At 41.1% G+C, this 144,179-nt stretch overlaps 6 protein-coding genes, 1 long non-coding RNA gene and 1 pseudogene across 9 annotated transcripts; 7 read left to right on the top strand and 1 right to left on the bottom strand.

The window, feature by feature from the left end:
* Window positions 1–12,480: 12,480 nt before the first annotated feature.
* Window positions 12,481–23,573, top strand: LOC142398500 (uncharacterized). Of its 2 annotated transcripts, XR_012772806.1 has the most exons (4): window positions 12,481–12,739; window positions 16,647–16,946; window positions 20,870–22,970; window positions 23,418–23,573. XR_012772806.1 is itself a non-coding variant. In XM_075482535.1 (3 exons), exons 1-3 carry the CDS (start codon window positions 12,568–12,570, stop codon window positions 22,297–22,299), a joined length of 1,902 nt encoding a protein of 633 aa, XP_075338650.1. In that variant the 5' UTR covers window positions 12,481–12,567; the 3' UTR covers window positions 22,300–23,573. The 2 variants fall into 2 exon arrangements, 1 of the variants encoding a protein (XP_075338650.1); XM_075482535.1 differs by having other exon boundaries at window positions 20,870–23,573.
* A 6,846-nt stretch (window positions 23,574–30,419) lies between these two features.
* LOC142398523 (uncharacterized) lies at window positions 30,420–35,662 on the top strand. Its single transcript, XM_075482561.1, has 3 exons — window positions 30,420–30,605; window positions 32,878–33,204; window positions 34,312–35,662. The coding sequence occupies exons 1-3, from the start codon at window positions 30,434–30,436 to the stop codon at window positions 35,196–35,198; spliced, it is 1,386 nt and encodes a 461-aa protein (XP_075338676.1). The 5' UTR covers window positions 30,420–30,433; the 3' UTR covers window positions 35,199–35,662.
* Window positions 35,663–48,118: 12,456 nt separating this feature from the next.
* On the top strand, window positions 48,119–52,227 carry LOC142398676 (uncharacterized; annotated as a pseudogene).
* A 9,152-nt stretch (window positions 52,228–61,379) lies between these two features.
* LOC142398504 (uncharacterized) lies at window positions 61,380–93,462 on the top strand. 2 transcript variants are annotated; one of them, XM_075482541.1, is made up of 4 exons: window positions 61,397–61,690; window positions 67,224–67,769; window positions 91,006–91,269; window positions 92,005–93,462. In XM_075482541.1, the coding sequence occupies exons 1-4, from the start codon at window positions 61,675–61,677 to the stop codon at window positions 93,012–93,014; spliced, it is 1,836 nt and encodes a 611-aa protein (XP_075338656.1). In that variant the 5' UTR covers window positions 61,397–61,674; the 3' UTR covers window positions 93,015–93,462. The 2 variants fall into 2 exon arrangements, with proteins under 2 accessions (XP_075338657.1, XP_075338656.1); XM_075482542.1 differs by lacking the exons at window positions 91,006–91,269; window positions 92,005–93,462 and adding an exon at window positions 74,435–78,043 and having other exon boundaries at window positions 61,380–61,690.
* Window positions 93,463–100,189: 6,727 nt separating this feature from the next.
* LOC142398578 (uncharacterized) lies at window positions 100,190–100,859 on the bottom strand. The gene is made up of 3 exons (XR_012772810.1): window positions 100,784–100,859; window positions 100,565–100,676; window positions 100,190–100,463 (listed from the first exon to the last, which is right to left on the bottom strand). It is a non-coding gene; the product is annotated as an uncharacterized LOC142398578 (long non-coding RNA).
* Window positions 100,860–102,278: 1,419 nt separating this feature from the next.
* LOC142398544 (uncharacterized) lies at window positions 102,279–112,442 on the top strand. The gene is made up of 3 exons (XM_075482585.1): window positions 102,279–102,537; window positions 107,073–107,336; window positions 111,124–112,442. The coding sequence occupies exons 1-3, from the start codon at window positions 102,366–102,368 to the stop codon at window positions 111,783–111,785; spliced, it is 1,098 nt and encodes a 365-aa protein (XP_075338700.1). The 5' UTR covers window positions 102,279–102,365; the 3' UTR covers window positions 111,786–112,442.
* Window positions 112,443–118,838: 6,396 nt separating this feature from the next.
* Window positions 118,839–122,460, top strand: LOC142398533 (uncharacterized). The gene is made up of 2 exons (XM_075482573.1): window positions 118,839–119,085; window positions 120,260–122,460. Exons 1-2 carry the CDS (start codon window positions 118,914–118,916, stop codon window positions 121,327–121,329), a joined length of 1,242 nt encoding a protein of 413 aa, XP_075338688.1. The 5' UTR covers window positions 118,839–118,913; the 3' UTR covers window positions 121,330–122,460.
* Window positions 122,461–130,958: 8,498 nt separating this feature from the next.
* Window positions 130,959–142,903, top strand: LOC142398503 (uncharacterized). Its single transcript, XM_075482540.1, has 3 exons — window positions 130,959–131,240; window positions 140,048–140,374; window positions 141,070–142,903. Exons 1-3 carry the CDS (start codon window positions 131,069–131,071, stop codon window positions 142,419–142,421), a joined length of 1,851 nt encoding a protein of 616 aa, XP_075338655.1. The 5' UTR covers window positions 130,959–131,068; the 3' UTR covers window positions 142,422–142,903.
* The last annotated feature ends 1,276 nt before the right edge of the window (window positions 142,904–144,179 follow it).

The raw sequence follows: 144,179 nt of genomic DNA, 5'->3' as shown, positions 1-144,179 counted from the left end.
ATATATTCAAGTGTTTGAAGAGGAAACATGTTGAGCTTTGTATCTTACCAATGAAAAGAGGAGCAAGAATAATCCACAGCCAATGTCCCATCTGTACAACAAGGTTTAAATCAACAGGAGAAACTGGCTGATGTTCAACATTCAGTCTGTCAATTGTTCTCTTCACAGCAGCAGTTCTTATTGACAGAATGCTTGAACACAGAGCAGAAGTAGAGCACCGCCTACTTGATAACGTCACCCTCTGGTGGAGGTAAAAATTTTAGTTTAAAGGTGCAAAAACAGGTTTCCAGCAGCTTTTCAGTGAGGTTGTTGGAAGACCTGAGAGTCAGTTGGACATAAAACATTCTGGTCATTGTTATTATGAGTCTGGCTGAATTGTTTTTTTATCCTCATTTAATGAGACCTTAAAGGCAAATGAAAGAATAGAAAATCATCTCATCCTTTCTCTAAGTCTGACTAAATTAAAAAAATTTTGCTCTGTCTCTATAACTTTAATCATCAAACATTGACTCTTTATAACTTCTAATTTCACCATCACTGATCCAGGTTACAGGGCTTCTGTATCTGTTACTAGAAATGTACAAATAAAGAGCTCCAATTTACGGCACAGAGGTGTTTGTACAAATAAAATCCAACTGACAAGAATTTTATTGTCTGTCACCATTTATTTATCAGATTATAAGTCTCTATGATTTCTCTTTATTCAACACCTGAAAATGTAAAGGTTCAACATATAACAGAAGAATTATTTTCTCCTCAAACCTTCAATTTAAAATAAATTGCTGTATTTGTACCTTTCCTAAATAAATCAGGTGAACCAGCATTCTTGTAAAATATGCGGGAAAAGTTTTGCTCAAAGTGATTGTTGTTGGGACCACACAGAAATTCATAAAGGTGAGAAATTCAGTTGAATTGAACGGGTGAAAATTATTACAAAAAAAAAAGAAAAAGAAAAAAATATGGACACATTTAAGACTTAATTGAAACTTAAATAACTGCTGGAAACTGGTTCAACAATTGTGTGAGTTTATTGAATGTTGTGCAATTTGATTGTTGTGTGATCTGAAAGATGGGCTTTTTTGTGATTTACCAAATATTTAAGGTTTAGTTGATTTTGTGGTTGGAACAGTTTATAATGAGGTGTTCATCATGTTAAATGGTCTGTAATTAGCACTAGAGTGACGGTATAGATAGTAAGTTATTACGATCTACATTGATTGTTTCCATATTATACAAAACACACATCTCGTTCCTTTTTTTTCTGATACTAGATTTTTTTCTTAGTTGATTAAGAAATTATAATATCTCCATTTATTGTAGTTTATTCATAATCTAGACTTCATCATAACAAGGATTTGTCATGTAGCAAACATATTGATTTAGCTTTATTCTGTAACAAACAAGAGGAACAGTGTGTGAGTCCCTCTAGTGGATGTTGTGGAGTATTGTGTTGTCTTTGCTCCAAAGGTTTTTGTACAGAGTTTTGGTGTTTCCTGTCACTGTGGGCCTCACAGCACAGTAGTACACAGCAGAGTCTGTCACTGCAGCAGAGGAGATCACCATATCAAACTCCTTTTTCTCTTTCTTATGTTTTAAAGAAAACTTTTCTTCTTTTTCATCTGATAATCCTCCGATGACAAGCCGTGGAGCTGAACCAGAATTCTGTCGGTACCAGAAGAGATATTGTACAGAGCCTGAATAGTTGCAGGAGAGAGTTACATCGTCTCCTTCCAAACCCATCAGTACATCTTTAAATGGTGTCAGTAAATCCTCAGAGGATCCTGAAAACAAAAAAGATAGATTTCAGCATGATCTTTTTAATTATTGAATTAATTTTCTTTAATCTCAGTTTAGTTTTATAAAAAGTGAATCCAAACATCAACTACATTTTTTTCATGTTTATTGTCCATTTTACAATCTGGTTCCATCTTCGGTTGACTTACCCGTCTGAAAGGAGACGATCATCACCCAAATGAAAAGCAGAAACATTATTTTCACTTGTACTGAGTGAACAGCAGAGAGAACACAGCAGCTCCTCAGTTACAACATGAAGCCTTTCATATTCAGCTGTGTAGCTCCTCCTCCTGCTGTGTTCTGTTTCCATTCAGGCTGATGGAAGCTTTAGAAATGACAGTGATGCTGCAATCATCATCATCATCATCATCATCATCTATGTCAGATTGAAGACAAATCAATAAAATCAGATGATCATAGATAACACACAGAGATTCAAATTGAGGAGACTCAGTGTTCCAACTTCCCACTTCTGATGGACAGTGAATGCAGCATGAGTCCCATCAGAACTTGTTTTTGTGAGTTCTTCAGATCAACTTTGTTAACACGGTTTTCTGCAGGTACCCAGCATGAACTTAATGTACAAACACAACATGTATTTGGGCTGAAAGTAACAACTGTGGAGGTTAATCTGAACCCTTTGTCTAATTAAACTACCAATGCTGTTCTTCACTATACAGTAATACATGAACTGACATGTCTGAATATTTAGACAGAATAAAACTTTTCATTAGATTTTAATTTGGGTGGAAGATGAATGGACTTTGCTTTAAAGGTAAATTTGGAACATCTCCTACACAGTATGAAGTGGACAGCAGTGATGATGGAGTTTCTGTGAAACCTGATGATGAACTCTGATACTGCTGGATTTAGCTGGAAGTTTTCTTTCAGAAAAACTAAAATTATTCACAAACACAGAGTTTATTTCATGGAGACTTGCAAGTTATTAACATATAATTGTGTTTGTTTCCATGTTGTATTGTGTTTGCAGCATCATGTAGTTGTTTTCTTGTTGATGTGGATCTGCTGCTCATGTGAATCCTCCCACAGTGTTTCATTAGCAGCTGGAACCACAGTGACTCTGATAAAACAGGAATTAGCAGAATCCATCTGATATGAAGCTCTGGTTTGAACACCACTTCCCTCCTCTTTGAAGAGTAGTCAGATATCTGAGTTCAGGTTTTTGTACAGCCTCTTCTACACTTTGTATCACTGTGTTTCTACAGCACAGTAGTAGAGAGCTGTGTCTGCCAGGGTTAGCTTTGTGATGGTCAGTTCAGTGGATGTAGCTGATGTTTGGGAGCCATTTCGATTATCTGGAATATATTCATCTGTAGAGTCTTTTGCTCCTTTCAGGAGTATAAACTGAGGAGCCTGAAGGTCAGAATGATGTTTGTACCAGTAAAGCCAAACATTTATGTCATCTGTCTGATATGTACATGTGAGAGTGACAGATTGTCCTTCTCTTCCACTGACTTCATCTTGCTGAGGAGAGATTGTGTCTCCAGCTATTAGTCCTGGAAAAAGTAGAGAAAATCAAGCCATTAGACTAACATTGCCCATGAGGCTGAGAGGAGAAGACAGTGGGAAATGTCACCTGTACAGTGTTACTCTGTGGACATTCACAACTAAATCAACTGTAGAACTCTGTCAGTTCAATTTACAAGATGATCCAAACATGATTTTCGTTGTATCAGAGCAAAGGAAGAAGAAAAGTAGTGAAATGCAGTCTGTATATCTGGGTAATGCAGCAGCTTCAACAAAACTTTAATCCCTGTTCTTAAACTCACCTTTAATGTGAGATAGAAGCAAAAAGAGGTAAAGCAACATGTCTTTGGAGTTCTTAAAGCCAGACAGACAGCAGATGAACAATGTTCTTTCACTGCAGTAGAATGAGGAAGAAATAATGTCATTGGATGAGCTGAAGTTCAGTGGGCGGGGCCCATTACCTGTTGACTTGATTGTTTGACTTCAGCTCAAGCAATCAAATTATTTTCTGCTTCCACAGCAGCTCTGTCTCTGTCTCTGATCTTTACTGCTTAATTTCTCTGTTGTCTTTGTCATCAGTCCAATGACTCAACAATCAGTGCTTTAACAGTGTGTGAGTCCCTCTAGTGGATGTTGTGGAGTATTGTGTTGTCTTTGCTCCAAAGGTTTTTGTACAGAGTTTTGGTGTTTCCTGTCACTGTGGGCCTCACAGCACAGTAGTATACAGCAGAGTCTGTCATTGCAGCAGAGGAGATCACCAGATTCATCAGAGTTTCTTTTTTTGTCACTCTAACAGAATGTCCAGAAGCTGAATCCTTTAATATGTCTCCAGACTCCACATGAGAGATCAGGAACTCTGGTGGTTTTCCTGGATATTTTTTATACCAGAAGAAATAATCAGCACCTTTTGTATATTTGCATGACAGAGTAACAGTGCTGCCTTCTAAGCTGGACTCTTCATCCGTGACTGCAGTGAGTTCTTCACAGCTGACACCTAAAGGAAGAGAGAAGTCAAATAACTGAACAACAAACATAAAATGCTGAAATTAATCTTTGAAAGAATCAAACGAACCTGTTACAAAGAGTAGAAACAGCAGAGTGAATACAAATGTCTGCAAAGACAGCATGTTGAATAAAGGTAATGTTTGCGGTTTGTGTGTTGAACTGTGTTGAATGTGGAAGTTTGTGTCTCTTCTATAGTTCAGTAGCAGCTCAGCTCCTCCCTGAATCTCTCAGTCTCCTCTTTGATCTGTAGTTTCTCTCCTCTCAGTTCCTCTTACTTCTGCTGCATCATTGTGAGGAAACCATGCAGCCTAGAGCCCAACTAGTTTATGGAAATAATTTCAATCCAAGAGAAAATTTCAAGTGAAACATTATATTTCAACTTAGATAGCTTTCACAAGTCAGAATATCACTTTCAGACTGGAACAGGGAATCAGTCTTTAAAATATGACAAGTCTTTGAAAATTTCAGAATGTTCTTTCAGATCTGAACTCATTTAAAAAAAAACATGCAATCAGTTCTTGCAAAACATTTGGCAAAAGTGTCACTAAAAAAGTTCTCATTTGGTCATTTTGCAAAATATGTGGGAAAAGATTTTATTAAGATGAAAGAAATTCAGCAACACATTTAACATTTATTTGTGGAACATTTTATTGTTTTGTCAACTTATTTAGGCTTTTGGCTTTCATCAGGGTCATTATAAAACTTACATCCAGTACACAACAACAAACAGCATTCATATATGGCATCCTGCGATGGATTGGAAAGCTCTTCATGTTGTACGTCTGGAGCTCCTCTATTCAGTTATTTGTTTTTTAAGAGAATGAGATGTTTCACTTATATTTCTATTTAGCCATGTGTACACTGTATCAAGTATGTTGATAATGCTTCAACTGTTTTGTTGGTTAGAATTTTTGGTATTGATTTTGATCAAGTTAATTATGAGTTTACTGTCAGATGGTTTAGGACACAGATAAGCGCCAACAACCCTAACCCACCACGTTTCTGCCTTTTTAACCACAAAATGACTAGCAGTTACATTTTTTCAGGGTGTATGGCGTGAAATCTTCCAGCATGCAGCATTGTATTCCAGTTTGTAGGATATGTGTTGACTGAAGAGGACAGAAAGTTATTGTCTATTATTATCAACATGTCAGGAATTTTTTGATTAAGAGTTTATCTTAATGCTTTAATTTTCCATTTAAAACTCATGGAACTCTGACAGTGTAGGGATTTGTTATTTTTAGAATAAAATCACATCATTCAGATAAAACTAAGAAAAAAGTGAAAAAAAGGGATATTTTTGTGGTTTATACAGTGTTTGTTCCTCCAGGTGACCAACAAACATATAAAATAAGTGTTTTTTAAAAACAAAGGAGGCCAGATTCATTAAGATAGCATTAGATGGTGTTTTGACTCCCTGATGTAAAGAAAATACTCCGTATCAAATACACCTGACAAACTGATTTATATTTCACCTGGATGAGCTGTCAAATGTTTGGCTTTTACATTTATCTATTAAAGCAAAGATTCTTGATAATAAATATCTCACAACACCACATTGATGAGTTATAATACAGAACACACACTATCTTGTTCATTTGTTTGTCATACTTTATATTTCTATTATTTTATTAAGAATCAAAATGTAAACATCACAAAAATTTCAATGAAGCAGCAAAAACACTGAGGTATGTTTTATTCTCATCTGTACAAAGAATGTTGACAGATAACAAACCAGAGAAGTGGAACAATGTATGAGTCCCTCTAGTGGATGTTGTGGAGTATTGTGTTGTCTTTGCTCCAAAGGTTTTTGTACAGAGTTTTGGTGTTTCCTGTCACTGTGGGCCGCAGAGCACAGTAGTACACAGCAGAGTCAGACAGATGAAGCTTCTGGATCTTCAGATTAACTGATTTGTCTTTGAGCTCAGCATGAAATCTGTCTTTGTTGAACTCTGGAGCATTATCCTCTGTTGTTCCTGTGGTTGAGTATCGTTTCAGCATGTACTTTGGGTAACTATTTACTTCTTGTTTGTACCAAAACAAATTAGGAAATTGATCACTGGTTTTATAAGTACAGTTGAGTGTAACTGAGCCTCCTTCTGCAGCAGTGACATCTTCTCTCGGCTGGGTCACTGTGTCTCCTTTACACTCTGGAAAAGAACAGAACATGCAGAGGAAGAGATTAATCAATAAAGATGATTGATTAAAGGAGAACAATCAGCAGCTTGAAAGAATTCTATTTCATGTAGAATAGATGCCATTTTCACTGATCATTGTCACTTTTAACCACAGAAGGTGTTTTTACAAGGTAACAAATGGCAGCAGAAATGATCTGCTCTGATTTTCTGTAGAATGAACATTAAAAGCTCTTCATGTGCAGCTCAGTAATGTGTTCAACTGTTTGAAGAGGAAACATGTTGAGCTTTCTATCTTACCAATGAAAAGAGGAGCAAGAATAATCCACAGCCAATGTCCCATCTGTACAACAAGGTTTAAATCAACAGGAGAAACTAGCTGATGTTCAACATTCAGTCTGACAATTGTTCTCTTCACAGCAGCAGTTCTTATTGACAGAATGCTTGAACACAGAGCAGAAGTAGAGCACCGCCTACTTGATAACGTCACCCTCTGGTGGAGGTAAAAATTTGAGTTTAAAGGTGGAAAAACAGGTTTCCAGCAGCTTGTCAGTGAGGTTGTTGGAAGACCTAAGAGTCAGCTGGAGAAAAAAACTTTTTGGTCATTGGTATTGTGAGTCTTGCTGAATTGTTTTTTTTCTCCTCGTTTTATGAACCCTTACAGGCAAATGAAAGAATAGAAAATCATCTCATCCTTTCTCTAAGTCTGACCAAATTAACAGTTTTTTTTCTCCTGACTTTAATCATCAAACATTGACTCTTTCTAACTTCTAATTTCACCAACACTGATCCAGGTTACAGGGCTTCTGTATCTGTTACTGGAAATCAACAAATATAGACCTCCATTTTACTGCACAGAGGTGTTTGTACAAATAAAATCCAACTGAAAAGAATTTTATTGTACGTCACCATTTATGCATCAGATTATAAGTCTCTATGATTTCTGTCTTTATTTAAAGCGGTCCTATGCAACTTTTTCATGGTCATAAAATTGCTTGGCAATCATCAGATTGCTTGGCTGACCCGTTCTGATGAAAACGGTGACATTTCCATCTCCATCTGGTGGCCCTAGACCGAAACAGCGCTTGCAACTTTGCCTGTGGCGCCGCGTGCTTTGTTTACCTCTGGAAGTCTCGCGACACACGAGAGCCGAGAACTACTGCTTCACGGCAGGTCATAAAGGGCTCTGAGCCGAGCCAGGTAGCCTGATAGACACCCCTCCTCTCCATTAGCTGTCGACGGCTAAATTGAATGCGGTTAGCTTCTAGAGTTTGTAATAGATATCGTGATGGCAGAACCATCGCTACTTGCCCGTCTGACCGCTGAGTCACCCAGAGCCAGCGATTCAGCGGTCAGACGGGCAAGTAGCGAATCCATGGAGCCAACTTGGAGCTTTTTAAGTTTCGATTCTGTCTCGTGACTTGATGAGCGAGCGCCCAGTCGGCAGCTACAGGCTCGGTTAGCGTGGCTTCATGCATCTTGTACAGTCGTTGAAAAATAATCATTTAGTGATATAGGGAGGGCAAGATCATTCCATGTTGTTTACTTGTAGGTCTAAACTCAGCATTGTCTCACCTAATGCTACCACATTTGTCGCTGTGTAAATGCACACACTAGCTGTTGTGTCTAGCTTTCAGATAAAATGGCATTGAATTATTACTTGACAAAAATAAATTAATGAACTTGTAGCCGTAGGCTGCTCTTTGATTTATCAAAATGAATTCATAAATAGGACAAAAAAAAAGGCGAGGCGCATAGCCACTAAACGGCAGAAAGGTTTTATTTTTTTTTTTTAATAAGTGATTCAAGTGGTCCGTATAACTCGAATCCCCTCCTCGAAATGATCCAATCAGCCCGGATTGACCAAAAGATTCGAGTTAAGCATCTGTACTTCTCCAACTCTCTGCCAGTGTCTTGAAAAATAAACCGTAAATTGCCTCTGGTGGGTTTACGACAGTCTGGCTAGACTGTCGCCTATTTTCTACGGAGCTCCCCCTACAGCTTTAGGGTGTTTATTGCATGGTAAACAAACCCCATATTACTAAGTCCCGCTTTAAAGTTCAGCATGTAACAGAACAATTATTTTGTCCTCAAACTTAAACTAAACTAAAATAAACTGCTGTATTTGCACCTTTCCTAAATAAAACAGGTGAAACAGCATTTTTGTAAAATATGCGGGAAAAGTGTCACTCAAAGTGATTGTTGTTGGGACCACACAGAAATTCATAAAGGTGAGAATATTCCATTTTTAAGTGTACTGAAGTGAAGTGCTGTGTAAGAGTATACACAGGGGAAAATCATAAAAAAAAAAAATTATGAAAACATCTAATATTTAATGAAAACTTAAAGGAGACATATTTTACTTCTTTAAACAAGTTAGAATTGGTCTATGGGCTATACAAAACATGTTCATGAAGTTCTTTGCACAAAATCACTCTCACACAAAGAGATTTCACCAGCTCTATTCTTGCCAGTTTCAGTCTCTCCCAAATTGAGCCGTTTAAAGGGCTCTGTCACTTTTATGCAAATAAGCTGTTGCTGGCCACGCCCCGCCCCGACCCGCTCATGAGAAGCCTCCGGCTGCGTGTACTGTTTACCCTTTTGTTTTGAGGGTCCAAAAGGTACATATATGTACTCAAGTGGTAAAAGGTACATATATGTACCTTTTTTTCTACATGCTGGGGTACAATAGACAGTCTGTGTTAGGCTACTTCAGTATAAGGGTACAAAACTATACCTTCAGAGGGTACTGCCCCAGTGACAAGACATCGTACCCCTAACGGTACAATTCTGTACTTTATTTTCTGAGAGTGTATTTTTAAAGATGAGTTTGTTTTTAAAGTGTTTATAATTGTATAAACATTTTTATTGCTTTATTATGTCTTGCTACTGGACAGCAGCGCGAGGTCCCGCTGAGCTGAAAGCGAGCCTCGGTCCCCCGGCAGGCTTCCACATGTTCACTGCGTGGATGGGTTCACCACTTCGCTCATGGACAGAAAAGAAGTGTTTTCTCAACAGTGGGACCTCGCGCTGCTGTCGCCGCGGTCACCTGTCTGCTGGTGGCCAGGATGCTCGTGCTCACTGGCGGACACCAGAAGGAGCTGCCGGCTGCAGGGAACGCGGATGTTTTCTCAACTTATTTCAGGCAGCTGGCCCGGGAGAGGAGAGCGTGAGCGGCCCGGCGCAGAGGAGCACTCCCCCTCGGCCGGTGGAGCAGCTCACACAGGCTGACCTGTTCGTGGCTGTGAAAACCACCAGGAGGTATCACCGGCAGAGACTGGAGCTACTGCTGGACACCTGGGTCTCCAGAAACGCACCACAGGTGCAGCCAACAACACAACACTTCATGTGCGCTCGTATGCTCGATGCTCGATACAAGATTTTAAACTAATGTAGAGGGTGGGGAGTGGGTGGGAACTCGACAGGTATATGCAAATTCCCCTATTGTGACGTCACAATAGGGGAGCCATCCAAATGGCTCACAGCAGCATTTTTTTCTTGACACCAAAGTCTTTCTATTGACCTACAGAAAATGGATGGATGGGTTTTTTTCGCGCTTGGAGTGTTTAAAGGAACAGTAGAGACCCAAATATGAACACAAAGACCTGCAAAAAGTGAGTTTTGCATAATATGTCCCCTTTAAATAACTGCTGGAAACTGGTTCAACAACTGTGTGAGTTTATTGTCTGTTGTGCAATTTGATTGTTGTGTGATCTGAAAGGTGGAATTTTATGCTTGACTAAATATTTAAAGTTCAGTTTATTTTCTGATTAGAACAGTTTATAATGAGAAGCTTCAATATGTTAAATGTTCTGTAATTTATGCCAGTGACAGTATAGATAGTAAATTATTACAATCTGTATTCAATTCAATTCAACTCAATAATACTTTATTATTGGTTGTTTCCATAGGATACAAAATACACATCTCATTCTTTTCTTGTAATTTGATTTTTTTCTCACTTCATTAAGAATTTATATAGACTTCATCATCACAAAGGGTTTAGTGCTGTAGAAAACATATTGATTATGGTTTATTCTCACTTTTACAAAGAATTTCAACTGTTTTGTAACAAACAAGAGGTACAGTGTGTGAGTCCCTCTAGTGGATGTTGTGGAGTATTGTGTTGTCTTTGCTTCAAAGGTTTTTGTACAGAGTTTTGGTGTTTCCTGTCACTGTGGGCTGCAGAGCACAGTAGTACACAGCAGAGTCTGTCACTGCGGCAGAGGAGATCACCAAATCTACACGTCTCTGTGTTTTCTTGATGTGAGCTGAGAAATCAGACCGAGTTGGATGAATTAGTCCTCCCTCTGTGATGTAGAGCAGGAACTCTGGTCTGGATCTCTGCTGTTGTCGGTACCACTGGATGTTGTTGATTGAACCCTCGTATTCACAGCTCACATTGATGCTTCTTCCCTCTGCAACAACGTCTTCACTACGTTCCTGTTTGATGCTGTTCATGGAGCCCATGGCTGCAAAATTACTCATTCATGTCAGTTATTCTGCAGGAGATTCAAACATCAACAGACTCAACAGAGGTTCTTCATTTTGTGTTTCTCGTGTGATCACAATGAGATTGTTTTACAAAGTCATCTCACAGTAAGATTTTTCTGTGTTCTAACACTCACCTATGTAGTGATAAAACAGTAGAAACAGGTAAAGTAACATGTTTTATGTTGTTGAAGTCAAACAGAAAATGAACAAAGTTCTTCCAGCCGAATGAAAACCAAACAGCCTCTCTGCTTTACAGCCTTCTCCTCAACATCAAGCTGCTCTGAGTTTTGCAGACACAAACCATCTCATTGGCTGAGTGAAAAAGTGGTGGGTGGAGCCAGAAAAAACACATTTCAGTGTTTTCTTTCCTCTCAAATCTGAATTCAGTCAGTGAGATTATTTCTACCTCAGAGAAACCAGCTGATGTTGAAACCTGGTCAGGAGAAGGCTCTCAGCAAGGACATAAAATATATGCATAAATTATTATATGGCACTTATATTTTATTTTTATAAGTATAAGTAAGCATTCTAAAAGAATAAGATTATTATTATTATTATTATTATTATTATTATGTTCAGAAAACTAAGGTTTTGAATAAAAGTTAATTTACATAAAGGTTAATGTTATTTGTGTCTGAGAATCCAGGTGTGTGTTCGAGGACAGGGTTAGAGAAGAGAGGCAAGCTAGTTTTTGTACTGTGGGATGGTGCAAATCCACAGATGAGTCCAGTGAGAGTTCTTTCTGAGAGTTATTCAGACTTTATTTGGCGAGGGTGATGTTGGGTTTTGAGATTATTTGGATAACGTTTTTACTGTTGGTAATAAAAGGAAAACTGAGTCTCAGATATTCATCCCAGATTATATGAACAGTGATCTAAACATGAACAGACATTTTAACTTAATCTGATTTCACCTGGTTTACAGCAAAATTATGCAAAAAATGTTCTTCATTCATTCATTCTTCATTCAGATCCTGGTTTCCATTCTGCTGTTAATAAATGGTGTGGACTCTTCATTAATCAATCATTTTCATATAAAACAGTGTTTTCACCATAACTATTTGGACATGGCAAAGAAAGTAACAGTAAGGACTAAGCCCAATTTCACATGATCAGATTAAAAATAAGAGATGACAAACCCTCAGATTTTTTTTATTTTTAACATCCACAAGAACACTTGTAAGGAAGCAGGAAGGGATGGCCGATGGCCTGAATAGGTACAGTTATGTAATCTGACCCATAGTTTTCATAATAACTTAACATTTTTACCACAAAATACATTTACGTTCAGCTGGATTGCTTTGTTCAGTTATTTAAGTTTATCAATTTATTACATCACATAGTTTGTGTTTAATTAATCATCTATTGCCACTGTAGCATTGTATTTATCTATTTAGCAATATAGATATAACATTCCTGCTGCTAATTATGTTTTTTAAAGTTCTTAAAAACGTTTTACATAAAGAAAAGTGAAAACATGTCCAAGGCGGAACTAAGTTATCTGTGGTCTTTTCCTACCGGAGCTTCACAGTGTGAAGTCCAGCGGAAGTAAAAAACCAAACGGCCCTTGCAGCGTTTGGTTTCTTTGTGTCGGGCTCGGCAGGAGGACGGTCGGGTTGTCTGAGCTGAATATCTGAGTGTGAGCAGAAACAATGTCTTCAGTTCAGCATCTGAGAGAGTTTATCAGCCAGCGACTAACTGCTGCCGCTGAAGAAATATTCTCAGAGTTTGAGAAAACCATCGTCCAGTACGAGGAGGAGATCGACCGTCAGCGCGGACTGCTGGATATCACCTGGAAACCCCAAATAAAGCTCCACACGGCAGGTGAGGAACACTGTGATGGGCTGAGTGAGTTCAAACCTGAACACTGGATTAAACTGTGCGTTTCTCAGATATATATGGAACTCCAAAGGTAGACTGTTAAATTAATTAACCATAAACATTTTATAATCATTGTATGTTTGTTCAGCTCCTTATTTATCCAGGGGGCATGTCCACTACATTAAAGGGATAGTTCGCCTCTTGACACGAAGCTGTATGACATCCCATATCAGCAACATCATTTATGAACATCTTCTTACCCCCTGCTGCGTCCTGTGAGCAGAGTTCCAGCCTCGTTTTGGCGTTGGTGAAGGTAGTCCGGCTAGTTGGCTGGGGTTTAAAAAATAAAGCGTCTTGCTTCTCAAAACAATATGCGTTCAAAATCAAATCAAATCAAATTTATTTATATAGCACATTTCATGTACAAACAATTCAAAGTGCTTTACATAAAACATAAAACATTTGTCTTCATTTAATTGTAGAAAATTCTCTGTCATCCAGGTGTTTATTTCCTTCAGACACTGACACAGTACGTCTGCTGGGCTGCAGTCGTCCGGTGACAGAGACACATAAAGTTGTGTATCGTCTGCAAAACTGTGATAATTGATGTTAAAATTCTGCAATATCTGACCCAAAGGGAGCATATACAAGTTAAACAGAAGAGGTCCAAGAATTGACCCCTGGGGGACTCCACAAGTCATGGCCACTCACTCAGATTCATAGCTGCCAATTGTAACAAAATAACTCCGGCCTTCTAAGTAGGACCTGAACCAGTTAAGGACCGCTCCAGAAAGTCCAACCCAGTTTTCCAGCCTGTGCAACAGGATTCTGTGATCTACAGTATCAAATGCAGAGCTGAGGTCCAACAGGACCAGGACTGAAACATTACCAGAATCGGTATTCAACCTAATGTCGTTTAAGATTAGATTAAGATTTTAAGATCAGATTTATTGTCATGTATACACACGAAATTTGTCCTCCGCTTTTAACCCATCCAGGTTGGCACCTGTTGACATGCACATGCACAGGGTCACACACTCAGAGACAGATACCAACCTGGAGCGGTGGGCAGCCATGAAGCGCCGGGGAGTAGTGATGTGGCGGCTGAAGCGAGGCCTCGGAGCATGTGTCGAGCAAAAAGGGGCGAGCCAGATAAAGCGTTGGTTCGAGGCTTGTATCGTTTCCATAAAAATCACGTGACTGATGACAAACGAGGCCTCGGATTCAGTGTACACGTCACTGATTCATTTTGAGCGTCACTATCGCATAAAAAGGGTTTGAACCTTGCGGCACTTCGAGGGTTTTGAGTTGGCGTTTGGTATTGGTGAGAGGTAGGCTAGAGTGTGCGTTGGTTGTATCAGAGTTAGTGGTTAAGTTCAGTTATTATATCAGTCATATCATCTATTATTATTATTATTATACTGCTGAATATATCGTAATTAGGTTAGAATAGTGTTAGAATAGTTATATAGGATATGAACCCTCGTTTTTCGCGGGGGTTACATTCCAAAAAGAACCCGTGATAGGCGAAATCCGTGAAGTAGTAACCTTTATTTTTTTATTTTTTACAAATAACTACTGCACTGTAAAATAATAATTTGAATCATCAATACGAACTGAATGCTTCAAATTGCGGAGATCAGCACCGCCCCACCGCGACCCGAGTCATTGGATTAGAACGGGAGAAAAGGAAAAATGATTATGAAAAAAAAATACAAAGTAGGCTACAGTAGGACAAATAGTGACTCACGTGTATTTCACTGCTCTTCTGACTGAGCCGCTGCATCCTGACTCAGCGTTTTTTTTCTTCTAAAGCCCGCGGTGCAGGTGTGTTTTTTCGAGAGAAGAACATAGTTAGCCTATCGGTAGTTGTTGTCGCTCTTTTTTCTTCTGGGCATATTAAACCGCAACGTTATTGACACACAGTTTTTAAAATAAAAACCAATAACTTATATTTGTCTTGTTGCCCATACTGCTCTGTTACAGTTTATTCCTGACTCCCGGTCCCATAAGCACTTTCATACTCCCTGTTCCATAAGCACTGTAGTCAGTGTACATCATTGATATATTTCATTTGAGTGATCAACACCATAGCACTCAATAATACTTCCATATATGCAGTTTTCACACATTTATTTTCATTGAGACACAGTGACAACAATTGTTTATTTTATATTGCAGGATGCTCCAACGCAGGGTTAATTTAGTCTCTCATATATTCCTTTTGCACAGCAGGTGTCACTAGAGAGACCGTTTCAATGAGGCTTCGGGTAATGAACCTTTTGGCGAACCTTTGGGCTGGAAAGCCTCATTGGTTCACAAAGCCTCATTTTGCCATCACTACCGGGGAGCATGGGGGTACGGTGCCTTGCTCAAGGGCACCTCGGCCGTGACAAGGAGGTGGACTGACACCCCTCCAGCTGTCAGTTCCACCAATCTTTTTTGAGTGTCGAGAGTGGGAATCGAACCGCCAACCTTCCGGTTATTGGACGACCGACTCTAACTAATGAGCCATGGCCGGTGGCTCAGTGGTTAGACCATGGCTGTTTCAGTGCTGTGATGATGTCTGAAGCCTGATTGAAAGTTATCAAGAGTTATCAAGACATGATTTTGTGATGCAAATGTATTACTCTTTTGAGTAATACTCAACAGAGTAATACATTTGCATCACAAAATCATTCTCCAGGAAAAAGTCAGACCTCACAATCTCTTGGCCCTATTTTCTCTCCCTTCGTATCACTGCCTGCTGTGCAGACCGAGCAGTTCCCTGCTTCCCAGCAGCAAACACCGTAACAGGCGCGGCTGTCGCTAGGTGGCTGAACGCATTGAAATGAAGGGAGAGAAAATAGGGCCAAGCGATTGTGAGGTCTGACTTTTTCTGGATGAACGACTTTGTGATGCAAATGTATTACTCTGTTGAACGCATATTGTTTTGAGAAGCAAAACGCTTTATTTTTTAAACCCCAGCCAACTAAGAAAATGTTCATAAATGATGTTGCTGATATGGGATGTCATACAGCTTCATGTCAAAAGAGGCGAACTATCCCTTTAATAAAAACTGCTTTAAAGGATAAGACCGGTTTTTTGACATTGGGCCCTTGATTTCACATTATAACATGATGTTCTAATCACCCCTGCTTGTTGTTGGTCATTTGGAGCTGTTCCGAAGATATTCGAGAGGCGTCTGGCTGCTCTCTTGAGATATTCGGCCATGAAACGGTTTCCTATGGGCAACGTTATACAGGCACAAACTATGCTGTTTATAATTTATTAATTACTCTACACTAGCACTGATAACGTGGAGGTGCGTCGCTTACTTAAAAAAATCCGGGTTACTAATTTTGAATTTTAGCCGAATGAATAAAGAGGCAGCAGGTCTGTGGGCTGTCTGTGGTAGTAGCACGACGAGGAGTCAGTAACACCCACTTTACGACAAAAATTCAAAATTACAGTAACCCGGATTTTTTTAAGTAAGCGACGCACCTCCACGTTATCAGTGCTAGTGTAGAGTAATTAATAAATTATAAACAGCATAGTTTGTGCCTGTATAAACTTGCCCATAGGAAACCGTTTCATGGCCGAATATCTCAAGAGAGCAGCCAGACGCCTCGCGAATATCTTCGGAACAGCTCCAAATGACCAACAACAAGCAGGGGTGAGTAGAACATCATGTTATAATGTGAAATCAAGGGCCCAATGTCAAAAAAACAGTCTTATCCTTTAATACTTGATGTCTGGATGAGTGAAGGACCCAGAGAGAAATTACTGGCCCCGGGTCATTGGACCATTGGTTATGTTGAACCCTGTTTGTATTTGAGTGGCATATCAGCACTGTAGAGCCCTGCTAATGTTTTATACTCAAATCTTATCGGTAACTTACTTACGTACTTGTGTCCCTTTGTTCCTCCAGAACCTTCACAACAACATGTTTATATGGACCAGAAGGTCCTCAGTGATCAGCTGCTCTGGAACCAGGAGAAGAACTCCAGTGTGGACCAACAGCAACCAGAACCTCTTCAGATTAAAGAGGAAGAAATGGATGTCTGCACCAGTCAGGATGAGGAACAGCTTGTCCTGAAGGAGGAGGCTGATACCTGTATGATGCCTCAGAACAAACCTAAATCTGAACAAACAGTCGTTACGAGAAATGTTCAGTCCGAGGAAGAGCTGGATGTCACCAGGGAACCCATACTAATGCTACACATAATAGGTACGTAACACTAAGGTGGTCTGAATGGCAGAACAAATGGATCACTGCAAAAATATCATTAGTATTCATTAATCCCTCCCTTTTATAAATGATTAAATCTATTATTGAATTTGGAGTGTGTACAAAATAAAAGGAAAGGTGACCAAACTCTTTGACGTTATATTAATTATTTTAGAATTATATCTAATCTGGATCCATGTTTGGCACCTTTTATAGTCTGAAAGATGTGTTTATAAAAAGTTACTGAAAATCTTTGTTTTGCTTGCTTTGGCCATGTCTAAGCAGATGTGAAAATAGGATCATGTTTATCGTGGCTGAAGTGTTGTTTGAGTATCTGTGTCACAGAAATGCAGCCAAACTTCAAAAGGTTGTGCTGTGGGAGTGGAGGTCCAGAGCATACAGGTAGTTTAAAATCACCGATGCTGTCTGAAGCCTGAATCCGTCGCCAGGTACACCAGCCTTTCAAAGCTGGCTGGTGTTCCTGATCTCCTTAGCATCAGGAATCCTAGTTGCCTATCTGTGGGGGAGCAGAGCAGATTGTGATCTGATAAACAACTAAAACAGAATCCGACACCTCCAACACTTTCTTTGGGAGACTGTCTCCAGCTTTACTCCTCCAAAAAGCAAAGAGATGGATTTATAACTATAATGACAAGAATATGGAGTGTACGTGCAGTTGGTTCCAGTGAGGACAAGTAGCAGCAAGCCTTAACCCTGTCATTTGAATGAAAGGGTCAAAATTAAGGAACTGCATGACTTCTACATGATGAGATTCAATTATATTAAAAGATACCTTATCTCAAAAGAAAAGTATATAATGATGATCTATGATGCTAAGTAAAAGTAAAGTAGCATGCAAATATATTAACCCCACTATGTACTTTTTTAAAACTAGGAAAAAAACTATTTTAAGAAAATAAAGTGGTGCATGCTTTTCTTGTTCACCCCCTTTTGCTTTGAAGCCCCTGGATAGGATCTGGTTAAACCTTCAGAAGTCACACAATTGGTCCACCTCACAATTATAAATCTGCTAAAAATTCATAGGTATACCTGACATGCCTTTGAAGTTGCTCAGGATATAACTATATCTTCTTTCTTTAGTGACTGAGGACCTGTGAATCTGCTAATCTGACCCCATCCGCATCCCCACCTGCCAGCAATTGATACCAGCCATCCAGGGCCGTATTAAGTCAATGTGGTGCCCCTGGGCACTAAACCTCAAGTGCCCCTAGGCTACATTTTCAAACGTATTCATTCAAAATCAGTAACAATTAAAGCAGCATCCATCTATATACAGTATGTAGGATTATTCAAATATCTCCATTTAAAACCAATCAATTAAATTCACTATCAATCCAAACAGCATCCATATATTGAAATGTACAGATTCAAAATGTGTATCAATTCGAAGAGCATTTGTCTATACTGAAATATATTATCAATTCAAAGAGCATCCACCTATGCAGCACTAACAACACTCCTATTATCCAGGGGGACGTCATTGCCACAGCCGTCCCAGAGCACCATAAGTTGTCTCCCCGGAATGCCAAACCACGCACACTTAAAAACTTAATCAGGGTGCTTGCTCTTTTTCCAAAACAAAATTCCAGACTTTTTTTCCCCAAAACCTTAACTTAATGTACTTGTAACTTGTGTGCCTACTTCATTGGTTGAGATTGTACCAACTGTGTTTATTAGAAATGTTAATTTTTATAGGCTAGTATTCAATGAACAAATGTATTATTTACAGTAAATTATGCTTTTACTGATGAAAACGTTTCAAAACATGAAAATCACAAGTACATGAATTTCACATCAAACAAGTGTCACAAAAACTATCTATAAAAAAATGAATGGATGGATGAATGTATGTAGAATTCAGTCTCTTCACTCACATCTCATCCCATTAGGCTAATACAGTACGTGAACAGTTAGTAAAATTATAGTTTTATAGCCTACCTTCCTATTTCTCATTTCACAATGCCTTTGAGCATACTGTAACATTGTACCATACATTTATTTTCCATACTTTATTAAGACTTTCACACAAAATTCAAGACTTTTCAAGGTCTGGAAAACAGTGCTTCAAAATTCCATACTTATTAAGACTTTCAAGACTTGCGCAAGCACCCTGTTAATCACGGCCACAATGCGTCGCAACACCTCTCTCCAATACTACATCCTCTTTTTGTTGTCTGAGAACAACATCAACCGTACCCGCATTCCGTGACCTCCTGAGAAGTGCGAGCAGAGCAGACACTCGCGGTGGCTTGCGCTCTTCTCATGGGCTGTGACTCTGTCCGGGTGTTTCCAGTCACTGTAAAATGCTGCCCGGCCAGACATTTACACTCAAAAAAAAATACACCATGCCGGTTGAAGGGGAATAGATTAGCCAATCTCAAGACACTGACTGTTTGTTCGGCAGCTGGCATTGGAAGAGATCATTTGTAAGAAACCTGGTTTTCTTACCGTCGTGCCGTGCTGATGCTGCATATTTAACCGCCCGGTTGTGGTAGATGGTGGGACCGTTAGCAATAGCCAGCTGGTTGTGACAGCAGTTGTCGATGTTTTTATAAAGAAACGATCTAACACTGGAACATTTTTAATTGCCGCTAAACGCCTGGAGTCTTTCTCTTTTTTTATTTGTCTCTTGCACAACCACTTAATTGATGTCTATCCATTTATTTTTTATTTTTACCGCGTTTTTTTAAAAAAACATGATGCATTTCACCATAGGTGGACTGGCTCAACTGACAGGTTGAGGGAGGGGGGTTAATGTTCACATTAGGCCACTATTGCTCAGAATTATGATATATCGTTGCTGTTCTTATCACATTAGTTTTAATAATGAATTTTATATGAATATTTATGTCAAGTGTCAAGTGTAACCATTTTAAGTACAAACATTCATGAAAAAACTATTTTTAAAGTTTGTCGTGTGGTGCCCCCCCACTGGCTGTGAATGGTTGGTGCCCCTGGGCACTGTGCCGCAGGCCGATATAGTTAATCCGGCCTTGCAGCCATCCCTGTCCATGCTAAGCAATATTAGCAACAAGTGCTAATATTAGTGTAATTTGACCATGCATTCAGTCCCTGTATAACCAAAGTAAGAGCTGTGTCCTCATTCTTGGTCCAAAGTCCAACTCGATGATGGTGCATGTTGGACTCCACCAGGGCTGTCCCTCACCGATCCTGTTTGTGGTTTTCATGGACAGGATCCGGAGGTGTAGTTGGGGAGAGGAGGGCGTCTGGTTTGGGAACCTCAGGGTTACATCTCTGCTTTTTGCAGATGATGTGGTTCTGTTGACCTTCACCTGCACTGGAGCAGTTCACAGCTGAGTGTGAAGCAGTCGGGATGAAAGCCAGCTCTTCCAAATCGGAGGCAATGGTTGTGAACCGGAAAAAGGTGGAGTGCTCACTCCAGGTCGGTGATGAGTCTGCCTCAGGTGGAGGAGTTTAAGTATCTCTGGATCTTGTTCTCAGTGATGGTGAGTTGGTCAGAGATGGACAGACGGATTGGGGCTTTGTGAGCAGCAATGAGGGCGCTGCTCTGGTCCGTTGTGATGAAGAGGGAGCTGAGCCGGGAGGAGAAGCTTTCAGGTTACTGTTCCATCTTTGTTCCAACCCTCATCTATGGTCACAGATCTTGGTAGTGACCTAAACAATGAGGTCATGGATTGAAGCGGCTGAACTTTGAGTTTCCTTTTGTTTTGTACACTGAGCTTTGCTAATAACAGTGTTGGAATGCAAGAGTCACTCATACTGGTGCACCTGAATAATGTAAATGTTAAAATTTGATTTTAATATGTAAGACAAAAGTTAACATTATAGACCCGGGCTGATGGTTAAAACTAGAACATATTTGCTCAATAGGGTTATATCCTTTGATCGTATTAGTAACCATTTTCTTATGTTCTTCCAAGAATTACCTCTGCATTGCTGCAAGGAGGAGGAGGAGGATCCCACTAATCAGAAGCTCTGTGAGCAACAGAGAAACTCCAGTCCACAACAGGAGGAACCAGAACCTCTACAGTTTAAAGAAGAACTAAATGACCTCCCCACCAATCAGAAGACAGAGGAGCTTGTCCTGAAGCAGGAGGCAGATGCATTTATTGTGACTCCTGCTGATGAGGAAAGCAACCACAGCGACCCAGAACCAATTATGGACCAACTCCTCTCTCACAGCTCTTCTGTTGTTGAGTGCCAAGAACAGGAAGGAAATAAGCATGACAAAAACAAAATTAACTGTGAAGATTTAGAAGACTGTTCCCTGTCAAAGAGTTTTTGTGAGAACTCTTACATTTGTGAGACCTGTGGGAAAATATGTTCCAACTTGTCAGCATTTAAATTGCATTTGACTGCCCACACAGGTAGGAGGAAATCCTACCTTTGCAACACTTGTGGGAAAACATTTAATTACTTATCATCACTAAAATATCACACCACGACTCACACAGGTAAGAAGCCATATTCTTGCAAAATATGTGGTAAATGTTTAAGTAAAAAGAGTAGCTTGTTGGGCCACATGAGAACTCACACGGGTGAGAAGCCATTTTCATGCAAAATATGTGGTAAAGGTTATTGTGGAAGCAGTAGCTTGTTGTACCACATGACAACTCATACAGATGCAAAGCCATATTCTTGCAAAATATGTGGAAAAGATTTCAGTCAGAGTTACATCTTAAACCACCACATGAGAACTCACACGGGTGAGAAGCTGTATTCTTGCAAAACATGTGGAAAAGGTTTCAGCAAAAGTGGTAACTTGTTGAGCCACATGAGAACTCACACAGGTGAGAAGCCATATTCTTGCCAAACATGTGGAAAAGGTTTCAGCAAAAGTAGTAGCTTGTTAAGCCACATGAGAACTCACACAGGAGAGAAGCCGTATTCATGTGAAATATGTGGAAAAGGTTTTAGGCAAAGTGGTACCTTGTTGTACCACATGAGAACTCATACAGGTGAGAAGCCATATTCTTGCAAAATATGTGGAAAAGGTTTCAGTCAAAGTAGTAGCTTAATGCACCACATGAAAACTCACACAGGAGAGAAGCCGTATTCATGTGAAATATGTGGAAAAGGTTTTAGGCAAAGTGGTACCTTGTTGTACCACATGAGAACTCATACGGGTGAGAAGCCATATTCTTGCAAAATATGCGGAAAATGTTTCAGTCAAAGCAGTAGTTTAAATCACCACATGAAAACTCACACAGGAGAAAAGCCGTATACATGTGAAATATGTGGGGAAATTTTCTGTCAAAGCGGTATCCTGTTACAACACATGAAGACTCACACAAGTGAGGAGTCAAAGTCTCTCCTGGAGTCGGACAAACACAGATATGACACAAAATAAATGTATGCAATAGCTGAACATTTGACTTTAGAAAAGATGAAAACACGTATGTCAATTGCATTTCTAAAACACTTTAGTGCCCCCGTCTATGTTATACCTGTCAGAAAATGGTATGTTTCTACAGTCCAGTGATAGGCCTGTGTCTGACCAAAAGTAGTAGAATTAAACATCCAATAATCGAATCACCTATTCTATTAGATGATCATTTCAGATCGGACATCCTGCACTGCTTTTCAAATGGAAACAATTATTAAAATCTAAGAGCTTGATCTCCTTTTTCCAGTCTTCTTTATAAAAAAATATTGCATTCGTGTGCTGATTAAAATACAATCAATCTTTCATTTTTAATGTGTTGATCAGATCACATGAATATTAATTATCAGTTTATTTATAGGTAACCAGACTTAACCAATTGGATCACACCTACAGGTATGCCTTGTAATTAGTTATATTCATGATAACTGCTGCTGTGATTATACACTTTCTTGTTGACCAGTTATAACATTTGAGTTATTTTATGTTAACTACTCTGTATGACAGAACAGAATGTAGTTGTTGCTGTTTGGTTACTTATTGTTTACAGTCCTGTGTTTTATAACAGAAACCACTAAGTTAGACTGCTGTAACTAGGCGGAGGAAGGGTTCTCTCCACGAAAGAAGTGGTGGTCCTGGTCGATATAACCTGGTTCTCACGCAGATGGATGTTTCTCATCCATCTGGAATTTTGTCAGTTGCCTAGCTGTTCTCTGCTGTGAGTAGGCGGGGGTTGTATTCAAAAACCTCTCGAACCTGATTGGAGAATTCAATGTGTGTGTCACGTACTACTTCGACCAATCATATCGAAAGCGGACATGACGCGTTGGAGCGCGACCAGTCTCTCGGTCTGTGGTGGAAAATAAACAAAACACAACAGCAGCGAGCAAAGCAGGAGCTAGCAGCAGCTAATCTGTTAACACCCCGCCCCACGATTGTGATTGGATCTAGGCATAGAGGCGGGCCCGGTTGTGGGGTAACCGAAGACTTCGGGCTCAACAAGGCGCGCCCAGACCCTCGTGCGAGCTCACGAAGTGTAACGAAGATGCACGAAGCACGAAGGGTCTGCGTGAGAGCCAGGCTAGGTCGATATACAATGAAATGTATTAATGATTATATGTCTGTAAATGTGTGCAGGAGTCTGTGAAATTATGGATGATACTTGCTCTTGTCTTTGTCAGACCTTACAGGCTGCCATCGTGTTACATGATCCTCTCACTAAAGTCTGTTATTAAACCTTGAGTTGTCACATTGGTGGTCAGTGGTGTCTTTATATCAGTTTTCCCTCTCACAGTTCTACCTAAAAGTTTATTCACGTATATTGTAGAGCTGTAGCCTTCTGCCATTTTATTAACAGGTATACTTTATTTATTCAATCTGTTAACTAACTAATCATATAAGAAACGTTTGCTCCTTTTTAGAAGAACAAAAACAACTCTTAGATATTATTGTTTAAGTAATACGTGTGTGTTTTGATAATTTCAAATGTAAAATGTTAGTTCACAAACAGCAGCTGCTCTGCACAACAGAACAAATTGATGTAGGAAAAGTGAGTGTTGCTCACAGAGCAGTTGAGGGAACACTCTTCATCAACATTTTGTCACAGTTTACTCATAATATCATTCCATTAGAATTGTCTCCAGATTAAACCACTGAGTCATATGAGGGGTATTCCACGAAGCTGGATTAGCAGAAAGCCAGGCGTTTCTCGATATTTCTGGCTAATCTAAGAGAGAGTTCCGTTCCACTAACGTGGCTTATTTGAATGCCCACTGAGTAACCATGGTAACTTATGCCGCTGAACTAGCCTGCTCCTGGGTAGGCTAACGTTCAAGCTTAGCTTAGCTGTGTCTCAAAAAAATGTCCGACCGGCTGTAACAGACTCCTGAAACAAATTTCCACCTGGTAGAATTCTGTGCTCCTGCAACTCATGTCTTGTAAAAAAAAAATAAAAATTGTGGTTATCATATCACCACTTTCACTGTCTCGGAAAATCAATATCAATCAGTCATTGCAACTAAAGAAACGCAACTATACAAGTAGTTAACATGAAATCAAATGAAAAAGAACATGGAATTCATTAAAACTTCATTAAAAAGTTTCACAAACACCCGACCTACACCCACCCAGGACCAAACTCAGAAAAATGGGAGACAGGCCCTTTCAGGCTGCTGCTCCACATTTACAGCAGCCGATAATGTAAAACAACCTACTGACTGAAGTATTTGGATTAAGTTCATCATCTCTCTCAGGCTTCCCCAATGTTATCAGTGCACTAGACTGTACCCATGTACGCATCCAGGCTCCTGCTGGACCTGTGGAGGCCAACGAGTAAACCGAAAATTTTAAATGTCTAAGGCCCAATCCCAATTCACCCCTTGGCCCTACCCGTTACCCCTTCCCCTCTGTTTTGCGCGTTCACGTGAAGGGGTAGTGTTGTCCCAATACTCTTCCAAAGCCGTTCCCCTTAGCCCTACCCCTCCGTTGTAGCCCTTGAAACGGAGGGCTTCGGCCAGGCAGACTCCGTTTGAAGGGGTATGATATATTTCCCAGAATACAACGCGACTACCGGGAGATCGCGAGTCTTTTAAAAATGGAAGAAACAAGAGCACCACACAAATGTAAGCTCCTCTATTTTTTTGCCATAATTTAACTGTTTTAACCGTTTTAGATTGTGATAACTTGTGTGTTGTGTGAGTTTAACATGGTGGTAATGTGTAGTTATTTTCTGTTATAAACGCACATGGGAAAAGTCGATATTACTATGGAGTAATCGGTCAATGCATGTGCTGCGACAGTCGCAAAAAAGTTGTCGTTTTTGAAATTGTAACTCGAGTACAAACAATGTAGTTGGTTAACCATAGAGAAGTTAATTTTGAGCGTCATTTTGCTACCTATTATCACAAGTATTCAACGTGACTGTGATTCACAGGGACTCAAGCTGAAACAAAGGTCCTTATTGAGTTTCGCGCCGAAAATGAAAGCTGCTTTCTGAGGTCGAAAGCGTCGGCCAAACAACAGTGGGAGTGAGTAATTTATTTTAAGTAATAGGTCGCTCACAATGGTTTGTTTTAGTGCATTTAAGGCGTTAACTGACGTTCTCCCTCGTATTTACAACACAGGAAGCTGATAAAGGAGCTGGGGTTGCAGGGTAAGGTCTCCTCCCAACAGGTCTCCAAAAAATGGGAGAATCTGAAAAAAAAATACAAGGTAAACAGGAAGTAATGTCCTTTAAGTAGATGAATACTGTGTGCTCTTGAAATATCGTCAGTGAGCAATGAAATGCATTTATAATTGCCATTGAGTTTTAATTGTTTTGCTTCCTGCAGCAGCTGAGAACTCCCTCCACTGGGGGTGGAACTGAGGATGGCCAGGAGACCGCCACGACGTGGCAGTATTATGAGGCTATGCACGCAGTGCTGGGAGCAAGAGCAGCGATGGACCCTCCGCTCTTGGTGGAAGCCTGTGCAGAGGAGGATGTATGTTTGTATGCTTTGGTAAACATACAACCATGTATTATTTATGTATCTATTGGTCTTTAAAAATGAATGTGCATGGTATGTTTTTTTAAAAATACATACATGTATTGTACACACAGCCACCATTACCTAATTCTATAACACCTTTTTTGTCAATGGATGAAAGTGCATGCTATAATGTCATGTTGTGTCTTGTTCCCCCAGAGCGATGCTAAGCCCAGCACCTCCGCCATGCCTGCTGCGGTCACCTCACCGTCGTGTTGTCGTTCTCCACCATCCCCATCACCATCACCATCCCCAAAAAGGAGCAGGAAGTCCAATCCTGTACTGGACTTCCTGCTTCAGGAGAGCGTTAATGAGCAGCAGCGCCACGACCAAACGGAGCAGAAGACCGAGCGCTTCTTAGCTCTGTTTGAGCGCATGGTTGAGAAACTTTAAGGTGAGTTGATGCCCCCTGCACCTATTGTATACACAGCCACCACTACCGCATTCTGAAACACCTTTTTTTATTTTTTTACAATGGATGAAAGTGCATGCTATAATGTCATGTTGTGTCTTGTCCCCCCAGAACATCACTGAGCCCAGCACCGTCGATGTGCCATGCACCTTCTCCGTTCCTGCTTCGGTCACCCCACCATCATCTCGTTCTCCCCACCATCTTCCGTGTTTGCACTGTTGCCCGTTTATATTTTTATTTTATTCTTGTTTTCATTCCATATTTGCACAACCAGACACTTTAAGCTTTTATTTGCACTATACCTAATAAAATAATTTAAAGACAAAAGGTTTGTGAGCATGATTATCACATCAACATCATATGAACGACTGGAACGGATATTGGTATGAAGAGATTTATTACAAAAGGGATAAAAAAAAATTGGGGTACATTCTCAAACAAAAAATTAACATCTTGACAGTTCAGCATTTAAGTCACAAAAAAATTATACATCGCACAGCTCTACAGTGAGACCTGGGCTGCTAATCTGTCCCGTGTTCCAGGCCCAGCATAAAAAATATATATATAAAAAAAAAAAGGCAGTAATAAAAAAGCCACCAAAACTGAAATGCATTGCAGATCAATACTGTGACACCAGGGCTGCCAATCTGTCCCGCATTGCATTTCCACTCGCCTCATTAACTGCTAGGGCCTCTCGGGGAGGTTGGGGATCCATGTTGTCCTCATCTGGCTCAAGCAGGTCCTCATTGTCCAGACACACATTGTGGAGAAATGCACAGGATGCAATAACCTGAGGTGCAAATACTGGCCTCACTTCCAGTGCCTTGAAAAGGGTACACCGCCACCTGGTCTTCATTACCCCAAAGGCTCGCTCAATTATACTACGACCCTTGGCATGGTAGTAGTTGTAACGCCCCTGTATTGGTCCACTGACTGGTTCCTTGTACGGAGGCATGAGGCTGATGGGTGTGTCTAAACATGGGTAGCCACCATCCCCAAGGAGAACGTAGCCTGGTGGAGCGTACCGCCTCGCCTTGTAGCAGGTGCTGTTTTTCATGACCCTCATGTCATGAATGGAACCCTGGTAACCAACAAAGATGTCCAGGAATCTTCCAGTGGAATCACAAATTGCCTGCATGTTGATCGAATAAAAGCCTTTGTAGTTAAGGTAGTCAATTCGGTGCCGTGTTGGTGGCTTGATTCTAATGTGGCTACCGTCTATTGCACCCACAACATTTCTGAATGCAGGGCTCCCAGATAGCTGAACAAATCCTTGGCCAACTGCATCCAGCTCTCCAGCCTGTGGGAATACAATGGCACGCCGTAGATTTTGGCATATGTAATTCGCCACTTTGTGTACGACGCGGTGCACCGTGGATTTGGGAACGTTAAACACACGAGCCACCACGATGTAAGAGAGTCCATGTGCCAACCAGTATATATAGATCAGGACCTCCAGTTGCCCGCCCCAACCATGGTCCTGCTCTCTCTGTAGTAGCCTTTGGACAGCTTGTACGGCTCTTCTGCTGAGGCGAAAGTCCTGCTTTAAGTCCGCTTCAACATTGAACCACAACCTTAGAACAGGCATGTTTTGGTCCAATCTGCAATAATTTGAAGGATGACCCATCTGCTGGAAAGAAAAACATGGAAAGATCAGGCTTTCATCCTCCCAAACCAACACATTGACAGCACACACAATGCAGTGCATTTATTTATGTCATCAAATCTGAACCTGGTACAAAGAAAGCCGCTTCAAAAACGCATTGTTTATCCCAAACGGAACGAGGCGAGTAACAAAAGGCTAAACGTTAGCTTATGCTTTCAGCTAGGTTAGCCAGGTTAGAATACTACTCCAATCAGCAAATCAGCAAATCCAACGAGACAAGCAAATTGTTTCTATATTACACGATATCACAAATGTACAGTTAGAAGCACTTTCATATACACACACATTATCATATTCACACGCCGGCTCTGGAAGCTACCAGCTGCTCACTCACACGCGTTATTTGCATTAATTTATCATTCTACACACCGTAACAAGATCCAGCAATGCTCCCACATGTCGAAGACGCCTTCGCCTGATGGCACTCCGTCGATTCGACGCAGATATCCGAATAGCCCAGGAGAGCGCGAACACCACTACAGCAGGCATGTTTGTTTTCGTCTGGCTAGAGCTGTCGCTTTTGGTTACGTAACAACTGACGGCGCGGACTTATGACGTACGTGAGTGTGAAGGGGTGTCCCAATACGTAGGGGTATGTTTTAAAGCCCTTCGCCTACGCCTTCGTTCGAAGGGGCGAGGGGTAGGGGTGAGGGGTAGGCGAAGGGGTAGGGAAATAGAATTGGGATTGGGCCTAAATGTACAGATACACTTGGGGATAATTGTCCATAGACTCTGAACTGGATTTCTCACTTCGAAAAACAAAACATCAACCCCTTTGAGTAATGCTGAGCAATGTTACATTTATGCCCTGTGAAACAAAATACAGGGCACGAGGACAGTGAAATAAACGTGTAACAATTGGTATGAAACTTTCATAACTTCAGCATTTAGTCTGTCGGCAGCTGTTTGCCATGCCGTTTCTTCGCTTTATTGATCACAGCTGTATTACCATTTCTGGTGATGACACTTTTAAAATCCTCATACAGCTCCATCAGCATTCTTTGTTCAGCTGCCGAAAAAATAACATCTCTCGTGTCTTGCTCTGCTTTTCTGCCATCTCCGTTTTTCCACCATCCACTCGTCGTGGCTTCCTACGTTCCTCATGCACTCGCACATAGCAAGGCTATGGAAGCCTCGCACATAGCCAGGCTATGGAAGCCTCGCACATAGCCAGGTTGTGTAAGCCTCGCACATAGCCAGGCTGTGGAAGCCTCGCACATAGCCAGATTGTGTAAGCCTCGCACATAGCCAGGCTATGGAAGCCTCGCATATAGCCAGGCTATGGAAGCCTCGCACATAGCCAGGTTGTGTAAGCCTCGCACATAGCCAGGCTGTGGAAGCCTCGCACATAGCCAGGTTGTGTAAGCCTCGCACATCGCCAGGCTGTGGAAGCCTCGCACATAGCCAGGCTGTGGAAGCCTCGCACATAGCCAGGCTATGGAAGCCTCGCACATAGCCAGGTTATGGAAGCCTCGCACATAGCCAGGCTATGGAAGCCTCGCTTGGATTAGCCTCGCTGAGATGATGCTAAAACGTCTTCGTGGAACGACTTGAGGCTTAATTGGGAGATGGTGTTAGTTTAAGTAAGGCTTTCCTGATACAGCCTGGCTTTCTTTAGCTACTTTCATGGAACACCCCTCTGGGGTCCGTTTCACATAGCAGGTTCAACAAACTGTGAGTCTATTCCTGGATGTAGAAGTTGATCTACTCTGAGATAGAAAACTCAGAACTGAGATAGAGTTTTCGGTTCCAGAAACGTTGATTTGAGTGAGTTTTGTCAACTCTGAGTAGTTTCACCTTGAGTTTAGCGCGTGCGCCGCAACTTTAACCTTTAACCTTTAATAAAGAAAGATGCAGTTAGAGTTTATTGAGTCATCTTCTTGAAGTATTACTGTAGCTTTGCTGTTGCCTAGAAAAATCTTTATTTTAGTTTTTTTCCCCTCTTAAAGACATGGTTGGTAATCCTGTTCAGAAACACATTTTGTAATACTGGGTGAAATGGTCCGTCTATCCTGAGAGAAATCTATACAAGATGTATTTAGAAAAAGGGACGAAAATAATCAGACCTCTGTGGCAGCTGCAGGACTGAGAAAAAGCTGACAAAAAACCAATCAGATGCCTCTGCTTTCTGCCTACGCCCCCCTCTGCCGGCTCCCTGCTCCATGTGCGCACGCGGTTCTACCGGCTTTGGATGAAGCACTGACGGAATGGGGAGGGGGGGGTGGAGCTTAGAGGAGGGGACACTTTCGAATCTTGCTAGCTCTCTTGCTAGCTCTCTAGGATTACCTACCATAGCTTTAATTAAAAAATGTCAAATTTAATTTCCTGTAATAAATTCTGTGCACAAGGCGGAACTAATATGTGCCTGAACATAACAGCGAGACTTCCGCCGGAAGTAAACAAGGAAACGGCGCCAGCAGCGTTTTCTGTCTTCGTGTCGGACTCAGCAGGAGGACGGTCGGGTTGTCTGAGCTGAATTTCTGAGTGTGAGCAGCAACAATGTCTTCAGTTCAGCATCTGAGAGAGTTTATCAGCCAGCGACTAACTGCTGCTGCTGAAGAAATATTCTCAGAGTTTGAGAAAACCATCGTCCAGTACGAGGAGGAGATCGACCGTCAGCGCGGACTGCTGGATATCAGCTGGAAACCCCAAATAAAGCTCCACACAGCAGGTAAGGAACACTGTGATGGGCTGAGTGAACTCACACAGGAATATGACTCATGGAGGATCCTAATCAGAGCTCTACGTTACATTTATTTCAGGCTCACAGAGGAAAGTTACGGTGCAGCAGACACGTGACTAAAACAGTCTTTAAAGATGTCTTGCATCGACCAAAATGAAACATTAAAGTTAGACCTGTCGTTATTACAGCTCAGCTTTCTACCATCTGCTTTTGAGGACTGTCTTTGTCAGGTTGTTAATAATTAAGAATAAATCATAGATGAATTAATAGAACACATTTTAATTTTATATGGAAAAATAAACATCACTACATCAGAAATGGAGACTTGAGGACTACGAGGATGGTGGAATAAAAGCAATTGACTTTGAAGTTATTAACAGAACGTTAAAGATCAAATGGCTCCGATGCATCTTAAAGAATGAGATATGGTTCTCGTTGCCTTCTTTTGTTTTCAACAAAGTCGGTGGTATTGAGTTTCTATAAGTATGTTACTTTGAAATGTCCAGACTGACCATAAAACTTTCTAAATTTCACCATTAGGTTCTGTTAAGTTTGAGAATGATGTTCAAGCATAATTTTATCCCCCATAATGTGCCATTGTGGAAAAATAGGGTGATACTGAGTCAGAAGAGGCCTATGTTTATGGAAAATGGTAACTATGGAATACTTGAACTAAATGATTTTAATGCTAAATATAGCATTGATTGCTCCAGTGAGATCTATAGGAAAGTCACACAGAATATCTCAAGAGACTTTATCCAATATATAAAGAATAATATCTTGAACATACCAACTCCAAATTTACGCAAAGTTAAGGTAGATGATCTGGAGCTTGTAAACGAAAAATGTAACAATAAGTTTTTAAGACATTACTTAGTAAAAACTTTATATCCAGGTATAACAAGAAGTTCACTCACTTATGATTATGACAATTCTGATATATCAACTATTCCAACAAGATACTTAAAATTCCCAATTCTCCCAAAGTGTAAAGAAGTTCCTTTTAAAACTATAAACAACAATTATCCCTCAAATGAATTTATAAAAAACAAAACATCACATCCCGAATGCAACAGTCACGGATGGATCCTCTCCAGTTTGCATACTGCACGAGCAGAGGTGTCGACGGTAGAGATGGGACCAAGTCACACATGTGCAAGTCTCAAGTCTTAGCTTTCAAGTCTCAAGTAAGTCCCAAGTAATTTTTTCTTGGGCAAGTCAAGTCCTGTAACAGGTCAAGTCACCTTATTATTGCAATTTTACCTGCAGAATATGATCTTAATAAAGTGAAAAGACAAGATATAAGTAACTGTCAGTAAACATCATTGGCCAATGTGTCCAACCTGTCCACCCCGTATCATATCAAGCTAACGTTAGCTAACTACCGACTAGGCTGACAGGATAATATTAGCTAATTTGACGAGCACTTACTGGTCAGAATGGATCTTCAAATGACGAACAAAGTTGGAAGTTGTCGTCTGGCTGTCTGAGATGTTGATGTTGATGCCACATGTCTTGCACTGTGCTGTTCGTCACTGCACTGTGCCAAAATATTCATTCCAGACACCCTCCACGAACACTGCCTAACACCTCAGCCAGACTCCTGTTTGCTGACTTCTCCTCAGCGTTCAATACCCTCCAGCCTCACATCCTGGCCAACAAACTCTCCTCTTCCACCTTGACGACCTGCTCATCCTGTGGCTCCTGGATTTCCTTACCCACAAGTCACAGAGAGTGTATGTCAACAACGTCTTCTCTGACATACAATTCACCACAGGGCTGAGTGCTGCCCCCCCTGCTATTCATCCTTTACAGCAGGCTGCATTGTTCAAGACCCCTCACATGCTCTGTTCCCAAAGGTTGAGTTGCTCCCATCAGGCCGCCGGCAATCTATATTGTCTGCACCAACTACACCAAGTCAAATTCTTTGTAAGTGCAAACCTGCTTGGCAATAAACTTGATTCTGATTCTGAAGGCGGTCCACCTGGTGCAGCCTGTCCCCTCTCACTGAGAACAGATAAATGCTGCAGTTAATAGTTTGGTCAATCCAAGAGAATTCTGAGGCTGACCACAGAACCTGAGCGGAACCGCCAACAGACTTTCATTTCATTTCCAAGCACTAAGACAAACAGGACCCTCCAAAGGTTCCTGTTCCCACTGAAGATATCTTTCACTTGGAACGCAGTTTTGATGTGGGCAGATGTGCATTTCTCTATTATCACTTCGCTAATGATGTTTGGTTTTCATTTCATCCCTCCAGAACTCTCGCAACAAGATGTTTGTAAGGAGGAGAACGTTCTAGCAGAGCGGCAGCTCTGTGACCAGGAGAGCAACTCCAGTGTGGATCAGGAGGAACCAGAACCTCCACAGATTAAAGAGGAACAGGATGAACTCTGCCCCAGTCAAGGAGAGCAGCTTGTACTGAGTCAAGAGACTGATACCTTTATGCCACTTCAATCCAAACCCGAAGGTGAGGAAAAGTTACAAGAGACTGGAAATGATGTTGACCAGTACGAGGAAGAGATCGATCGTCAGCGCAGACTGCTGGATATCACCTGGAAACCCCGAATAAAGCTCCACACAGCAGGTATGGAACACTGTAATGGGCTGAATGAACTCACACATTAATGTGACTCATGGAGGATCCTAATCAGAGCTCTACGTTACATTTATTTCAGGCTCACAGAGGAAAGTTACGGTGCAGCTGCAGTTATTTTTCAGACAGAAATAACATGAATGCATCTGTGTTTAAAAGCAGAAACTTTTAGAGTTAAACTCACAGTATGTAGAAGACGCAGGAGAACCTGACTGAGCTAAAACATGGTTGTTAAACTGAAATATAAGAGCTGACTTCTTTGTTTCCTGTTAAAATATATTGAGATTTTTCAGGTTTAATTTAATGCTGTTTCGTTTGTTTGTTGTCTCTGAAAGCTGACTTTAAACGGGATGAAGCAATACTATGTAACATTTCTACCTTAAAATAATAGCTTGAAAAAAATTGTGCGGCTAGAATTAGTTTTAATATTACGATTGGCCTGTCTCCTATGCCCTTCGGGGGTCTGAGTTGGAAAAACTGCGCTATGTAACTTTGCTGGACCGGCCCGGGAGCTGAGCGGAAGTATTTCAACTTGCTTTCTGGCACACATACCGCAAAAACAAATAGACCCCTCTCCCGCTCCCAGGTATAAGGCTAAGCTAGCGCAACATTGTCAGTACGATCATCATGGCAGAGGCACCCAAGAAACAGAAGAAGACGTTGACTGATGAAGCAAGGAAGAGAAAGAGAGAGGCCGACAAAGCAAAAGACCGTAACCGTACATTACCTCCAAGCCTGTAGGGGGAGCTCCATAGTGGGCTTTTTGAGAAGTTACATTGTATTGCTTTAATCAGGCAGAACCTTTGGTGGAACCTCAGGAAGAATAAGTTAGAAATAATTTGAGCAGCTGGTAATTATTATTATTTCAACCTATTGCTACTAAAGGTGGTTCTACAAGCTGTTGAATCATGGGGTTCACTTAGTTTTTCACACACTACTTCTGCATTTTCATCTAATTTTTCAGACCTGATAAGGACCAGATGACATGTATCCTGACATGTAAATCCTCAGAATTGACGGATGATGTTTTTTGTTTGTCACATGACTGTATTTCCTCTCTGCAGTAATATTTTATCTTGTGTCCCTTTGTGTCTTCAGACTTCCCAGAGCAACATGTCATTGCAGAGGAGAACATTCTTTCTGACCAGCAGCTCTGTAACCAGGAGGGGAACTCTAATCTGAACCAGAAGGAACCAAGACAGAAGACGGATTTTCTTATGGTGAATCCTGCTTATGAGGAAAGCGACCACAAGAATTCAGAACCAAACAGTAATCAGCTCCACTCTCACAACTCTGCTTTGTCAGTGTTACAAGGGCAAATAACTCTATACACAGATGAGATAAAACCTTACACTTGCAATGCTCTTGGGAAAAGAGTCTCTCACTCATCATTGATGAAATATCACAAAACCCACACAGGTGAAAAGTTATATTCTTGCAAAATATGTGGGAAAAGATTTGGATTAAATAACCAGTTGTTGTCGCACCTGAAAACTCACCCAGGTGATAAGCCATATTCATGCAACACCTGTCAGAAAAGATTCACCCAAAAAAATCATTTGCTGTCCCACATGAGGACTCACACAGGTGAAAAGCCATATTCTTGCAACATCTGTCAGAAAAGATTCACCCAAAAAAATCATTTGCTGTCCCACATGAGGACTCACACAGGTGAGAAGCCGTATTCATGCAAAATATGTGAGAAAAGTTTCAGCCAACATGGTAGTATGATGCTTCACATGAGGACTCACACAGGTGAGAAGCCATATTCATGCAACACATGTCAGAAAAGATTCACCCAAAAAATTCATATGTTGTCCCACATGAGGACTCACACAGGTGAGAAGCCATTTTCATGCAAAATATGTGAGAAAAGTTTCAGCCAACATGGCAGTATAGCGCTTCACATGAGAACTCACACAGGTGAGAAGCTAAATTCTTCAAATTATCTCAGAAAAATTAAATTTAGTGGTTTTGGCTTATAATATGAGAACACACAAAGAGAAGCTTTGTTCTTGCAGAACATTATGGGAAAAGATTTGGGAAATGTGCTGGTTAAATGTTTCAGATTTACGGAGCTGTTAAGACTGTATTTCAATAATGATTAAGTTTGTGTCACATTGAATGAATCTGGTCCAATGAAACCTGAGAATTCTCAGACAATATACTGAAGTATTCTAGCTCCACCTTTAGTATATTGTGCATCATATCTGTGATTATGAAGTAGTTTTCTCATAATTATGGCATGTGGATCCCAATAATACTTTGAAATTTATGTCATGTTTTTAGCTGATACTGAAATGTATTTTCTCAAAGTAAACTTTGTTTCAAACATCCAGTGAATAATTTGCTCTTATGTTTCACATGTGACTTTATTAAATTCACAGATTTATCCAGTCACTCGACGTTTATCTTCTTTTATTACACTCAACTTTCAATAAATCACATACTGTGCACAGGATTATGGTATTGTGATCTTATGCACTGAGTTTTTGTTCTTTGTCATAAAAGTTTCTGTTTTCAGAGACATTTGATAAGATTTTTTTTTTTTCAGTGATGGATTCAATGATTTTTCTAACTATGATCATCATCAGGCTAAGTGGTAGCACTGCATACAGTGATCAGTACCTGCTGTTTTCCTGATCTCATGTATTGATTCCAACAATAAATCTTAGTAAAGTGATAATGTCAGAATACCAGATTCACACTGAAGTCTGTAATCATGAACTGTGGTTCTACTGGATGGAGATCAGTTGTCTGAAAACATGAATTCTGATCAAATCTGGAGTGTTTGCAGCATCATGTAGTTGTTTTCTTGTTGATGTGGATCTGCTGCTCATGTGAATCCTCCCACAGTGTTTCATTAGCAGCTGGAACCACAGTGACTCTGATAAAACAGGAATTAGCAGAATCCATCTGATATGAAGCTGTGGTTTGAACACCACTTCCCTCCTCTTTGAAGAGTAGTCAGATATCTGAGTTCAGGTTTTTGTACAGCCTCTTCTACACTTTGTATCACTGTGTTTCTACAGCACAGTAGTAGAGAGCTGTGTCTGCCAGGGTTAGCTTTGTGATGGTCAGTTCAGTGGATGTAGCTGATGTTTGGGAGCCATATCGATTATCTGGAATATATTCATGAACACTCTGATCATTTGCTCCTTTCCAGAGTATAAACTGAGGAGCCTGAAGGTCAGAATGATGTTTGTACCAGTAAAGGTAAATATAGTTTTCATCTGTCTGATATGTACATGTGAGAGTGACAGATTGTCCTTCTCTTCCACTGACTTCATCTTGCTGAGGAGAGATTGTGTCTCCAGCTATTAGTCCTGGAAAAAGTAGAGAAAATCAAGCCATTAGACTAACATTGTCCATGAGGCTGAGAGGAGAAGACAGTGGGAAATGTCACCTGTACAGTGTTACTCTGTGGACATTCACAACTAAATCAACTGTAGAACTCTGTCAGTTCAATTTACAAGATGATCCAAACATGATTTTCATTGTATGAGAGCAAAGAAAGAAGAAAAGTAGTGAAATGCAGTCTGTATATCTGGTTAATGCAGCAGCTTCAACAAAACTTTAATCCCTGTTCTTAAACTCACCTTTAAAGGAGAACTGCGGTAATCCATATCAAATTTCTGGTAATCCATATCAAATTTCGTTGCGAAAAGTTGCTTCTGTCGTGTTTTATTTGACATTTTGTACTGGATGTTCGTTGATATTACTCCGCCACCGCTAAGAAAATTGTTCGCGCATGAACGAGCTGCCAAATAAAACACGACAGAAGCAACTTTTCGCAACGAAATTTGATATGGATTACCAGTGCACACCAGTAACCACTCCGGTGAGTTGCTGATTTTGAAAACGGACGTTTATGGTGCTTTTACGGACCTTTTTGGACATGCACATGACTTTCCATTCTGAAGCAGGTTGAGATGAATCAAAATTAGGCAAATACCGGAGACAGCAGTAAACATAAAAAAAGCGGTGGGGGGGGGGTTCTAAAACATTGCAGACGACTCAGAAAAGAGGCTTAATGTTGAAAATACCGCAGCTCTCCTTTAATGTGAGATAGAAGCAAAAAGAGGTAAAGCAACATGTCTTTGGAGTTCTTAAAGCCAGACAGACAGCAGATGAACAATGTTCTTCCACTGCAGTAGAATGAGGAAGAAATAATGTCATTGGATGAGCTGAAGTTCAGTGGGCGGGGCCCATTACCTGTTGATGTGATTGTTTGACTTCAGCTCAACCAATCAAATTCTTTTCTGCTTCCACAGCAGCTCTGTCTCTGTCTCTGATCTTTACTGCTTCATTTCTCTGTTGTCTTTGTCATCAGTCCAATGACTCAACAATCAGTGCTTTAACAGTGTGTGAGTCCCTCTAGTGGATGTTGTGGAGTATTGTGTTGTCTTTGTTCCAAAGGTTTTTGTACAGAGTTTTGGAATTTCCTGTCACTGTGGGCCTCACAGCACAGTAGTACACAGCAGAGTCTGTCACTGCAGCAGAGGAGATCTGAACATCCACACGTTGTTTTCCTGCCAGTTTGATGGAGAACTTTGAGGCTGATTTCAGAGACTCTGCTGCTCTTGAACTGTTGAGCCCTGAGATGTACAGAAGGAACTCTGGTGGTTTTCCTGTATATTGTCGATACCAGAAGAAATCATCACTAGCAGCTATAGTTGTGGAGTAACTGTAGGAGAGAGTAACGGTGCTGCCTTCTAAACTGGACTCTTCATTCTTGACTGCAGTGAGTTGTTCACAGCTGACACCTAAAGGAAAAAAGAACTGTTGTTAAAAAACCAAATTAAACTCTGTGCTTCTGTTCCAGTTGTTTCCAACCAACAGATCCTTTGTTCTTTGTGCTTTAATCCACCTTTTCGTGTGATCACAAACAGAGGAAACATGACACAGTAATGCAGTGACAGCATCTTCCACACACCATCTGTTCTATCGTTTTTACAAACTGAATGAATCTGTCGGCTCAGGTCCTTTTCTGTTCCTTGACAGTTGCTCCTCCCTCAGCCTTTTCCTCCTGTCATATCTCTAGATGGTCTGAACAGCAAAACCCACACCTGAATATGTTACAGTTTTAAGCTCAAACAGTGTGATTCTTTTGGCTTTCTGTTGTATTTTATTCACATCCATGTTGTTCTTTTCCTCTGTGCTTAAAAATCCAGTGTAACATTTAGGACGGTCATTTGGTTGCCAATAATAATCATAACCATGTCATTCATGTGGAATAATATGAAATTAAGAATACTTTTCATTACATTTGAACGACCATTTCAAATCTAAAGACACTAATTTTACCTTCCTCTTTCCTCTTCTGTGGTAAGTCGCCCAGAAAGGTGAACCCAAGCTCCAATTGAAGAGAATCTGCTTATTTTGTGCCGATATATACATGGACCCATCTACAAGATCAACAAGGTTGTGGAATGCAACACAGGTCAGAAAATAAAGTGTGATTGTAGAATTATCTAGCTTTCTTCACATTTTTCATGGCTATAGTGTATAAATGGGAATATTTCTCGTATATCCGTGTGCACATGGGAGGTGTATGTCAGAAAGAATGAGTGTGAACACTTCAATATTTGTAGGTCAGGACAAAAGGACACGTGCAGGGAAGAGTTCTTCATAACAGAAATATCTGAACACCGAGTCAATTTGGAATGTTAGCAAGATGTTTAATTCAAAGACTCTTTTCCTGAGAAACTGATGAAGTTTTCTGAAGGGCTGATAGCTTCACACAGGCAGACAGAAGCTGACAGGGGACAGAAGAACTATTAGGATTAGCAAGACGAAAAAACTAGGGCAAGTGAAGATGTAAAAATCAAGACTGAAAATTTGTCTGAACTAAAAACTTTTAAGGGTTGACTAAATATTCCCCAAAAATATAACTGACCACCATGAGGAAACGTTTGAGTCAAAAACAATTCACAATTAGTCTGCCTTACAAAGACAAGGCGACAAACACTAAACCAAAAAAGGTCAGCAGGAACCGTGCAAGTGACTCAGCAATTGTAAAATAAAAAACAAAACCAACAACTGGTCATTCCCAGCATTGAGACAATTTTAATAATCACAATTTAAAAACAACCTAAATAGCAGCCTTCATATTCATCACCTGCTACGTTGACATTCCCCAAGCACAGAAGCTATATTCCACATCACAGCACCCCTTTTACAACCTTGTGTGGCCACACTGATATGTCAAGAGAGATGGAACATTAAAAGGACCTGAACCAATCTGATTAAAACAAATAACTTCATAAGGTTGAAACCGGTCGCTTATCACGCTCACTCAAACTGAACAAGTTATCACAAGTCTCAGAGAAACCACCTGGCATCACCCCCAACTTCAGTCTTTATCCACTCCTCTCCCACCAGCCAACAACAACCACTTTACACTCGTTACATGTTGATCACTAAAGCAAACAACAAACTGACAGCAAGTAGAGGAAGCCCAGGGAAGATGCACCGTCCGGCCTGATGAGGACATGTGCTGCAGGTGTGAAACTCTTCAGAAGATATTAATGAAGTGACTGAATGTTAGTTTTATATTGACACAGATAAAAAGCTGTAAAATGTTACAGTCCTTGAATATCCAATTAGAATGAGTCCTAAATGAACAAAAATTAGGAGTCCACGTAACCAAGAAGGCAAACTCTTATAAAACATGTGGTAAAAGTTTCATTTCATTCCTTTTGTCATATTAGATATTTAACATAAATGTTTTCATATGTCTGTTAAAGCAATCCCAGTCAATCATTCAACACAGGTCATTTGGATCAAAGCAGATATATCAAAATATCAAAATATCCCCTTTCAAGGTAGTGAACCTTATTGAGCTGCCTGTGTTACTGTGAGGGTTTAACTGAGCAGGGTAGTTGTTGTCGAGGAATTTTCAATGCACGGTGGAAGAATTTAACAAAGTCGTTGCAGTCTTCATAGATTTATTAAACATACAAAAACATGCTCATTTCTGAGCATGGAGAGATCTCTAACTGAGTGGCTTACTGTCAGTCTTATATAGGCTGACAGTAACTGATAACAGGGCTCATTCCACATCAGCCAATCAGCACAGTTGCTCTTTGGAACGCACTTCTATGTTGAAGAATTGTTGAACGGACACATTAAGCAAACTGAGACTGTATGACTTCACTTGTGTGTGCTTGAGTGTGTTTTTAGTCCAAAGAACCAGGACTAAATTGACTCACTGTTCATCACTCAGGTTGACACAGGATGTGTGTGCATGTGATAACAGATAAGAGTAATGATGCATTTAAAAGACTACACAATGCTTAGTCACATGTTACATATACACGTTAGATTGACAATGCAGTAAACAGAAAAATAAAATTCCTTTACATTGTTACTAACTGAAGAGAGACATGTTTACTTCTTCTCAGGACACCTCAACACAGTTTCACAGAAGATAAGTTGCACCACATATTTCATCACTTCTGATTTTATTAAACAGCTGAAACACAAGTTTGAATTTCACGTCTCTGCCGAGCTGTCACAGGATTGGCCGTTGCACTTGTTTATGTAAACAGAACCTGATGGATACCCCCCAGTACCTGTTTTTTTAAATGTATGATACAACAGATACTCTACCTCGTGTAATCTTTGTAATCATAAAAACCATAGTGATTCAGCAAATGCACTGATCCATGGTTTATTCTCACCTGTATAGTGAATCTCGGGGAACAGTGTGTGAGTCCCTCTAGTGGATGTTGTGGAGTATTGTGTTGTCTTTGCTCCAAAGGTTTTTTGTACAGAGTTTTGGTGTTTCCTGTCACTGTGGGCTGCAGAGCACAGTAGTACACAGCAGAGTCAGACGGATGAACCTTCTGGATCTTCAGAGGAACTGATCTGAAGGTGGAATTCAGAGTGGATGAAAATCTTTCTTCTTCCATGGTTTTCCCCTCTCCAATTTTAAAGCGACTCAGAATGAATTTAGGGCTGTTGTTTCCATCCTGTTTGTACCAGAAAAGATAATCATTTGTTGAACTGCTGTTATACAGACAGCCAAGAGTTACTGTCTGTCCTTCAGCAGCAGTCACATCTCTTTGTGGTTGCAGCACGTTGTCTTTCTGTGCTCTGCATTCTGTAAAACACGACAAACAGTATCAGTGTGCTGTTAAAGAATCATGTCAGTGTTGGATTGATATCAAAGAAACAGAGCTCATACCAAGACACATAGCAGCAAGCAGCACTGAGATGAACAGAGGCTTCATATCTGCAGTGCTGAGTAACTGTGAGCTTCAGCAAGTATGAAGAAGGCTGTGATCTCTGTTCAGACAGAGACCAACACTGAGTTGGTGGATTAGAAGGAGGAGCCTGATCACAGTGACAGAACTCATTCACAGCTTTGTGAATCAGCTCCTCCTACTGACAACTTTACACTCAACACTTCTTTGTGCTGCTCTGCTTTCATGGTACAACTTGTCTTGTATATTGCCCCCATTTGAAATGTCAAGTTTCTGTTTTAAAACTACTGCAGATTCAAATTCCCTTCATATTTTTTTCCATTTGATTGTATGGAAGATTGAATTAAGACTAAATTAAATAACAGTAGCCTTATTCTAAACAGTTTACTCTCACCAAGCCTTTTTTTTTTTACCAAATTAAAACCTGATTTTGAAGAATTTCTTATAATTTATTATTCTTTAAAAATATTTTTTTCTATTTATCAAAACATGTAGACGTTAATTTGAGCATCTTTTTAGAAAGTGCTGAAATATAACAGTTTTTTGTTGGGACAAAATAATGTGGGCTGTTCTGTGGTGTGTAGTGGTGAGCTATAGCCATCAGTCAGAAATGTTTGTGCTCATGTTTTCTGTCACTGGGGACATACTAAACATTCATCAATAAGCTTTTAAAACTGCTGCGCTGTGTAAAGAATCGGATCTATCGTTTGTTTTGTGTTTATGTTCTGTTGTTCCTCATACTTTGTTACTATCGCATTGATGAACTGTTGACTGTTCAGTATCTTATTTTGTCCCGAAAATTAATTCTACAATGAGAAATTACATAAGAGGTACGAAAAGGTTTCAAAGACGTTGAAAGACCAACTAGGCGGAACAAAATGTCTTCTTCCACCGGAACTTCACAGTGTGACACCCGCCGGAAGTAAAAATAAATATTCTCAGAGTTTGAGAAAACCATCGTCCAGTACGAGGAGGAGATCGACCGTCAGCGCGGACTGCTGGATATCAGCTGGAAACCCCAAATAAAGCTCCACACAGCAGGTGAGGAACACTGTGATGGGCTGAGTGAACTCACACAGGAATATGAGCACCTGGTGATCTGAGGTTTCATCTGCTGCTGTAGAATTAAAGGACCGTTTCAGCGTGGAAATGGCCCGGCAGCTAACACCAGAACCACGCTTTTAAAAAACCTGAAAAACTATTTCCTGTGTCCAGCAAACCCAAAACTGTTCTTTATAGTTGTTGTGTTGAAGCAGGTCTGATCAGGAAGGTTCCTGCTGAGTGAAATGAGCTGAAGGTAAGAAAACTGGAGCATCTTTTTATCCTTTAGTAAAAGAAAGCCAAACCTGATTGCTTCCATATCTTCTTCTCTTAAAGGGATAGTTCGCCTCTTTTGACATGAAGCTGTATGACATCCCATATCAGCAACATCATTTCTGAACATCTTCTTACCCCCTGCTGCGTCCTGTGAGCAGAGTTCCAGCCTCGTTTTGGTGTTGATGAAGGTAGTCCGGCTAGTTGGCTGGGGTTTAAAAAATAAAGCGTTTTGCTTCTCAGAACAATATGCGTTCAACAGAGTAATACATTTGCATCACAAAATGGTTCTCCAGGAAAAAGTCAGACCTCACAATCGCTTGGCCCTATTTTCTCTCCCTTCGTATCACTGCCTGCTGTGCAGACCGAAGTGCAGACCGAGCAGTCCCGTGCTTCCCAGCAGCAAACACCGTAACAGGCGCGGCTGTCGGCAGGCGGCAGCAGGCAGTGATACAAAGGGAGAGAAAATAGGGCCAAGAGATTGTAAGGTCTGACTTTTTCCTGGAGAACCATTTTGTGATGCAAATGTATTACTCTGTTGAACGCATATTGTTCTGAGAAGCAAAACGCTTTATTTTTTAAACCCCAGCCAACTAGCCGGACTACCTTCATCAACACCAAAACGAGGCTGGAACTCTGCTCACAGGACGTAGCAGGGGGTAAGAAGATGTTCAGAAATGATGTTGCTGATATGGGATGTTACACAGCTTCATGTCAGATGAAGCGAATTATCCCTTTAACTGGATGAGCTAAAAACTGTCTCATCATGCTGACATTGTGTGTAAGATGCAACCTTCTGTGAACAGCTGTGCTTTTTCCACAGCTTACGTTAGGGTGGTCTTGTTAGCTCGATTCTTTCATTGGAAGCCCAAGAACAAGCAGGAGAAATCTCAAGGTAAACAAAGTATTGTTGGTGGTCACGTGTGAAGTATCGCAGCGCTGGACTCGGAGGGACAGAGCTCTCGCAGGACATCCGTTAGACCGAGCCCCGATTTCCGGAAACATTTCATTTTTATATGGACCTTTATCTCACAGAGGTTGGACTTACACTGGACAGAGTATAATTGGACATGATTAGGTTAAACACCGTCTTCGTCATGTTCTCTGGATAAGCCAAACAACGTGTGTGTGTGTGAATCTTGTTTTAAGCGTGCATCTGCTTTCCCAGACCAATTGTTTAGTCTCGCAATGCTATCTTAGAGTCTCGGACCATTTAAGGTCCGATATTGTGTGACGGTATGAGCAGAGTGGAAAAATACAAAAATAGGAACATGGACTATTTGATATGCATTCATAATGTCTAAGAACAAAGCCAATTTTAACAGTCTGATTCTCGTTTGGCTTTTTTAGGTTAATTCTCTGATCTTTCTTAACTTCACTTGTTGTAGTGAAGACTGTGGAGTTTTATTGTTCAGAAGTCCAACTTTGGTTGATATTAACTGAGGAGTGATATCTTCTGATATGTTTTGTATCAGGATGCAGATAGGCCGTAAGGTGAACCCCGTTTTCGTTTAGGCTCGCTCCGTGCTCTCTGAACTACATGCCCGTTAGCTGATAAAAATGACCAACTTATTTTGCACATATAAAAAAAGTTTCGCGTCACAGAATCCTGTACTTTTTTTAAACCGAGACGTTTTCTGAAGATATTTTCCGCAGGGCTGAATGACGATTTTGACGTCACAAGACACCACGTGACCGCGCTGGACCAATCACGTTGCCGATTTACGACAACAAACTGGAAAAATGACAACCTGTCTGATGCTGTCAAATCTAACCTACAGAAAGGAATCTCGCAAAATATCATTTTAAAGTGAACATAAAATAATAATTATCAACGATAATGCTCATTCATGTATTTCTGAATTGAGCCAATTTAGCCATTTACCATTCAGGTATTCATTTACTGATTTATTCACTAATAACTATACAACACATAACAAAATCAAAACAAGTAGGGCATACACATCAACCGGCATAAACTTATATACATAACCATAATAAAAGGAATGATACAAATGGAATAGAATAAAGCTAAAAAAAACAAAAAAAAAAAACGCGCGCACACACATACACTATTCCTCACTGTCAGTGTCAGGGCAGCTGTCATCTTCTTTATCCTTGGTTTCCTTTGTGGTGTTTGAACAGCTGGAACACCTGCACAAGTCTACTTTATTAATACTTTATTAATCCCAATTAGGGAAATTGTTTTGTTGCAGCAGCATACAGTATATGAAAACAATTAAAGTAGTAAAAAACAAGCAAATAGAAGAGAATAAAATAAATATGAAATAATATAAAATAAATAAAAATAGTGAATAAACATTTGCTATGTACAAATCTACAGTATTTTTTGTTTTTTGTTATTGTTTTTTAGGAGAGACTTGAAGCCTATTGAGGTTGAAGTTCTCTTCCAGCCAGAGGGGAGGTGTTGTATATGGTGATGGCTGCTGGTAGGAAGGATTTCCTGAAACGGTCCTTGTGACAGTGGAGCTGGATGAGCCTGTTGGAAAAGGAGCTCCGCTGTCCAAACAGCAGCTGGTGGAGAGGATGGGTGGGGTTATCCATGATGGATAACAGTTTGTTCAGTGTCCTCCTCTCCACCACAGATTCAAATGAGTCCAATCTTTTGCTTTACACATGACCTTCTTATTTTAGCCTGATAATTTGCCCTTTTGCAGTGCTGGTGGAGGGCATCACTTGTTGGGGGGATAGATAATTCTGGCAAGGCTGATGATGCCATACAGAAAGCTTTGTACCTAGCCTCATTGATGTTTTCTGCGGTTGGCTGATCGTACAAATGGCATACATATTTGCAAAGTAATGCAAATGTAGAGTGGTCCAAGTTAAATTCAGTCCCCAGATTTCTGAAAGCCTTCAGGTAGACATCTTTCTCGCATGCCACAGCAAATGTCTTCTTTTTGCCTTGTGGTGTCACACCCAGTGAATGTATGGATCCCAATCAAGGCTGAACACACACTGGCTCCGAGAGCTGATGACACCTTGGTAATGTCCATTATGCGTGTTCTGTTGCCCTTCCCTGTGAAAAAGTACAAGCTGCATGGCAAATCTTTCTGCAGACTCACAGCAATGACTGCTACATCAGTGTCAGGGCTCTTAATAATGACAGTCTTATGTTCCTGTGCAGCATGTTGTGCATGCAAAAACACCCTTGTGTCACATTCTTCGTGGTCACACTGCAGGTCTTCCACAGCATGAACAGACTGCACACCTTCCAGTACAGTCACACAGTGACATTGGTGATGTGCTATGTACAAGCTGAGGTTTCTTCCCACTGCTGTAAGAGCAGCATGTGGCCACGCATCGTATAAGAACTCAGCAAGTGCTTCTTTATTTGTTCCTTCTGATTCCTTCCATTCCACCTTGTGCAGGTGAAATTCTGTGTTTCCTCATGCTTAACAGAAGATATGTGCATGTAACAAATCTTTCAGTCGAAATTTCGTCTTCTTCGGTACTGCTGGATGATCGCGCTGCTGCTGCGGTGCTGTTTCTGTTTACCAGCTCAGCTGACATACCAGCTATCCGATTCGTCCATTCTGATGACGTCTCAACCGTGGCACCTCTCGCGAGCCAAATTGTTATTACGCCTGCCGAATATGTACATACTCCTTGCCAGGCACTAGTTATTCCTTTAAACGTTGCGAACTAAAAAAGTACTGTGTTCTGAGCGGCGAAAGTTTTTTTTAAACCTCAACATAACTCAAATCTTTTTATGAGCTGAAGCGTGTTTGGTTCGGAGAGCGCGGAACAAGCCTGGTGTTCTGAAGGAGTTTTCGAGGTTCACCTTACGGCCTAAGAATCAAGTTTTATTGAGACACAAATCAGCTCATTAAGTCGGGCGAGTGACCACTCTGTGCTGTTCCTTCACTTTTTCTATTTCAGTTTTCCAGACTAAAGTTTCCAGATTTACTGGTTGATTGTCCGCTTATTGTAAGTACAAGCATGGGGCTGTAAAATTTAACCTGGCAAAAATAAATAAATACACAAAAGAATGTCTAATATGATCCTTAATCCATTGATCTTTAAATGCAGTGTCATTATATTGATGGAAAGTTTCATGAGATCAATGGTTGGCAGAATTTGTAAAAACGTAGAATCTGACTCCAGCTGAAACGGCAACTTTTCCAACTGTAAGTTAAATATTACCCTGTGCTTTGTACCGTGTTGTTTCACATGTAGACCATCTGAATGTAGACAACTCAGAATGTTAGTATGAACTATAAAAAAGGAGAGAAGAAGCATCAGACGTCAAATATATTCCTGTCACTCACACTCACTCCCCCGTCCTCATGCTATTTTACAGCCGTCTGACTTTATGAGAAAAGGCTAACGACAGGATCAGCTTGAGGTTGGGTGTTTGGCTCACTCTTTGACATGTTTGGTTGAGTTGGAATGAACAGCAAACCTCGCACTTAGTGGGCAAACTGGTCGACCACCTGAGCTAAAAATCTGTGTTCTCAAAAATGGCAAAAGTCTGAGGCTTCAAAATGAGAGACAAACCTAGACGCAAGATCACTATGGTCTGCTTTCACTTCCTGTTTATATTCTGTTAAAAACACTCAACACTCAAGTTTAATGGCAATAATCTGTAAAAAAAAAAAAAAAAAACTCCAAACCTGGAATTATGGAAATAAATCTTCCATCCGTTTCCATACTTTCCAAAACTGATTTAGTGACAAGATCTTGTAAAAACTGATGAATTGTTATTATCAGAAAGTGAAGGCTGTATGACAGCACGGGTAGACGCCAAACCTACACTCCATTCTTCTTCTACATCTCTCAGGGTTCGTAATATTATCTATTAAAAATGAGTGTTTCTTGTCCAAAGAAAAAGCTACTTGTATAATACTTATTCAATGAACCAACAGCAGAGTATAACACTGCTGCTGTGTCTTTGACTGTAGTTGAATACGGCTCAATACTGCTTCCTACTTGTGGCGGTAAACATCTAATGATGTTAAGTAAATGTAACACTATTAAGAATAATACTAGTTAAGTTAGCTAGATGGTTTCAAGGTGGAGACGGGGTAGAGATGCAAGATTTTGCTGATAGTATGAGGATCCAGTGAAGTACTAAGAAGTTTTTTTGAATAATGAAAAAAAATTAAAAGATTTTGGAGATACAAGGTTTCCACCCAACAGCAATAAGTTGCATCATCGTGGTGCAGACATTTGAAGGACATAAGCTGGTGATCAGTGCTGTATTTCCAGTTCAGTCAGTTGTTTAACCGCCAGGTATCTCTAGTCCTCCACCTCTACTCTCAGGATGGAGACCGTGTTTGCCTTATTGCTGGTCCTCCTAAAATCCACAATCATCTCTCTTGTTTTGTTTATGATTAAGACGAGATGATTGTTGCCACACCATGTCACAAAGTAATCTCGTCCAGTTCCCCAAACTCAGCCTCTTGTCCATCACTGATACACCCAACAACTGCAGACTGATCAGAGTGATTCTGGAGATGTCAGACGAACAGAGTGGAGAGAACAGTGGAAGTAGTTCCCTGTGGTGCTCCTGTGCTGCTGACCACCTTCTCAGACACACAACACTTTGGTCTCTCAAACTGTGGCCTGTTTGTCACGTAGTCGATAATCCAGGTGGCTGTGGAGGCATCCAGCTGTATTTTCTGCAGCTTGGTGCGTAACAGTACAGGCTGAATTATTTTAAAAGCACTGCAGAAATCGAAGAACATGATCCTCACGGTGCTGCCTACTTTCGGAAGGTGATAGTGGATTCTCTGAAGCAGGTAGATGATGGCATCTTCAACACCAACCCCAGAGCGATAAGCAAACTGTAGTTTGGGTGAGTAAATAGCCATCTCAATATTATATAATTAATTTTATAAATCATAACAAACCATTTTGGGTTGTTGTTTTTTTTGGTCAAGTGCATGCAACTTCTGATCCAGATGTGCTGGTAGACTCTTTAATTTAGGTTTCAAACATCACTCTATATGTCAAATAGCTATTGTTAGCTTTGGTTAGTCTACCAGCTGTTTGTCAACTGCCCCAGTCTACGGTGCAGTGACCACCTTCCTACTCTTCCAGAAGATGTGAGACAGGCCTCAACTCTGACAATGTTTAAATCCAGGCTGGAAACGGTTCTATTCAGTTGTGCATATGACAACTGAAAGTATTTTATCTGCACTCTTCACTTTCAATTTAATTAACCCATGATTCATTTTATGTTTTATTGATTTTATTTGCCATCTTGTGAATTTATGTAGCTGTGAAGCACTTTGAAGCCTTGCGTACTAATTGTGCTCTACAAATAAACTTGCCTTGCTGTTCACCAGGTAATGTTGTCAACCTTCTCTACACCTCCGGAAACCAAGCTTGGACACTCCTCGTCACTCCACAGCTTAGTGTTTGTTTGTTTTTTCCCCATGTTTCTCAAAGATTACATTCTGCGTTGTGTCTCAAATGTTCTTAAATTATGTTGCTGCAAACCTAATTTTGTGCAAAAGTGTTTCATTTAATCTTTTTAAGTGCTTAGTTTTGCCTCTTTCCAACACAATAAAATGCATTTATTCTCTGATTAAATCAGGACGCACTGGAACAAGTCTTATTTCAATGGAAGGTAAAACGGGTTCAGACAAACAGACATTCTCAGCATTTAGTGTTTCATAGAAGAAGTCATAACTTCATCATAACGATCATCCTGTTTGCCCTTTTTTTTATCTTATTAAACATGGTTGATATTTATTGTAAAGTCAAAATGAGAAGCAAATAATCCTCAGACCTCTTTGACTTAGTTTTATGACCACTTTAATCCAAAAGATGAAGATGAGGGGAGCGTAAAATATTCAGATATTTGTCTGCGACTATCTTAAGTGATTGTTTGGTGTAAAGATGGGCATCATATGGGTAAACTGGCCCAGCTTGTCTCTATCTGCAACTACATCATCTTTTAAGCATTTTTATTCTGATTCTTGCTTTTTTTGCTGTGCACAGGTAGACTACATGTCACTCAAGCAGCTCTTTATAGGGAAACACTAACATGGAAAACAAGCCAGATTGCTCATATTTTGTGCATTCCCATCAATTTACCTGATGGAGCCACCAGGATAGATAAACTGCTGCTCTTTAACATTAACACTTCACTACAAAAAATACAATCTGCTGGGATTTCAGCTCCTCTCTCTTAGCAAATGGACTGAGGTTGACAAGACAAAACATGAAATGTCTTCTATTCATAGTGTTAGCAATTTAATTACAGTAAAATTAATCGTACAAATTTAATTTTGTTTAGTTTTTGTTTGCCGTGTGGGTTGCAACCCTCACAGCAGAGGGTTACTGGTTGGAATGTCAGCTGTTTTTTTTTTATGTGTGGAGTGTGCATATTCTCCCTGAATATGCATGGGTTCACTCTGGGTACTCCGGCTTCCTCCTACCACCTAAAAACGTGTGTTAGGTTAATTGGCTAAATTGACCCGAGGAGTGAGCGTGAGCGTGGGTAGTTATTTGTCTCTGTGTGGTCCTGCGATGGACTGGTGACCTCGCCCAGTGGCAGCTGGGATAGGCTGGATGTTTGGTTTGATATTGACATGAAAGCTTTAGTTTGGGATGGTTCTGACAACTTTGTACTCATTGTCATTGTACCTCAATGTGCAGTCTAAGAAACATTCATGTCTTTTCTTTAAAAGAGTATATTTCACTTGATGTTTAAATTTTATTCAAAGTCTTAAAAAATCTGTAAACACCAATGAAATATTGAGCAACCTGATATATCATTGTCATTAATGACAGTGAAAGTAGGGTTTATTTAGATTGTTGAATCCTTAGTAGTTTAGTTTGAATGTGCTTTCAAAGTGGCAGGGGCACACGAGTTTGATAATTCTTTAATAATTTGATCCCTGACCATCCCAATCCGCAAATCACAGTGTCCTCTCTGTGTGCCACTGCTGTTGGTCTGACCATCTTGCTAATGTTTCTTTTGGGGTTTTTTTTACAGCAAGAATTTTGGATCTTAACTCACATTGTTGCTTGTTTTTCTACCGTATATTTTTTTATACACTTGCACATTTGATCTTTGCAAAGGGTTAAAACTAATACTTTTGTTTCTCCCCTTTGTCCCTCCAGAGATCCTACGGCACAATACCTGTCAAGAGGAGGAGGCTACTGCCACTGACCGGCAGATTTGTAACCCTGCAAGGAACTCCAGTCTATATCAGGAGGACCTAGAACCAGCACAAATTAAAGAGGAACAGGAAGAACTCTCCATCAGTCAAGAGGAAGCGCAGTTTGTACTGAAGCAGGAAATTGATGCCTCTATGGTGACTCAAGCTTATGAGCAAACCAACCACAATAAACTAGAACCAAAAAGTGACGAGCTTCTCTCTCACAACCCCCCTGTAGCTCAGAGCCAAGATCAGGAAGGAAATGAGAATGAAGAATTATCTACAAATGCAGAGTTGACAAAAGGTCACATCATAGAAGAAGAAGCTGCTGCGACAGTGCAGAGAGCTCTTCCATGTCAGAGAGTCATTGTAATGCGGATCCAGGTACAAAGTCTGCAAATGACCATGTGTGGGGAAAAGCCCTTACGCATGAGCCACAAATTAAAAATCAGCATACTGTCCATACACCAGAGAAACCATCTTTGTGTAAAACTATTTATTGACCCATCAGTACTTACAAGGCATATGGCAACCCACTCAAGCTTAAGTCGAGGTAGTGATTTATTGTGCCATATGAGAACTCAAAAGCGATGTTCTTGTAAAATATGTGGGAAAAGTATAAGCAATATCTATCACTTAAAAGTTCACATGAGAATCCACACAGGGGAAAAGCCATACCTTTGTATCACATGTGGGAAAAGATTTTCTGACTCATCAGCATTTAAAAAGCATATTGCAATCCATACTGGCGAGAAGCCATATTCGTGTGAAATATGTGGGAGAAGTTTCATTCATGGTATTAACCTAAAGGGCCACATGAGAGTCCACACAGGTGAAAGGCCTTACCCTTGTAAGATATGTGAGAAAAGATATACTAACCTACCAGCTTTAAGAAACCATACGCTTACCCAAATACTGGAGACACCTTCTGGCAAAATATGTGGCAAAGGTTTCAGTAACATCTATCACTAAAATGGCCACATGAGAACCCACACCAGGGAGAAACCTTATCTATGTAACACTTGTGGGAAAAGGTTCTCAGACTCATCTGCATTTAAAAAGCATAAAACTATTCACACAGGCAAAAAGCCATATTCTTGTGAAACGTGGGAAAAGTTTCAGACTAAGTTCAAATTTGACAGTCCATAAAAGAACACACACTGGTGAAACACCTTACCCATGCAACTCTTGTGAAAAACAATTTAAAACTCCTTCAGGACTTAAAAAACACACAAAAATTCATGAAAAACTTGGAAAAACCCACATAGAGAGAATAATGGAATAAAACAATAAATTCAGATATCTGATCCAGTTTTTTTTTAAAGTATTGGACAGGTATTTCACATTCTTGGAATCCTTGGGAATATTGGAGAGAATTTGAACTCATTATGGACTCAGACATAAGCCTGAAAAATTAAGATCCAGGCAAGTTCCTTAACATTTCTCCTGCCGAATCAGTATTGTTGAACCTGCATCAATATTCACAATTATTCATTTTTTTACTTAATTTTTACAAGTTAATGTTTACAACCTCTGTGACTGACGTTTGCTGTGTTAAAATAAACATTCTTTTAAGAAGTAAAGTTTGTAATTTATTAATATTTGTTATTAGAAATAGAAAAAAAGATTTGCTAATGTCTTCCCAATTTTTAGAAACCAGGCAACAATGTTTTATGGATGTGCATGTCTAGAAACAATGCATACATCTTTTCCCACACATAATCTGGTTTTATACAGAAAGAATGTGTGCTATCAGTGTGTACTTAACACATACACTATATTGCCAGATGTATTCGCTAGTCTGCCTTTACACACATATGAATTTAGGTGAAATCCCATTGTTAATCCGTAGGGTTTAATATTACATCGGCCCACCCTTTGTAGTTATAACAGCTTCAACTCTTTTGGGCGAGCTTTCGACAAGCTTTAGGAGTGTTTATGGGAATTTTTGACCATCCTTCCAGAAGCGCATTTGTGAGCTCAGACACTGATGTTGGACGAGAAGGTCTGGCTCACAGTCAGACCTTCTCGCTCTAATTCACCCCAAAGGTGTTCTATCGGGTTGAGGTCAGGACTCTGTGCAGGCCACATTGCCAGATGGATAAGCGTGATTGGTCACTCCAGAGAACGCGTCTCCATTGCTCTAGAGTCCAGTGGCGGCGTGCTTTACTTCGCTGCATCCGACGCTTTGCATTGCTCTTGGTGATGTATGGCTTGGATGCAGTTGCCATGGAAACCCATTCCATGAAGCTCTCTATGCACTGTTTTTGAGCTAATCTGAAGGCCACATGAAGATTGGAGGTCTGTAGCGACTGAATCTGCAGAAAGTTGGCGACCTCTGAGCACTATGAGCCTCAGCATCTGCTGACCCCGCTCTGTCATTTTACGTGGCCAACCATTTCGTGGCTGAGCTGCTGTCGTTCCTAATCGCTTCCACTGTGTTATAACACCACTGACAGCTGACTGTGGGATATTGAGCAGCGAGGAAATTTCAAGAATGGACTTGTTGCACAGGTGGCATCCTATCACGGTACCATGCTGGAACTCACTGGGCTCCTGAGAGCGACCCATTCTTTCACAGATGTTTGTTGAAGCTGCATGCCGAGGTGCTTAGATTTATATACCTGTGGCCACGGAAGTGACTGGAACACCTGAATTTGATTATTTGGATGGCTGAGGGAATACTCTTGGCAATATAGTTTATCTGTCAGGACTGGTTATTAGAATCGATGGATTCAATGACTTTTCTAACTATGATCATCAACAGGCTAAGTTGTAGTACTGCATACAGTGATCAGTACCTGCTGTTTTCCTGATCTCATGTATTGATTCCAACAATAAATCTTAGTAAAGTGATAATGTCAGAATACCAGATTCACACTGAAGTCTGTAGTCATGAACTGTGGTTCTACTGGATGGAGATCAGTTGTCTGAAAACATGAATTCTGATCAAATCCGGAGTGTTTGCAGCATCATGTAGTTGTTTTCTTGTTGATGTGGATCTGCTGCTCATGCGAATCCTTCCACAGTGTTTCATTAGCAGCTGGAACCACAGTGACTCTGATAAAACAGGAATTAGCAGAATCCATCTGATATGAAGCAGTGGTTTGAATACCACTTCCCTCCTCTTTGAAGAGTAGTCAGATATCTGAGTTCAGGTTTTTGTACAGCCTCTTCTACACTTTGTATCACTGTGTTTCTACAGCACAGTAGTAGAGAGTTGTGTCTGCCAGGGTTAGCTGGAGCCTTTTGCTCCTTTCAGGAGTATAAACTGAGGAGCCTGAAGGCAGTAGCGGCTCGTGGTCTGGAAAATAGGCGGGGCAGATGATCTGCGTTATCAAAATGCAAGAATGCAATAGGCCAATAGTCTATGCAACCATACGCAGGGGGGGATTGCAGGGGATTTGTGACGAAAGAATAGCCTATCAGCCAAATTGCCAAATGAAAGCATGTAAGCATCATCAGAGTGAGGGAAACGGTGTGCAGCAGAAGAAGACAATTAAAAGTGATTGAACTGATTTCTAACAAACTATGGAACTGAACGGTAGAATATGAAACTATTTACAAAAACAAATCGGGCCCACTTCACTGCTTACTGTTTTAGTCACATCTGATTGGCTTATTACATTTCACTTGTATAAAAACTTGGCACGCCTTTCTTTTAGAGTGGCAAATTTTTCTATAACGACTTTGTTAAAATTTGGAATGTCATTGTCAATTTTTTTTCTACCGATAGCATGGCCAGTGCGTTCAATCTCTCTTGTGACATCGTGTTTCTCAGAAAGGTTTTGATCCGTTTAAGGGTTGAGAAACACCTCTCGGACTCGGCTGTTGTCATTGGCGTGGTAATAAGAATGCGCAACAGCTTCACGGACTCGGCAAACACACACTGCAGGTTGTTCCTGATCATGAACTCGAACAATGTCCCAGCACCACTACATGACCTGAAATCTGGGTTCTCGTAGATCAGAGACAACTCAGTGCGTAGACGTTTCTCGTCAAACACAGGATAGGCATCGGCTGTTTTCCGAATAAGCTCGTTGGGGAAATTGTTTGAGAATGTGGCGAAATTGGAGCTGTCAAACAGGATGGCAGCAGACAGATGTGCAGTGAACTGGAACCGGTCTTTTGCAGTCACAATTATGGTGTCACACACCTCATGCGCCATTTGTGATGAATTTGGAGTGCCCCTACGTGTTGGCGGATCATTAGGCGTATGCCTCGCACAAACACTTGGAATGTCATCGCAGATTTTTTTTAATGCGCTCCACAAAGTTGTTTACAGCCTTGTGTGCCTCAACTGCATCGATCCCCCTCTTTTGCAATTGTGCATAAAGCACATCTACCCGTGGCATAATTTGGTAAAAGAGGTCCAGTAGGAAAAGAAATTCGGGGTCAGACAGCATTCGGGAAAATCCCTTGGCCTCCCTAACAGTGTTTGAGTCAAAATCTTGAGATGCCTGGATCCTTTCTAAACACTCTAAGAGACGGTCTCTGTTTTCGAACACAGTGCAAACAGCGCGACTACCGAAATTCCATCGAGTTTGGGACGAACGCGGCAACCTGGTATCCACTACCTCATCTAACAGTGCTGTTCTTTTCGGGGATCTGGAAAAAAAAAACAGAGAATCCACCAAGGTCAGAAAAGAAACAACGCACCGGAGTCACTGCTGACACAGCCTTTTCCATTACCAAGTTCAATTGGTGAGCATAGCAATGTATAAAATGAGCATTGGGGTACACGTCCTGCAATTTCCTACGGACACCACCAGATGCCCCCCGCATCACGCTAGCCCCATCGTATGTCTGTGCAATCAGTCTAGCCTTGTCTGATGCCACTTCTGGTGAGCAGACAAGGCGAAGTTGGTCGAGAAGCACTGCAGAGATCCCATCTGCATTGGACTGACCATCAATTGATTTAAAAGAGAAAAATCTCTCCTGCACCGTGTTTGCCGTGTCAATGTAACGAAACACTACAACAAGCTGACATTGGCTGGAAACGTCAGTGGTCTCGTCTGCCTGGATAGAGATAAACTCTGCATTTTTCAATTCCTGAATAATATGTCCCTGCATGACCTCAAACATGCAATCCAACAATTCATTTTGAATGGTTTTGGAGGTACCCCTGAACACAGTTGCATTCTGCAGATGATCGTGCATTACACTGTCTAAAGATGCTACCAAATCCACAAGCCCAGGATTGCTGGACGATTTGGTCTCATCGTGTCCCCTTAGTGCAAGTTCAAATGCCCCACAGAACCGAATGCAATCAACCAATTTGGAAAGGATATGCCTATTTTTATCAACCTCTTTGTTGTGATTTCTAACGCTCACACTGTAGCCCTCATGGAGTTGGGCAGCTATGTTAGCATTACCTAGCATGGCTAATTTCATGGCACAATTCAGATGCGCCTTGCTGGACTCGTGTTTTTTTGCCTTTTCCGAAAAATGCTTCATGTCACACACACACTGACAGTGCTCCACATATCCTCTTGTCCCCCCCGTGCCAGGCGATTGGAAGAGCAAGCATGGGAAACAGAACATTTTATTCCTATTGGAACAACCAGAGAGCCAGGGCTTTTTGTCATACCACGCACGGGAAAACGTCCGATTGAAAGACCTACCCTTATCCACTGTTTGCTGAACTATATTAATATCAGGTTTATGGGGGCCAAGGTTTTTAATAGCCAATTTTGTTCCCAAATCTAGTTTTTCAAATGAGTTCTCCAAGAGAAACTCAACGCTATTGAGTACAGGTTCGATGCTAGCAGCCATGGTTAAAACTTCACCAGCGGATTACTGCTTTCACTCACTGTAGCCTACTATCAGAGTCAGACTGACTCGCTCCTGAGGTTGTGCAGAGTAATATAGCAGTGGGCGGGACAGTGTGTAGCAAAGATTCTCGGAGGAGATCCTTACAACGTTTTTAGCTAGTCTTGGGGAAACCTAAGCTGGCAGACAAGTAACCTACTGTACATGTACGAAGCTGTCAACACATTGTTTACTGTCTCAACATTGCTTTGCTCATCAAGCTAAAATATTTCATTAAATCACTCCCAGTTTCCCATTTTGCAAAGACTTCGTTCACAATCACTAAAACTTTGTAAGATAGCAACTATAAAGTAAAATCTTTACCTACCACAAACGTGAATCCGGATTAAACAGCCAATATCCTTCATCAAATCCGACATAGTTATCCGTTTTATCCAACAAGTTTGTAGGGGAATTTGGCGGCACTGAAGTTCCCACTGGCTAGATGGGCGGAGTAATATATTTCTTAAACCATTTGAGTCCTTTCCATGTCCAGGGCAGATCATACACCTGCCCCAATAGCATCTATACAGGCGCGCTAAATGTTACATGATATTTTGCTACGTAGGGGCCTACAGTGATTCTGATTGGTAGAATGTGCTCGAGAGTTCTAAGAAGGGGCGGCGGGGCCGGGCTTAGCTGAGAGCAGCGAGGCATCTGCCCTGGCCAGTGGCCATAGATCTAACGTTAAGCAGCCACACTGGAGGTAGGCTATATTTCAGCGAAAATAAAAACAGATTCCACTCGCAAAGTCCGTCACAAGCCACAATATGGTGTAATACGATTCCCACTGTGATTGAAGTTGAAATAAATATTTTATCTATAATTTATAATTATCTATATTTTATCTATAAAAGAAAGGTTGGGGGTTTGGGAGGCGGGGCTCTGCCCATCCTGCCCAAATACAGCGGCCGCGGCTGCCTGAAGGTCAGAATGATGTTTGTACCAGTAAAGCCAAACATTTCTGTCATCTGTCTGATATGTACATGTGAGGGTGACAGATTGTCCTTCTCTTCCACTGACTTCATCTTGCTGAGGAGAGATTGTGTCTCCAGCTATTAGTCCTGGAAAAAGTAGAGAAAATGAAGCCATTAGACTAACATTGTCCATGAGGCTGAGAGGAGAAGACAATGGGAAATGTCACCTGTACAGTGTTACTCTGTGGACATTCACAACTAAATCAACTGTAGATCTCTGTCTGTTCAATTTACAAGAAGATCCAAACATGATTTTCATTGTATCAGAGCAAAGGAAGAAGAAAAGTAGTGAAATGCAGTCTGTATATCTGGTTAATGCAGCAGCTTCAACAAAACTTTAATCCCTGTTCTTAAACTCACCTTTAATGTGAGATAGAAGCAAAAAGAGGTAAAGCAACATGTCTTTGGAGTTCTTAAAGCCAGACAGACAGCAGATGAACAATGTTCTTCCACTGCAGTAGAATGAGGAAGAAATAATGTCATTGGATGAGCTGAAGTTCAGTGGGCGGGGCCCATTACCTGTTGATGTGATTGTTTCACTTCAACTCAACCAATCAAATTCTTTTCTGCTTCCACAGCAGCTCTGTCTCTGTCTCTGATCTTTACTGCTTCATTTCTCTGTTGTCTTTGTCATCAGTCCAATGACTCAACAATCAGTGCTTTAACAGTGTGTGAGTCCCTCTAGTGGATGTTGTGGAGTATTGTGTTGTCTTTGCTCCAAAGGTTTTTGTACAGAGTTTTGGTGTTTCCTGTCACTGTGGGCTGCACAGCACAGTAGTACACAGCAGAGTCTGTCACTGCAGCAGAGGAGATCACCAGATCCATTCGTTTTTTATCATCACTCACTTTATAAGACAGTCCAGGTACTGGAGCTGATATTTCTTTTCCTGTTCCAAAATGAGAGATCAGGAACTCTGGTGGTTTTCCTGGATATTGTCGATACCAGAAGAAATAATCACCTCCAGTTGCTGTTTGATAGTAAGTGTAGGCCAGAGTAACAGTGCTGCCTTCTAAGCTGGACTCTTCATCCTTGACTGCAGTGAGTTGTTCACAGCTGACACCTAAAGGAAGAGAGAAGTCAAATAACTGAACAACAAACATAAAATGCTGAAATGAATCTTTGAAAGAATCAAACTAACCTGTTGCAATGAGTAGAAACAGCAGAGTGAACACAAATGTCCGCAAAGACAGCATGTTGAATAAAGGTAATGTTTGCGGTTTGTGTGTTGAACTGTGTTGAATGTGGAAGTTTGTGTCTCTTCTATAGTTCAGTAACACCTCGGCTCCTCCCTGAATCTCTCCGTCTCCTCTTTGATCTGTAGTTTCTCTTCTCTCAGTTCCTCTTACTCCTGGTTAACAGTCTGACAGCTTCATCTTCAATCATTGTGAGGTGAGGAGGTTATATTTGACATTGTTTTATGACAGGAGTTAAATGGATGGATCACTTTTTCACCGTTGGGAACTTGAGGACTCGAGGAGACTTTTTCTCCATTTTAATATCTAAACCAGCTGAAAATCAGCTGTACTGAGGAGCATGCATCTTCCATCCAGCAGCAGCCTCAGGGGATATCAGAGCCCAGTGGATAAACTCTATCTGAGGCTAATGTTCCAGCAGAGTTAGCTAAAGACTGTGTATGTGCAGCAACCACTTTTCATCCCACTGTTTTAACAACTTGGTGCAGTTCAACGCTGGAATGAAGAAACTGACTGTATACACAGATGAGATTTAACCTCAGAAGGAATCCTGCACCAGTGCAGAAGTGGGAAACACTTGCAACATTCATACAGTTAAGAAGTTACATTCTCTGGTGCAACCCATCATACCTTGCACAATGGAAAGACATTGAAGACAGGCTGCTTCCCATCCCTATACAAGCAGTTATAGCAGATTCCAAATTAAAACACTACATACACAAAACAGATAACCCATGGGTAAAATTTACTTTGAAAGTGTGGAAAAATATGCTGAAAATGTATAAATTAGAGGGAGACTTGCTCCCTCTGAAATGGTGCTCATATGATTCTGATTTTACACCAAATACAATGGATAATAGATTCCAAATATGGACAGCAAAAGGAATAACAGCTTTATGTACCATTATGAAAGATAACTCAATGTTCAGTTTTGAGATGTTACAGGACAAGCACCTATTAGATAAGCAAGACTTTTTCAGATACCTACAGCTGCGACATTATGTTAACACAAAGGTTAAAAATATAACAGAGATAAATCACAACTTTATTGAACTGTTCAGAAGAGCATACAATTCAAACCTAAGTAAAGGTATTATATCAGCCACGTATAATTGCCTATCACAGTTCAACACTCACTCCACAACATATATTAAAGCAAAATGGGAAAGGGAAACAGGAAATGAAATATCAGATGAAGAATGGAAAAGAATATGGCAATATCAATGGAAATGCTCCAGTTCAATGACCTGGCGGGAATTTAACTGGAAGAACTTCATCAGATACTTTATTACTCCATCCCAGAAATCTAAATTCAATGACACCACCCCTCTCTGCTGGAGACAATGTGGTCAACAAGTTGCAAACCACCACCATGTTTTTTGGGAATGCCCAAAAATTCAAGGTTTTTGGTCAGAAATACATAATTCATTACAAGATATCTTTAGAGAAGATTTGCCACTGGACTTTAAGACGTTGTATCTAGGATGTGTTCCTCAAGACTGGCTGAAAGTGGACAAATACTTAATGAACATTCTGCTGGTGGCCAGCAAAAAAGCCATTACGAGGAAATGGCTACAACCAGAAAGCCCAACACTTGATATGTGGAGAGACATTGTGGTGGAAATACACAAGATGGAACAAATAACAGCCTATGTTAACCAAAAAATGGAACGCTTTTTAGAGCGATGGCTGAAATGGTATTTCTTTGTCCCAGCCAAGTGGTCAAACAGCTCGACCTTATTAATATGATTATATAATACAAATGTACCCTTTTGTATGTATATGTATGTGACAAACTCCCTGTATGTACATAGTTCTGTTCTTAATGTGTGTTGCTCCCCACTTCCCCTTCCCCTGGAAAAACAATAAAATATAAATATAAAAAAAAAGAAGTTACATTCTTGCAAAACATGTGGGAAACGATTCAGTGAAAATAGTAAATTGTCTTGTCACATTAGAACGCACACAGGTGAGAAGCCATATTCTTGCAAAATATTTGGAAGATGTTGAAGTTCACGTAATAGCTTGTTGATCCACATGAGAACTCACACAGGTCATAAGCCATATTCATGCAAAATATGTGGGAAAAGTTTAAGTCAGAGTAGTGACTGGCCGGTAATATGAGAATACACAAATGTGATGTTTTTGGTATTTTGGCAAAGTTTTTGTCACGTTGAGCAAAATGGGTCCAGTGAAATGTAATATTTCTATTGCACATAATCTATTTGAATATGAAAAAGGTATCTCATTATTATCATAATTATGGCATGTGGATCCCAATGATACCTGTCCTTTTAAATATGTGTCTAAATGTTCGCATCACAGAGTCAGTGAGGGTGGAGTTCAGGGTAAACCAAAGAGGAAAACTCCAATCCAAACCACCTGCCTGGAAAGAGTTCAGTTTAAGTGGACAAAAACAACAAGAACTACATTTTTGTGAATTCATTCTTTACTTTTAAGTTTCTAACGCACGTCGCTCCTTTTGTCCCCAGTGAGCTTCCGTAGCTGCAGATTCCCCCCCACACACAGTGCATTGTTGGCTGTGTGTGGAAACGCTGTCGGTGCGCATTCAGCTCCTTCTCGGTGAATCAGTGTTGAAGTCTCCATCTTTGCTGCGTGTTGTTGCTCGTTCATTGGAGCTAGTTGCTGTTTCTCTCAGGTTCTGACCGTCAGCCGGAGTTTCGGAGACGTTTTCAGTTTCTCTGGCCTCCATTTTTACTGTGGCTGCCACCTTGTGTCGAGTGGCAGCTGAAGCTCTGCAGAGACTTTAGCAACCATTTTATTTCTGTTCATGTTGGAGTCGGACGTGCCGAAAGTGAAATGTCTTCTGCTACAGGTAGGTGATCTTTGTGTTGTTGTGTTGGGCTGCAGCTGGATGGACAGATGTCCGACCGACTGAGCTCTGACTGAACGGTTGGACTAGACTCACTTGTTTTCGAGGCACTATGGTGTATTTTAACGGGGAAAGTTCACTTACGGGGAGCCCGAAGTCCCACAGAATAAAACAGCCGTGTAGACACATGAATCAGATGTATTCAGGGCCGGTGTTACAGTTCATCTGGTCAGACCAGCGGTTCAGAGACAGATGTTTGGTCGGCGTCGCTTTTCAGGCCCAATTGTCAAACCAGGAAATCAACATTGTGATAACTTAAATAGGCAAGGAAAGGCATCTTTATTTATATAGCGCATTTCATACCACAGGCAACTCAATGTGCTTTACATAAAGACAAGGCATTTAAAAGATAAAAATTAAAACGCAGTTAAAAGCGATCAAAGAAGAGGGGGAAAAAGAAAAATATAAAAAATAATCATTAATTAATTAATTTGAAAGCGAAGAGTGTAGATAAAATACTTTCAGGTGTCATATGCACAGCTAAATAGAACTGTTTTCAGCCTGGATTTAAACATTGTCAGAGTTGAGGCCCGTCTCACATCTTCTGGAAGACTGTTCCAGATGTTAGGAGCATCAAACTGAAACGCAGCATCGCCTTGTTTAGTCCTGACTCTGGGCCCCAGCAGGAGACCCCTCCCTGAGGTTCTCAGAGCCCGAGTTGGTTCATATGGCTCTAACATGTCAGAAATAAACGACCTCTTTCATAAGAAGAACAACACAACAGGCTCCCCCTATCACAAACTTTGGGAGGTTCCCTCAGGGAAATTGAAATGCCTGCGGCCACCACAAGGAAAGACGGGAGGAGGCTATAGCCGCTTTCGGACAGAGCCGTTCTAAGAACGCAGTTATCAGAACTGTCCTCGAATTTCGTTCTGATAACTGTCCGTCCCCAGCGGAACTGTTTTAATCTGCATTCCCACATGAGTCGGGATCAGGTCGGGACTGATGCGCCGTGCGCAGCCGTCTGCGTCAGTGACGTGTTAGCCGTTAGTCGTTTAGCGCCACATTCAACAACACAACAAAACAAAACAATAATAAACCCGGTAAAAGTAATGAGAGAAGAAAAAACACCACCAAGAAGCTAATATGGAGAGCGGGGAGGCCACCGTGTTCATGGTCTGCATGATGGTGATATTAATCATTGACGATCACATCAGGCGTCTAATATCGAGGCTGGAAGAGCTCACAGAAGCCGCTTTCGGACAGAGTAGTTATAGGAACGCAGTTATCAGAACTGTCCTACTCGAATTTCGTTCTGATAACTGTCCTTCTGTTTCAGTCTGCATTCGCACATGAATCGGGACCAGGTCGGGACTGATGCGCCGCGCGCAGCAGTCTGCGTCAGTGACGTGTTAGCCGTTAGCCGTTTAGCGCCACATTTAACCACAAAACAAAACCCGTAAAAGTAAGGACAGAAGAAAAAACACCACAAAGAAGCTAAAATGGAGAGCGGGGAGGCCACCGTGTTCATGGTCTGCATGATGGTGATATTAATCATGGACATCACATCGGGCGTCTAACATGGAGGCTGGAAGAGCTCACAGAGAGAGTCAGGAGACGATACTTTTTAATTTCATGAAGGAAGAAAGCGGAGAGCAGAGCGCTGCAGACAAAGGAGACAACGTGTAAGTTTAACTTATTAAACACCCGCCGGTTGTGTCTGTGTATTATGAGGAAACATTTCAGCCGTGATAGCATGACATGGGGCGTAGCTACCGACCACCACACACCTCCGTCAGATGCGTTCTATAGAACCATGAAAAGACCCGACCTCGGAGAAGGAGCTAAATAGTTATAGGAACTGAGGGAGATAGCCCCGAGTTCCTGTATGTCCGAACACGGGAGAAAACGGCCCCGCGGATTAAAAGGTTATTAGAACTGCCAAAGGTTCCTACAGTCCGAAAGCGGCTAGAGAGTCAGGAGATACTTTTTCATTTCATGAAGGAAGGAAGGAGAGCAGAGCGCTGCAGACAAATGAGACAACGTGTAAGTTTAACTTATTAAACACCCGCCGGTTCTGTCTGTGTCTTATGAGGAAACATTTCAGCCGTGATAGCATGACATGGGGCGTAGCTACCGACCACCACACACCAGATGCGTTCTATAGAACCATGAAAAGACCCGACCTCAGAGGAGCTAAAATGGTTATAAGAACTGAGGGAGAACGCCCCGAGTTCCTGTATGTCCGAACACGGGAGAAAACGGCCCCGCGGATTAAAAGGTTATTAGAACTGCCAAAGGTTCCTACAGTCCGAAAGCGGCTTTTGTGAGTGGAGATGTGGTGGGGGGGCTGAACCTATTGAAGAAGGTGTTCAGGTCGTTGACTCTCTCCACACCTCCCCCCTCTGGGCTGGTCCTGGCTTTGTGTCCAGTGATGGTTCTAAAACCTTCCCAGACGTCCTGCATGTTGTTGTCCTCCTTGTCGTTGGTCCTGAAGGCCTTCTTCTTCTGCTTGAGGACAGCCTTGACTCCCCGTGTTACCCATGGTTTGTTGTTTGGATAGCACCGAACAGTCTCGGTGGGGCGACCACATCTGCACAGAAGTTGAGGTAGTCTCTGAGACAGTGAGTCATCTCCTCTATGTCCTCACCATGTGCGCCTAGCAGTACATCCCAGTCCGTGGTGTTGTAGCAGTCTCTCAGGGCCTCCTCTGCTTGTGGGGTCCATCTTCTGATGGAGCGTGTGGAGACAGCCAGGGGGGTGCACTGGGGGTGTATGCACACCACTGGGCGTGCGTTCAAAGTGTCCTGGTTGGGAGAAACATGGACCTCTCACTCAGTGGGGTCACATGGCACTGAAGGGATCAGATAATTGGCTAAATTACAATAAGACTGAGTTATTAAGTGCATGTAGACACCTTAATCTGACAAGAAATTGGATTGAATGGAGTTACTCGTGATCGGATTAAGACCCCGAGATAACTGGGTTGAAAGTGTGGTGGAAGTTTTGTCTGAACTCCCTATTAAGGTTTGCTTACCTTCCTATTACATCTGATGAGAAGTGAAATAGAGACTTTTCAATGTTTCTGCTGGCCGGCCACGTGGTTATTTTCTCCTGCAAAAGGGTCAGTCAGCACCAGTCAGCATTCAGGGTGGAGAAAGACCCAGGACAAAGGGAATCAAAAGCATTTATACAGGAGGAAGGGGCTTTGTTCTTTCAGGTGTGTATTCTTCAACTGTCTCCTTGCCACATCCCCCGGGGGAAAGTCTCACGCTTTGGAGAAGGGTGTAGAATCTGGTAACAATGGTCATTTAAATGATTATTGTCTATGTGTTAATCAAGAGACAAGTGGTCTGCAGACATTGGATTTTCAACAAGGTGTCATCTAAGAGACGAATGGTTAGCAGACATCGAATTTACCATAACACAAGTCACAATAAACCTGCTTGTAGACGCTGAAGCACGTGGTGAATCAGACTTTGCGTTCTGCGCATGCTCCAGATGTTTTCCCGGGGTCGTGACCCGGAAGTCAAAGGAGACGATATTCCTGTTGTTGTCGCCGTCAGAAAGAAACAAACAACGCGATGGAGAATGCTCCGTTGGGCATCGCGTTTGTGCAACTAGCAGCTCATCACAGACCAAATGTAGAGGGACGTAGCTTCATCTTGCTCTGCGTTCTCCATCTTTCTCCAACGCCTGAGTTTGTTGTTGTTGTTGGTGGTGAAGAGGTCAACAGGAAGTGGCTCTATTAGCAACAGCTGGAATGGGTACAGCGCCACCTATCATACCGGGGTATGACACGCTTTGTGCCTCTGATCCCATTCATTCACCGCCATATATCCAAGGATAATTACCCTTGCTCAACTCAGTCTTATTGTAATTTAGCCAATTATCTGATCCTTTCAGTGCCATGTAACCCCACTGAGTGTCTCAAAACAGGGGTCCCTTCGACTACACTTAACTAACCTAAACATTTGCACTCTTCCTATAGCTGCCTCTTGATGTTGTACTTGTTTATTGTCTGGTAAATCTTTACTGCTTAAAGACATGGTTGGTAATCCTGTTCAGAAACACATTTTGTAATACTGGGTGAAATGGTCCCTCTATCTTGAGAGTAATCTATAGCCGCTTTCGGACTGTAGGAACCTTTGGCAGTTCTAATAACCTTTTAATCCGCGGGGCCGTTTTCTCCCGTGTTCGGACATACAGGAACTCGGGGCTTTCTCCCTTAGTTCCTATAACTATTTAGCTCCTTCTCCGAGGTCGGGTCTTTTCATGGTTCTATAGAACGATCTGACGGAGGTGTGTGGTGGTCGGTAGCTACGCCCCATGTCATGCTGTCACGGCTGAAATGTTTCCTCATACACGGACACAACCTGCGGGTGTTTAATAAGTTAAACTTACACTGGTCTCATTTGTCTGCAGCGCTCTGCTTTCCTTTCTTCCTTCATGAAATGAAAAAGTATCTCCTGACTCTCTCTGTGAGCTTTTCCAGCCTCGATATTAGACGCCTGATGTGATTGTCCATGATTAATATCACCATCATGCAGACCATAAACACAGTGGCCTCCCCGCTCTCCATATTAGCTTCTTGGTGGTGTTTTTTCTACTCTCCTTACTTTTACCGTTTTGTTTTGTGTTTGAATGTAGCGGCTAACGGCTAACACGTCACTGAAGCAGACGCGCGCAGGCGCATCAGTCCCTATCAGGTCCCGACTCATGTGCGAATGCAGACTGAAACAGTTCCGCTGGGGAAGGATAGTTATCAGAACGAAATTCGAGGAGGGTAGTTCTGATAACTACTTTCTTAGAACGGTCTGTCCGAAAGCGGCTTATACATGATGTATTTAGAAAAGGGGCTGAAAATAATGAGACCTCTGTGGCAGCTGCAGGACTGACAAAAAGTTGACCAATCCAAACTCCTCGGGCCGAGGACAAAAAAACGAGAAACCGGTCAGATGCCTTCATGTCTAGTTCTGCCCGTTCTGCCTACGCCCCCCTCTGTTGGCTCCTTCCTCCGTGCGCACGAGATTTCACCGGTGCCGAAAATAACTTAATGTGGTTGCAATGGCAGAGAAAATGCAGCCAAAACTACCATTACTTGTAACGGCTCGCCCTGCTAAAAGGGGAAGATAAAGATAGCCGGAAGCCGACGGCTGAGTCCCACCATCAGATGCGCGTTCAAGTTTGTGGGGGCGTGGCTTTCGATGGAGCACTGAGGGGAAGGGGGTGGAGCTTAGCAGAAGTGCCCCTTTCAAATCTTGCTAACTCTCTTGCTAGCTCTCCAGGGTTACTAACCATGCCTTTAATTACCTTCTTATATTTGTCAGCTCATTCCTTTTGATTGACTCTCTACTTTCCTAGTTTGACTTGACAATAGTTTATTAGGTTTGACTGAGTCAGATTGGTTTTGTACAATTGTTGTTAAAAAGCAGCATGACACAAACACATTCAGTTGCCACTTGATTACTGCAAAGCAGTGCATGTGTGAAAGTTGCCTCAGTAAAATTTTGCTTGTGTTCATTTGTCCCTCCAGAACTCCCACTACAACATGTCTGTAAAGAGGAGGAGGTTCTCTTTGATCAGCAGTTCTGTAACGAGGAGAGGAATTCAACTCTGAACCAGGAGGAACCAGAACCTCCACAGATGAAACAGGAACAGGTGGAACCAGATCCTCCACAGATTAAACAGGAACAGGAGGAACCAGATCCCCCACAGATTAAACAGGAACAGGAGGAACCAGATCCTCCACAGATGAAACGGGAACAGGAGGAACCAGATCCTCCACAGATGAAACAGGAACAGGAGGAACCAGATCCCCCACAGATTAAACAGGAAGAGGAGGAACCAGATCCCCCACAGATTAAACAGGAACAGGAAAACCTCTGCATCAGTCAGGAAGGAGAGCAGCTTGCACTGAAGCAGGAGAATGATCATTTTATGTTGCTTCAATGCGAAATCAAATCTGAAGAAACATCTGGAGTTTCTGAAACCTACGTTATCCAGAATGAGGCAGAGATTGATCGTCAGTGCGGACTGCTGGATATCAGCTGGAAACCCCAAATAAAGCTCCACACAGCAGGTAAAGAACACTGTGATGGGCTGAGTGAACTCACACAGGAATATGACTCATGGAGGATCCTAATCAGAGCTCTACAGTTAAATGTATAAATATTCAGTCTTCTTCATATATATCCAATAAAACGGGAAACAGCTGCAGTGATTTCCTGAAACATGATCAAACATGAATATTACCACAGAATGAGGCAGAACCAGAGTTTGTTCAGTTCTGAGCAGCTTTAAAGTGAATATCTGAGCTCCTTTCTCCTCCGACACAACCTGAACCCTCTCAGACGAGCTTTCTGTCCTTTCTTTAAGAAGTCTTCAGGAATAGTTCTCCAGGCTTCTTGAAGGACATCCCAAAGCTCTTCTTTGGATGTGGGCTGCCTTTTGTTCCGTTCTCTGCCAAGATGATCCCACACTACTTCAGTAATGTTGAGCTCCGGGCTCTGGGGAGGATTCATCCCTCCATCAGACCTGCTGCCACTGATTTTCAGCCCACTTCTTGTGTCCTTTGACACAGCTCAGCCTTTTCTCCCTGTTTCCCTTCCTTAAGAACGGCTTCTTGACAGCCACCCTTCCATGGAGCCCATTTCTGATGAGGCTTGGGCCAACAGCAGATGGATCAGCTGAAGGTCCAGATGCATCTCTCAGCTCCTGTGTCAGGTCTTTGCTGGATTTTTTCCTCTTTCTTAAGGACATCACTTTCAGATCCAGTTCATCTGCTGGAGATAGTTCTTTAGGCCTGACACTTCTTCTTTTGTCCTCCACTTGTCCAGTTTCCTCAAATGTTTTAAGGACACACTGCACACCATGCTGAGATATGCCAAGTTTTCAGCTAACAGCTCTTTGGGAATCACCTTGTTGCTACAGAAATCCTATTTTCTGTCCCGTCAAATTCTGTTATCTTTGCTATTTTTCATAGATGCAACTAAAGACAAGTAAAAATTGGGACTGAAATACAGCTCCTTAAGACTATGTGTCAGAATGTCTCTCTGCTCTGATAAAATCCTGATTTTATAACCACAGCCTCATCTGACAATATCACCATTCACAGCGTGGTGGGGATACAAACCTTGGTTCGGGTAGGGGGTAATGAAAGTATAGAGGGTGCCAGAGGTGGAGGCATGACAAGACACACTAGCAGATTCAGCAGACAAACCCACCTAAACAGTACTATAATCACTAAAAATGCCATCAAAAACAAGGCCATACAGGCCAACTCACCTAAAATGGCCGTTTTGATTTCAAAAGGCTCACATGGGCCACACCCTCCACTGAAATATTCCGAATTTCTTCCTTGCTTCTTCCAAGAGTCTGTTTACTCTAACTGTCTTTTTAACTTTCTCCCCCTCTTGAACAAACTGAATTGCCACTCTCTTCACCTTGGACCCTCCTAAGTTTACCTGCCTCCTAAGTTTATCTTCAATACCTGCAGCTAAGCTTCTTAATACTTGGTCATGTCGCCATGTATACCGGCCTTGTGACAGACTAACCTTACAATCTGACAAAATATGCCTTAGAGTTGCAATACCTGAACATAACGAGCATAACGGGTCTCCATTTACCCAGAGTTTTAGGTTCTGGGGAGTTGGCAATACATCATATGTTGCCCCTATCAAAAATCTAATACTCCTTTCCTCCATACTCCACAGTTCTTTCCAACTAAGCTTTTTCTTCTCTACACCTTCCCAATTCAACCACCGTCCCTGCTTAGCCTGAGCCACTGCCTTTTCACCCCTTAACATTTCCTCCTGTCTACGAACCTGCTCAACAACTAGCTTTCTCTTCTCCTTGGGACCTGCTCTACTCCACACTGGTTTGCCTGGGCCAAGCCCCAAGCCTCCCCGGCCTATTTGCACATTACCCACAATCTCTGCATGTCTAAGAGTTGCTTCTGCCTCCTGAGCTGCCATTCTTGGTTTCCACTTCCTCCCCTTGGTTGGGTTTGGAACCATCTTACTAAATACCACATCTTTACTCCCAGCTAACAGGAGCTCTGTCCTAACTTTAGTACATTTAAACTCCTCTACTAGACTAGATACTGGGAGCTGGAGTATGCCTTTCCCATACAGTGCCACAGTACTTAAGCATCTAGGAACACCTAGCCACTTCCTAATGTAAATGTTAACTAATCTTTCCATTTTTTTCTGCAACACATAATGGAATCTCATACACAGACAGTTATCACATCAACCTAGGAAACAATCCAAACTGCACGACACCAGAGCTTCAACTTTCCTGGAAGCCCTGATTTATCTCTTCTATTCAGTCCCTCAGCAACATCTTTCTGAAACTGCACTGCCTGCTCTCCATCATTCATGTCTGCCTGGTACCACCTGCCTAAACTCTTTACTGCCTTTTCCCTAATTATTGGAATGTTTTCTTCATCTATTACAAACTTTCTATCACTTAATTTCCCTCTACTTATTGAGATACTTCTAGACTTAGGAGGTTTGATTTTCATACCAGCCCACTTCAGATTTTTATTAAAGGCCCACTTCCATCATCATTTCATTAATACTGCTGTGTTCACCATTGTTATTGAATGCATTAGGCGTCAGTTCTGTTTAAAAAAAACGTTATGGTTGCTTTGTTTCAAGCTTGAGAGGGTGTCAGTGATGTTGGCGGCGGATGTGGATGCGGCGGCGGTAGCCTCCTCCTCCAACCGAGGTCTTTTAGATGGCCGATGGTGAACGGGCCTGATGGGTGTGGAGGACTGAGGGCCCCATGGTGCATCAGAAGTGCCTACTCTTCTACTTTCATACATTTTTGTGTCTCTGACACAATCAAATTGGAAACCTAAAGTCAATAAAATGTGTGTTACTGTCAGTAGACACTATACAATTTCACATAATGCAATGACATAACATACAGAACATACAGCGCCTGGGATGTGCTCTGGAAGACAGAAAGAAAACAAGTAGGGCCTACACATGAATAGGAATAACAATGTAGAGTGTAAACGGCAATAACAACACCTAGATGAGCTGTAGTGGTCGTTTTGGAACAGTTCAAACACAGATTTAGAAAGGGTACACGTGTGTTATTTGGAAATGACCATCCTTGAGATGAAAACTACCGCGTCCGTCTCTGAGGCAGTAGTGCTATGCTAGTGATGCTCTGATCGATCGGCTGCCGATCACGATCGGCCGATAATGCCCAAAAATGCCGGAAAAATATGCCGATCAAAAAACCGATCACGTGACGTAAATTACTAGCTTTTTTTTTTTTTTTTTTGACTTAAATTACTAGCGACCACTTTCTAATGTGGTACGTGACGTGTGTACAGAACCGACAGGCAAAACCTCTGCAGTGCATCTCGACAACATGACCTCTCCTGTCTGGAATTTCTTCAAAGTGTGTCAGAAAGATGTGAAACTTACTGCGGTCACGCCATCTGCGCTTCGGAGAGGCACGGTCGCGCTAGCTACACTTGAAAATCGAGTGCCTGTTTACATCGCGTTGTACGGTAAAGCGTGTGAGTGGATTTATGGTGCATTCAAGTGCACCCCGTAAACTCAGAAATCTATGTCGAAGTTGATTTTTCATTTGTTGGAATACATACACCTGTCATTACTTGGTTGTTTTTTTACTACATTCTTTTTAATGATTAAAACAAAATGATAGAACAAAATTATTGAAGCATATTCAGAATCAAACTCATTTCTGCATAGTCAGATTTGAAAACTTCATTTAGAACCAAATCAAAATGTTCTCTGCTAGATGAAAGGCATGGAAATGTCAGATTCCTTCCGTGATCGGCAATCGGGCAGATCATGATTTTGGTGATCGGTCCAAAAAATGCTGATCGGAGCATCACTATGCTATGCGGCCATGTTGAAAGCATTGGCCTTCTAAAGTGCATCAGTTAATGTTCTGTCGTTGTACAGCAGACTAAAGCCAATCACCCGAGTAGCCCAAATGCCCACACTAACCAAAGCTTTGCCACTATTTTGTTAAATCGAACCATAAACGAAAGGAGGGGGTAAACATTCTAAGTAAGTAAGTAAGACATGTTAGAGAGAGCAAGCAACACTTGCAAAGACAAAGCAAATAACAATAAGACGAAAAATAAACCTAATTGTTGTATTTGAATAGGCCATTAGCCTAATAGAGTGCATGGAGTTATCGGGGTGCAGTTGCTCAAAAAAGGCTAAGTTGCACAAAACATTCTCGTTTTTTTTTTTTTTTTCTTAACCTAGCTTTGTAAAACAACTAGCAGGCTGGTGTAAACATACACACCAGTCACTGTGGCTGTGATCAGGCCCGCCGATAGGGGGGGACAAACGGGTATTTTATCCCTTGCCCAGGAATGCGGGGGGGCCCCAAAAAAAAAAAAGGAATATGCGCATTAGTCCGCAGATATGTCCAAATGTTTCAGGCACGCACGCCAATCAGGCTGAATTGATTTGAGAATCATCCCCTGTCAGCTGAGTGACAGCCAGTGTAACGCGGCTCTGGTTTAACCTTATTTTGTTTAAAATAAGCCAGTATAGACATGGCAACGTGTGAAATTGCCATTTAGATAGAGTTGAATGTAACGAATGGGTTATAAACGTGACGTTTTGGGGTAGCCTGTAACTTTCGTTTAGACTGATTTAACTTGACACTCGCCAGATGAATGGGCTCCGCCTTGTTCCCCGAACATTCTCAGAAAGTTCAGCAGACATACACGCGGGTCTGGCGATAAATAAAAGTAACCTTAACATGATCCCCTTGGTCAAGTGAAAAATGGTTGATGAAATGTGCAGTTTATGAGCTCTAAATTAATAAAATAGCGTGAGTTTTATTGTGGTAGGATTTTGAAAGCCATAACTCCACTCAGTCCATATCCAGGCAAAGTGGTAAATAATCCTTTTGGTTTATCCGCAATAAATGAGAGACTGGGAAAGTAGAGGTGGGTGTGGGTGGGTTGCTACGGAGGGGGGGGGGCCCATTCAGAGAATTTTGTCCCGGGCCCAGCCAAACCTGTCAGCGGCCCTGGCTGTGATAGCCATCTGTACCCATAACACAGGCTGCCACGGAATGAAATTAACATGCTGTGTTTGTAACAAAAACTTGGATGCAAAAGTTAACAATCAACGACTTACCGCCTGTGGGGTGGTGCCTGTTCTTCGTGATAGTATAGACCCAGGTCGTAGAAACAGCTTTGTAGCAAAACCCCTGCTGTACGCGCCCAAGTCTGTGAAGTCGCTGTCCAGGAAATGTGTGGAACACAACACTAGCGTCTTGTTATACTTCGCTAGTTGTGATATTCCATAGATGAACTCCAGCCATCTCTTCCTATCATCCTCATTCTTGGGCAACATATGCATCAACGATGCTTTATTGCCACAGATCGCACACGAACGAGTATGTTCCGCCATGCTAATAAACAGTTAGCTGATTAGCTTCTCAACTCCGCAGGCAGCCAGTCGCGTGTGTCTTCACTACTACTTCTAATTATCCATTCCGTCCGAGGGGGGCGGGTTTCCCATGGGCGGGCATAATCCCAAGTGGGCAACGCCTTTTTTCAGAGTGACGTAAATTGTATAGGCTCTTTCTGATTCGCTCCTGGCTCTGCGTTGTTTATGTAAATTCGGGAACACATTCTGTGGACGTGACGCACCACTTGGAAGCGTAATATCTGTATGTATCTAGGGGTGACCCTCCCTTTTTCAGAAGGAGTGAGTAAAACCGTTTTTTAGTGAAAGTTGGCCTTTAAGTCTCTCAGGTATTCTCTTCATACATGGCAATGTTAGTCACCAACGTCATATCATCCATGTATGCCCTAATTGGTGTAAGGCGCATGCCATCCTGACGTCTCTCTCCACCTACAACCCACTTGGAAGCTCTAATTATTATCTCCATGGCCATTGTAAATGCTAATGGTGAAATCGTACATCCTGCCATAATGCCTATTTCTAGCTTCTGCCAACCTGTTGTGAAACCTGCTGTATTTAGGCACAGTCTAATATCCTGAAAATATGCTCTTACTAAGTTAACAACTACTACGGGCACTTGAAAATAATCAAACACTTTCCAAATAAGGCTATGTGGCACTGAGCCAAATGCATTTGCTGGATCCAGACATATGACATGCAAGTCTTTTTTTTCAATCTTGGCTGTCTGAATCTGATGCCAAATCATGCTAGTGTGCTCTAAACACAATGCAAAATCTGGTATTCCTGCCCTCTGCACAGTAGTATCTATTAAGCTATTCTTTTCTAAATAACGAGCTAATCTCTTTGAAACCACAATAAAGAAAATCTTCCCCTCTACATTTAGGAGAGAGATCATCCGGAACTGACTTAGGTCCGAAGACTCTTTCTCCTTTGGAATAAGGACGCCTCCTACCCTACACCATGCTCTAGGAATAAACTGTTTCTCCCAAACTATTCTTAATTGCCTCCACAAAAACTTTAGGATATCAGGTGCACTTTTATAAACATGGTAGGGGACTCCATTTGGCCCTGGGGCCAAAGAAACCTTTGCACGCCAGGTTTAACCAGTAACAATCGACAGCAAGAAAACGTGGAAAATTTTGTCACATATACTCAAATAAAAATTTACTTTTCTTTTTTACATATGTAAGTGACATTTTTATACAGTGCTGCTCTGACCTTTAAAACTATAATATTATTTACTAATTTTTCTTTTTGTAAATCAATACTAACCTTTTATGCTGGCTTTTTGTCTCTTCAGACCACACCCCGCAACATGTCTATAATGGCGATGAGTTTCTCACTGAACAACAGCTTTGTAACCAGGACAGGAATACGAGTCTGGATCAAGAGGAACCAGAACTACCGCATACTACAGAGAATGTGGAGGATCTGTGCATTAGTCGGGAAGGAGAGCAGCTTATACTGAAGCAGGAGACTGATTGCTTTATGGTGACTCCTTCCTGTGAGGAAAGTGATTTTTGTGTACCAGAATCAAACAGTTACCAGCTGCAAAGTAGAAGTTTGACAAATCACATAAGAACTCCCACAGATGAGAAGCCATATTGTAAAGAATGTGGTAAATATTTCAGACAAAATAGTGACTTGTTGTATCACATGAAAACCCACAAAGAAGAGAGGCCTTTTTCTTGTAAAATATGTGGGAAATACTTTAGAACAAGTACTAGCTTATTGTGCCACATGAGCAAACACACAGGCGAGAAGCCATATTCTTGCAAAATATGTGGGAAAAGTTTCAGGGTAAAATGTGAATTGGTGTACCACATGAGAACTCACACAGGTGAGAAGCCATATTCTTGCAAAACGTGTGGAAAAAGTTTTCGTTCGAGTTGCCATTTAGTGCGCCACATGAGAACTCACACAGGTGAGAAGCCACATTGTTGTAAAATATGTGGGAAATGTTTCAGTTTAAGTGATCGTTTAGTCTGCCACATGAGAACTCACACAGGTGAGAAGCCATATTCTTGCAAAGCATGTGGAAAGAGTTTCAGTCAAAATAGTACCTTGTTAAACCACATGAGAACTCACACAGGTGAGAAGCCATATTCTTGCAAAACATGTGGAAAATGTTTCACTATAAATGATCATTTGGTGTGCCACATGAGAACTCATACAGGGGAGAAGCCATATTCTTGTAAATTATGTGGTAGGAGTTTCAGTAGAAATAGTACTTTGTTGAACCACACAAGAACTCACACAGGCGAGAAGCCTTATTCTTGCAATATATGTGGAAAAAGTTTCAGTGTAAATGGTAGCTTGTGGTGCCACATGCGAAAGCACACAGGTGACAAGCCGTATTCTTGCAAAATATGTGGAAAAGATTTCTGTGTAAGATATCATTTAGTGTGTCACATGAGAATTCACTCAGGCGAAAAGCCTTATTCTTGCAAATTATGTGGGAAAAACTTCAGACTAAATGGGCATTTGTTGAGCCACATGAGAACTCACACAGGTAAAAAGTCAAACGATTGAAACATCTGCAGTGAAAACATGATGAAAATGGCATTTTAAGGTAAAAGGTTGAGGTTTGAAATGATTCCAGCTACCATGCCCTACACCGAGGAGGCAGAGTTTGAACACTTGAAGACTCTCTCATTACCGTTGCTGAGGTAAATTAAACACTTCCCTGCAGCAGAGCACCAAAGGTGGACGTGATTGACCCCAAGTACTGAAGGCTCTAAAGACTTGAGTTTTTTCTTCCTTTTTGAACAAGTCCAAAGGAGTACGTCAAAAGTTAAACTGGAAAATAATTAAAAGTGGTGATTCCCAGTCCGTTCAACATCAGCTTTACCAGGATCAAAAAACAATTTCATTCACTAAAAAATCTTGCAGTAACTCTGTCACTGCATCTTGAAGTGAAGTCTTGGTAGGGGCTCTACGCTGACCTAAGCACAGAAGTGAACACGTTTAGTTCAGAAGATAACAATAAAAACTGAGCTGCAACATAGATGTAAAGTCGAAGCAGCAGACGAATATTAGCTTGGTATTCCTCTCATTGTCCTGCTCAACGTGTCAGAGCTGCATATACAATCACCTAATGCGACTGAAGAGTTTTAACAGAGTTTGCAGCTGCATTTAAAGCTGTCGAGTGTTTCAATATCATCAATTGGCATTTGTAGATTCCACTGAAACAACATTTACAAATCCTATTTGTTTCACCAGTTATTAAATATCAGTTAATATTTGTAAATAGGTTGGCACTGTAGTGAGCATTCACAATCACTCACTGTTGTTTAAAGCTAGTGGTGATTTTAGGACATGGGTTTACTGGGAAAATGAGACTGATCTGTTTTTATTGTGGCTGTGGAAATTTCTTACAAGTTCTTAGCGAGAACATGGATAGAACTTCCTGTAGAACTAGCCCTGAACCAGCACTGCAACTGCTTTGGGGGAAATGTTGATTTCAAAGTACTATTATTAAAGGAGCTCAGTCTAGTACTAGAGCTACTGATGCATTTGACGTCGGATGGCTGGTTTAACGCGCTGCCTGTCCTGGCTTGCTGCTCTCCTACTGTGTCTAAATGAATTTCCACGCCGTTTCTTGCAGTTGCCACCAGTGGATTTATTCTTTCATAAATGTTAACTAACTAACAAACAAACAAACAACGGCATGACGAGCGCCTCGCGCCACAGCGGTCAAAACCGTTTGCCGTTCCGGGTCAAAACACCTGACAAACGAGTGCACAAGACTTCTATATGCACCTGAGACCCACTGGTGACAGCACAGCGACCCCACACACATACAGAGTACATTACACCCTTGACTTAGGACACCAACACAACACATTTAGCTCCTACAACTATGAATGGTACTAATTAATCAATTTTACTTGTATTTGAACAAACTTTTTAGTTTTATACTCCTTTTTTATTTATCTATGTGAAAGTTAACCCCCTTATCTTTCTGTTTATCATCACTGTAATAAACTGACATTTTCAGCTCAAAACTCCTTCATTCATTCTTTATTCTGACCCCATGTAAAAGATTAAGAGACAGTCCCTCACATTCATATTGAATGAAATGAAATGTGGGGCTTGGTGGTGTGGTGGTAAGCACCGTCACCTCTCAGCTGAGGGTTCCAGGTTCTAATCCCAGCTGGTTCTTTCTGTCTGGAGTTTGCATGTTCTCTCGTGTATGGGTGGGCTTCCTCCCATCACCCATCACTGACAGTGAGTGTGAGCGTGCATGGTTGTGACTCGTTTGTCTTTGTGTGGCCCTGTGATGGACTGGTGACCTGTACAGGTGTTCCCCACCTGACAGCTGGGATAGGCTCCAGCCCCCCTGTGACACTAAATTGGATTAAGCGGGAATAGAAAATGGATGGATGGATGAAATGTGATTTGTATTCATAAAATTGTATTTTGAAACTTAATGTCAATGATTTGTTCATTGGTTTGTTATCTGAGTAAAATTTAGCTGTTGGACAGATTGTGGAATCATTTTATGCACATGTGACTATATGTCCTGATGTTATCTTTGTGTTGTAAAATGTCCTGTATAAATAAAATTTATTTTGGGTGCTGGTTTTTCAAACAGATTGATGAAATTATTTTTAGAACTATGAGAATCATCAGCTTAAGTGGAAGTACTTACAGTGATCAGAACGTGGTGTTTGCTGATCTCATGTATTGATTCAACAATAAATCTTTGTAAAGTGATGTCAGAATACGAGATTCACACTGAAGTCTGTAGTCATGATCTGTGGTTCTACTGGATTTTTTGTTTGCTTTAAATCAAATTTTATTATAGAAGTGCTAACATCTGTGGCACAGATCAGAAATTCCACAAGAATGAAAGGTATTTGACAACTTGGAAAATGCAGCTATTCTGAGCAATGTTTTGGCTCTGTCACAACCTTCTGTAATCCTTGTATGATCAGATATGTATGATCAAATAAAAACAATTATAAAACATTTGGAACTCTGATGACTACTATCAAACACATTAACTACAAAATGAAGAGCATGGTAAATAAAGTGTAAGTGTTTTTTGTACAACCAATCACATCCTCTGAGTATTGTGTCATACCTAGCAACGGGGTCAGCTCTGCCTCCTCACTAAGAGGAGTTTTTGTCTTTTCCTTGCTCAGAGATGCTGTGAAATTGGTCCTGAATCAGTTTGAAGCTATAACATCTTGCTAGAAGTTTTTGAGCTGAGTAAAGAGTTCTCTGAGATCATTCTGAGAGTGAATACAACCTCTAATCTGACTCCAGTTGATGATCTCAGAGAATTTGGCTAAAAATAGTCCTAAACAAGATTTATTTAACGAGAAGCCATATTCTTGCAAAATATGTGGGAAAAGTTTCATTCAAAAAACCAACCTGACATGCCACAAGAAAAACTCACACAGATGAGGAATTTATTAAAGTCCGCATTAAAGAGCCTTTTGATGATTTTTGATAAAATATGTGTAAGTTTGGCATACTATGGATAGGGTCCAAGGAAACATGAGTATTCTAAGACATGTTCAGATGTGTTCCAGCTCTTCCACCTTCAGTATATTGTATAGTGGCCCTCATTTATCAAGCCGTCGTAGAAAGCATCGTATATATGAGCGGAGAACTCGTCGTATGCAGAGGCTCAAGTGAGATTTACAGAACATGCATACCACACCTAACCTGGTTCTCACGCAGATGGATGTTTCTCATCCATCTGGAATTTTGTCGGTTGCCTAGCTGTTCTCTGCTGTGAGTAGGCGGGGATTGTATTCAAAAACCTCTCGAACCTGATTGGAGAATTCAATGTGTGTGTCACGTACTACTTCGACCAATCATATCGAAAGCGGACGTGACGCGTTGGAGCGCGACCAGTCTTTCGGTCTGTGGTGGAAAATAAACAAAACACAACAGCAGCGAGCAAAGCAGGAGCTAGCAGCAGCTAATCGTCCTGCAATGGCTGTGTTTGACTGTGTTCGTTGTCGCGCCGGATGCTACGTCATACCTGTTAACACCCCGCCCCACGATTGTGATTGGATCTAAGCATAGAGGCGGGCCCGGTTATGGGGTAACCGAAGACTTCGGGCTCAACAAGGCGTGCCCAGACCCTCGTGCGAGCTCACGAAGTGTAACGAAGATGCACGAAGCACGAAGGGTCTGCGTGAGAGCCAGGCTATACCACACCAATCCCATCGTAAGACCGAGCGGCTGTTGATAAATCCGGCGGCTGAAATCCATCGTAATGATCCTAACCACGCCTTCTACAAAAGGGGGCTGAGAGGCCGCACCTCTAGAATTTGCGACATGGATAGACGAAAGGCGGCAAAGAAACGCTGTCAACGCTGTAAATTGCAGACCGGACAAGTTATGTATTTTCCCCTACTGTGATGGTCAATAAAATGTGATAAACTCCAGATTAAATGAAATCTAAAATTGAACGATTTTTTACTTTTTCTCCAATAAGATCAGGAAGAAGTGGTCCGATATGAAATTTGCCACCAAAGAAGGTCGCAGCTCTCCGACGCAGCATGTCACAAACAGGGGGGGGAGCTCCGATCCAGGTTTGGATTTGAGTGCCTTGGAGGAGAGGGTGGCTGGCCTGATCGGAGCTACGACTTTTTTCCTTGAATAACAGAATGCTTACCAAAAGTCAGAATCGCTGAATAAGTTCCTCTCTCCTCCTGAGCGCTCTTGGCTGTGCAGGCTGGTGGTAGGGATCTCTGGGTGCGGGGTCCTCTGGATGTACATCTGGAAATGGCACTCCGCATGCAATAATAATATTGCATACCTTTTCGGGCGTATACAGAAGGGTTCCCCCCGCAGCCGAGAGACAGATCCACCTGCCCTGGAGCCCTATACACCTCTCCACAGTGGCAGAGGTGTGGCAGAGGTGTTAAAGCGCCTCTCCTGTACGGCTCATAAGCCACTCATCATTTTCCCGAAAGAAATCCTGCCGGTCCCGGAACACTCTCTCGCGCCTGATGCGCGCGTTCAGGTCCTCTAACAAAGCCAGATCTGCCATCGTTTCGCCATTACCGCGCCGCTAGAATCACCTCTTAAATAGGCGGTTGAATAATGAGCCATCACTCTTCCAATTACGGAGTTGTACTTGTTTAATTTATTTAATTTGCGTTTATGTTTATATTTATGTTGAAGTCAAATAAAACATGGGCCTTCTTTGAAGTGATAAGTCTGTAATTTTAACCTAGGGATTTGTTGCGACTCATGAGGCACACACTAGTGACGCTGCTGTTTATGTATGCTATTGCAGTCACCGCAAGTCAAAATGGAAAAGTGCGTACACGGCTTCAGACCTGTCGAGGCGATTTCGTCTTTCCTGCGCTCACGATGGATTTGATAAATGCCAACCTTTGCGCAGAAAAGAACGTACACACGACCTACGCATGTTTTTCGTCTTCCGCAAGTTTGATAAATGAGGGCCATTGTCTTTAAAAACTGAATGATTTCCTCAGAATTATTAAATCTGGATCCCATAATTATCTTTCCTTACAATTACGAGTTAATCTTTGACATTTGTCTTCAGATATTCTGTGTCAGTAGCAAATTAACTGTATTTTGTGAAGCCAATTTTTAATTTAAAACATACCAATTTTTTTAAATAATGTGTCATTTTCTTATTTTAATTTCATATATTTATTGAGTCACTAGATGTTAACTTGACTCCATTAAATTCAACTTTTAATACGTCATATACTCTAAATTGCATTTTTGGATTGTGATTGTATGTCTTAGGGTTTTTTGTAAAAAGTTTAATTTCTCTCAAAGTGTGATAATGAATATTTCTTTTAGTGTTGGTTATTAAAACTGATGGAATTAAAAGATTTTTGTAACTACTGCTATTAAGTGGTTGTAAAACAATGAGCAGTGTCTCTTATTTTCTTGATCTCATTTATTGAATCCAAGAATAAATACTTTATTATTGAGAGAGCTGTGTCTGCAAGAGTTAGCTTTGTGATGGTCAGTTCAGTGGATGTAGCTGATGTTTGGGAGCCATATTGATTATCTGGAATATATTGATAGCTACTGGCATCTTTTGCTCCTTTCCAGAGTATAAACTGAGGAGCCTGAAGGTCAGAATGATGTTTGTACCAGTAAAGCCTAACATCACTGTTATCTGTCTGATATGTACATGTGAGGGTGACAGATTCTCCTTCTCTTCCACTGACTTCATTTTGTTGAGGACAGATTGTGTCTCCAGCTATTATTCCTGGAAAAAGTAGAGAAAATGAAGCCATTAGACTAACATTGTCCATGAGGCTGAGAGGAGAAAACAGTGGGAAATGTCACCTGTACAGTGTTACTCTGTGGACATTCACAACTAAATCAACTGTAGAACTCTGTCAGCTCAATTTACAAGATGATCCAAACATGATTTTCATTCTATCAGAGCAAAGGAAGAAGAAAAGTAGTGAAATGCAGTCTGTATATCTGGTTAATGCAGCAGCTTCAACAAAACTTTAATCCCTGTTCTTAAACTCACCTTTAATGTGAGATAGAAGCAAAAAGAGGTAAAGCAACATGTCTTTGGAGTTCTTAAAGCCAGACAGACAGCAGATGAACATTGGGCCTCATGCAAGAACCGTTCGTACGCACAGATTTGTTCTTAAATCGTCCGTACGAGTGATTTAAGAGAATTTGCGCATTCACCAATCTTTTCTTATTTTACGTTTTCTTTCAGGTACGAACAGAATTTACGAGTGATCCAGAGCTGTCGTAGGAGTTTCGTAAAATAGTCCGCTGTTATTCAAATCAAGTTTGCTTGACTAATGGATTGTATATTTAATTACTTTGAAGAAAACATAAATAAATATATACCCAACAATGATGCTGACATTATTCTGTTTGACTTAAAATATGCACTAATCGAAGGTTAATTTGAATCTGTATATAACGGGAAGCGTAACCAGCGGCTGTCTTGCTACTTTTGGATGCCTTTAGCGCGTCAGGCTCTTGGAAGAGAGCGTGTGGAGACAGACGAATGGCTGAGATCGCGATTTAGATTGCTACAAATATGCAGCTTGCTAGAGCCACAACTCCAGAGAGAAACATGTCGATCAAACCCAATTCCACCACACGTCCAGGTCCTCACCACTCTTGGATTTTTGGCCACTGGAACCTTTCAGAGGGAGATTGGAGACAGATCGGGGGTGTCCCAGTCCTCTGTGAGTCGTGCGCTCCCCTTGGTCATCAAAGCTCTCATCAGTTTATCACCCATGGTACATCAGATTCCCATACACCGCTGTCCAACAAATACAAATTAAGAGGGACTTTCATCCCGTGGCTGGACTGCCAATCATAATTGGAGCACGAGACATATACGCATCAAAGCACCCGTGCCCCTGTCATGGAGCGCACTGAGCTGAAGGCCAGGGTGGGTGTGTTTCGATACCTCGTTCATGGCGCAATATTGCCATGAACGAGGGTCTCCTGCTACCTGAACCAGCACAGGCAGACCAGAAGGTGTGGTGCCAGAAGACCCCCCTCATGGACCGCCCCATCAAAGTGCCATCATGATGAGGCAACAACTGATTGCACGGCTTTAGTTGCAGTCATCGAGCACCTGGCCATGGCGAGACGTTTTTTTTTTAAGCCATTTTCATATGAAACCATTTATTTTTTTTATTTCGCTGACATGGTATTAACAGCACTAATTGCTTCCCATTTCTTGGCTTTAGCAGGTCCCGTAATTCCACTGCTTCCACTGCTAAAATGACAGATTTTCCTTTTTGGATATCTGAAAGCAGAACTTTAATCTCAGAGCCCGTAAAGTTGTTCTTTTTGTGCCTTGATGCCATTTTCATGACTCAACACTTCCTGGCACAGGAGCGAGGAAGCACAGCCTTATATGGTATCATTTTGGGCGTGGAGTATGCAAATCTACTATCCTCGTGCACGTGAACTTAAGATACGCACGAGTGTGATTCATCATTTACGCAGGTCGTTTACACACTTTTTCCGAAGATAAGAGCGCTTGTTGAATCTGACGTGGCGTGTTCGTACGAGACCTTCTTACGAAAAAAGTGAGAGAAATTTAGAATAAAAATACGAAAATGTTCTCGCATGAGGCCCATTGTTCATCCACTTCAGTAGAATGAGGAAGAAATAATGTCATTGGATTAGCTGAAGTTCAGTGGGCGGGGCCCATTACCTGTTGACATGATTGTTTGAATTCAACTCAACCAAACAAATTCTTTTCTGCTTCCACAGCAGCTCTGTCTCTGTCTCTGTCTCTGTCTCTGATCTTTACTGCTTCATTTCTCTGTTGTCTTTGTCATCAGTCCAATGACTCAACAATCAGTGCTTTAACAGTGTGTGAGTCCCTCTAGTGGATGTTGTGGAGTATTGTGTTGTCTTTGCTCCCAAGGTTTTTGTACAGAGTTTTGGTGTTTCCTGTCACTGTGGGCTGCAGAGCACAGTAGTACACAGCAGAGTCAGACAGATGAAGCTTCTGGATCTTCAGAGGAACTGATCTGAAGGTGGAATTCAGAGTGGATGAAAATCTTTCTTCTTCCACGGTTTTCCCCTCTCCTATCTTAAAGCGACTCAGAATGAATTTAGGGCTGTTGTTTCCATCCTGTTTGTACCAGAAAAGATAATAATTTGTTGAACTGCTGTTATACAGACAGCCAAGAGTTACTGTCTGTCCTTCAGCAGCAGTCACATCTCTTTGTGGTTGCAGCACGTTGTCTTTCTGTGCTCTGCATTCTGTAAAACACGACAAACAGTATCAGTGTGCTGTTAAAGAATCATGTCAGTGTTGGATTGATATCAAAGAAACAGAGCTCATACCAAGACACATAGCAGCAAGCAGCACTGAGATGAACAGAGGCTTCATATCTGCAGTGCTGAGTAACTGTGAGCTTCAGCAAGTATGAAGAAGGCTGTGATCTCTGTTCAGACAGAGACCAACACTGAGTTGGTGGATTAGAAGGAGGAGCCTGATCACAGTGACAGAACTCATTCACAGCTTTGTGAATCAGCTCCTCCTACTGACAACTTTACACTCAACACATCTTTGTGCTGCTCTGTTTTCATGGTACAACTTGTCTTGTATGCAGTCTTCAACAGATCTTAGATCTTAATTTACATGTCCGGTATTTGTATTCAAATATCTGTGCAGAAAACCTTTGTCTGTAAATTGAGAGCAACTTCATGCTGAGTTTATATAGGTTCCTACCGCACTGTACTAGGACGAATGGGGATTGTGTCAAAAAGTTTACACCATTGGTCCAAGTGATCAAGTTCATGGGAAAGTAGTGTTTGTAATGTTTGTGTTAGATGTGGCGATGGGACGCGGCCGATGAATATTCGATCACATGTCAGTTTACACACCTGAGCTCTTTCCTTTTTCTGCGCCCACTATGGATTGAAGAGTTTAAACCACAGTAGTGTGCAGTCACTCCTTTGTAGCATTAGAGGCAAAAGCCCGACCAAAAGCAGCTGAAACAGACAAACAAAACCATCAGGAATGATTGAAGAAATTAGAAAACAGCAATAACGCCAAACTTCCCCTTTGAGCTAGCTAATCCGTGTGGAAGAAGTAGCAAACGTTTGTTGTTTGTTGCTCCTTTCATTCTTTCAAATATTTCATTCCAAATGTCATGTTTCATTTCCACATTAAAACAGAATATTTACAGAAAGATCGCACACTAATGATCACAGATCATATAAGTTAATATCATGGGCCCAGTTTGGATAACCTCCTGAACTCTTTCCCCTGACCCTAAAATGAAGTCAACACTCAGGAGGACGCAGACTTCAACCTGTTCTGGTGGAGAATAGAAACACACACCTTGTTTTAGAGTCTGTTTAAATTCTCTCACACAAGCTCTCAGAAAAGTTGACGCAAAACACATCATTTTGCACAGGACCAGTAAAAAAAGGAAAAGTCTCAGTTAAACCTTTCTCTTGGTGACATCACGGCAAACACTGATGGACGTGGAATGTGTTTCAAATTTGGACGATTGCTATCGGGGATCCCTCCACGCCCCTTCCTCCTAACAGCCTTTGTCTTGTTTTTGCTCACATCATTGAACAGCTTTCACTAAACACTGGCATTTTATACAAAATGTATACAAAAAGATGTGGAAAATTTATACAAAATTCAACCAAATTACAATGTTGATTCATTGTGGATTTTCAATTAAAACCATAAATCAGTGACACTCAGTGACACTGAATCCGTGTCGACTGAATAACTTTTGCTCTCATCTGCATTGGAGGTGTCAGTGTGGACAAACTGAGTTTCGTCTTCTTTGACAAGATAAGGAACATGATAAGAAAGGAATTCAATTTATGGATTTTTTTTTACCTTCAATCGGTCTGTTCCTGCGTGAATCCAGACTGATGGTGGCAGCAACTAACCATGCATGCGTTTAGTGCCATTACAGATACGATGAAGAAGAAACGGAAGCGAGACTTCCGCCGGAAGTAAATAAGACGCTATCTGCGGTGCTATTTTCTGTCCTCGTGTCGGACTCAGCGGGAGGACGGTCGGGTTGTCTGAGCTGAATATCTGAGTGTGAGCAGCAACAATGTCTTCAGTTCAGCATCTGAGAGAGTTTATCAGCCAGCGACTAACTGCTGCTGCTGAAGAAATATTCTCAGAGTTTGAGAAAACCATCGTCCAGTACGAGGAGGAGATCGACCGTCAGCGCGGACTGCTGGATATCACATGGAAACCCCAAATAAAGCTCCACACAGCAGGTAAGGAACACTGTGATGGGCTGAGTGAACTCACACAGGAATATGACTCAGGCTCACAGAGGAAAGTTACGGTGCAGCTGCAGTTACTTTCAGACAGAAAGTACATGAACAACTACAGACCTGTCTCTAATCTCTCTTTTATATCTAAGATTATTGAGAGTTTTATTTAACCAGCTCAACGACTTTCTGAATGGAAGTGGTAACGTCTTGATAACTTTCAATCAGGCTTCAGACGTCATCACAGCACTGAAACAGCTCTGGTCAAAGTGTTAAACACGACTCTGAAGTTGGCATCCGATTTGCGCATTAAAGGGGTGGGCGTAAAGGGCCATTTCACTGCTTTTTTTGCATTTTGATCGACCAAAACAAGGTCCTGTATGGAAACTACAAAAGTTACACTGCTCAAATCTGGATGGAATTATTCTAAAGAGGTTGTAGATTCATTAAAACCTTGTCTGGGATTTGTGAAACCTTTTTCTGATTTGTGAAAATGCAGAACAGGGCCATTTCACTGCTTTTTTGGAATTCTGATCACCCTGAACTGGACCCTGTATGGAAACTACATTACTTAGACTGCTCAAATCTGGATAGAATTATTCTAAAGAGGGTACAGAGTCTTTAAAACACATTTCATTATTTGAAAACTTTATTTGGTCATTGAAAATGCAAAAAGGTCCTCTGAGCTTTCTTTCTTCTTTTCATTTGGACCATCCAAAACCAGAACCTGTATGAAAAATGATTAAATATGGGTTTAATCATTGATCACATGATATAAATGATATCAAACACACTTTAGAATTTGTGAAACCTTTCTTTGTCCCAAAATTCACTGGAGTCCTCGCCTCTCCATGTTCATTTTAATTTCCATGAGGATCTCCTGTCTTTCACTACATAAGAAAAAGAAAAAGTTCATGCATTTTACGTCACTAACTACTTACAAGAGTCTTCTTCACTTGTTGACTTTATTATCATGTTCTTTTATCTAGAAACTATAGCCCCTTTCACACTGCCGAATAACCCGCGTTTAATTCGCGAATTTAGCGTGTCCGCTGTTGCGTTCACACTGCCGACCCGGGCTGCCGCGTCAACTCGACTCGCCTTTCGACCCGCGTCGGACCCTAGTCTTTTTGCCGAGTTTGATGTGGACAGCTGATTCAGAACAACAGCGACAGGTGAGGACAAGTTTTACTCTGTTTTAGCCTACATCAAGTTGGAGATATTTTTTAATATGGCCAACTGGGGAGACAAGGAGGTCCGCGAGCTCCTCAGCCTCCGAGCAGAGGACGTTATTTACCGCCACATTTCGGGGACGGTGAAGGATGGACCTCTGCTGGAAGGGCTGGCGAGAAAGATGGGAGAGTGCGGTTTCCCACGCAGCAAGACGCACCGTAAAGTAACATCTCCATGAACTGCATTGCAAAAACGAGTTCTCAAGGTGTCCCGCCATCGTTTGTTTGAAAAATTTGATGCAGACAGGTGTATTTAACCCTACCGCCGACGCATAGCTTGTGCCTACGTCATTGTACACGCCCAGCATTTTATGTGTTTCGTGTGACGCTCTGCCACTAGGCAACTCCCCCTGAACTCGGCTTCAGGCGACAGGGGTCACCCTGACACGCCCTCACATTGCTCGACGCGGGTCGAAGGTGCAATTTGGACCCGCTAAGATAGCGGGTCGCAGTGTGAAAGGGGCTAATGACTTCTCTCACCTTTCTTCCATCTGCCCGTGGTCAACCTCTGCCACCGATTCAATCCGTTTCATTTTTCTGACTACTTCCAGAGCCTTTATTGTTGCCTGGATCAGACATACCATAGTCCAACCATTAATATGCCCTATTCTGTATTGGATGCTTTGATGAAATCTGCATCACAAATTTATAGCTGTCATCTCATTAATCTTTCCACTAACATGTGCTATCATTTCAGACCCTGCTTGTCTTCTCCTGCTCCCATCATGGTCATCTTACCTCCCATCTGAGTGCAGACAGGACCTCCTTCATCCCTTTAATAACACTATCTTAGATACTGTACCACAACTTCCTAATTATATCGTCTATCAAACCCGGAGTATTTTGCCGTTATGTGCACTGATGAATTGGATATTAAACATTACATTTTAGAGCTGTTAAGAGTTCACCCTATACCAGACAAGACAATTTGTGAATGTAAGGTTGAAATACATTTACTTAATCAAGATTTGTCTTTCTGGAATGTTGAAGATGTCTTTTGGGTTCAACTATTTCTTCATATCTTCAAGTGGTTGCCAGTGAGAAATAAACTTCTTGTTAAGTTGTTGTAATATAGATAGTCAAGTGTGTAGTTTGGTCAGTTAAAAATGTGTAGTGTTGTCGTGGCTCCAGAGTAGAGTAAAATAAATTACAACGGGAAAATGGGATACTGAATGAAGGTAATCTTCATTACTGACTTTTGGTCTTTGAGGTCACATGAGTAGTATTTTTAATAATGTGGCATAAATAAATTGTCAAATGTTTTATTGAATGTGTATATTAACAACAGGTGGGTGTGCAGGTCCTGTGTTGCCCTCAGCGGGGAGTGAGGGGGGACCAGGCCTGTAAAGGGAAACATCCAGTCAGTTAGTAGCCTGAAATGCTCTGTGATAAGGATGCATGATAAGGATGTGATAATCTGTGAGGTGACTATGCTGTTTGGAATTGTGAATTCTGAAATTTGTGTGTAAAGTCATTCACCTATGTCTCCTCTCCAGGGTGCTCGATCAAAAGAGTCCCTACATTCAGTCTGCTGCATTTGAAGGTTCCGGGTCGTACCATGTACTGATTAGTGTTGTGCACCAGAATCAGTTAGGGGAAGTCTTTGGTAGATTTGGTACTTTTGTTTAGACATGCTAGGAATTGATTGATTTTATAATAGAGGGTAAATGTATTTTAAGGTTTTTGTGTGTTGTTATGGGGATGTGTAATGGGAGGAGCAGAATCCCCCAGGGGTTTGGTTGGTGGAGCCAGAGTAGGATATAAGGCTGCCAGTTGTACCACGTGAGAGAGTTGGTCCTGTTACTACGAATGCTGCTAGGACCACAGTGCTCCTGGTCCGCAGTATGTGTCCATGTTAAAGTGTATGATTGATGTAAATGTTGGTGAATAAAACCCCCGGTTGGTTCATCACTACCTCTGCCTCAAGCCTCCTACCTTGCGTATCCAGCTGCTACATGGCCATCCTAACAGATACATATGTCCATGTACAGTATTCTAAATCATGTAAGCACAACCTAATGATTACTTTTGGTCTTAACCACCCATTATTTTACATTAAATATGTCAAATAAAATAAATTTTTATTTTCTTGACGTGTCTTGTAAAATGGCAACTGGAAACAAACTTTAACCAAATAGACAGTTTTTATCTCATTATTACAATGGCAGGTTATCACATTCACAAACAGGCTAAAGGGCTGCAAGGCAAAGACAATGTTGAACAGTTGTTTTACAGACATCTAAGATAGTGTTAATAAAAGGATGAAGAAGGTCCTGTCTGCACTCAGATGGGAGGTAAGATGACTCTCTTTATATTATTTTATGTATTTTAATGCTTCTTCCACTCCCTGCTGCAATGCTTTTATTTTGTGTAAATCACTTTGAATTGTTTGTACATGAAATGTGCTATATAAATACATTTGATTTCAATGCATCTGTGTTTAAAAGCGGAAACATTTAGAGTTAAACTCACAGTGTGTAGAAGACACAGGAGAAAGTGACTAAAACGTGGTTGTTAAACTGAAATATATAAGATGTGAGCTGACTTCCTTGTTTCCTGTTCAAATTTACTGAAGTTTTTAAAAACTAAAATAATTTATTTTAAATCTGACAGAATCGGTTCCTCATTTCTTCTTTTCAAAGTTAAAATAAGTGATGCACCAACAGCAGTTTTCTTGGTTGGTATTTTCATCTTTCTAAGAACCAAAAAGGAAATCGATCTGTGTTCATCTAACGCTGCTCTTCATTAACTCCGACACTGCTCCCCGTTAAAGGACCTTCAATCATCTCCACTGGAACAGACTTTAAATGAAGTGCTCCAGGTGCACCTGGCAGGTGTTCAGTGGCTGTTAACGCCATTCTCAGGAAGTAAATACAAACATATATACGTCAGACTCTGCTGCTCAGTATGTTTCTGTCCACGTTTGTGTCAAATGCAACATAAACTCTGTCATGTGTGTTTTTCTGAAAGTGCATCAAGTCTGTATATTAGTGTTGAAGTGATTAGATTATACAAATCAGAACTCTGGTTTAAAGAGGACATGATATGATCATTTGCAGTCATTTGATCTGGAGGTTTGCCGAGGGGGCGGGGAAAGGGATGACGGTGGCCGGTGTACGTGCACTACTCCAGCTGCTGGCTCGGAAGCAACAACAACACATAAACAAACAAACACTTTGAGGAAAACAACGACGTTTCCAAGCATCAGAAAAAGAGATCCAGACATACATGTTGGACCCAGAATCAGAACCAGAACATCAAAGATCACAGCAGGACGTCTCTGTTTGGTAAATCTGCTCAGTACCTGCAGCTGTGAGTAACTGAGCGGTTACATTCAGTTGTCCTGTGTACACATATATAAACACAAAGTACCGTAGCCCCCCCCCAGCTGCCTTTTTACTCGGTGTAACCATGATGTTTGTATTAAAATCCGTTCATACGTCTGATTCCAACGCAACGCAGACATTTGAAGGTTCAGACTCGTGTCCTTTTAGTGTTGGAACGACCTCGACTTCCAGCTTCAGTCTCCCTGCACAGCCAGCGTTGTACTGGTTCTTGTTCATAAACCTGTCATCTGTGAAGTGAAGCAAACAAATCCAAACCTTTTCCCAGCTGTTGTTGCTGGCAGGAAAAATAAACCACATCCACTGATCGGAGATTTTTGGGTCTTTGGGGAAGCTGAAAAGGGTCAACTTGCCCTCTCAACCAAAAACATACTTTTCTTGAGGAATCTCTGAAGTAGCTGCTCTGAAAATTTACCAGTGGGTCTGTCTTTTCTTGTGCTGGATAACGTACACACTGTAGCTGAAAGACTTGAATTTAATTTGCATATGTTAGAGCTATAAATTATAGAACCACGCCAAAGTTCAAATGAAAACATATTCTAAATGTTTTTCTTGTGTTTGTTTTGTCCTTCGAGAACTTCCACTGCAGCATGTGTATAAGGAGGAGGATGCTGGTGCTGAGCAGCAGCTCTGTAACCAGGACAGGAGCTCCAGTTTGGACCAGCAGAAACCAGAACCACAGATTCAGAAGAAACAGAAGGGGGGCTGCACCAGTACGGAGGGAGAGCAGCATGGATTGAATCAGGATAATCGTACGATCCAGTATAAAGATGGGATTGGTCATTGGTGCGGACCGCTGGATATTACCTGGATACCCCAAAAACACTTCCACACAGCAGGTATGGAACACTGTGATGGTCTAAATTAACTCACACATTAGTAGCTCCATAAAACTGCATATTTTAATGTTAAAACCTGTGGTGTACACATATCAAACTGACCCAAATGCTTAGACATCAAATTAGTGATTTCAACCTTTTTGTCATGTCTGACTACTACAAAATGTCACAAAGCGACTGCTGCACATTGGATCTTTACATTGCATCACTTCTGCATCAGACAAGGAGCAGGGCAGCGTCTGGGAAACACAGTTCATTACTCTACCAATCCGAGTTTGAAAGAGGCATCTACTGTTCTGTGGTCTGCTGGGGGAGCAGCATGAGTGCCAGAGATGCAAGCAGGCTCTCCTGTCTGTATTGAACGTTTCACTGTTTTTTACTGATTACTGTCCACACCCATCTTGACATAACTTTTGAATCTTGTGACCATCTGTAAGTACAGTATTTTTTTAGTTTATATTGATCGTTGTTTACTATTGTAATTTCTTTAAGAATATCACATTGCACATGATATTTTTGTCCTTTGTGCCATTCCTTTACTGTATTGCCGGTTGCTGCTGTGACAAAATATTTTCCCTTGTGCGAATAAATAATCATTCAGAAACTATTAACAGATTGACTGTAAGAATTCATGATTCACTCATTCAGATGTAACTAATAATCTTTAATTTGATAAAAGAAGACTATATGTGTTCACAGCAGTATGCTTTTTCTTATGTCTCTTTGTAACTCCAGACCTCCCACAACAATTTGTCAGTGAGGAGGAGGAAGTTCTCACTGACCAGCAGCTCTGTAACCAGGATAGGAAATCCACTCTGGACCGAGAGGAACCAGAACCTCTACAAATTAAAGAGGAAGAGGATGAACTCTGCACAAGTCAGGACGGAGAAGTGCTTGTTCTAAAGAAGGAGACTGATACTTTTATGGTAACTCCTGTTTATGAGGAAAGTGACCACAGTTATTCAGAACCAAACAGTAACCAGCTCCTCTCTCACAACTCTGCTTCATCAGTATTAAATAGACATATAACTATATACACAGATGAGAAGAAACCATTTGCTTGCAGTACTTGTGGGAAAAGATTTTCTTACTTATCATTAATGAAGTATCACGAAAGAACCCACACTGATGAGAAGCCATATTCATGCAAAATATGTGGAAAGACATTTGACCGAAATTGTAATTTGTTATGTCACATGAAAACTCACTCAGGTGAGAGGCCATATTCTTGCAATATATGTGAGAAAAGATTTAGTCGAGGTGACGGCTTGATGCGCCATATGATAACTCACACAGGTGAGAGGTCGTTTTCTTGTCAGACATGTGGGGAAAGATTTGGCTTAAATAGTCATCTGTTGCGTCACATGAGAACTCACACAGGTGAGAAGCCATATTCTTGCAAAGTATGTCAGAAAAGTTTCAGTCAGAGTAATAGTTTGGCTGATCATGTGCGAATACACACAGGTGAGAAGCCATATTCTTGCAAAGAATGTGGAAAAAGTTTCGCTCAAAGGGGTCCTTTGAGTGTTCACATGAGAACTCACACAGGAGAGAAGCCATATTCTTGCAAAATATGTGGAAAAAGTTTCAGTGCAAATACTAGCCTGTTGCACCACATACGAACTCACACAGGTGAGAAGCCATATTCTTGCAAAATATGTGGGAAAAGTTTCATTCAAAAATCCAACCTGACATGCCATAAGAAAAACTTACACAGATGCGGAATTTATAAAAGTCCGCATTGAAGAGCCTCATGATGATTTTCTATAAATATGTGTAAGTTTGGCATACTATGGATAGTGTCCAAGGAAACATGAGTATTCTAAGACATGTACAGATGTGTTCCAGCTCTTCCACCTTCAGTATATTGTACATATTGTCTTTAAATACTGAATGGTTTCCTCAGAATTATTGAATCTGGATCCCATAATTATCTTTCCTTACAATTACGAGTTAATCTTTGACATTTGTCTTCAGATATTCTGTGTCAGTAGCAAATTAAATGTATTTTGTGAAGCCAATTTTTAATTTAAAACATACCAATTTTTTAAAATGTGTCATTGTCTTATTTTAATTTCATATATTTATTGAGTCACTAGATGTTAACTTGACTCCATTAAATTCAACTTTTAATACGTCATATACTCTAAAATGCATTTTTGGATTGTGATTTTGTTTTTTGTAAAAAGTTTAATTTCTCTCAAAGCGTGATGATGAGTATTTCTTTTAGTGTTGGTTATTAAAACTGATGGAATTAAAAGATGTTTTTAACTACTGCTATTAAGTGGTAGTAAAACAATGAGCAGTGTCTCTTATTTTCTTGAACTCATTTATTGAATCCAAGAATAAATATTTTATTATTGAGAGAGCTGTGTCTGCCAGGGTTAGCTTTGTGATGGTTAGTTCAGTGGATGTAGCTGATGTTAGGGAGCCATATTGATAGCTACTGGCATCTTTTGCTCTTTTCCAGAGTATAAACTGAGGAGCCTGAAGGTCAGAATGATGTTTGTACCAGTAAAGCCAAACATCACTGTTATTACATTACATTACGGTCATTTTGCAGATGCTTTTAACCAAAGCGACTTACAATAAGTGCGGTCAACATCGGTAGGCGAAAGAACTTCAGGTCACAAGAAATCATAAGTGTATTTCCTTCAAAACCAAACAGCTAAGATTAAAACTAGTGCTAGAGTAAGTGCGATAAGTCAGGTACCAACATATCATTGGGGTCATCAGGTGGGAACCTCCTTCCATCAGTTTTTCGTCTAGTTGGGCCCACGACACCTCCAGGAGGCTAGACAATGACCACTGGCGTCCCAGAGTCACCCCCCTAATGCCAGCCAACACTGCCCCTCACACCACAACCACCATAATCTACCTCAGCCTCTCACCAACTGCACACCAGTCACAGCGGGGTGGGGATTCAAACCCTGGTTCGGGTATCTGTCTGATATGTACATGTGAGGGTGACAGATTGTCCTTCTCTTCCACTGACTTCATTTTGTTGAGGACAGATTGTGTCTCCAGCTATTAGTCCTGGAAAAGGTAGGGAAAATGAAGCCATTACACTAACGTTGTCCATGAGGCTGAGAGGAGAAGACAGTGGAAATGTCACCTGTACAGTGTTACTCTGGACATTCACAACTAAATCAGCTGTAGAACTCTGTCAGTTCAATTTACAAGATGATCCAAACATGATTTTCATTGTATGAGAGCAAAGAAAGAAGAAAAGTAGTGAAATGCAGTTTGTATATCTGGTTAATGCAGCAGCTTCAACAAAACTTTAATCCTTGTTGTTAAACTCACCTTTAATGTGAGATGGAAGCAAAAGAGACAGGAAGCAGGGAGCAGAGAGAGGGGAAAGACACGCAGGACAGGGCCGCTCGGTGCGGAAGTCGAACCAGGGCCAGCTGCAGCAAGGACTGTAGCCTCTGTACATGGGGCGGCTGCTTAACCCACTATGCCACCGACCGCCCCAGTCTTTGGAGATCTTAAAGCCAGACGGACAGCAGATGAACAATGTTCTTCCACTGCAGTAGAATGAGGAAGAAATAATGTCATTGGATGAGCTGAAGTTCAGTGGGCGGGGCCCATTAGCTGTTGATGTGATTGTTTGACTTCAGCTCAACCAATCAAATTCTGTTCTGCTTCCACAACAGCTCTGTCTCTGTCTCTGATCTTTACTGCTTCATTTCTCTGTTGTCTTTGTCATCAGTCCAATGACTGAACAATCAGTGCTTTAACAGTGTGTGAGGCCCTCTAGTGGATGTTGTGGAGTATTGTGTTGTCTTTGCTCCAAAGGTTTTTGTACAGAATTTTGGTGTTTCCTCTCACTGTGGGCTGCAGAGCACAGTAGTACACAGCAGAGTCAGACGGATGAAGCTTCTGGATCTTCAGAGGAACTGATCTGAAGGTGGAATTCAGAGTGGATGAAAATCTTTCTTCTTCCACGGTTTTCCCCTCTCCTATCTTAAAGCGACTCAGAATGAATTTAGGGCTGTTGTTTCCCTCCTGTTTGTACCAGAAAAGATATGGAGCTGTTGAACTGCTGTTATACAGACAGCCAAGAGTTACTGTCTGTCCTTCAGCAGCAGTCACATCTCTTTGTGGTTGCAGCACGTTGTCTTTCTGTGCTCTGCATTCTGTAAAACACGACAAACAGTATCAGTGTGCTGTTAAAGAATCATGTCAGTGTTGGATTGATATCAAAGAAACAGAGCTCATACCAAGACACATAGCAGCAAGCAGCACTGAGATGAACAGAGGCTTCATATCTGCAGTGCTGAGTAACTGTGAGCTTCAGCAAGTATGAAGAAGGCTGTGATCTCTGTTCAGACAGAGACCAACACTGAGTTGGTGGATTAGAAGGAGGAGCCTGATCACAGTGACAGAACTCATTCACAGCTTTGTGAATCAGCTCCTCCTACTGACAACTTTACACTCAACACATCTTTGTGCTGCTCTGTTTTCATGGTACAACTTGTCTTGTATGCAGCCTTCAACAGATCTTAGATCTGAATTTACATGTCCGGTATTTGTATTCAAATATCTGTGCAGAAAACCTTTGTCTGTAAATTGAGAGCAACTTCATGCTGAGTTTATATAGGTTCCTACACACACTGTACTAGGACGAATGGGGATTGTGTCGAAAAGTTTACACGATTGGTCCAAGAGATCAAGTTCATGGGAAAGTAGTGTTTGTAATGTTTGTGTTAGATGTGGCGATGGGACGCGGCCGATGAATAATTCGATCACGTCAGTTTACACACCTGAGCTCTTTCCTTTTTCTGCGCCCACTATGGATTGAAGAGTTTAAACCACAGTAGTGTGCAGTCACTCCTTTGTAGCATTAGAGGCAAAAGCCCGACCAAAAGCAGCTGAAACAAACAAACAAAACCATCAGGAATGATTGAAGAAATGAGAAAACAGCAATAACGCCAAACTTCTAAAGTCTTCCTCCTTTGAGCTAGCTAATCCTTTTGGAAGAAGTAGCAAACGTTTGTTGTTTGTTGCCCCTTTCATTCTTTCAAATATTTCATTCCAAATGTCATGTTTCATTTCCACATTAAAACAGAATATTTACAGAAAGATCTCACACTAATAATCACAGATCATATAAGTTAATATCATGGGCCCGGTTTGGATAACCTCCTGAACTCTTTCCCCTAAACCTAAAGTGAAGTCAACACTCAGGAAGACGCAGACTTGATCAATCCAAATAAACATAAAACAACGGAGGAATTTATTAATAGGATGTACAGTATGAGTTTGTTCCCAACTATAACAAGACCCAGTAGAGTTACATCACACAGTGCAACGCTCATAGACAACATCTTTACAAATAATATAGAGTCCATAAATATTAGTGGTCTAATGATATGTGATATAACTGATCATCTACCGGTCTTCACACTGTACGACTATAATTGTAACTATCATAAAATACCCCAAAAATCTATATTTAAACGAGTAAGAACTGAAGAAGCATTAGATGCACTTAATTGTGACTTAATAGAACAGGACTGGAAGTCTGTATACAGAGAGAAGGATGTGGACTGTGCTTTCAATAACTTTTTGTTCTCTATATAACAAAAACTGTCCGATTCGACAACTTAGTAAAAATAATACTGTTGTAAAATGTCCATGGTTAACAAATGGTTTACAAAATGCTTGCAAAAAGAAAAATACTTTATACAGACAATTTATTAGGCTAAGGACTAAAGAATCTGAACAGAGATATAAAATATATAAAAATAAATTGACTAATATAATAAGAACTAGTAAGACATTATACTATACCAATCTACTAAATAAAAATAAAAATAATATTAAAAAAGTTTGGGGGATACTAAATACTGTAATTAAAGGTAATACAAAAAATAATTCTTATCCAGATTATTTTACCGTAAATAACAATGATAATTATAATATGAATGAAATGGTTAATAGTTTCAATACTTTTTTTGTAAATGTTGGACCAGATTTGGCAGCGAAAATTCCTGAGTGCAGTAGTGATCACAGTGAATCAATGATAGAAATAAACCCTAGCACAATGTTTCTCTCTGGAGTAAGTGAGGCAGAAATAATAGATATTGTTAACAAATGTAAAAATAAAACCTCGACTGATTGTAATGATATAGATATGACTTTAGTTAAAAGGACAATAAAAAGTATCTTAAAACCCTTAATTTACATATGTAACTTATCATTTCAAACGGGGACATTTCCCAATAAAATGAAAATTGCAAAAGTAATACCACTACACAAAAATGGGAACACACACATCTTCACAAACTATAGACCTGCCTCTCTGCTCCCTCAATTTTCCAAAATTTTAGAAAAGCTCTTCAATAATAGATTAGAATCATTTATAGATAAATATAATATAATAAATGAAAGTCAGTATGGGTTCAGGTCAGGAAGGTCAACTTCAATGGCTTTACTTGAAGCAGTAGAAGAGATTACCAACACTGTCGATAGTAGAAAATTCGCAGTTGGAATATTTATTGACTTAAAAAAAGCCTTTGATACCCTTAAAAAACTTGATAAATATGGTATAAGGGGAGTGACTTTGAACTGGATTCAAAGCTATTTCATGGAGAGACAACAGTATGTGAAGATGGGGGAGTTCCAATCGGAGTATTTGGGCATTGCTTGCGGGGTCCCTCAGGGATCTGTATTGGGCCCCAAGTTATTTAATCTTTACATAAACAACATATTTAATGTATCAAATATATTAAAATTATTATTATTTGCAGATGACACTAACATATTCTGTTTCAGTGATAACTATAGTTATCTTATAAATAAAGTAAATGATGAACTAATCAAGTAAAAAACTTGGATGGACATCAACAAATTATCCCTAAATTTAGATAAAACAAAAAGTATGTTGTTCGGAAACTATAAAGAAAATTCAGATTTAGTAATAAATATAGACGGTTTTGTTATAGATAAAGTGTCAGAATATAAGTTCTTAGGGATAATTATTGACAGTAAACTAAGCTGGAAAACTCATATCGGACATATACAACGTAAAGTTTCCAAAAGTGTAGCAATAATGTATAAAGTTAGATATTTCCTAGAATATAATGCATTATATTTATTGTATTGTTCATTAGTTTTGCCCTATTTAACATACTGTATAGAAGTCTGGGGTAATAACTACAAAAGTTCACTACAACCCCTTGTTATACTCCAAAAACGTGCAATACGAATTGTACATGAGGTAGGATATATTGATCACACAAATACCTTATTTTTGCAGTCTAAGCTGCTAAAATTTTCAGGTTTAGTTGACTTCTATAATGCGCAACTTCTATTCAAAGCTTATAAAAGTATATTACCTAGTAATATTCAGAAGATTTTCACACAGAAAGAAAGGGGTTATAATTTGAGGGGGTGTGGTAACTTTTATGTCCGGAAAGTACGAACCACAAGGAAAAGTATGTGTGTGTCTGTGCGTGGCGTTAAACTGTGGAATCGACTGGGGTTAGAGTGCAAACAGTGTCCAAATATTTATCAATTCAAAACAAAATACAAGGAAATGATTTTGTCACGGTATGGGAATGAAGACAGGGGCGTTTGACTGTTCCTTGGTGTTCGCAGGTACCATCATTATTTTTGTTTTGCTTTTTGAGGATAATAATTGGTAAATAATGATGAGTATGGGGTGATGGTGATGATGACCGATGGGGTGATCACGTGTGTATAGTATGTATGTGTGATATATAATAGGTGTAGGTAATGGCTATGTGTTGCAGTAATGTATAGTATAGGTAAACATATGAATACTGTTGTATGTATGTGTGATATATAATAGGTGTAGGTAATGGCTATGTGTTGCAGTGATGTATATTATATGTAAACTTATGAATACTGTTGATGCAGTTGACTACGGAGTATAGTGGGAATTGAAAACATGTAAACTATTGCGGATTGGATGGGGGTGGGAGTAAATAAGCTTGTCTTCATCCCACTCCTTTTCAAGCTGGTATTCTGTTGTTTAATTTATCATTTGTTGTTTTCTATGCCCAGTGGGCATAAGTGACTGTTATTTATAAATATATATATATTTTTTTAATTTATTTTTTAAATTCTGGCTTGAAATAAATAAACAAATACAAAAAAAATACAATACTTCAACCTGTTCTGGGGCCTGTTGCACAAAAGTAGGATAAGGGATTAAGCCGGGATATGTTGGCTATCCTGGATCAACTTATCCGTGATCCAGTTGCACAAAAGTGGGATAGAGGGAAGTGGGATATGTTCAGACGTAAGTTACCATGGAGATTTATTCTGTGAAGCTAGCCTGCTCCAGACCAGGCTAAGTTCCAGGATCTATTTAATCTCATTCCTTATCTCAGTCAGCGGTCGCCACAAATGGAAACCAATATTTATTCCACTGCCTAGAACATATTGTTAAAACATTTAACTATACCCACTATCATTATTGAAACATTTGTGATCATTAATTACAATCATTTTAGATAACTGATGATTTTAGATGAACCACTAGATAATTTAGTTTCCCACAGACTACACATAAAGTACATCACCATATAAATATAAATACACATTAGAGTGAACCATGATGTTCCTTTATTGAACAAGGATGAATCAAAGCAAGTAAACCATCAGCTCCTTTCAAAACTGAAGTCACACAGTGCTCTACAAGACAAAAAGCACAGAATCAAAGCATGCAGTTTGAGACAAACTGTTTGTAAAAATGGGCTATACAAATAAAATTGCCTTGCCTATACAGCACAAAAACCTAACAAAAATTCCTCTGCCATTGCAGGCCCAACTTAAATAAACATGCAATATTAATTAAAATAAGTTAACACATATTGGTCTCTGACCAGCCGACCACAGTCGTCATCCGGGAAGATGGCAGGATTGTCCCAGTCTGAGAGCTGGCACTCTGGGGGCCCTCTCCTTTCTCAGGCAGGCCACATTGTGGAGGACAGCACAGGCCACAATGATATCACATGCCCTGTCTGGGCTGACTCTCAGGTGGGTCAGACACTGAAAGCGTGCCTTCAGTAGGCCAAATGTCATTTCTATCCGGGCCCTTGTTCTGGCATGGGCATGGTTGTATGCCAGTTGTGCCTCCAGAGGGTCTGCAAATGGAGTGAGCAGAAAAGGCTGGCAGGCATACCCTCTGTCACCCAGCAATACACCCAGGAATTCACCTGTGAACACAAAATGTTACCATCACAACCTCATAAGTAGTGACATTCTTAACACAGCCATTATGTTAAAAGTGGTTATCAATAGAGGTTCTGTGGCTCACCTTGTGATAGGCGCCGATAGATCTCTGAGTTCCGAAACACTCGGGAGTCGTGGACCGAGCCGGGCCACTTTGCCACAACATTACTGATCAAATAGTCAGCATTGCAGACCATCTGAAATGATAAGATGTTAAACCAATTAATGCAAAGTACAGGCAATGTGTGGGCAGGCACATTCTTAATAAAAAGTACACTTGTTAAGTATTTGTCAGGGGACTTACCATTCTGCAGGATGTTCTTATATTTCACTTTGACTTGCTGCCATGTCCGTTTTGGCCCAGTCATGTTAAATCTACACACACACAATGAAACAGTGGAGGAGCATGGAGTTATATTTAGATAGTTTCACTCACATGCAGTCAATCGCATAAGTCATTTTTTCAGGTTTTTCAGGAAACACAAAAAACTCCCCCCAAAAGTGAAATTATGGCATAAAATAATAATTTCCGTCAGTAAGTATGCATCAAAGGATGCTTGACATAAGAACACTTATTGTTTTTCATAAAAACTAAGATTAAATAAATGACTTAGGCATTTTTTGGACCACACCTTTGATGCCAAAAATGACTTGGGCGATTATTTTTGGAAGGTGACGATATGTTAATTAACATTTTATTTGGATTGTAGCCTAATTGTGATATTTTCAGTGGAGTGGTGAGTGTGTATTTGTGCACTACTTACGCATTCAGGCGGTCAGCAATGGTTTGCCACGCTTGCTCCCTTTTTTTTTGACTGTGGCAGTATTTCATTTTAGTTTTATTTTCTCCTTCACCTCTTCATAAGTTTCCATTAATAATTCTTGCTCCGCTGGGTAGAAATACGCCGCCCTTGTTGCCATGATGAATCAGTGAATCTATGATCGATCGTGGGGTCTATTTAAGCAAGCCGTGTGCAGCACTTATCCGGGATTAGTTTCACCTGGCTTAATGAATCCGTGTCTGCTCATCCTGGATTGGCCTTTGTGCAACCAACTAAGCCTGGGCGCCCATGTTCTAGATTCCTTGAACCTGGCTAAGTAATTCATCCTGGATGTCTAAATCCTACTTTTGTGCAACGGGCCCCTGGTGGAGAATAGAAACACACACCTTGTTTTTGAGTCTGTTTAACTTCTCTCACACAAGCTCTCAGAAAAGTTGACGCAAAACACATCATTTTGCACAGGACCAGTAAAAAAAAGGAAAAGTCTCAGTTAAACCTTTCTCTTGGTGACATCACGGCAAACACTGATGGACGTGGAATGTGTTTCAAATTTGGACGATTGCTATCAGGGGATCCCTCCACGCCCCCTTCCTCCTAACAACCTTTGTCTTGTTTTTGCTCACATCATTGAACAGCTTTCATTAAACGCTGGCATTTTATACAAAATTTATACAAAATACAATGTTGATTCATTGTGGATTTTCAATTAAAACCATAATTAAATCAGTGACACTCAGTGACACTGAATCCGTGTCGACTGAATAACTTTTGCTCTCATCTGCATTGGAGGTGTCAGTGTAGACAAACTGAGTTTCGTCTTCTTTGACAAGATAAGGAACATGATAAGAAAGGAATTCAATTTATGGAGTTTTTTTTTTTACCTTCAATCGGTCTGTTCCTGCGTGAATCCAGACTGATGGTGGCAGCAACTAACCATGCATGCGTTTAGTGCCATTATAAATACGATGAAGAAGAAACGGAAGCGAGACTTCCGCCGGAAGTAAACAAGACGCTATCGTTGGTGCTGTTTTCTGTCCTCGTGTCGGACTCAGCAGGAGGACGGTCGGGTTGTCTGAGCTGAATATCTGAGTGTGAGCAGCAACAATGTCTTCAGTTCAGCATCTGAGAGAGTTTATCAGCCAGCGACTAACTGCTGCTGCTGAAGAAATATTCTCAGAGTTTGAGAAAACCATCGTCCAGTACGAGGAGGAGATCGGCCGTCAGCGCGGACTGCTGGATATCACCTGGAAACCCCAAATAAAGCTCCACACAGCAGGTAAGGAACACTGTGATGGGCTGAGTGAGTTAAAACCTGAATGTTATTAAAAAAAATCCTAATTTATTAACATTTATTTCAGACTCACAGAGGAAAGTTACGGTGCAGCTGCTGTTACTTTCAGACAGAAATAACATGAATGCATCTGTGTTTAAAAGCGGAAACATTTAGTGTTAAACTCACAGTGTGTAGAAGACACAGGAGAACCTGACTGAGCTAAAACGTGGTTGTTAAACTGAAATATATAAGATGTGAGCTGACTTCCTTGTTTCCTGTTCAAATTTACTGAGGTTTTTAAAAACTAAAATAATTTAATTTAAATCTGACAGAATCGGTTCCTCATTTCTTCTTTTCAAAGTTAAAATCAGTGATGCACCAACCGCAGTTTTCTTGGTTGGTATTTTCATCTTTCTAAGAACCAAAAAGGAAATCTTATCTGTGTTCATCTAACGCTGCTCTTCATTAACTCCGACACCGTTAAAGGACCTTCAATCATCTCCACTGGAACAGACTTTAAATGAAGTGCTCCAGGTGCACCTGGCAGGTGTTCAGTGGCTGTTAACTCATTGGCTGCCAGCCATTTTCAGTGTAGAGACCCATACTGCCAAGTGTTTTACAGTGTTTTGACTGATTTTCCAAGACCCACAGAAAAGTGTCTTATGACTATGTACACACCGAAATTACCAAAAGAAAGAGTAGACTCTCTTCTTTCATCAGGAAAGTTTCTACCATTTTCAGTCCTTTAGTAATAGACAGTAGAACATAGGTTGGTTTCACCAAAAACAGCTGTTTTTGACCAAAACAATGGCGAAAACAAGCTTTTTGTACAAAGAAACCTGTCAAGCAGAACAGTGACTTTGATGCTAACATTTTTTGCTTTAGTGACACCTCAAACATCTGAAAAGTGGTTTCCTTCCATAAAACAGCAAAAACAACACTGAGAAGGTATTTTGATAGCATAGCATTGTCTGAGTCATCAGAACTGTCTGGTGGTGCGCTCCGTTGAGGTGAAATACGCGCACGCCAACGACTCTCTCCGCTTGGCCCGGGTATCTCGTCGGTGGATAGTAGTGGTACACTACTTCTGCTGCACAGAAGGCTCTGTTCGAGCGTTAGCTGCCTAAATTTTTTGTTTTGTCTCGCCGGCGACATTTTCTCCTTCTCCGATCTTGGCAATTATAGTTTACAAACATTTTGATTAGTCTCATTGGCTTCAAAGCCGCTTCAGTCTTCTTCTACAATCTATGTGATCTTTACTCATCTCCCATCCAAAGTGGCACTGCTGCCACCTTGCGGGTAATTTTGCCAGTATATTCTCTGTTTAGTGTTTACAAGCCTAAGATTTAGTGACAAACTCCGCTAGATTGTCCCCCAGCCCGCTCCGTTAAAAAACGCAATTGACTTCTATAGACGTCTTTGGCAGTCAACGGTTGTATTTAAATTGACGTCTATAGATGTCAATGGCAGCCAATGAGTTAACAGCGCCATTCTCAGGAAGTAAATACAAACATATATACGTCAGACTCTGCTGCTCAGTATGTTTCTGTCCACATTTGTGTCAAATGCAACATAAACTCTGTCATGTTGTGTGTTTTTCTGAAAGTGCATCAAGTCTGTATATTAGTCAAATCAAATTTATTTATATACAGTCCCTGACAAAAGTCTTGTCGCTTAGGTACAAGTTGACCTTAAGTGCCCCTCAAATATATGTCTAATCAATTTTTTTTACAAAAAATGGCTAATTTCAATCCCAACAGCTTTTGAAATAATGTTTTGGAGCCAAATGAAACTGCTGAAAAGCATTCTAACGTTTACAGCTTGGTAAAGCCCACTGAGTCAGTTTTTGCAAAGACAAAAGTCTTGTCACCTTGTCATATGATGTCCCCAATCCTAGATTACAGCCACACCTGTGATCAATAATTGATCAATCAATTAGTGGGTGTGTATAAAAAGAACCCCAGCACACCAGACCTTCACATCAACTGTAACTTGACCTAAGATTGACAACATGCCTAAGATTCACCCTGAGACCAAAGCGTTGATTATCAAGAGGCTGAAGACCAGATCCACTGCTGAGGTGGCTGACACCTTCAATGTGTCTCAGCGTCAAGTACAAAGAATAAGAAAAAGATTTGAAAAGACTGGAGATGTTTTTGACAAGTCCAGGTCCGGCAGACCCCCCAAGACAACTGCTCGGGAGGACCGTTTGTTGGTTCGAAAATCCAAGGCCAGCCCCTTTTCCACTGCAGCAGAGCTCCACCAGGCCTGGTCACCTCAAGTCCCTGTGTCAACCAGAACAGTTTGTAGAATTCTGTCTCGAAATGGCCTCCATGGTCGAGTCAGTGTCCAGAAACCAGCACTAAACAAAAGGCAATTAAAAAAACGTGTGGCCTTTGCCAAGGCCCACAGCCTGCTAAAAGGATGGACGCTGGAAAAGTGGCAGAAGGTGGATTTCTCAGATGAATCTTCGGTTGAATTACATCACAGCCGCCGCAAATATTGCAGGAGACCTACTGGTGCCCGCATGGATCCAAGATTCACCCAGAAAACAGTTAAGTTTGGTGGCGGAAAAATCATGGTCTGGGGTTACATCTAGTATGGGGGTGTGCGAGAGATTTGCAGGGTGGAAGGCAACATCAATAGCCTAAAATATCAAGAAGTACTAGCTACCTCTTACATTCCCAACCATAAAAGGGGTCAAATTTTGCAGCAGGATGGTGCTCCATCGCATACTTCCATCTCTACATCAAAGTTCCTCAAGGCGAAGAAGATCAAGGTGCTCCAAGACTGGCCAGCCCAGTCACCAGATATGAACATTATTGAGCATGTCTGGGGTAGAATGAAAGAAGAAGCATGGAAGACCAAACCAAAGAATCTTGATGAACTCTGGGAGGCATGTAAGACTGCACTCTTTGCTATTCCTGATGACTTCATCAATAAATTGTATGAATCCTTGTCGAACCGCATGGACGCAGTCCTTCAAGCTCATGGAAGTCATACAAGATATTGAATATGGATCTCACAGCACCACTACTTAATTCACTGATGTTATGCAACATATTTTTGTATTTGAAGTAAATTATTTGTTCAATTTTCACATTACTATCTGTAGGCGACAAAACTTTTGTCTTGTCAAAATCTGACCTTTCTGTGTTCATTAAATGATCAATCTTTCTTCAGTGAAGTACATTTATTTTAGTATATTAAACATTACTTGGGAGGGTTTTAGCTTTCATATGAGCCATTTCTAAAACCAATGGATTAATTAAAAGTCAGGTTATAAGCTGTTGTTTCTACAAAATGGATAAGTGACAAGACTTTTGTCAGGGACTGTAGCACATTTCATGTACAAACAGTTCAATGTGCTTTACATAAAATAAAAGCATTGCAGCAGGGAGTGCAAAAAGCATTAAAAATACATAAAAGAATATACAAAGAAACAAATAAAATCATTTAAATGAATTTAAAAACAGGCAACAGTCTAGATAAGTTAAAAGATATTTCATGCATAGACACATGAGAACAGAAATGATCTCAGAGCTCTGCTGGCTTTATATTCTCTGAACATATCACAGATGTATTTTGGGCCTAAACCGTTCTGGGATTAGTGTTGAAGTGATTAGATTATACAAATCAGAACTCTGGTTTAAAGAGGACATGATATGATCATTTGCAGTCATTTGATCTGGAGGTTTGCCGAGGGGGCGGGGAAAGAGATGACGGTGGCCGGTGTACGTGCACTACTCCAGCTGCTGGCTCGGAAGCAACAACAACACATAAAAAAGCGAACACTTTGAGGAAAACAACGACGTTTCCAAGCATCAGAAAAAGAGATCCAGACATACATGTTGGACCCAGAATCAGAACCAGAACATCAAAGATCACAGCAGGACGTCTCTGTTTGGTAAATCTGCTCAGTACCTGCAGCTGTGAGTAACTGAACGGTTACATTCAGTTGTCCTGTGTACACATATATAAACACAAAGTACCGTAGCCCCCCCCCAGCTACCTTTTTACTCGGTGTAACCATGATGTTTGTATTACAATCCGTTCATACGTCTGATTCCAACGCAACGCAGACATTTGAAGGTTCAGACTCGTGTCCTTTTAGTGTTGGAACAACCTCGACTTCCAGTTTCAGTCTCCCTGCACAGCCAGCGTTGTACTGGTTCTTGTTCATAAACCTGTCATCTGTGAAGTGAAGCAAACAAATCCAAACCTTTTCCCAGCTGTTGTTGCTGGCAGGAAAATAAAACCACATCCACTGATCGGAGATTTTTGGGTCTTTGGGGAAGCTGAAAAGGGTCAACTTGCCCTCTCAACCAAAAACATACTTTTCTTGAGGAATCTCTGAAGTAGCTGCTCTGAAAAGTACCAGTGGGTCTGTCTTTTCTTGTGCTGGATAACATACACACTGTAGCTGAAAGACATGAATTTCATTTGCGTATGTTAGAGCTATGAATTATAGAACCACGCCGAAGTTCAAATGAAAACATATTCTAAATGTTTTTCTTGTATTTGTTTTGTCCTTCGAGAACTTCCACTGCAGCATGTGCATAAGGAGGAGGACGCTGGTGCTGAGCAGCAGCTCTGTAACCAGGACAGGAGCTCCAGTTTGGACCAGCAGAAACCAGAACCACAGATTCAGAAGAAACAGAAGGGGGGCTGCACCAGTACGGAGGGAGAGCAGCATGGATTGAATCAGGATAATCGTACGATCCAGTATAAAGATGGGATTGGTCATTGGTGCGGACCGCTGGATATTACCTGGATACCCCAAAAACACTTCCACACAGCAGGTATGGAACACTGTGATGGTCTAAATTAACTTACACATTAGTAGCTCCATAAAACTGCATATTTTTAATGTTAAAACCTGTGGTGTACACATATCAAACTGACCCAAATGCTTAGACATCAAATTAGTGATTTCAACCTTTTTGTCATGTCTGACTACTACAAAATGTCACAAAGCGACTGCTGCACATTGGATCTTTACATTGCATCACTTCTGCATCAGACAAGGAGCAGGGCAGCGTAACACGGTCTGTGTTGCAACATGGTGCCAGAACCAGAACCATTTTGGAGCACACTGCAGACTTTGTGAATTGGTACATTCAGTTTGCACTGGAATGTGGAAGAAGCCAGTTTGTCATTCTGACTGCTCAGAATAACTGAACTAAGACACCAATTTATCAGCCATGTCGTTCTCAAGATTAGCTTCTGAGGTAAAGTTGAAGTTAGCTGCCAAATGGTGACCCACAGCGAGCTAAATTTAGTTTAGAAAATGAAGGCCATCGGGAGAATTTGCCCTTTCTCTTCGTCGTGTATTGTAATGACTTACAGTTGTTCTACTTTTTCTCAGTTACACTACCATACTTACCATAACTTTTAATGTAGAGCTGGAGTGGTTAAAGGCTTTTGAAAGGACAGTAGCAATGTCTGTTTTTCCACAAGGGAGCAAGAGTCAGTGGACCAAAGTCTGGGAATCACAGTTCATTACTCTACCAATCCAAGTTTGCAAGTGGCATCTACTGTTCTGTGGTCTGCTGGGGGAGCAGCATCAGTGCCAGAGATGCAAGCAGGCTCAACAAACTCATCCATGAGGCCAGAAAAATCACTGAACAGAACTTAAAGATGTTTGACACTTTAAAGTTCAGGAGGTCACTGAACAAACTGTTCCTCATGACAAACGACCCATCACACCCCAGAGGGACAGCTCATTCATTCTGACAGTGTTCTCTTTCACCACATCATTGTAAAACAGCTCTTCTGTGTAACAGGTACACACATTTACACTTAACATCTATGTATAGTGTTGCTATAAATATGTTAATACTACTGCCATCTGTAGCATTACACCTGTTATATACTGTTCTCTTTTGCAGTCTGTCTGTATTGAACGTTTCACTGTTTTTTACTGATTACCGTCCACACCCATCTTGACATAACTTTTGAATCTTGTGACCATCTGTAAGTACAGTATTTTTTTTAGTTTATATTGATCATTGTTGGGGCCTGCCATAGCATTGCATAGGAGAGCTTCGCAATGCTATGCAGTGCCTCCATGCAAATGCATGGCAAGGCACCTATTACTATTCCGTTGGCAAAAGTCTATGGGATTTAACATTGAAAACGTGTCTGTCTATTTATTTATATATATATTTATTCTTCCGTCCACATTAATGCGGGCCCTATGGGCCCGCACATCCCAACAATATATATATATCAAAACGACCGGCTCGATGAGTTTTCGCGGGCTATTACTTTTATTGAAGATTGGAGTTACCATGGTGACGTAATAAGCAAAAAACAACCCCCCAAAGCCCCCCTAGGAATAAACGGGGATGACCTGGAAAAATCATAAAAAACCCTAAATTTTGAGCAGTTACTGTGTCATCATAGCCTGGGAATTCCCATGCTGCTTTGCGCTCGATTTCATTCTCACTGCAAAGTCAGCCTGGAAACCACCGCCCTTATTTTTGCTAGAGTTTGGGAACCAATCACAGAACGGGGGGGGGGCAGCAAGACGATGACGACGTCTATGCGCTACACCGAAGCTTGTAGAGCGTTAATCCAACATGACAGCGGACACAACGTTACCGTTCAATGCAGCCTTAGAAAGTGTTTCGGAGTAGATTCCACCCTAGGGTCATTTGAACCGTGACATCCAGCCAAGTAGCCCACCCGAAGTTTTTCCGATATTGGCTGAACATCAGCTGAGTTACCGAGTTATCCCGAATAGCTTAGTACAAGCGCTAACGGACCCTGGCAGTATCTCCAAAATTACCACACTAAAATCACATGTCATGACACGAAACTTCTACAGTTGTACAAATATGGTCTGTACTCACAAAACGATGCATTTGGAAGTTTGTACATAGTCCAGGAGTTTATTATTATCATCAACACAAGCCTGATAGCTTTTCTGCTGCTAAAGCTTCGTTGACGTCACTTCTGGGAGCTGGGAGCTTCAAAGTAAGATGAGGGTTGATCTACTACTGTAGACAACAAAGCAAGGCTGCTCAATTTCTCCATTATTAAAATAAATTCACAACTCTACAACATAAAAATTCATGTAGAATATAGCATATAGGCCTACTTTGTTGTCAATTTGAGTAGCTTAGAGCGCAAGTTTACTTTTGTTTTCCATTTTTTTTTCTTCTTCCTCGTCGAATTTCTGTCGTCATCTGGTATAAGTGATACAATTGGCTATGAATCGCGCGCAAAGCAGCATGGGAAGAACCTGACGTCATTTGATAGACATTCGTAGCGCCCAATAAACGGCTCTAGGCATTCGTAAACCACGCCTCAAATACAAGAAAATGCACACCTAGTTCCCAGACCACCATCTCATCGAGATTGTGGACGCGTCAGCCAGGCTAGTGTCATCATGCATTAACCTAGAAACGCCATTAAAATGTTAGTTTGTAGATACGTCCGTGCTGTGTTCAGAAGTGAAGACGCCATGTCGATACCTGCTACGGATTTCCCACAGCATGCCTCCAAGCGACCCAAAGTTTTGGCCAAAATCTGAAAAATTTGAATTTTTAGAGCACAACTGCCATTTCATTAGAGTGTGGGAAGAGCAAGAGTTCTGACCTCAGATTAATTTTCGAATCGCCCTCACGCCTACAAATATCGCTCCAATGCCATTATGTACTGTCATAATATAGGCACGCATGTTGGGATTCATAAAATGTTTTCATATTTCATATAGGGCTGACCGTTTGCTCTCAGAGCCCCTTAGAGCAAAGTGATGTCGGGGTTCAAAGACCTCAAATCCCCATTTTAATTCATCCAATTCTCAGAATCTCAGCAGCTCCTGCAGCCCTTCTTTCTCTCATCTGTGCTTTCACTGTGAATGTGCTACAGATCTGAAACGCAGGAATATTGAAGTCCAAAGGCGTCCCTCGCTCATTCTGCGAGAATTTTTTCCGTAGCTCTTACGGTTTCCGAATGGGAAGCATCTGTTCGTAGAGGTTTTCTTGGCTCTGAGAAGCCTGAGTCTCATATAATTAGTGTAGCCGCAGCTGGGGCACCTTAGCTGTCAGTTAAATGTTACCATAGAAACAAGGCTATTAGTGGCCCACCCAGTCCTTTGCCGATTTAAAGATACAGTTCGCCACTTTAAAGATACAGTTCGCCGCTTTAAAGGGACAGAACGCCTCTGTAAAGGGACAGTTCGTCTCTTTAAAGGGACAGTTCGGCGCTTTAAGAAGAAGCATCCATGTCATCCTTTGATGCCGTTTAGGCTTGAATGCTTCTTCTTTAGGCCTTGCGAACCATTCCTGAGCAGCCGTGATTGGTTGAGCGATACGCACACTTTGGCAGGCCCCTTCTAAATTTCTTCAGAAATTTTCTAGTTTACTATTGTAATTTCTTTAAGAATATCACATGCACAAGATATTTTTGTCTTTTGTGCCATTCCTTTACTGTATTGTTGTCATAAATAATCATTCAGAAACTATTAACAGATTGACTGTAAGAATTCATGAGTTACTCATTCAGATCTTTAATTTGATAAAACAAGACTATATGTGTTTACAGCAGTACGCTTTTTCTTATGTCTCTCTGTAACTCCAGACCTCCCACAACAATTTGTCAGTGAGGAGGAGGAAGTTCTCACTGACCAGCAGCTCTGTAACCAGGATAGGAAATCCACTCTGGACCGAGAGGAACCAGAACCTCTACAAATTAAAGAGGAAGAGGATGAACTCTGCACAAGTCAGGACGGAGAAGTGCTTGTTCTAAAGAAGGAGACTGATACTTTTATGGTAACTCCTGTTTATGAGGAAAGTGGCCACAGTTATTCAGAACCAAACAGTAACCAGCTCCTCTCTCACAACTCTGCTTCATCAGTATTAAATAGACATATAACTATATACGCAGACGAGAAGAAACCATTTGCTTGCAATACTTGTGGGAAACGATTTTCTTACTTATCATTAATGAAGTATCACAAAAGAATACACACAGGTGAGAAGCCATATTCTTGCAAAGAATGTGGAAGAAGTTTCACTCAAAGCAGTGCTTTGAGTGTTCACATGAGAACTCACACAGGTGAGAAGCCATATTCTTGCAAAATATGTGGAAAAAGATTCAGTTCAAGTACTAGCCTGTTGCACCACATACGAACTCACACAGGTGAGAAGCCATATTCTTGCAAAATATGTGGGAAAAGTTTCATTCAAAAATCCAACTTGAAATGCCACAAGAAAAACTCACACAAATGTGGAATTTATTAAAGTCAGCATTAAAGAGCCTTTTGATGATTTTCGATAAAATATGGGTAAGTTTGGCATACTATGGATAGGGTCCAATGAAACATGAGGATTCTAAGACATGTACAGATGTGTTCTAGCTCTTCCACCTTCAGTATATTGTACATAATGTCTTTAAATACTGAAAGGTTTCCTCAGAATTATTCAATCTGGATCCCATAATTATCTTCCCTTACAATTACGAGTTAATCTTTGACATTTGTCTTCAGATATTCTGTGTCAGTAGCAAATTAAAGGTATTTTGGGAAGCCAATTTTTAATTTAAAACGAACCAATTTTTAAAATTGTCATAATTTTCTTATGTTAATTTCATAAATTTATTGAGTCACTAGATGTTAACTTGACTCCATTAAATTCAACTTTTAACACATCATATACCGTAAATTGCATTTTTGGATTGTGATTGTGTGTCTTAGGGTTTTTTGTAAAAAAGTTTAATTTCTCTCAAAGCGTGATGATGAGTATTTCTTTTAGTGTTGGTTATTAAAGCTGATGGATTAAATGATTTTTCTAACTATGATCATCATCAGACTAAGTGCTAGTACTGTATACAGTGATTAGTACCTGCTGTTTTCCTGATCTCATGTATTGATTCCAACAATAAATCTTAGTATAGTGAAATTGTCAGAATACCAGATTCATACTGAAGTCACGAACTGTGGTTCTACTGGATGGAGATCAGTTGTCTGAAAACATAAACATGAATTCTGATCAAATCCAGAGTGTTTGCAGCATCATGTAGTTGTTTTCTTGTTGATGTGGATCTGCTGCTCATGTGAATCCTCCCACAGTGTTTCATTAGCAGCTGGAACCACAGTGACTCTGATAAAACAGGAATTAGCAGAATCCATCTGATATGAAGCTGTGGTTTGAACACCACTTCCCTCCTCTTTGAAGAGTAGTCAGATATCCGAGTTCAGGTCAGTTCAGTGGATGTAGCTGATGTTTGGGAGCCATATCGATTATCTGGAATATATTCAGCTGTGGAGCCTTTTGCTCCTTTCAGGAGTATAAACTGAGGAGCCTGAAGGTCAGAATGATGTTTGTACCAGTAAAGCAAAACACCACTGTAATCTGTCTGATATGTACATGTGAGAGTGATTGTCCTTCTCTTCCACTGACTTCATCTTGTTGAGGAGAGATTGTGTCTCCAGCTATTAGTCCTGGAAAAAGTAGAGAAAATGAAGCCATTAGACTAACACTATCCATGAGGCTGAGAGGAGAAGACAGTGGGAAATGTCACCTGTACAGTGTTACTCTGTGGACATTCACAACTAAATCAACTGTAGAACTCTGTCAGATTAATTTACAAGATGATCCAAACATGATTTTCATTCTATCAGAGCAAAGGAAGAAGAAAAGTAGTGAAATGCAGTCTGTATATCTGGTTAATGCAACAGCTTCAACAAAACTTTAATCCCCCTTCTTAAACTCACCTTTAAAGCGGAAGTCTGCAACTCTTTTTCAAGCATAATGCCTGGAACTGTCCGGGGATTCTGAAAGTAGTACATTAAATACCCCAATACAAAAAAAAATGAGTTCTCTAGGTCCCCTATATGTCCCGCTAGGTCCCTCCAAAGCCAGCAGGTTTGTTTACAAAATTGCAGACCGGACTGGTAAAAGGTAACCAGTCAGGTTATGAGCTGGGCTCTGCTGCCTGTCAATCACCGATTGTGCACGCGTGATACAAGGTAGGCTCGTCCCCACACTTATTTATCTAGACTATTGAACTTCATTACGGGCTAGTCTACTTACTGTGTCTTCCATGATCGCAAATGACAGGTGAGTTGATGAATGAGGAGTCGTGTAGGCGCATCTGGCGTGCACGTAGACGTGCACGAGTTCTCATGTGTTTTGAAGGGGCGGGACAGGAAGTTGAATAACTTTTTATTTTTCGGTTAAAAAATAAGCATTTCTTGCATTTTTCGACTACGGAGGTCACCGTTTTCAACTTCAAGCGTTCTGATAGATCATGTAAACTCTTAAAATGCCAAAAAGTAGGACTTTACGTATGACAACAACAAATCTTGCAGACTGCAGCTTTAACGTGAGATAGAAGCAAAAAGAGGTAAAGCAACATGTCTTTGGAGTTTTTAAAGCCAGACAGACAGCAGATGAACAATGTTCTTCCACTGCAGTAGAATGAGGAAGAAATAATGTCATTGGATGAGCTGAAGTTCAGTGGGCGGGGCCCATTACCTGTTGTTACAGCCTGGCTCACTGACTGCAACATAGAGGGAGACAGACACGAGGTGGCGGGCTAGAAAACTTAATTTATTTTAAAAGAAAACATAAGTAATTTAACAGATCATCTGAAAATCAGTGATTCAGTGGTGTAATGTGTGTATGGGCGCATGTGGTAGTGTATGTGCAAAAGAAACACATAAACTATAGGACAAGCTCATGCTGCTCAGGTGCTGTCTGTCAAGGTGACGGCAACAAGAGAGCCACCAGACTGCAAGCTGAGGCAGCTATTCTAAAGGTAGAGCATATTCTTGCAAAGTATGTCAGAAAAGTTTCAGTCAGAGTAATAGTTTGGCTGATCATGTGCAAATACACACAGGTGAGAAGCCATATTTTTGCAAAGAATGTGAAAGAAGTTTCGTTCAAAGGGGTGCTTTCAGTGTTCACATGAGAACTCACACAGGTGAGAAGCCATATTCTTGCAAAATATGTGGGAAAAGTTTCATTCAAAAATCCAACCTGACATGCCACAAGAAAAACTCACACAGATGAGGAATTTATTAAAGTCAGCATTGAAGAGCCTTTTGATGATTTTTGATCAAATATGTGTAAGTTTGGCATACTATGGATAAACAAGTTTTTGACCAGTTTCCGCTCTACTTCCTAAACTCCTCCCGTCGATGCTTTCCACTTCCGTTCTGGCGGGCTCCGGTTTGTTTTGCTAGCTAGCTCCGATATCGAAGGAGTGAGAAAAAGGATGGAAAACCTTAAGAGAAAAAGTGGTTCGGGAACGACGTGCAGTAGTTGGCTGTACAAACTCAAGAAAGCACTTGAACGAGTGGTTAGATAGAGTGCTTTGACCACAAACCAGCCACGAAGAGGCAATGTTCATGTCCTCCGTTGTTTACATTTTTTCGCAAGCCTGATTCCGACTCGGAATCACGGGCCTGGCTGAAGGCATTGTGTGGGGTCGTTTTGTATTTCACTTTTTAATACCTGTTAGGATTAAATAAATGATCTTTCTAGTTGAAGCCATTTGTTTCTCTCCGTTCCATCCATCTGTTCTTGACTCGCTCTCGTCTCGATCACGTGATGCATCAACGCTGATATTAAACCCACGAACCGAGCAAAATGAGTCAAAAACAGGCGTGTTTGGAAAGGTGCTTCCCAGTGAGGAGACAGAAGAAGAGGCTGTGACCACCAAGAAAAAGAAAGCTGCATTTTGAAGGCATGTTTAAGCGTTACCATAGCGACCAGAGAGCGTTAGGAGGCAGAGTCGTTATATCAGGAGGACGCTGCTAATAAAGTTACAAACAAGTACACAGTGGATTCAAGTTTATTATTATATTTACTAAATACCACAGTGTCTGTGTTGGTTGTATCGTTTTATTTTGTAGTATTTATCCGCCACACCATGAAAATATTGTCTGACATTAAACCGGTCCATGAGGCAAAAAAGGTTGGAGACCGCTGCCGTATTGAACTCAAACGAAGCGAACACGCACACTTTAGGATCCAAGGAAACATGAGTATTCAGTGGTGTAATGTATGTACGGACGCATGTGGTGGTGTATGTGCAAAATAAACACATAAACTATAGGAGGAGCTCATGTTGCTCAGGTGCTGTCTGTCTAGGTGACAGCAACGAGAGAGCCACCAGACTGCAAGCTGAGGCGGCAATTCCAAAGGTAGAACACTCTGGGCGCAGGTGTGTCCCATCCCACTAACAACCCTCCTGCAGAGAGATGGAGAAAAACAGCAGCAACAAGAAAAGCTGGTGCAGGGGGGTAGAAGCAAAAAGAGGTAAAGCAACATGTCTTTGGAGTTCTAAAGGCTGATTTATGCTTCAGACGCAAAGCCTCTGACGCTCGGACGCATAGCCTCTGCGAGCGTCAAAATCTTGACCACTCCCCCACGCAGAGGCTCCGTGCGCGTTCTCGTGCACCTCAGAAAAATCCTGACTACACGTCGGACGGACGCAAACCCACGCAGAGCTCAAGCGGAAGTGCACAGACAGAAAGCAGCTGTGATTGGTCCTTGGTATGCCTTTCCGGTTGTCTGTGTGGCTTCCTCCTTTGCATTTTCGCCAACTCCAATAAAAGAAGCTATTCTTCTTCGATGTCGAGCAACTCCAGAGGTCCGTTTCACGTAGCAGGTTTAGTGAAAACTCTGAGTTGGTTAACCCTGAAATGAGGGAAACCCTGAGTTTTCCGTTTCACAAAGGGAGGTAACTCAACCCTGAGAAAGAGGGGTAACTCTAGCCTGTTTCACAAAGAGAGGTAACTTAACCTCTCGGTCAGTTACCGTAGTAACAGACTCTCTGAACCTAACCTGGTCGGGACCAGGTTTTATTCAAGAAACCTTGAGTTTCTTTCTGTCTCCGCCCTCTTTCAGCCACACACGCCATTTGATTTCCTCATTCATTCAGTCAGCAGAGCGAGTTCTTCTACTTCTAGAAGTCCATTAGGCACAGTAGGAGGCGACTTTTTTCACGAACATGTCCTTTTGACAATGATCCCGTGGATGAAGGTGCAGCATTACTGCGCAGAGAAATAAATATTCATCGGAGATGGTTATCAGACCGCGCATAGATTTTTGCATTTACAGACAATTATCTTTTTGAGCGGCACCATCAGAATTTTGTTGGGACAAAAGAAAAAAAGACATAAAAGACAAATAAATATTTGTATGAATAGGCTTAAAAATGATATATTATATTTTATAAAGGCACTTGTGTCTTGGGGGTGGATTCCCTCAGCCACTGGCCTTCCGTTAGAGGTGGTGGTGCTGGGCACCACCCGTTTTACGGGCATCTGCCTTCTTTCTGTTGGCTCAGTAAGTTTAAATAGGCTTAAGTATTTAACAGAACATGATATAGCTGAGAAGACACAGTTTATGTGTGTGAAAACAGCATCATGTTGGGAATAAAATAACTGCACAGTCAAATAGCCACTTAATATTTATTTTACAGTGTAAAACATGATCAAAATGAGGTACTTCCATGCCGAGGTCTCACCTGTTTGAACAATGTTTTTATATTTCATCTTAAACTGCTGCCAAGTGCGCTTCTCCCCTGCGGGATTGCACCTAAATGAAATAAATGAATGGGCTACCATTCAAGCAGTTTCCCCTGTAATATTATTGTGATTGCAAAGGACTACATTTAAACTTACACTTTTGCTGCTGCAACGGTGCACTTCTTTCTAAAAACGTATTGAAACTCGCCGTATGAGCGCATTAAGATTTCCAATTCGAGGTTGGTGAAAAACGAGATCAAGATCTCGTTGATCTTTACTTCTTCATTTCTATGTTGTCTTTGTCATCAGTCTATTGACTCAACAATCAGTGCTTTAACAGTGTGTGAGTCCCTCTAGTGGATGTTGTGGAGTATTGTGTTGTCTTTGCGCCAAAGGTTTTTGTACAGAGTTTTGGTGTTTCCTGTCACTGTGGGCTGCAGAGCACAGTAGTACACAGCAGAGTCTGTCACTGCAGCAGAGGAGATCACCAGATCAAACTCCCTTTTCTCTTTCTTATGTTTTAAAGAAAACCTTTCTTCTTTTTCATCTGAAAATCCTCCGATGACAAGCTGTGGAGCTGAACCACAATTCTGTCGGTACCAGCAGAGATAATTTACAGAGCCTGAATAGTTGCAGGAGAGAGTCACATCGTCTTCTTCCAAACCCATCAGTGCATCTTTAAATGGTGTCAGTAAATCCTCAGAGGATCCTGAAAACAACAAAGACAGATTTCAGCATGATCTTTTGATTTGAATTCTTTCTCTGTAATCTAAGTTTAGTTTAATAAAAAGGGAATCCAAACATCAACTAAATGTTTTTCATGTTTATCCTCCATTTTAAAATCTGGCTCCATCTTCTATTGACTTACCCGTCTGAAAGGAGACGATCATCATCCAAATGAAAAGCAGAAACATTATTTTCACTTGTACTGAGTGAACAGCAGAGAGAACACAGCAGCTCCTCAGTTACAACATGAAGCCTTTCATATTCAGCTGTGTAGCTCCTCCTCCTGCTGTGTTCTGTTTCCATTCAGGCTGATGGAAGCTTTAGAAATGTCAGTGATGCTGCACTCATCAGCACCATCATCATGGTAAGTAACTTTACTTAAGCTCTAAGCTAAACAGAAAGATGGAGGCACAACAAGAGACCAGCTGATAACATGAAAAGGGTCAGATTAGCAGGGCCGAGGCTATGTGGAGGCCCAGGTTCAGAGACATTTTTATTCAAGTTTAATTTGGTCTTCATGAACTGAGCTGTTACTGTGGAGGACAGTGGTCAAAGACATGACCCTGAGACAATGATCCACGAGAAGGCGGTATGTCTCTCAGCTACAGAAAGGGTTCATTTTCACGAAATATAAATGTAAACATATAACATTTAGAAGCAGGAGTGGCTGGTATGAATGGGTTAGCCACAAAGTGTCAGTGTGGTCCAATTTTCATTTTCTCATCAGCGGTTGCCTTTTCTGAAGTCTTAAGAATTTTTCCAACCATCTTACTTTCATCGTATCGTGCTTTTTTTTCAGGGGAACCCAACAGCAGGTTGTTTTTTTCTTTTACTATTTGACTGGGGCCCACATCCCCCAGATGAGTGTTAGAAGATGGATGGATATCTTTTATTGGCCCTGTAGCTGTTGTTGTTGCTCTTGTTCAGACACGTGTTTTATCAATGAGGAATGTAGAATTATTACTTCTGCTAGAAAATGAATGAAAGTATGATCAAAGCGGAAAAGAAAATTAAATGCAATTCCCTTGCACCGGAACTTCACAGTGTGACACCCGCCGGAAGTAAATAACGAAACGGCGCTAGCAGCGTTTTCTGTCCTCGTGTCGGACTCAGCAGGAGGACGGTCGGGTTGTCTGAGCTGAATATCTGAGTGTGAGCAGCAACAATGTCTTCAGTTCAGCATCTGAGAGAGTTTATCAGCCAGCGACTAACTGCTGCTGCTGAAGAAATATTCTCAGAGTTTGAGAAAACCATCGTCCAGTACGAGGAGGAGATTGACCGTCAGCGCGGACTGCTGGATATCACCTGGAAACCCCAAATAAAGCTCCACACAGCAGGTAAGGAACACCGTGATGGGCTGAGTGAGTTAAAACCTGAATGTTATTAAAAAAAATCCTAATTTATTAACATTTATTTCAGACTCACAGAGGAAAGTTACGGTGCAGCTGCTGTTACTTTCAGACAGAAATAACATGAATGCATCTGTGTTTAAAAGCGGAAACATTTAGAGTTAAACTCGCAGTATGTAGAAGACACAGGAGAAACTGACTGAGCTAAAACATGGTTGTTAAACTGAAATATAAGTTGTGAGCTGACTTCTTTGTTTCCTGTTTAAAATTTACTGAGGTTTTTAAAAACTAAAATAAGTCATTTAAAATCTGACAGCATCGGTGCCTCATTTCTTCTTTTCAAAGTTAAAATCAGTGATGCACCAACAGCAGTTTTCTTGGTTGGTAATTTAGTATTTGTTTGGTAACTACCAGTAACTTTTGTAACTTAAAGGAGACATAGTGTGAAACTCCCTTCTTCCTGTTCCTGGGAGCAGGTATCAGGGTGTCTGAAGTCATCAGCAGGTGTAAAACTTCCGAAAAACACAACCCTGGTATTTATTTGGTTCCCCTTCTGGTGGAAATCTTCTGCTGTCAGCTGTACTGAGGAGCATGCATCTTCCATCCAGCAGCAGCCTCAGAGCATATCAGAGCCCAGTGGATAAACTCTATCTGAGGCTAATGTTCCAGCAGAGTTAGCTAGAGACTGTGTATGTGCAGCAACCACTTTTCATCCCACTGTTTTAACAACTTGGTGCAGTTCAACAGTGGACTGAAGAAACTGAGCCAAAAGGAAGGATCAGTTCCAACTCTGAGCCTGAACATTTTGTTTGTTGTCTCTAAAAGCTGACTTTAAACGGGATGATGCATTAATCAGGCAGCACCTTTTGTGGAACCTCAAGAAGAATAAGTTAGTAATAATTAGTCGGACTCATGTCATCCAGAAAATTATTCAAGCTATTTCTGCTAAAGGTGGTTCTACAAGTTGTTGGATCATTAGGTCGACTTTTATACACACTGTTTCTGCATTTTTGTCTGATTTTTCAGACCTGATAAGGACCAGATGACATATCCTGATATGTAAAACCTCAGAATTGACTGATGATTTTTTTTTTTTGTTATTTACCTGACTGTATTGCCTCTCTGCAGTAACATTTTACCTTTTGTCCCTTTGTATTTCCAGACCTCTCACAGCAACATGTCATTGCAGAGGAGAACATTCTTTCTGACCAGCAGCTCTGTAATCAGGAGGGGAACTCTAGTCTGAACCAGAAGGAACCAAAACTTCCACAGTTGAAAGAGGAACAGTACGAAGCAGAACCGCCACAGTTTAAAGAAGAACAAGAAGAACTCTGCCCCAGTCATGAGGGAGAGCAGTTTTTAATAAGACAAAAGACTGATTTTCTTATGATGAATCCTGCTTATGAGGAAAGCGACCACAAGAATTCAGAACCAAACAGTAATCAGCTCCACTCTCACAACTCTGCTTTGTCAGTGTTAAAAGGGCAAATAACTGAATACACAGATAAGATTGAGCCTTACACTTGCAATGCTCTTGGGAAAAAAGTCTCTCACTTATCATTGATGAAATATGACAAAATTAGTCACACAGGTGAGAAGTTATATTCTTGCAAAATATGTGAGAAAACATTCAGTCTAAATAGCAGTTTGTTGCGTCACATGAGAACTCATACAGGTGAAAAGCCGTATTCTTGCAAAGTATGTGAGAAAAGTTTCAGTCAACGTAGCATTCTGTTGTCCCACATGAAAACTCACACAGGTGAGAAGTTATATTCATGCAAAATATGTGGGAAAAGATTCAGTGTAAGTAGCAGTTTGTTGCGTCACATGAGAACCCACACAGGTGAAAGGCCGTATTCTTGCGAAGTATGTGAGAAAAGTTTCAGCCGAAAAAGTCATTTGCTGTCCCACATGACAACTCACACTGGTGAAAAGCCTTATTCTTGCAAAGTATGTGAGAAAAGATTCAGTCTAAGTAGCATTCTGTTGCGTCACATGAGAACCCACACAGGTGAGAAGTTATATTCTTGCAAAATATGTGGGAAAAGATTCAGTCTAAGTTGCAGTTTGTTGCGTCACATGAGAACCCACACAGGTGAAAGGCCGTATCCTTGCAAAATATGTGAGAAGCGTTTCAGTCGACAGCATAGTCTTTTGTGCCACATGAGAACTCACACAGGTTTAAAGACATTTTCTTGCAAAGTGTGTGAGAAAAATTTTCAATCACAGTAAAAGTTTGGTTGATCATCTTAGAATACAAACAGATGAGAAGCCATATTTTTGCAACACATGTAAGACGAGTTTTAGTCGACATTACGGTCTTTTGCGTCATGACTCACAGAAGTAAAGCCTGATTTATGGTCGGTGACGCAAGACGCAACGCAAGCCCTTGCGCGGTTGCAAGCCCCCCCTTGCGTGCTTGCGTGTGTCACCTCAATTTTCTAAACTTCACGCAAGCGCAAGCCACTGGCTGTGTTCGAAACCGCCTACTACATACTTGAAAACGGCATACTCATCGATCAGACAGTATGCAGAGCGTTTACACACAGTGCACTTCACTCCTGCCCGAGCCGAAATCAGCCGACTTGAAAAGCTGATTTCGCTTAAGCTATAAACTCTGTAAATATATAACTTTAGCGACATTTGAAACATTTTCAGGCGAGAAAGTAGTCGTTTAGACCCCCAAGGTGTTGAAAATCTGACAGAATACCGGCTATTTACAAGAAGAAGAAGAAGCATGAATCCAGTCGAAGAGGGACTTGCCGAAGAGGTCCTGGTGGTGAATTTCCTTTCATCGTAGTAGGCTTGTCATTGAAAAAACCCGCTACTCCACCTACTGTCCTTGCGGTGAATCGCCACGCAGCACCGCCGACAAAGCAAAATGAAGCATAAACGTCTCGAGCCATTAACACAAGCGCAATACGCAAGGGCAGTTAAAAGAGGTATAACTCAGCCTTAAGAAGCCATAATCTTGTCAAATATTGGGAAAGATCTTGCCTAAATACCCATTTGTTGCATCACATGAGAACTCACACAGTTGGGAAGTTGTATTCTTGCAACGTGAAAAATTGCTGGTTAAAGAGTTTCAGATTAACAGAACTGTTTAGACATTTTATTGCAGTTTAAGTTTGTGTCACATTGAGCAAAATGTGTCCAATGAAATAAAAGATGTCAATCATAATTATGGCATATGGATCCCAATACTCCATGTCCTTTCAATTACAAGTACATTTTTGTTGAATTGTTTTAATGTAAAGTATTTTTTCAGGATACATTTGGATTTAAACCTACAGTTTATAGTTTGATCTTTTGTTTAACATGTGACTTTATATTTATTGATTAAAAAAAATTTATCCGTCACAAGATGTTTGTCTGTTTTTATTAAACTTAACTTTCAATAAATCATATACTGCACAGGATTTGATGATTGTGATCCTGTGTCCAGGGCCTCGGTCGGGCTCAGCTCAAAGAAGAATCAGGAAGTCACCTCCATGTGGGCCTACCACTCGCGGTGAGGAATTTCAAGGTCGGGTGTAGTGTGAGCTTGTTGGTAGGTGAAGTCGGTGGCCTGGGTGAGCTGATCCCTGGCGTTGCAAACTTGCTGTAGGAACGTGGAATGTCACTTCGCTGGTGAGGAAAGAGCCTGAGGTGGAGCGGTACCAACTTGATATAATTGGACTCACCTCCACACAAGAGTGTTGGCCCTGGAACCAGGACTGGACTCTCGAACTCTTATCAACTTAAGAACATATCCAGAATTAAGGGTTTCATGTCCCAAACAGATCAGGAGAAGCTGATTCATGCTTTCATCTCCAACAGACTTGACTACTGTAACGGTCTTTTGACTGGACTCCCCCAAAAGAGTCTCAAACAGCTGCAGCTCATTCAGAACGCTGCAGCCCGAGTTTTAACCAAAACAAAGAGATCACATCACATCACCCCAGTTCTCAAGTCTTTAAATTGGCTCCCGGTCAGATCCAGAATAGATTTTAAAGTTCTGCTACTTGTCTACAAATCACGGAATGGTTTAGGTCCAGAATACATGAATGATATGCTAGTAGACTATAAACCCAGCAGAGCTCTGAGATCTGCTGACTCAGGTCAGATAGTGGAGCCCAGAGTTCAAACTAGACACGGTGAAGCAGCTTTTAGCTGTTATGCTGCACACAACTGGAACAATCTACCAGCAGAACTGAAATCAGCCCCAACTGTAAGCACTTTTAAATCCAGGTTAAAAACATTTCTCTTTCGGTGTGCTTATGGTTGAGTTTATATTTTTCTTTTTCCCCTCTTCTTTGAATGCTTTTAATTTTTATTCAATTTTTTTTTCTCTTTAAATTGCTTGTTTTTCTTTTAAAGGGATATGCCACCCCCAGGCCAAATTAAGTGTATCCCCGCATTCCCGAGACATAAATAAGTGTGTGGGAGCGTTTTCCTCAAACAAACCAGCGTGAAGCAGCCAGGGGGTGGGGATTCCCAATGATAGCGGGGAGTGTGCTTCGGCTGTGTTTTCCGCACCGGAAACTAGTTCCCAAACCGACATGAGCAAACCAAGCCTTCCGTGTAGATTTACACAGTCATCTGCACTCGATGTGAAAGTACACCACTCATACAGTAATTAGAAGGTAAATCAAGTAAATTAATTCACGTTGGGCGAAATATTTCGATTGGCGACGCTGGCGACGCTAGCATGTATGTATTACGCGCAACCAAGCAGTGGTCAGTGCTGTGAGATTTGGACAATGCCTGGGTCGCCAGGAAAACGCTCCCACACACTTATTTATGTCTCGGGAATGCGGGGATACACTTAATTTGGCCTGGGGGTGGCATATCCTTTTAAATGCCTTGTCTTTATGTAAAGCACATTGAGTTGCCTGTGGTATGAAATGCGCTATATAAATAAAGATGCCTTGCCTTGCCTTGATTTGACCATGGAGAGAGGGGTCGAGCAGGTGTAGGGATACTCAAAAGTCCTCCAAGCACCTCCATGCTGGAGTTTTCCCCATTGAGCGAGAGAGTCGCCTCAATGCGGCTGAAAGTCATAGGAGGGAAGGTTCAGACTCTTGTTTGTGTGTATGCACCAAGCAACTCAGATTACCCGGCAATCTTTGAATTTCATTTGAAGTGGTGTCTTGTTTTTGGACTTCTGTGCTAGCCATGTATTGTCTGTCATAAATACCACGTTTAGGCATAAGGTGGCTCATAAGTGTACTTGGTACCAGGCCACCTTAAGCCGAAGGTCGATGATCAGCTGTAGTCTTAGTCGTGTCGTCAGACCTGCAGCCGTATATCTTGGACACTCGGGTGACGAGACGGGCAAAGCTGTCAACTGATCACCACCTGGTGGTGAGTTGCATCCGTTGTGGGGGTGGGGACTGCTGGTCAGATCTGATAAGCCCAAATGGATAGTGAGGGTGAACTGGGAACGTCTGGTGGACACCCATGTCTGCAAGGTCTTTAATTCACACTTCTGTTAGAATTTTTCTCACATATTGAGGGACATGGAATCTGAATGGACCATGTTCAGGACCTCCGTTGCGGATGTGGCTTCAAAGAGTTGTGGCTTCAAAGAGTTGTGGCCTGAAAGTTGTTGGTGCTTGTTGTAAAAAACTTGTTAAAAGCCTCGTAAAATGTGAATGTGTGCTTATAACAAAAACACTACCTCCTTATGAAGTCTAACGTGGCACTCTGTTACAGGACCTTCCATCATTAAAGTCTTTAGGTGTCGGGTTCTGCGGTTTCTATGTGTTGGTTCCTCACAAACCCATATCTACATTTTGTAGGGTTTGCTGCTGCTTCGGGGCAGTCTTATAAATATATTGAAAAGTCTGACACTTTTGTGGAACCTCAAGAAGAATACGTTAGAAATAACTTTAAGCCGCTGGTAACATAATAGAGGAAACGATTACTTCAACTTATTTCCACTGAAGGTGGCTCTACAAACTATTGAATCATGGGGTTCACTTAGTTTTTCATGCACTACTTCTAGATTTTTGCCTCATTTTTCAGACCTGACAAGGACCAGATGACATGTATCCTGATATGTACAACCTCAGAATTGACGGATGATGTTTTTCACATGACTGTGTATTTCCTCTCTGCAGTAACATTTTATCATGTGTCCCTTTGTGTTTTTAGACCTCTCACAGCAATATGTCATTGCAGAGGAGAACATTCTTTCTGACCAGTAGCTCTGTAACCAGGAGGGGAACTCCTGCCATAATGCCTATTTCTAACCTCTGCCAACCTGTTGTGAAACGTGTCTGTACTTAGGCACAGTCTAATATTCTGAAAATATGCTCTTACTAAGCCTTTCAGATGAGAGGCGAAACGTCTTCAAGATCCAAGAAGAAGTCCAGATGCCCTTATTCAAGCTCTTATAATATTTGAAATTAGATTAAAAAAATAATTTGTGTTAAATCTCTTGGTTTTTCATTAGTCAATTTCTTGATTCATGAATATAAACGTTTTAACAATCAACCTTCACTGCAGGTCTTTATGAGACAATGATCAATATATTACTGTTTTCTGAAATCAATGAAAAACATATATATTGATGCCAATTCTTAGTTCTTATTTTTATTTTTTGTTCTGTTTTTCATTATTCTTTGAGTTTGCTTACATTGTTCAATAAAGATAGTTATTGTAATTGTGCTGGTTGGAAGGTTCAAATCACTGTTGTGAGTCCGGTTAGAACTACAAATAAAGCAGTTGCAATCCAGTGTGTTTACTTGACTTGAATTTGCTGTTTATTCCTCACTTGACAGAACTGTATGAGTGGTTCTAGAACATTAAGAATAATGATATAACATCAATGTCTAAATAAGTCCAAATAACTAAGTGAAATTATATCACAGTTACATTGTGACTGATTGCAATATTAATAATTCTCAATATGTTGCTTCTAAATAAAAGTAACACATGAAAACCCACGTTGGTTGCTCTTATTAAATGTGCACATGAACAAGCCTATCAATTAGGAGTAAAAACGTCTATATTCTGCCTAGTTAACTACATTCTTAACTTTGCAATGTTACTTACTTACTTTTTCACGCACACAAATCAAAATGAGGTGGCAAATGAACTGTAAACAGTAGTGATGGGACGAGCAACACTGGTGCATCAGCACTGTGCCGAGAGCCCAAGAGTGAAACCCCATATTGGTCCGTGTATTGCTTTAAGAACTAATCACGTGACCGATACAGGAAGTGTATCGTTTGAATTTGTCGTGCCAAAGTGTGTTTATAAGGAATCAAACTGCATCAACATGTCATGGGTTTGTTGGATGGAGTTTTGCTGTTGCGTGATAATGGATCGTTCAAGGAAGTTTTCCCCAGTGTGGAATAATTTTGATCTTCTGACGCCAAACAAGGTAAATCTTTTTCTCCTTTGAGCACTGTTTAGTTAGTTTTTCCATTATATACCATATGTTTTTTGGGTGGCGCATTGCATTCACTTTATCAAGTGAATGCAACGTCACCTGTGAAACATATGATAGTCAGTGAAAGAGCCTTACAGTTGCTTTATTCATATTATCTTGTTATTACGAGATCCTGATAGATACCCCATGTCATTGTCATTTTACTTTGACAAGTGAATGCAGTGCGCCACCTTAGTTTTTACTCTGTTCTGGTAAGTGGTTTTAATTGTTTACAGATAAATAAAATTTTTATGTCATTGTAGGTGAGGTGTCGGCTCTGTTCTACAGAGCTATCTTAAATCAATAAGAGCGCTTCATCAATGCTGAGGCATTATAGAGCTCAGCATGGTGGCGATGAAAAATCAGCAGATACCCGTGAGAATAACCCCGGTATGTTGACATGTTCTCCTTATTAACTTTACAGGCCTGGTGGTCTAGTGGGTAAGATTCAGAGCTCACACCCCAGTGACCTCGATTCAATTCCCGATCAGGGAAGATTTCCTCTATTGAATTTCTCTGCTAGATTAATAAAGTATTTATCTAGCTTCCTTCTCTGTTTGACTCTGTAACATTGTTTGTAAAAAAAAAAAATAAAAATAAAAAAATACAGACCTTAAATAAGCTTTTAACGAAATATTTTCTTTTGGTTTGCAGTTCCTAAGCAAGCAGTGGATGAGGCAGTGGTCAACATGATCATCAAAGACTGTCAGCCACTCAGCTTGGTTGAAAATGAGGGATTCAGTGAGCTCTTGAAGCTCATCATACCCTCGTATGTTCTACCAAGCAGGAAGGTATGTTTAAGAAAGGTTATTATTATGTTTTTGTACTATATAACTATCTTTTGGTATAAGAATTTTTGTATGGTTATTTTCAGACCATCAAGGATTTGGTGAGCCAGAGGTATGAGGAGGAAAAGGAGAAAACAAAAAAGGACCTCCATAGCACCGTTGCTGTTAGTTTAACAGCTGATATGTGGACATCCATGAATATGGAGGCATATCTAGTGGTTACTTGCCACTATGTGGACAAAGAAAGCCATGAACTCCATACGTCAGTCTTGGGAGTGCAGCATTTTCCTCAAAAACACACTGCTGAAAACATGGCCACAGTTAAAAAGAGCCTCATGGAGGAGTGGGGCATAGCTGCAAAGGTCAGGTGTCTTGTCACTGATGCAGCAGCAAACATGATTTCATGTGCTCGGATGCTGCAAATACGCCATACCATTTGTATAGCCCATGCCATGAATTTAATTGTGAAGAAATCATGTGATCAGAGGTCCGTTTCACGTAGCAGGTTTAGTGAAAACTCTGAGTAGGTTAACCCTGAAATGAGGGAATCCCTGAGTTTTCCGTTTCACAAAGGGAGGTAACTCAACCCTGAGAAAGAGGGGTAACTCTAGCCTGTTTCACAAAGAGAGGTAACTTAACGTCTCGGTCAGTTACCGGAGTAACAGACTCTCTGAACCTAACCTGGTCGGGACCAGGTTTTATTCAAGAAACCTTGAGTTTCTTTCTGTCTCCGCCCTCTTTCAGCCATTTGATTTCCTCATTCATTCAGTCAGCAGAGCGAGTTCTTCTACTTCTATAAGTCCATTAGGCACAGCAGGAGGCGACTTTTTCCACGAACATGTCCTTTTGACAACGATCCCGTGGATGAAGGAGCAGCATTACTGCGCAGAGAAATAAATATTCGTCGGAGATGGTTATCAGACCACGCATAGATTTTTGCATTTACAGACAATTATCTTTTTGAGCAGCACCATCAGAATGTGTTGGGACAAAAGAAAAAAAAAGACATAAAGGACAAATAAATATTTGTATGAATAGGCTTAAAAAAGACATATATAGGCCTATTATATTTTATAAAGACACTCGTGTCTTGGGGGTGGATTCCCTCAGCCACTGCCCTCCCGTTAGAGGTGGTGGTGCTGGGCAGCACCCGTTTTACGGGCATCTGCCTTCTTTCTGTTGGCTCAGTAGAAGTCTGTTTAAATAGGCTTAATTATTTAACAGAACATGATATAGATGATGACTCTAAATTGTCCTTAGGAGAGTGAGTGTGAGTGTGCATGGTTGTTTGTCTCGTTTGTCTCTATGTGGCCCTGTGATGGACTGGCGGCCTGTCCAGGGTGTACCCCGCCTCTTGCCCATTGACTGCTGGGATAGGCTCCAGCGGCCCCCCCGCGACCCGACTGACGGATTCAGCGGTGTATAGATAATGGATGGATGGATGGATGGATGGTATAGATGAGAAGACATAGTTTATGTGTGTGAAAACAGCATTATGTTGGGAATAAAATAACTGCACAGTCAAATAGCCACTTAATATTTACTTTACAGTGTAAAACATGATCAAAATGAGGTACCTCCATGCCGAGGTCTCACCTGTTTGAACAATGTTTTATATTTCATCTTAAGCTGCTGCCAAGAGCGCTCCTCCCCTGCGGGATTGCACCTAAATGAAATAAATGAATGGGCTACCATTCAAGCAGTTTCCCTGTAATATTATTGTGATTGCAAAGGACTACATTTAAACTTACACGCTAAACTCAAGGTGAACTTACTCAGAGTTGATTAAACTCACTCAAATCAGTGTTTCTGGAACCGAAAACTCAGGGTTTTCTATCTCAGAGTAGATCAACTCAGAGATCAGGAATAGACTCAGAGTTGGTTGAACCTGCTACATGAAACAGACCCCAGGTCGAAACACTTACAGAAATACGCAACAAAACACAACAAATAGTGACGTACTTTCGATCGAGCATTACTGCCAAAGAGAAGCTCACTCAAACACAGCAGCAGCTGGGAACACCGGTCTATAAATTAATCAATGAGGTGCCAACAAGATGGAACAGCACCTACCACATGTTTGAAAGAATGGCTGAGCAGAAGGAGGCAGTCTGGTTTCACTGGCCTCATTAAAAACGGCCATCACTCCACTGACTACGGAAGACTGTGAAACCATTGAAGAGATGCTCAGGGTGCTTGCTCCTTTTGACCAAGCCACAACTGAACTGTCTGAGGAAAAAAGAGTCTCTGGGTCAAAGGTTATTCCCATGCTGAAAATGGTCCACGTTGAGCTTCAACGTCAAGCCTCAACGGTGACAAAAACAGCTGCTCAACAGCTTGCAGAAAATCTGAGAAAGCGGCTAACAGAATGCATCTCTTACATGGAATCACTCAGTGTGATGACACTGGCAACACTTTTGGATCCTAGGTTCAAAACAATTGGATTCCTCAGCTCACTGAAGGCAACTGAAGCTGTCAAAAGACTGAAGTTGGAGTGTGCTTACCAAATGAGGAGCCAAGAGCCTGACCCAGCAGAAGAAGGGCCTAGCTCTTCACATGGATCAGAACCCAGTTCAGGTATGAAAACACATTTCTTTCTGTTTATTTGTATATTTCTGTGGCACTTTGTCATGTGATAATATACTTATGATTATTATTATTATTATTTTTTTTTTTTAGGGCACAATCTCTGGGAAACATTCGACATGGAGGTTGAGGAGAACAAGAGGACCTCTAACGCGACAGCTGATTCGATACTAGAAGTCTAACGCTACCTGGCAGAAAGCAACATACCAAGAAAACAAGACCCATTACAATCTTGGAAGAACAACGAGAAAACTTATCCACACCTTCATGAACTTGCACTTAAATGTCTCTGCTCACCATGTTCATCTGTGCCATGTGAGAGAGTACTTTCTAAGTCGGGGGAACTGGTGTCAAAGAGGAGAAATCGCCTTGGAGCAAAGACACTTAAAAAACTGTTGCTCCTCAATAAAAATGCATAAACAAATCACTTCTTTTCTCAAGTATTTTATTTCATGTGATTGAACAGTTAAGTTAACAAAATTGTGTACACAAGTCACAAATTGTAACTCTGAATTGTAACTCAAATTTGCTATATTTTACATACCAACTCAGTTTAGCATTTACACAAACAAGGAATTTCTTTACCTGCAATGATTTTCTAACAACTACAGGGGGCACTATTGGGTGACCGGCGCAGTATCAATACAGTGCCGACACAGTTTGTGTAGTGTGTCAATACACTCCTTGAGGTATAATCATCCCATCACTAGTAAACAGCAAACTAAACAACACCAACTTTAACTGTAAACTCGCGGTGCAGCTCGTTTCTCATCTCTGCTCTTTCTGGTCTGCACGCTGCTCACTGACAGTCTAGGCTCCGCCCCTTAAAGGGCCAGCATGACAGTCCCATTTAGGCAGCCTTTTCCACAGTTCATCTGCACTTTTTTTTAATTGTTTATTTTTCTTTGGAGATTATTTGCAACAGTGTTATATAATTTATTCTTGTCATTATTTGCATTTCAATAATAAGAAATACAATTTTAAAAAAGAAAGTTCAAGACGGAAATAAAGATGAACAGTTCTCCTCTTCCGGACATTTACAGTGTGACACCCGCCGGAAGTAAACAACGAACCGGCGCCAGCAGCGTTTTCTGTCCTCGTGTCGGACTCAGCGGGAGGACGGTCGGGTTGTCTGAGCTGAATATCTGAGTTGAATATCTGAGTGTGAGCAGCAACAATGTCTTCAGTTCAGCATCTGAGAGAGTTTATCAGCCAGCGACTAACTGCTGCTGCTGAGGAAATATTCTCAGAGTTTGAGAAAACCATCGTCCAGTACGAGGAGGAGATCGACCGTCAGCGCGGACTGCTGGATATCAGCTGGAAACCCCAAATAAAGCTCCACACAGCAGGTGAGGAACACTGTGATGGGCTGAGTGAACTCACACAGGAATATGACTCATGGAGGATCCTAATCAGAGCTCTACGTTACATTTATTTCAGGCTCACAGAGGAAAGTTACGGTGCAGCAGACACGTGACTAAAACAGTCTTTAAAAGATGTCTTGCGTCGACCAAAATGAAACATTAAAGTTAAAGGGACAGTTCGCCTCTTTTGACATGAAGCTGTGTAACATCCCATATCAGCAGCATCATTTCTGAACATCTTCTTACCCCCTGCTGCGTCCTGTGAGCAGAGTTCCAGCCTCGTTTTGGTGTTGATGAAGGTAGTCCGGCTAGTTGGCTGGGGTTTAACAAATAAAGCGTTTTGCTTCTCAGAACAATATGCGTTCAAAAGAGTAGTACATTTGCATCACAAAATCGTTCTCGATTTAAAAAGTCAGACCTCCAGGGTTCCCACGGGTCATGGAATTTCTGGAATATCATGGAATATCATGGAATTTTCTTAACAGTTGTGTAGAAGCAAAACTTGAGTGTATTTTGTTGCTTACAACGCTTCACCAGAGATGGTTTGGTTTCGCGCTGTAATATTCTAGAACAATATTCAGAACATTCTAGAATGCAATATCTTCCAGCCCACTGAAGTCTGGCAGTGGTGGTTCGGCGTCAGTTGGCAAACATGCCCGGCAAATGCAGGTTCCAAGAAAGTTGGCTCGAAAATGACGATTTCAGAGGCTGGCTATCGCGAATTGATGACCACAGAGCTAAATGTAGCGTTTGTAAAACAGTCATATTTCTGTCAAATATGGGAGAACACGCGTTGCGGAGCCATGCGACTAGCAAAAAACATGCTTCACGGTTGCAGGCGGTGAGATCATCGACCTTGTCACAGCATGATTTTTTTTCGTCAAATAAACGATCGTAAATATTTAAATTGTTTTATTTACCATGTGTTTACAGGGCTTTCAGCCAAGAAGGGTGGTCATTACTCATTTCTGACATTTACGCTTAAGTTTTGCATATCTGTGGTTGTGTAAACCTTCATATAGACAAAGAACAGCTCTAGGGGTGAACATAATCTTGTTTTCAAACTTTTAAAATCTTTTGAACGTCATTTCTTTTTACGGAAGTGGTCCTGGAAATTTTGTTTTTTCTGATCTGGAAAGTCATGGAAAATCATGGAATTTTATATCTAACTTAGAGTGGGAACCCTGGACCTCACATCGCTTGGCGCTATTTTTGCCTCCCTTGATATCAATGCGTCCAATGTAAACCGTGCAGACCGAAGAGCAGACCGAGGAGCAAACACCGTAAGAGGTGCGGCTATCGCTAGGTGGCTGGACGCAAGGCAAGGCAATTTTATTTATAGAGCACAATTCATACACAGGGCAATTCAAAGTGCTTCACAGCTACATAAAATCACAAGAAGGCAATAAAATCATTAAAAAGAAATAAAACATAAAATAAAGAAATTAAAAACCCATTAAAATAATCATTAACTAATTAAAAAGCGAAGAGTGCAGATAAAATACTTTCAGGTGTCATATGCACAGCTAAACAGAACTGTTTTCAGCCTGGATTTAAACATTGTCAGAGTTGAGGCCTGTCTCACATCTTATGGAAGACTGTTCCAGATTTTAGGAGCATAAAACTGAAACGCAGCCTCACCTTGTTTAGTCCTGACTCTGGGCCCCAGCAGGAGACCCCTCCCTGAGGTTCTCAGAGCCCGAGTTGGTTCATATGGCTCTAACATGTCAGAGATGTACTTTGGCGCTTGACCATGAAGAGACTTGTACACAAGCAGAGCTGTTTTAAAGTCTATTCTCTGAGCGACATTGAGACACATTGATATCAAGGGAGGCAAAAATAGCGCCAAGCGATGTGAGGTCTGACTTTTTCCTGGAGAACCATTTTGTGATGCAAATATATTACTCTGTTGAACGCATATTGTTCTGAGAAGCAAAACGCTTTATTTGTTAAACCCCAGCCAACTAGCCGGACTACCTTCATCAACACCAAAACGAGGCTGGAACTCTGCTCACAGGACGCAGCAGGGGGTAAGAAGATGTTCAGAAATGATGCTGCTGATATGGGATGTTACACAGCTTCATGTAAAAAGAGGCGAACTGTCCCTTTAAAGCTGTCCAGGGGCGGATCTAGAAAAATATTAATGGGGTGGCGAGAAGGGGGCAGGAATTTTTGAGGGGTGGCAACATATGGCAGATGTATATTTACTGAATTGAATCAGTTTGATTAGAAATAGTATGTACACACTACGCAAGGGTACGGACTGCCATTTACAAACTCTTACAGACAAATTTAGTTTGTTTCTGGACAGTTTTATGATGTATACAAAAGAGATAATAACAACAACACTGGTGTAAATCCTGCTGAACATGAAGCAGTGTCACATTTTAAACTTTTTTTTCTCACACTTTAGGTTTTATTAAAGGTGATATCAGATTTTCTCTGTTTCCATAACATAGATATAAATACAGAAATTTGCAGCTTCTGTTGAGGTCATCATTTCAACAGCTTTGTAAAGGCTCACCAGAGAGCATAATATAAAGTTGTCATGCCTATAACAGCTGAATGTGGCGATTTCCACGTTGCTCTGCAAAACGCTTCACAAACTTATCTAGATCTGATGCTTTTGTGCGTTTTGACTCAACGCTGAGTACAGCCAAACTCGATAGTCTCTTTTCTGTCATAGTAGACCGCAAATAAGTCTTTATGAGCCTGAGAGATTAAACATTTTGTTCACAGGATGCACTGCTCACAGGTAAAACAACTGCTATTTTACACAATCTGAACAACTCATAAAAAACATCCTGGTATGGGTCCAAAAACTGAGCAAACTGCATTAGAGTGGTAGGACACTCCTTTTCTCCCTTTTTTCTGTCAAGTACTCTCCTCGTCTGATGTAACTCATGTTTGAGATCCTCAATATTTGAATCATAAGCTTTAGCCAATAACAGAACAGCCTCCTCCTTCAAAAAAGTTGGACTTGACGGATTTAGTGCCTGGACACCCTGCATAATGTTACAATTTGTGTTTGAAAATCTTCTTCCAATTTCTCCATCATGTTATCCAGAACCGAATAGTACACAGAGGCACAAAACGTGTGTTTGCTATCTGGAACTACATGCTGTCCCAAGGTGGAGTGGATGACAGTATCCTGAAGCACCTTCGTTGTCTGTCTTGGCCTCGTTGGTTTTCGCTGAGTCGTGTCAATGTTACTTTGTTGACATAAATCAAGTGTTTCACTCCACATTTCCTCAAAAGAGGCTTGACTACGGTACTGGACCAGTGTCTCTTTAAGTGCTTAAATAAGTTCTACCGCCTTAGCATAGTCCACTGTTTTAGACTGGAGCATGTCTGATAAAAATTTGGAGTCACTCAGGACCTTTCTGAACAGAACAAGAGATCCAGCAAAATTCAGATCAATTTGAGCCAATATCCCTCTTGCTTCACCAGCTCTCTGTGGATGGTTCTCAGATATTCATAACATTGAGACATGCTGTGTGCCTACAGGCCCAACGTGTATCACTTAGCCGTTGGAGTTCCCTTGGTGCACCATCAAACATCTCCCGCTGCACTTCCAGCCATTTGTTATGTACATACGACCCAGACATGAAAACACACAGTCGTTCCAATAATGAGAAGAAGTTTCCTGCATCTGCCACACTTTTCACAGCGTCTACTATAACCAAGTTCAAGTAGTGTGCGCTACAGGGAACATAGAAGGCATGTTTGGCTACCAGCAGCATCCAGGTGTTCTGCCACTTCAAACTCCAGAGAGCTCTCATGAACCACACCATTGTAAAAATATCTCAGAACAAATGACATTTGCTCTTTTTTCTGTACATCTTTAGTTTCATCAACAATAACTGAAAACTTTTTGCTCGTTTTAACTTCCTGGATGATTTCCTCTTTGACCATTGCAGCCAAGCACTCTCTGTGACCCCGCTGTGCTATATTTTCTGTGGCTGTTAGAACTAAAATTTCAGCTAATGGTTTAATGTAGTATTTATTTTTATCCATGATTTTCTTGTTCTCTGTCCATGCAAACATTGCATTTACATGGCCTTCAAATCCGGCATGAGACACCACTGTCTTTCCTTGTAGCCTTTTTCAAGTTACGATAACCCTCGAATAAGGTGAAAACAGTCCTTAGAGCATCTGGGAGAGAAAAATGCCTACAAGCAAAACAGTAAGCTGCATCTTTGGATTGCGAGTATTCCAACCAGGGATGAGATTTGTACCAGTCGCTACAGAAGCTTCTCCTGGCTCCTCCCTGCAGGGTCTTAGGGAAACTCTCCCGCATTGGCTGCACTGGCACCTCATACCTGGACTTGGATACGTGTAGAAGATGGAGGGGAGGGAAGATTCAAACTGCATTACATCTGAACTAATTACACAATATAACAACTAGTAAAAACATAATCAATTTGGAACTGTCATTGATTAGTCATAACCACCAGACTGTGTAAACATACACTAACATTTTAGCCTGGGAGAGTATCTTTAACTTAATTTGTTTAATTTTGGAATTTAACCTGAGCAATAGATCTAAAACACATTGTACATAAAATATTAAAACTCTGTCACCATCTCATCACGCTTTCAAGTTTCCCCAAATATTCATATTTAAGCAAACATGAATGTTCATATTTATCTGAAGAAGTCTAAGCATTGTCTCTTCAATACACCTCATAGCAAAATGTCCGTTTTTATTATTTGTTGTTTTAGTCATATGTAACGTAGTATACAGTGTTTCCCACAGAATTTTTGGAAACTATGGGGTGGGGGGGGGGGGTTCATTCACGCGGCGTAAATTTGTGCGAGTCCAGATGTTATTTTATTTGATTGATTTGCACGCATTCATTCAAATATTAAAAAAAAACACAACAAATTAAAAAAAAGGAATGTGTGCTGGAGATGTCAGAAACCCTTGTGGGCTTATAAGGAAACCTCATCTTGTCATCAAAACCCAATGATAACAATTGTAATACAAAATATTTACAGGTTAAAACTCAACTTCATGAAAAATATGAATGGATCATATACAGTGAGTACTTATGCCTTTTTGAGAAACTTGAAAAGGTTGTCCTTGATAACAAAGGGTGTGGGAAGTACACAATGAGTTCATGAACACATCAGAAGTGGTTTGGTGTTGATATCTTAAAAAACAAGAGAGCTATTACAAAATAAAAGTCTAAAATGGAATTATGCACACTGAGTAAATGTTCTACCTAAAATGATTTTTCTGGAAACTAAAAGGCTGTGAAAGCTTTATAGTGAGTTCACAAACCCATCAGAAGTGGTTTGGTGTTCATTGGTTGAATATCCAGTGAGAACAAAAAAAGGCGTTGCACTTTTGCGACGGTCCCTAAGCGCTCCGGCTGCCGTAGTTCACTTAGAAGTATATTCGGAGCCTTTACTCTGATCTTTCGCCAGACTTGCTTATTTTGGTGAGTTGATAAAGCCTGTGGTATGTTAGTCTTAGTTTTCGGTACAAATTAATACCATCCTGAGGCTAATTGGTGCGGTTTTCGTGACGCTATTACAATTACAAAGCCGGAAAATAGGCGAGTGTCGAATATAAAGCCAATTTCACCCCGCTTCGCCTAGTCGGGACGGATGAAACACCTTATTTTAAACAGAAACTATTGAGCTTACTATTTTTTTTTTTATGCAACATACCGGACAACATACTAGTGTACTCGTCATTGCTCAAATTTCCCCATTATTTCTCATAATATAAATAGGTAAAAAAAAAAAATGTTTGTCAACGAAATCACGATGATTACAGCTGATCTTTATGCACTGATCTATAACCTGTGTCAATCGCCCCGACAGCGACTAATAACACATAAACCTTTTTTGCCACTAAACTTCAAAACTCTGACATTGCACACTTTAGGACATGTTTAATTACTAATTCACCTGTTGTATAGTCATATTATTATTGCATGAAACAAAAAATACAAGTGTTTATTACAAAAAAAATACCGCACGGAAGATTTTACTTACCGCATTGAAAAACAGGTTCGCGGGGATAAAATTTGAACGGCATGACGTTTTCACGTGAGATTTCGCAGGGTTGGTCAGTCTTGCGGGCTGAACGTAGTGACGAAATTTGACTTGTCAGACTTGCGTGGTTTTCGAGGAAATCGCTGTGTTTCAAACGACCCGCGTTTCAAACGTCCCGCGTTTCAAACGTCCCGCGTTTCAAACGTCCCGCGTTTCAAACGATTGGGATTCGGAAACTATGGCGGCCAAAAGGAAACTATGGCGGGCCGCCATAGTTTCCTCAGTGTATGGGAAACACTGGTATACAATGCAGCAACAACTTCCATACCATGTGGACCAGCTCGACTGGAGATGGTTGGTGATGGCTCAGGCACTCTCCCTCCCTTTCACTGTCTGAGCCCTGCACGTTATATTGTCCCTTACTTTCTCCCTCCTCATCTTGGTGATGCTCTCCCTCCTTCATATCTTCACTGCTGTGATGTTCTCCCACCTCCTCCTGTCTCTGGTCACCTTGGCCTTGTATTCTATCTGTCACGTTTCTGTTGCCCTTCTCTCTCTCCTTCCACCTCTTCTTCGTTGTTCTTTTCTACTTCTCTCGCCGTTTTCTTTGGTGAGAAGAAACTGCATATGCTCCCTTTCCTCTTCATTTCTGTAAGATGTAAATTTACAATGTTTTCCTTGACAGATGTTATATGAATATTAGCTGTTGTACTTTACACAGGACTACTGTCAGATCTAGGCTAGTTCACCTAGCTGACATTACATGTATAGTTAGCGAAATAACGTCCTTCACCCTGATTTTTATCATCTAAAAATCAGAATCGCAACTATACTAGCACTGTGCTTTCATTATAATTTCATTTCTTGATAGTTAGATAATTAATCAGTACCTCTTTCCTCCCGTGTCTCCTGTCCTTGCGACTCCCGGTGTTCTCTCGCTTCGCGCCACTCAGTTATCCAAACAAAGCAGTCTCTTGCCGCACTGGCGTCATCGCGTGCTGCATTCACGATAGTCGGACATTGGAGATTCACGCTCGTAAATATCAAATTGGCCATAACTTTTCTTTTAATTTGTTGCTGCCAACTGGGGTGGCATTAGGGGTGGCAAGGCTTTCTTTTAGGGTGGCATTTGCCACCCTATGCCACCCCGGTAGATCCGCCCCTGTACCTGTCGTTATTACAGCTCAGCTTTCTACCATCTGCTTTTGAGGACTGTCTTTGTCAGGTTGTTAATAATTTTCTGTAGGATCACTGTCACGTTTTTTATGTGGATTTAAACTTCTAAATCTGCTGAGTGTGAGTTTGCTCCTGAGCCTCCTCAGTTTTGAGCTACTGTGCTCCTCCTACGTGCACATTTCTCACGTTGCTGCTCTGAACCAGAGCTTCTGTGAGTCAGCTGGTGTTTCTCCCGGGGAAGGCCTGCCCGTTCAGAGACCCGGCCATCACCATGGATGACTCTGTGGTGACGTCAACTCGGACTGCGAGGAATCTGGGTGTGAGCCAGGACGACCAACTGTCGTTCTCGCCAAACATGGCATCAGTGACCCGTTCCTGCCGATTCCTCCTCTCCAACATCCGGAGGATTCGCCCCTTCCTAACCAAGGCAGCAGGTGCTCATCCAGACTCTGGTCATCTCCCGCCTGGACTACTGCAACTCGCTCCTTGCTGGCGCCCGGCTTCTGCCATCAGACCTCTGGAGCTGGTTCAGAAAGCTGCTGCTCGTCTGGTGTTCAACCTCCCCAAGTTCTCCCACACCACTCCCCTTCTCCGCTCTCTACACTGGCTCCTTGTAGCTGCAGCATCCAGTTTAAGATTCTGGTGCTGGCCTACAGGGCAGTGGAAGGAACAGCTCCTTCATACCTCCAGGCTATGGTCAAGCCCTACACCCCCACCGACCACTTCGCTCTGCGGCCTCCAGGCAGCCGGCTGCCCCCTCACTCAGGGGTCCCTGCACACCATCCACACGGTCACGGCTTTTCTCTGTTATGGCGCCCCGATGGTGGAACGATCTCCGACTGATGTCAGAACAGCTGAGTCGCTGCCCATCTTTCTAAATTGTCTTCCCATGTGTCTCGGTACCTAACTTACTGCACTTACTCGAGCACTAGTTATGCTCTTAGCTGTTTGGTTTTGGAAGGAAATGCACTTATGATTTCTTGTGACCTGAAGTTCTTTTGCCTACCAATGTGGAACACACTGATTGTAAGTCGCTTTGGATAAAAGCGTCTGCAGAATGACCGTAATGTAATGTAATGTAATGTAATGTCAGCTCTGAGGGCTGAAAGTTAACCTGAAGGCGCTCCACCTGACGCAGCCTGTCCCCTCTCACTGAGAACAGATAAATGCTGCAGTTAATGGTTTGGTCAGGCAGGGCTTCCACAGGGTGAACCACACTAACACACAGCCACGTTTTTAAAATTACAACAGGGGAGCAGAGCTTGGAATTCTGAGCTGTGACTAATCCACAGGACAAGAATCCCAACTTCTAGAAAATCAATTTCAACACAATGCAAACAATTGGTCCGGCAGCTTAGGCTTGTTCCACTGACTTTGGTTTACAGTCACTTAATCCAAGAGAGTTCTGAGGCTGACCACAGAACCTGAGCGGAACCTCCAACAGACTTTCATTTCATTTCCAAGCACCAAGACAAACAGGACCCTCCGAAGGTTCCTGTTCCCAGTGAAGATATCTTTCACTTGGAACGCAGTTTTGATGTGGGCAGATGTGCATTTCTCTATTATCACTTTGCTAATGATGTCTGGTTTTCATTTCATCCCTCCAGAACTCTCGCAACAAGATGTTTGTAAGGAGGAGAACGTTCTAGCAGACTGGCAGCTCTGTGACCAGGAGAGCAACTCCAGTGTGGATCAGGAGGAACCAGAACCTCCACAGATTAAAGAGGAACAGGATGAACTCTGCCCCAGTCAAGGAGAGCAGCTTGTACTGAGTCAAGAGACTGATACCTTTATGCCACTTCAATCCAAACCCGAAGGTGAGGAAAAGTTACAAGAGACTGGAAATGATGTTGACCAGTACGAGGAAGAGATCGACCGTCAGCGCGGACTGCTGGATATCACCTGGAAACCCCGAATAATCTTACACAGAATAGGTAAGGAACACTGTGATGGGCTGAGTGAGCTCACACAGGAATATGACTCATAGAGGATCCTAATCAGAGCTCTACGTTACATTTATTTCAGGCTCACAGAGGAAAGTTACGGTGCAGCTGCAGTTATTTTTCAGACAGAAATAACATGAATGCATCTGTGTTTAAAAGCAGAAACATTTAGAGTTAAACTCACAGTGTGTAGAAGACACAGGAGAACCTGACTGCGCTAAAACATGGTCGTTAAACTGAAATATAAGTTGTGAGCTGACTTCTTTGTTTCCTTTTAAAATTTACTGAGGTTTTTTTGGTTTAATTTCATGCTGTTTTGTTTGTTTGTTGTCTCTGAAAGCTGACTTTAAACGGGATGAAGCATTAATCAGGCAGAACCTTTTGTGGAACCTCAAGAAGAATAAGTTGGAAATAATTTGAGCAGCTGGTAATATCATACAGGAAATTATTATTTCAACCTATTGCTACTAAAGGTGGTTCTACAAGCTGCTGAATCATGGGGTTCACTTAGTTTTTCACACACTACTTCTGCATTTTCGTCTAATTTTTCAGACCTGATAAGGACCAGATGACATGTATCCTGACATGTAAATCCTCAGAATTGAGGGATGATGTTTTTTGTTTGTCACCTGACTGTATTTCCTCTCTGCAGTAATATTTTATCTTGTGTCCCTTTGTGTCTTCAGACCTCTCACAGCAACATGTCATTGCAGAGGAGAACATTCTTTCTGACCAGCAGCTCTGTAACCAGGAGGGGAACACTTGTCTGAACCAGAAGGAACCAAGACAGAAGACTGATTTTCTTCTGGTGAATCCTGCTTATGAGGAATGCGACCCCAAGAATTCAGAACCAAACAGTAATCGGCTCCACTCTCACAACTCTGCTTTGTCAGTGTTAAAAGGGCAAATAACTGAATACACAGATGAGATAAAACCTTACACTTGCAATGCTCTTGGGGAAAGAGTCTCTGACTCATCATTGATGAAGTATCACAAAATAACCCACGCAGCTGAGAAGTTTTATTCTTGCAAAATATGTGGTAAAAGATTTGGATTAAATAACCAGTTGGTGTCGCACCTGGAAGCTCACACAGGTGAGAAGCCATTTTCTTGCAACACATGTGAGAAAAGATTCACCCAAAAAGGTAATTTGTTGTCCCACATGAAAACTCATACAGGTGAGAAGCCATATTCTTGCAAACTATGTGAGAAAAGATTCACCCAAAACATTCATTTGCTGTCCCACATGAGGACTCACACAGGTGAGAAGCCATTTTCATGCAAAGAATGTGGAAAAAGTTTCAAACGACGTAACGAAATGGTGGTTCACATGAGAACTCATACAGGTGAGAAGCCATTTTCTTGCAACACATGTGAGAAAAGATTCACCCAAAAAGGTAATTTGCTGTCCCACATGACAACTCACACAGTTGAGAAGCCATATTCATGCAAAATATGTGAGAAAAGTTTCAAACAACGTAACGAAATGGTGGTTCACATGACAACTCACACAGGTGAGAAGCCATATTCATGCAAAATATGTGAGAAAAGATTCAGCCGAAAAAGTCATTTGCGGTGTCACATGAGGACTCACACAGGTGAGAAGCCATATTCTTGCAAAGAATGTGGAAAAAGTTTCACTCAAAGGGGTGCTTTGAGTTTTCACATGACAACTCACACAGGTGAGAAGCCATATTCATGCAAAATATGTGAGAAAAGATTCAGCCGAAAAAGTCATTTGCGGTGCCACATGAGGACTCACACAGGTGAGAAGCCATATTCATGCAAAATATGTGCGAAAAGTTACAGTCATAGTTACGCTTTGACTTGTCACATGACAACTCACACAGGCGAGAAGCCATTTTCTTGTAACACATGTGAGAAAAGATTCAGCCGAAAAAGTATTTTGCTGTCCCACATGACAACTCACACAGGCGAGAAGCCATTTTCTTGCAACACATGTGAGAAAAGATTCAGCCGAAAAAGTTATTTGCTCACCCACATGAGGACTCACCCAGGTGAGAAAATAAATTCTTGAAATTATGTCAGAAAAATTAAATTTAGTGGTTTTGGCTTATAATGTGAGAACACACAAAGAGAAGCTTTGTTCTTGCAGAACATTATGGGAAAAGATTTGGGAAATGTTTTGGTTAAACGTTTCAGATTTACGGAGCTGTTAAGACTGTATTTCAATAATTATTAAGTTTGTGTCACATTGAATGAAACTGGTCCAATGAAACCTGAGAATTCTCAGACAATATACTGAAGTATTCTAGCTCCTCCACCTTTAGTATATTGTGCATCATATCTGTGATTATGAAATAGTTTTCTCATAATTATGGCATGTGGATCCCAATAATACTTTGAAATTTATGTCATGTTTTTAGCTAATACTGAAATGTATTTTCTCAAAGTAAACTTTGTTTCAAACATCCAGTGAATAATTTGCTTTTATGTTTCACATGTGACTTTATTAAATTCACAGACTTATCCAGTCACTCGACGTTTATCTTCTTTTATTACACTCAACTTTCAATAAATCACATACTGTGCACAGGATTTGGGTATTGTGATCTTATGCACTGAGTTTTTGTTCTTTGTCATAAAAGTTTCTGTTTTCAGAGACATTTGATAATATTTTTTTTTTTCAGTGATGGATTCAATGATTTTTCTAACTATGATCATCAACAGGCTAAGTGGTAGTACTGCATACAGTGATCAGTACCTGCTGTTTTCCTGTATTGATTCCAACAATAAATCTTAGTAAAGTGATAATGTCAGAATACCAGATTCACACTGAAGTCTAATCATGAACTGTGGTTCTACTGGATGGAGATCAGTTGTCTGAAAACATGAATTCTGATCAAATCCGGAGTGTTTGCAGCATCATGTAGTTGTTTTCTTGTTGATGTGGATCTGCTGCTCATGTGAATCCTCCCTCAGTGTTTCATTAGCAGCTGGAACCACAGTGACTCTGATAAAACAGGAATTAGCAGAATCCATCTGATATGAAGCTGTGGTTTGAACACCACTTCCCTCCTCTTTGAAGAGTAGTCAGATATCTGAGTTCAGGTTTTTGTACAGCCTCTTCTACACTTTGTATCACTGTGTTTCTACAGCACAGTAGTAGAGAGCTGTGTCTGCCAGGGTTAGCTTTGTGATGGTCAGTTCAGTGGATGTAGCTGATGTTTGGGAGCCATATCGATTATCTGGAATATGTTCAGCTGTGGAGCCTTTTGCTCCTTTCAGGAGTATAAACTGAGGAGCCTGAAGGTCAGAATGATGTTTGTACCAGTAAAGCCAAACATTTCTGTTATCTGTCTGATATGTACATGTGAGGGTGACAGATTGTCCTTCTCTTCCACTGACTTCATCTTGTTGAGGAGAGATTGTGTCTCCAGCTATTAGTCCTGGAAAAAGTAGAGAAAATGAAGCCATTAGACTAACATTGGGCCTCATGCAAGAACCGTTCGTACGCACAGATTTGTTCTTAAATCGTGCGTACGAGTGATTTAAGAGAATTTGCGTGTTCACTAATCTTTTCGTATTTTACGTTTTCTTTCAGGTACAAACAGAATTTACGAGTGATCCAGAGCTGTCGTAGGAGTTTCCTAAAATAGTCCGCTGTTATTCCAATCAAGTTTGCTTGACTAATAGATTGTATATTTAATTACTTTGAAGAAAACCTAAATAGTGGTGGTTAGCACCGTCTTCTTACAGCAAGAAGGTTCCAGGTTCAACTCCCGGCTGGGGCCTTTCTGTGTGGAGTTTACATGTTCTCCCCGTGTATGCGTGG

The sequence above is a fragment of the Odontesthes bonariensis genome, chromosome 14, assembly GCF_027942865.1.
Source record: "Odontesthes bonariensis isolate fOdoBon6 chromosome 14, fOdoBon6.hap1, whole genome shotgun sequence".
NCBI classification, from domain to species: Eukaryota; Metazoa; Chordata; class Actinopteri; order Atheriniformes; family Atherinopsidae; genus Odontesthes; species Odontesthes bonariensis.
This window is presented reverse-complemented; position numbering and strand designations above follow the sequence as displayed.

Bases quoted from the DNA above. Each gene is read 5' to 3' on its own strand.
- LOC142398500 (XM_075482535.1), top strand. From the start codon at position 12,568: ATGTCTTCAGTTCAGCATCTGAGAGAGTTTATCAGCCAGCGACTAACT. The intron at 12,740-16,646 runs GTGAGGAACACT...TTGTTCCTCCAG, and splicing joins AATAAAGCTCCACACGGCAG to AACCTTCACAACAACATGTT. The intron at 16,947-20,869 runs GTACGTAACACT...TGTTCTTCCAAG, and splicing joins ACTAATGCTACACATAATAG to AATTACCTCTGCATTGCTGC.
- LOC142398523 (XM_075482561.1), top strand. From the start codon at position 30,434: ATGTCTTCAGTTCAGCATCTGAGAGAGTTTATCAGCCAGCGACTAACT. The intron at 30,606-32,877 runs GTAAGGAACACT...TCATCCCTCCAG, and splicing joins AATAAAGCTCCACACAGCAG to AACTCTCGCAACAAGATGTT. The intron at 33,205-34,311 runs GTATGGAACACT...TTGTGTCTTCAG, and splicing joins AATAAAGCTCCACACAGCAG to ACTTCCCAGAGCAACATGTC.
- LOC142398504 (XM_075482541.1), top strand. The intron at 67,770-91,005 runs GTAAAGAACACT...TTGTCCTTCGAG, and splicing joins AATAAAGCTCCACACAGCAG to AACTTCCACTGCAGCATGTG. The intron at 91,270-92,004 runs GTATGGAACACT...TTGTAACTCCAG, and splicing joins AAAACACTTCCACACAGCAG to ACCTCCCACAACAATTTGTC.
- LOC142398544 (XM_075482585.1), top strand. From the start codon at position 102,366: ATGTCTTCAGTTCAGCATCTGAGAGAGTTTATCAGCCAGCGACTAACT. The intron at 102,538-107,072 runs GTAAGGAACACT...TTGTCCTTCGAG, and splicing joins AATAAAGCTCCACACAGCAG to AACTTCCACTGCAGCATGTG. The intron at 107,337-111,123 runs GTATGGAACACT...CTGTAACTCCAG, and splicing joins AAAACACTTCCACACAGCAG to ACCTCCCACAACAATTTGTC.
- LOC142398533 (XM_075482573.1), top strand. From the start codon at position 118,914: ATGTCTTCAGTTCAGCATCTGAGAGAGTTTATCAGCCAGCGACTAACT. The intron at 119,086-120,259 runs GTAAGGAACACC...TTGTATTTCCAG, and splicing joins AATAAAGCTCCACACAGCAG to ACCTCTCACAGCAACATGTC.
- LOC142398503 (XM_075482540.1), top strand. From the start codon at position 131,069: ATGTCTTCAGTTCAGCATCTGAGAGAGTTTATCAGCCAGCGACTAACT. The intron at 131,241-140,047 runs GTGAGGAACACT...TCATCCCTCCAG, and splicing joins AATAAAGCTCCACACAGCAG to AACTCTCGCAACAAGATGTT. The intron at 140,375-141,069 runs GTAAGGAACACT...TTGTGTCTTCAG, and splicing joins AATAATCTTACACAGAATAG to ACCTCTCACAGCAACATGTC.